Here is a 106,670-nt window from a genome sequence, read left to right as displayed (position 1 = left end):
TGATTGTTGTGGCAATGATTGTGTCTTTGCACACTGCAGCCCTCTTCTAGCATGCATTCCTATCGAAGAGAGAGTGGACTGCACAAAAAGCTAAACCCCAGCCTTGCGTTGTCTACCTGCTCAGGACTCAGCCAGGCCACACGAGCCTTGTGAATAGCTGCCATGCTATCATGTGGCAGAAGCATTGGCTTTTTAGGGGCTGCGATGAGCTTTCTTGTCACTGTCCTGTCCGTAGCCTCATACACGTCTGGAAAGGGAAGCGATGGCCATGGGTTTCAGGCGGGATCATCTGTGAAGACAGGTGCTTTTCTTGGCTGTATTATAGCCCTAAGTTGTCCCCCAAAATTTCTAAGACAGTATCTTAGGGGCTGGAAGATGGCTCAGTTGGCAAAATGTTTGCTATGCCCGCACGAGGACCTGAGTCTGTTGCCCTAGAGCACACATACATACAAAGCCAAGTACAACAGAATATGTAGGTAGGTAGCACTAGAAGGGCGGAGCCTGAAGGATTCCTTGGCTTGCTGGCCAGCCAGTCTAGACGCATTGGGGTGATCAATGAGAGACCCCAGACTAAACAAAAACAAATGAGGGGGAGGGGATGGAGAGGTGGCTCAGCAGCTAATGATGCTTCCGGCTCTTGCGGAGGACCAGTGTCTAATTCTCAGCACCCGGGTTTGGCTGCTCGTGACCACCTCTAACTCCAACTCCAGAGGATCAAATACTCTGTTCTGGCTTTCCTGGGCACTGAACTCACACACACAGCGGCGTACATAAATAAGTCTTAGAAAAATAAAGTGGAGAGCCAGGTGTGGTGGTGCACGCCTTTAATTCCAGCACTCCAGAAGCAGAGGCAGGTTGGTCTCTGAGTTCCAGGACGGTCAAGCTACATAGAGGAGCCCTGTTTTAATAAACCAAACCAAACTAAAAACAAGCAAAAAAAAAAAAAAAAGATGGAGAGCAATTGAGGACATCTAGATGAACCTTTGCTCTCCACATGTGTGCATGTGCACACGTGCACGTTATACCCATACACACCACATGCATGTATATGTGTGGTTTTTTTTGGGGGGGGGAGTTTTGAGGCAGGGTCTCTCTGTGTAGCCCTGGCTGTCCTGGACTTGCTCTGTAGACCAGGCTGGCCTCAAACTCACAGAGATCCACCTGCCTCTGCCTTCCAAGTGCTGGGATTAAAGGCGTGCGCCACCACGCTTGGCTGCATGTATACTTGTATATGTGCTCACACACATAGACAAAAGAAGGCATTATAGGGGATGGAGAGATAATTCAGGAGTTAAGAGTGCCTACTGTTCCTGTGGAGAGCCTGCATTCAGTTCTGAGCACCCACACAGGGGCTCCAAACATCTGTAATTCTAGTCCAAGAGGATCTGATACCCTCTTCTAGTCTCCAAGGGCACTAAATGCATGTGAAACACACATACACAGGAAATGAAAATAAAAATAAAATAAATCTTAAAAAAAAAATAAGATTGAGCTACCTGAGTGTGGATGTGGTTGTGCAAGCCGTAATCCCTGCACTCAGGAGGTAGAGGCAGGTAGATCTCTGTAACTTGAAGGCCAGCCTGGTCTACAGATCGAGTTCTGAGTCAAACAGGACCACACAGTGAGACCCTGGCAAAAACAAATCAAAAGCCAACCAGCTAGTCGTGGTGGTGCACACCTTTAATCCCAGAACTAGGAGGCAGAGGTAGACAGATCTCTGTAAATTCAAGTCTAGCCTGGTCTACAAAGCGAGTCCAGGACAGCCAAGGCTACACAGAGAAACCCTGTCTGGACCCCCCCCCCCCAAAAAAAAAAAGAGAAAGAAAGAAAGAAAGAAAAGGCAACCAACTAAAAAAAACAAAAAAGATACAGCTGTATACTAAATACATTTTCATTAACATATACTTATATCTGGTTAAAATAAATAAGCAAGATGTGCTGTGAGTACAGTACCTCGTGAGATGGGATGTGAGGTTGGTTATGCATTGAGATTACAGCTATATCTGCAATACATTTACTATCAGATGATACCTTAAAATGTCACTGCTTCTTTCTTGCAAGCAGAAGCCCTCTCCACCCGACAGTTTGGATCCCCCTTTCTTTCTTTCCTCCATGGTTGGCCTGCAAGTGGATGCTAATCCTTAGGCCCTGCCCCTTTTTCCTTCCTCTCATTATTATCAACATCTTCAAGTAAGGCCAAATTGTCTCATCTCCCAGGGGGCCAATTGTGAAGTCAAACCCTATTTAGCAAATAAAACGGCAAGATTTTTTTTTTGTTTTTGCTCATTTATTTCAACAGCCATGAATAATGTATGTGGACGTGGAGTCCAAAGAAAATTAGCAACATGCGTTTTAAAAAGTAGTTTACAAATGTTTGTTTATTTTTATCTTATGTGTATGTGTGTACGCCTGCGCATACATATGTGAAGGTGGTGGGGGTGGAGTTACAGGTGGCTGTGAGTAACCTGATAGGCATACTTGGAGCTGAACCGGGATTCTCTGCAAGAGTATTAACTGTCTTATTAGCTGAGCCAGCTGTCCAGCGCCAGCAACACTGCTTTCAGTTTATTTAACTTTAGAGGGTCTGGCTGCTTGGTTGTAGAAGAAAAGGCAGTTTATGCAATGTTTAGTGGAGAAGTCAAAAATACCTACCAGAAATGAACCACAGTTTGAAACAGAGAGACCTGGGGGCAAGAGCTCTGGAATTTGCATCTCTCCGGTGTATCTGTGTCCCTTACACCTTTCCTAAGTAACTTATTGGAGAAGGCTCAGAGAACACCCCATTTTCTGGGCTTAGAAAAGTGGGAATAGGAGCTGGAGAGATGACTCAGCAGGGAAGGGCCCTTGCAGTTCTTTCAGAGACCTGGGTTTGGTTCCTAGCACCTATACATGGCGGCTCACAAAAGTCTGGAACTCTATCTAGTTCTAGGAGACCGGATGCCGTCCTCTCATCTCCACAGGCACCAGGCACAAGAGTGGTGCACAGACATACATGTAAACTACTCATACACATTAAAGAAAAAAAAATCTAAAAAAAAAAAAAATTGAAATGGAAGAAAAGGGGAACTCATGGTAGGCTAGTGAAATGTGCTCTTTGGGTTTGCTGTAGAGATGAGCATATCACGAGAGGCAGCGGCCACAAAAATGACCCTTGACAAAGGAGAAGGTAGGCCTGATTCCCTGATGGCTTCATGGTCGAAGTGGTAATCAAAATAGTTGAGCCGCAGAAAACTTGGATGTGGTTCCTGTCAGCATGGAAGGTCAAATGGACAGCTCACTGAGGGCCTACTTAAGTAGTAAAACTAGACAGAGGAGGAGGAGGAGAAGAGGAGGAAGAACAGTAGGAGGAGGAAGAAGAGGAGGAAGGGGAGGAGGGGGAGGAGGAGGAGGAGAGGGAGAAGGAGGAAGAGAACCCTTTAAGTATGTGAAGAGTCCTGACAAAACAAAACAAAACAAAAAAAATTACGGTTTCTCCCCCTTTCCCATCTCTGAGTCAGGACTTTGAATGAAAGTGATCAGGTCCCCTGATGTCACTTAGAAACACACAGCAATCTCTTGGTCTCTGTCTTTCCCAAGGGGACACATGCCTACTCACCATGGTAACGGAACCCAGCCAAAGCAGACCTCCCAGGAATTGTGTCTGGCTCTAAACCAAAGTTGATCTAGCCGCTGAGCCTGAGTTCACCGTGGGACTCAGGTGGTTACTCTTGGGTTGATATTATACGTGTGTAAATGTGTGCACGAGTACACGTGGGTGCAAGTGTCCAGGAGTCAACATCAGGTGTCTTCCTCAGTTGCTGTTTGTCTTTTTTTTTTCTCTTTTATTTATATTTACTTTTTTAAATGGGTGTGAGTGTTCTCCCTGCGTGTACATATGTGCATCATGTGCGTGCCTGGTGCCCATGGATATTAGAAGAAAGTGTCACATCCCCTGGGACAGGAGTTATAGGGTGTTGTGAGCCATCATTTAGGTATTGGGTACTGAGCCCTGTGACAGGGCAGCACATGCCTTTAACTGCGGAGCCATCTCTCCACCTGCTCCATCTGATTTTTCTGAGAGAAGCTATCTCATTGAACTTGGAGCTCAGTTAGACTGGCTGGCCAGTGAGCCTCTGGATGCTCCTGTCTCCTCTTCCCCAGCCCTAGGAGTATGGGTACTTGCTACAGTCCCCGGCTTCTACATGGGCTTGGAGAATCTAACTCAAGCCCTGCTGCTGCTGTAGCAAGCCCTTTACTCACTGAGCCATTTCCCTAGCCCCTCAGCGTTCTTTTCACAGTGGCCCCAATGGATCTTCAAATACACGCTGTAATTATTTTCCTAGTTTTTGAGGTTAACAGTTGAAGTTGAGATATCCAGCTACTGATAGAAAAAAATACACGTCATTCCCTGACCTTAAACTTGTCTATTGTGATAGATGGGGCTTTACAGAAATATTTAGTAATTCCCTTTCCTACCGCAATTCTTCTCCTTCTTCTTCTCCTCCTCCTCCTCCTCCTTCTTCTTCTTCTTTTTGGTTTTTCAAGACAGGGTGTCTCTGTGTAGCCTTGGCTGTCCTGGACTGGCTTTGTTTGTAGACCAGGCTGGCCTCGAACTCACAGCGACCCGCCTGCCTCTGCCTCCCAAGTGCTAGGATTAAAGGCGTGCGCCACCATGCCTGGCTCAGGTGTCTGTGTCTTGATTGATTGCTAGCAGGTTAGAAAATACTATCATCATAATAATTATAGGCCTGATAATAAACATTATTAGACCATACTGGTAATTTAACAACAACACTCTTGAACCTCAGATTGTAGCAGATTCTGAAGTCCTTACTCTTCAGATTGAAAGTTATAGAGAAGATTCCTTGGGCCAAGATCCCCGAGTTTCCAGCCTCTTGTGGGAGCTTTCAGCCTCTTCCTAACCATGCGACCCAATCTTTGTGGTGATTCCCTGTCACCCTTCGCATCTATATCTCTACATAACACCCCCCTGCTCACTTTGCCCAACACATTAAGATAGTAAAAAACTATGGAAATTGCAGGGTTTCTTATGAACGTCCTCACCGTGGGCTTACAGCATCAGTTACTGGGCTGCTCAGCCTGTTAGGAGCCAGTTGTGACATAACCAGGGAAGTCAGGAGAGGGGAGTAGGTACCTTACCACTTCTGCAAATGGTACCATTTCAGAAATAGCGACATTCCTTCCTCAGTCAGAATTCATGCACCCGGGAACCAAAGGAATAAAAGTAGTTGTTAATTTCCTATGTGAAATGTATGCTTCTTTGAATTTTGCCACATTTTTGTCTCTGGGTCTCTGGGTTGAATTCGTTTCCAACTTGGAGAAAACAAGGGCTCATAAGAACTGGATGCTGAAACTGACACTGAGTGTTTACTTTTCATGCACCTGGCTTAGTAGGCCAGAAAGGGGTCGAGCATGGTGGCGCACGCCTTTAATCTCGGCACTGGGGAAACAGAGGCAGGTGGATCTCTGTGAGTTCAGAGGCCAGTCTGGTCTACAAAAGTGAGTCCAGGACAGCCAGGGCTGCAGTCAGAAAGGGGCTTTTTTTTGGCAAAGGTAACTGATTCTGATTATCAAAGGGAACTAAAGAGAGAGTATTGCAAAACAGTGAGGAGAGAATCTATTTGGAGAGAGCTGACTTATGGGTAAAAAGCACTTTTTTTTTTTTTTTTTTTTTAGTTTTTTGAGACAGGGTTTCTTTGTTGTGTGTAGCCTTGGCTGTCCTGGACTCACTTTGTAGACCAGGCGGGCCTCAAACTCATATGATCCACCTGCCTCTGCCTCCCGAGTGCTGGGATTAAAGGCACGCACCACCACCGCCCAGCTAAGAGCACTTGTTTTTGCCGTGGTCCTGGGACCCATATGGTGGCTCACAACCACCTGTAAATCTAGTTCTTTTTTTTTTTTTTTAGATGTATTTATTTATTATGTATACAATGCTCTGTCTGCATGTACACCTTCAGACCAGAAGAGGGCAGCAGATCTCATAGTAGATGGTTGTGAACTACCATGTGGTGGCTGGGAATTGAATTCAGGACCTTTGGAAGAGCAGATAGTGTTCTTAACCTCTGAGCCATCTCTCCAGCCACCTGTAAATCTAGTTCTAAGGGATTCCACACCCTTCTGGTACCAAAGGATACCAAAGAGGCCAAAGGATGGTGTGGAATGCCTTATAATGATGCACATACAATAATTTATGTATGGGGTTATTGTGTTGCTCCTTACACTATACATATAAATTATAGATATGTAATTGAGTTATGCAGTTTCATGTCCCTTGTAATTTCACTCTGTTTCATACAGTGTGGTTCAGTTACATGATGCTGATGTCTTCAGGTTTAGGAGGTGAAAATCTGTCTGTCATGCAGGGTGAGGGTGGACATATGCCTTTATCTGCTTGAAATTCCCTATGTAGACCAAGCTGGCCTTGAACTCACAGGGATCCACTTGCCTCTGCCTCCGGAGTGCTGGGACTAATGACAAGTGCTACCCTACCCAGCTACCTCCCCCTCTCTTCTTCCTTATTATTATTGTGTGAATGCACAATAAGGACAATTTAGGGGAGTTGGTTCTCTCCTTCCACTTTTTTTCCCCCTGGTTTTTCGAGACAGGGTTTCTCTGTGTAGCCTTGGCTGTCCTGGACTCGCTTTGTAGACCAGGCTGGCCTCGAACTCACAGCAATCCACCTGCCTCTGCCTCCTGAGTGCTGGGATTGATTAAAGGTGTGTGCCACCAGGCCCTGCTGGAGAGATGGCTCAGCCCTTAAAGGCTAGCCTCAGAACCAAAAAAAAAAAAAAAAAAAAAAGATAGAATCAAGTCTTTAGACTTATGTTGTAGATGCCTTACTAATAGAACTGTCTCCAGTCAGTCCTTCAGGAGACTTTTAACCTCATTTTATAGGCGCTCCTAACACTACTGCATGTGGGAAAGTCAGATCCCAGCTCCTATGTTTCTGTTTTTTTTTTTTTTTAAGATTTATTTGTTATGTATACAGTGCGCATCAGATCACATTATAGATGGTTGTGAGCTGCCATGTGGTTGCTGGGCATTGAACTCTGGACCTCTGGAAGGGCAGTCAGTGCTCTTAACCTCTGAGCCATCTCTCCATGTTTCTGTTTTTTAAAACTACTCATCCCCTTATACTTCACAACGGCTAGGTTCAAGTGCCGGCTGTAGATGTCATTTAACCCTTTAAAAATTCTGTAATTACTAGCCCGGCGCGGTAACACACACCTACAATCCCAGCACTTAGCAGGGCAGAGGCAGGCAAATCTCTGGGAGTCCAAGGCCAGCCTGGTCTACAAAACGTGTCCAGGACAACCAGTGCTACACAGAGAAACCCTGTCTTTATTCTCTCTCTCTCTCTCTCTCTCTCTCTCTCTCATTTTTTCTCTCCTTTCTCCTTCTCCTTCAGGTTTTGTCAAGACAGGGATTAAAGACATGCACCACTATGCCCAGCTGAGAAACCCTATCTTGAAAAACGTAAGAAAAAAGAAAAAAGAAAAAGAAAATAAAAAAAGAAAACAACAACCACAAAAATCTTTTAACTTGCGAATGTGATTATAATGGGTTTATTCTGGGGAAAGGAACAACAACAACAACAAAAAAACCCAGGCTTGAATTGTGCAGGGCTCCTAGCGCCCCCAGAGCCCGGTCTTGGGTTTATTGTGAGCATACAGTACTATGAGCAAGGTCTGGTGACGAAAAGGACCTAGCTGGTTGCGCTCCACCTCTTCCGCGGCCTTTCCCGCGCGCCCCGCGGGGCGTCCCTAGCAACGCGCGCGTTCTCTCGCAGCCCCGCCCCGCGTAAGGCGGTGACGGCAAGTGCGCCTGCGCGGGGCCGCAACCGCCAGTCAACTCGCTCCTCTGCCCGCCCCCTCCCCTCTCCTCCTCTTCTACAGCCGCCTGGAACGCGACGCCAACATGGAGCCGGAGGACCTGCCGTGGCCGGGCGAGCTGGAGGAGGAGGAGGAGGAGGAGGAGAAGGGGGAGGAGGAGGAGGAGGAGGTGGAAGAGGACGAGTCAGCGGCGGCGATCGAGGAGGCCGAGGAGGCCGTGGAGGCCCGGACCTCTGAGGAGACTGTAAGAATGGAAGAGTTTGAAGAGGCGGGGCCCGAGGTGGACTTGGATTTTTACAGCGAGTCCCCGCCGCGGGAGAGCGCGGACGAGGAGGAGGACGAGATGGCTAAAGTCTGGTTGGAGGCTCACCCGGGCCACTCTGTCAGACTTTTCCCTCCGCCCCCGTCCCCGCGGCACCTGTACGCTCCGGTGGAGCATCTGAGCAAGACGGAGGTGAGAAGCGGCGCTGTGGGGAGGAGCGGCGCTGTGGGGAGGAGCCGGGCTGTGGGGAGGAGCGGGACTGAGATCCGAACGCCAGTCCAGATGCTTGCTTGCTTGCTTGCTTGCTTGATCTACTGAAATTGGCCCAGGGTCCCGGGGTCGGGCCCTGATTGCAGCTCGCCTTGCCTACAGACTGGAGACAGACCCTGCCTGTGGGGCTGCCCGACTATTCCGCAATGTCGGCTTCTTCCTGGGAATGACATCTCTGGTGTTTCTCCCGCCTCCCCCCTTTTTTCTCTTTCTGTTATTTAAGTAGGGCAGTTACAACAGATGCGCTGGGAGCCGGTACTCCCAGAGCGTGCAGTTAGAAAGGCTTTTTTGGCAGGAGGTGGGAGCTGGGGAGGGAGTGTAGGGAATAATAGCATGCTAGTGGGGAAGCATCTTAGTTTTACTGAAGTGCAAAAGGCTCCCCGCAACCCCGGAGGATTTAGTATAGGTTTTGCGTGAACTCTTGAGAAGCTTCCCGCCCATTGTGTGCCTCTGGAACCGCATTTGTAGCAATGACCGGGTCCCTAGCCCGTTGTGAGGCAGCTCTCGTCTGGAAAATTAGAAAGCACCAGGTTAAAGCCAAATGGAGGAAGAGCCGAGGTTACAGAGGTCCTGCCAAGAACCTAACCACGTTCTCAATTGATGCTTTTTTTTTTTGTTTTTTGTTTTTAACTACCCAGAACTGTGTTGTTGTTCAGTGTGGCCACTGAACGGTTGTTTATGTACTAGTTAGTAATAAGCAAGACTAGACAGGCTGGTGGTGTATTTAAGCGGTACAGGTCTTGCCTGCTGTGTGCAAGGCCCTGAGTGCAAGCCGTAGTACTTGGTGGGAAAAGAATGTAGAAACTTAGGAAGTCAGTGGCCCTTTTTGAATCACTTCTCAAGTGCTTAATATCCGTGCTTTGTAAGTGGTTGTCACGTTGGAAATAGAAATTAGAGAATGGGGGCGTGGTGGCGCACACCTTTAATCCCAGCACTCGGGAGGCAGAGGCAGGCAGATCGCTGTGAGTTCGAGGCCAGCCTGGTCAACAAATCAAGTCTAGGACAGCTAAGGCTACACAGAGAAACCTTGTCTTGAAAAACAAAACAAAACCAAAAAAAAAAAAAAAAAAAAGAAAAAAGAAAAAAGAAAGAAAGAAAGAAAAGAAATGAGAACAATTACATTATCTTAGTGAGAGAATGCTCTGATTGCCGCAGAGCAGTCCATGGTGTTGTTTGCTTGCTAGGTATTGCAGGGGTGTTTAATTCACTCAGCTTAGTCTTTAAGCACTCACCTTGTTCTTGATGCTAAGGACATCTTGGTGAACCAAACCGCTGCCTTCCTAGTGTTCCCCTTCTGAAGAGGGAGGGCAGATAAAATGCACGTGGTCTCATAAGTAAAACTGGTGTATGCTAAAATGCTATGGAGGCATAAAATAGGAAACTCGGATTTGTCAGTGAGTGAAGGTTGGTGAATTACCTTGAAGACTGTAAGGCTGACTAAACGAGGGTTTTTAAAAAAGCCTAGATGAGGCTGGCAAGAGTGTGACATTTTCACATTTTACATTGTTTGTTTTTTGTATTTGTTTGCTTGTTTGTTTGTTTTTGTAGGGCCTCTGGGCGTGCTAGGCAGACATTCTCTCTACCACTGTCCCACATCGTTTAAAACTTGGCATTTTCAAGGAATGAAGGCCAACGGGGTGGGTGTGGGCTACAAGGCTTTTTGCCAGGGATTTCTAGGCTTTATTTTATCCCTGGAGTCTGGAGAAGTCAATAAAATATTTTAAAGACGTTTATGATCAGATTTGTATTTCAGCAAGATAACTAGTGTAGCGTGTGTGTGTGTGTGTGTGTGTGTGTGTGTGTGTGTTGGGGGGTATTAAAGCAGCCTGTATAAGTGAAAGACACGAATTAGATGGTTGTTGCAATATTGTCAGGCAGAAAGTTTTTTTCTTGAGACAGGGTTTCTCTGTGTAGTCTTGGCTGTCCTGGACTCACTTTGTAGACCAGGCTGGCCTCGAACTCACAGCGATCCACTAGCCTCTGCCTTCCGAGTGCTGGGATTAAAGACATGCACCACCATGCCCGGCTCAGAAAGCTTTTTAGAACAAGGAAGTGAACAGGGTGTGGTAGCATGTGCTTTTTATTTTGTTTGTTTGTGTTTCTTATTTTTTCAAGACTGGGTAAACTGTGTAGCCTTGGCTGTCCTGGGCTCGCTTTGTAGATCAGGCCGGCCTCTGCCTCCCGAGTGCTGGCTTTAAAGGCATGCACCACCATGCCCGGCTCTGCGTGTGCTTTTTAATTCCAACATTTTGTTTGTTTTTCCAAGACAGGTTTTCTCTTGTAGTAGCCCTGGCTGTCCTGGAACTTGCTCTGTAGACCAGGCTGGCCTCAAACTCACAGAGATCCATCTGCCTCTGCCTCCTGAGTGCTGGGATTACAGGTGTGCGCCACCACCGAGAGGCTAACTGCACCCTTAGAGCAGTGGTTCCTAACCTTCCTAACGCTGTGACCCTTTAAGACAGCTCCTTAGGTTGTGGTGACCTGCAACCATTCATTGCTACTTTATAACTGTAATTTTGCTCCTGTTAGGATGAATCCTAATGTAAACTCAGGATATCTGATGTGCAACCCCCAAGGGGTTGAGGCTTACACGTTGAGAACTGCTGATTAGTGGCAAAGGGACGTGGGTCTCTGAGTTCCGGACCAGCCTGGTCTACATACAACAGGGACATTGATGGGAATAGGGAAAAGTAGGTTGTTTCAAGAGGAGTTTGTCATGTGGGGGACAGTGTTGACAGGCTGGTGACATGGTGCTGTGAATGAATTCACCAGTAGAAAGTTGAGGCTCTTAAGGGGAGACTTTTCTGTCACTGTTTCAGTGTTGTGATGCCCTGGTTGTTTGCGTCTTACCTTGTGGGACTCCTTGTGTGTTTCTTTTTATGTGGCTGGATATCTGAGTAGGGGCAGATTACTGATGGTCTGGTGTACTCATTAAAGAGTGGAGACAGTGCTGACAGTGTGCCCCGAGGCAGATGCAGCCTGGGGTTGTTAAGCTAGCTCTAGCCTAGCCTGCTTTGGGGGCCAAAAGAAAACAACAGTGCTCTGAGATTAGAACGGCTTGGCACAAACCACCCATCCCAGAACAGCATCGACATTTAGAAAGCAAAACCCATCACGTTTAATAATGGGTTGGATGTGGAGAGGGTAGTGTCCAGGTGTTGGGCTAATGAGTAAGTGCTTGTGCTGTTTGAGATGTGGCCAGGTCTATGGTGGCCTTGAGCAGGTGGTGGATTGGCTGGATGGGTGCTAAGACTGAATTGGATTTTTAATTCAGTCCACATCACTTGGAGAAGTGGTGTGGACTAGAAGATTGAAGTAGTACATTATCTACATCTAGACCATAGAGAAAGAGAACCGTGCTAGCTTAGTTTGTTCTGACTTCTTATTTTAGTAACTATGAATATTTACATTTATTTTAATTTTGGTTTTCGAGACAGGGTTTCTTTGTGTAGCCCTGGCTGTCCTGGCCTAGCTTCATAGACCAGGCTAGCCTCGAACTCACAGAGAGCCATCTGCCTCTTTCTTCTGAGTGCTGGGATTAAAGGAGTGTGGCATCATGCCCAGCTAAATCTCTTTTTTTAGGCCTCATGGAGGAATTCTTAAATTAGCCCACTTTAACTCTTCCCATACCTAATATGAGAGCATTGTTTTTCTGGATTACAGTGACCTGTCTAATTGTGGTAGAGAAATACTTTTTTAGAACTTGGGATGTCTTTCCTTTTTGGAAGTTTTGTTATGTTTTTGAGACAGGTTCTCACTATATAGCCCTGGCTGGCCTGGAACTTGCTGTGTTGATCAGGCTGGCTTTGAACTCGGGAGATCCTACCGCCTCAGATTCCCGAGTGCTGGGAATAAAGGTGTGGCTATCATACCCAGCCCTGCGTACATCAGTTATTTATATGAGAGGGTATGTGCAGGTGTAGGTGGGCCTCCTTTCATTGTCTGCTTTCTGAAGTTGGGGATTATGAATCCTGATCTTGGTGCATGTTAATCACACTCTGCCTCTGAGTCGCCATGTCTGATGATGAACATGTTTTCTTGTTCTTACTGATCATTCATACATTTACTGTACAGAAATGTCCATTTAGAGCTTTTGCCCATTTCTTTATTTTGGCTGTCTGTTTCCTATTGGGTTTTAAATTGAACAACCCCAGGGTTTTCTGCATGTGTCAGCCGATCTCTCATCTAAAGTAATAACTAGAGGGAGGAAAGGAAAGAAAAATGATATAATTATAATCTCAAAAAAAAAAAAGCATACCAAATATTTTACTTTTTTTTTTTTTAAGTGTTTTTGTTTTGTTTTCCGAGCCAGGGTTTCTCTGTTTAGCCTTGGCTGTCCTGGACTTGCCTTGTAGACCAGGCTGGCCTCGAACTCACAGCGATCCACCTGCCTCTGCCTCCCGAGTGCTGGGATTAAAGGTGTGTGCCACCACCACCCAGCCCTTTTTAGGTTTTTTGGACCGGGTTTCTCTGTGTAGTACTGACTGTCCTGGAAATCACTCTGTCTACCATCCTGGCCTTGAACTCATCCTCCTGAGTGCTAGGATTAAAGGCTTGTACCACCACCGCCCAGCACATTTTACTTTCCTTTCTTCTGTGCTGGCTATTGATCTAAGGGTCTTGTCAGCTCTTTTTACCTGAGTCACAAGCTGGTGGTCCTGGGTTTATAAGAAAGCCAAGTGTGGTGGCGCATGCCTTTAATCCCAGCAATGACAGGCAGAGACAGGCAGATGGATGTGAGTTCGAGGCCAGCCTGGTCTACAAGTGAGTCCAGGACAGCCAAGGCTACACAGAGAAACCCTGTCTCGAAAAACAAACAAACAAAAAAACTCCAAGAAAGCAGGTTGAGCAAGCCATGGGGAGCAAGATTACTAGCAGCACTCCTCCATGGCCTCTGCATCAGTTCCTGTCCTGCCTTCTTCGGTTTGAGCTGCAATGTGGAAGTGTAAGCCGAGTAAACCTTTTGCCCCCCAACTTGCTTTCTGTACATGGTGTTGACTTTGTGTGTTGCTTGGGTAGTACGGGCCTGCTAACATACTATTTCTTTCTAGCCTCCAGATATCCACTATCGGTTTATTTGTGCTAACCCCCCTCTTAGCCTCTCCCTACCTCTCTCACTGTATAGCTTGCTTGGATGACCTGGAACTCAGCTATATGGATCAGGCTGGCCTCTGCCTGGGATTTAAAGATGTGTGCCACCATGCCTGGCTATGGCTGTTTTTAAATTTTTATTTGATTAGCATCTTAGACTCTTTTGGATACAGGTCTTTTACCTTCTTGGTTTAATCTGTATTTATTTGTTTGGTTGGCTTTTTTGAGATAGGGTTTCTTTGTGTAGCCCTGGCTGTCCTGGAACTCACAGAGACCCAACTGCCTCTGCCTCTCATGTGATGGGACTAAAGGCGTGCACCACCACTGCCCAGTGAAGCATTTATTTAATTATTAACTGACTTGTATGTGTGTGTCTGTGTTAGGATCTGGAACTTGCTATAGCCCAGGTTGGCCTTGAACTCTTTAAAAGTCCTTGCTCTGTCAAAGTACTGGGATTACTGGCTGTTGATTTATTTATTTATTTATGGTTTTTTGAGACAGAGTTTCTCTGTTTAGCCTTGGCTGCCCTGGACTTGCCTTGTAGACCAGGCTGACCTCGAATTCACAGTAATTTGCCTGCCTCTGCCTCCTGAGTGTTGGGACTAAAGGCATGCGCCACTACCACCCAGCTTAGTTTTTTTCTTAACCTGTCTATCACACAAATAATTGAGACTCTTTTTATATCTGTTTATAAGGCTTTACAATACAATCTTGAGCAGTTTAAGACTGTTCTTAACCCTCTATGTAATCCTGACTCTGTCTTTACCAAAATTCCTAAGTTACTTGCTTTTCAGTTCTTTCTTTGCTCCAGCTGAATCTTTTTCATCTTTCCTGCACCTCTGCCTCTGGCTGAATCCCCTACTTCCTCTGCTAACTCCTCCCCTGGCTGGCAAGAAGTCCAGCCCTATTCTCTGCCCTGCTCAGCAAGTGGCTGTAAACTACTTTACTGACATATCAAGGGACAATTGGGAAGCAGTGTTTACACAACATTGAGACAGGAGATTCTCAGAACCAGGCTTGCAACCAGATATGGGGGTACAGAAATCAGCATTTGAATTACACAATAACCTTATGCCTACAGTCTTTTTTTTTTTATTGTAATATTTCTTTTGTGCCTACAGTCTTAAGCTTACCTTAGCTTATTGGGCATGTTTAAGAAAGTAGATTTAAATTTTTTTTGTGTGTATGCATGCACAGGTGGCCATTGAGGCCAGAAGAATGTATGGGATCTCCTGGAGCTGGAGCTGTCTTTGGGTGCTGGGAATTGAACTTAGGCCAAATGGAAGAGTGGCCAAACTCAACTGCTGAGTGTACTCTCCAGCCCCTGTTTTTATTTAATCTGTTGTATTTGGGTGTTTGTGTGCGTATATGTGCCTTCATGTGTGCACACACTCATGGTGGAAGTCAGCGGATAATTTATGGGAGTCGGCTCCCTTCTTTCATTACGGAGGTGTGAGTACCAGGATTGAGCAATGTGTTGGTCAGGCTAACTGAAAGTACCTTAGAGAAGCGTAGCATGTAGCCCAGGCTAGCCTCAAACTCACTAGCCAAGGATGACTTGATTCTCCTGCTACACACCCTGAAGTCCTGGGATTATAGGCCTGTATCACCACACTTGTGGTGTTGATATGGTGCTGGAGGTTGACCCCAGGGCTTTGTGTGTACCAGGCAAGTCCTCTTCCAGCTGAGCTACCTGTACAATTTCTATTCTGATTTTTAAATTAGCCCTACTAATTTTTCTTAATTTCTTGTAAACTCAAATTTGCATATAAATAGTCATTACTTTTGCAATATTTTTCCTCTTGTTAATTTGTAGTAGATTAGCTGTTTGGATTCTAGATAGAAGTTGACAAAGTGAATTTGTATCTTTTGGGTTCTCTTTTCTTTTGGTTGATGTAGAGGTTTTTTGTTCTTTGTTTCTTGCTTTATTTATTTATTTATTTTTTTGGTTGCAGTTTTCCTATTACCTCTTAACTAACAGAGGAGTTGCCTTTTAGCACTGCAGAGTCCAGCAGTCACTCCTCTCTGGTCTCAGGTGTTGCAGAGCTCTGTCTTAGGCTACAGGAGAGAATTAACGATAAATTAGAAGCAAAGGTGGAGTTCATTGTGAAAGTATACTCCCAGAGGCCTGGGGGGCTTTTCAAGAGTCTCAGACCAACTGTCTTAACAATTTTCAAGTTATCTTGTTTCAAGAATGTAAAATGTACTAAAATTTAAAAGGGTAAATAAAATGTGCTGGGCATTGGTGGCTCAAGCCTTTAATTCTAGCACTCAGGAGGCAGAGGCAGAGGCAGAGGCAGAGGATCTCTGAGTTCTAGGCCAGCCTGGTGTACAGAGTGAGTTCCAGGACAGCCAGGACTACACAGAAAGAACCTGTCTGGAAAAACACAAACAAACAAAAAGGAAAATGTTTGGTATGCTTTTTTCCTTATATTTTTGAGATTGTAACTACACCATTTTCTTCTTTCCTTTCCTCCCTCCAAACCCTTCCATATACCCCTATCTCTTTGGTGTCTTTTTTCATTGTTACATGCATATATTTATATGTATATACATGTTTTCCTAACTATAACCTGCTCTGTCTAAAAGATTTCTACTTAAAATGATTATAAGTGATTTGTGGGTGCTTTGTGAAGGTTTGCAGATGAAATCAGATGAAAGACAGAAATCAGTCAAAGCAAGTGAAAGGAATTCTTACTATGCATAGGTCTAAGGGAAAGGAAGATGTATTTTAACTATAAACATTGCTCGTTATATTGTTTGGGAGATTTTTTCCCCCCAAAAGTACTGGTTTATAGCTGGGAAAAGAAGGCTAATTGATTAAAATAGGTCACCTTACATTTGGCTTTAAGCATGGTTCTGTTGAGATGTGCCTCAGGAAAGGTAAATGACTTTACACAGGTGATCTTCACAGTGTTTTGTTTTGTTTTCTTCTTTCTTTTTTTTGGGAGGGTGGTGGTTTTGAGACAGGGTTTCTCTGTGTAGTCCTGGCTGTCCTGGGCTCACTTTGTAGACCAGGCTGGCCTCAAACTCACAGAGATCCACCTGCCTCTGCCTCCCAGAGTGCTGGGATTATAGGCATGTGCTACCACATCACATCCACTAGTTTGTTTTCTCTCCCCCCACCCCCCACAATTGTGTTCAGATTCTGGCCTCTGAGCCAGAGAGACATTTGCACCTGGAGGGAATGGCGGTCATGGTGTCCGCCACATAACACCTCTTACTTTTCCCTGATCCTTCTCCTCATGCTATAAGCTGACTGTAGCTCCTGATATAAGGGTTGGATTTGTGGCTGTAAGCAGTAAGACTGTAAAATAGGTAATTCACATTTTTTTTCTTAGTTGCTTTTACTGTAGGTATAGAATTTTGGGAACTGGAAGAGTTTAGTGAAAAGTATGTTTGGGTCTAACTGGTTGATGAACTTAAATAACTGGGATAGTACTGTGAAGTAAAAGTGTGTGTGTGTGCACATGCGCGTGTGTGCGTGCGTCTGTGTGTGCGCGCGCGTGTGTGCGTGCGTCCGTGTGCGTGTGTTTCTGGGGGAGATTGAATAAACATATACTGACCCCAGATAGGCAAACAATGATAAGCCAAAGTAAGGATTCCAAGTCCAGCTGTGTGAGCAAATGCACTACTGAGGTTGGAAGGCCCTGTGAGCAGAGGGCCTTAGGCAGGAGGGGCTGATTACTCGGGTGTAGTTTGCTGTTCTCTTATTTTAATTGATAGATTAGGCCATATATTTTTCCTACTGCACATGTTTCTTCTCATAATGCATCTGATTTGATTCATGTTTGCCCATATAATAGATAATATTATAAATAGGATTTTTCCTAAAAATTCATTGAAACAGTTTTCTTACTGTGCATACACCCCAAACCAGTTCGGGCCAGATCAGTCTTTCTCTTTGTCCTGTTCAGATACATTATACTTGAATAGAAACAGTCTACATTTGATTTTTTTTGTTCTGTTTTTTGTTTGTTTGTTTGTTTGAGACAAGATTTCTCTGTGTAGCCCTTACTGTTCTGGACTCGCCTTTGTAGACCAGACTGACCAGAGATTTGCGTGCCTCTGCCTCTTGAGTGCTGGGATCACAGGCGTGTACCGCCATGCCCTGCTAAATTTGATTGTTGTTAGGGGCAGAGAAGCTTATGCTGTTGTTCATGGTGAAATGCATGTGGCCTGTGCAGGTGGAGAGTTAAGGGGTTCTGAGGTGCATTCTTTGGAGAGAGATGTGTGTGCATAGTACATGCAGGTGAGGGAACTAGTCTGGCAAGTGCAGTATTCCAAGGCTGTGTGTGCATGATCCAAACCAAATATATCGCAAGCCACTAAACTATATCCTAGGTGTGCCTGCCTTAAATTGACTTTCTGCACATCCTCCTGTGAGGGAAGGTCAGTAGGTCTGGTTTTGAGTCTCTGTGGGTAGTTACGGCTGCTTCTGATGAAGATGGTAATGCTGTTATGCTTGGAGAATAGCCTTGTATAACAACATGAAAGCATTTTATAGAGTAAAAAGTGGATTCTAGCATGGTTGCTTTCACTATTATACATTATTCTGCTTATGTGTGCTTGATTGATCAGGTTGTTCCCGTGACTTGCCCTGTGTGGCAGCCATCAGCTTATCAAGACCAGACTTGTGCGCAGGTTTCCAACTCCAGTACGGTGTCATTGGAAACAGCAGTGCAGTGGGGCTCTGGGGAGGATGAGGTAAGTGTGGGGCAAATTCTTTTTCTTTTTACCAGCAGCACAAGAAATGCTGTGATATGAGGAATGTGCAGGGGTGAGTTGCTGTTTCAGTGTCCTGATAGGACTGCGTAACTTTATGTGCAGCAGAAGCTCGTCCCTGCACTTTGCTTTCAATCCTCTACCCTCTTCAGGAGTATGGTACAGAGCCTTTGTGTATGTGCCTTATCTCTTAGGATGGTTACCATATAAGAAGTTAGTGTGCCGGGCGGTAGTGGCGCACGCCTTTAATCCCAGCACTCGGGAGGCAGAGGCAGGCGGATCGCTGTGAGTTCGAGGCCAGCCTGGTCTACAAAGTGAGTCCAGGACAACCAAGGCTACACAGAGAGACCCTGTCTCGAAAAACTAAAAAAAAAAAAAAAATTAATACATTCAAAATTAGAAACTTATTACCTGGCCATAAGTAGTATACTTTAAAAGGAAAGGTGCCGATTTCCATTTGTTTGGTTTTTCCAGATAGGGTTTCTATGTATAGCTCTGGCTGTCTTGGAATTTGCTCTGTAGACCAGGCTAGCCTAGAACTCACAGAAATCCTCCTGCCTCTGCCTCCTGAGTCCTGGGATTAAAGGTGTGCATCACCATTGCCCTGCTGTCTATTTTTATTTTAAACAGCTAAGTTTATTGATACATAAAGTGAACTGCTTTGTCAGATAAGATTTGAAAGATACAGTCTTGTAAATATCATTGTGTTTGAGACATATAGCATTATTGTTATGTACAAAAGTTTCTGGTTTTTTCCCCCCCAGAGCTGAGGCCCAAACCCAGGGCAAACGCTCTACCACTGAACTAAATCCCCAACTCTGTACAAAAGTTTCTGAATGCTGTTTTAATCATTGCCTTCTCCAGTCCCTGACCTTATATATTACCTCTAGTGGTGGCTCTGTGGCTTTGCCTTTTCAAAATTATAGTGTGTAGTTTTTTAATTTTTGATTTCTTTCCTTCTGAAATTAGCTCATGTTGCATGTATCAACTCTTTAATCTTCATTGTTGGATAATATTCTTTTAGGTTTTTGAGTAAACATGACTTCATTTCTACTGAGTAAATACCTAGGGATAGATGAGCTAAGTTATTTATTGGTATATATAACTTTACAAGAATATGCTAAATTATTTTCTGAAGCACCTGTTGCATTTTGCCTAAGGAATGCTGTAGCTAGGTTTAGAAATATTTGCTAAGTTGTTTTTTTTTTTAATTACCACAGTATGGATTTGTCATGTAGTACCAAATGTCGTGAGGACTGAGAACACAGCACAAGTGTCAGTGACTACCTGGTGCTAGGAGAGTGGTAGAAGAGGGCTAGAAGGAGGTTAGTAGGGAGATGGAGCCTAGAAGGGACAGTTTTCCTTTCCCGCTGTGGCAAGATCATTGTTAAGCATGCCGTGAATAGACGGGAGTTGGAGTGTTAATGTGTCAACTCAGTTAGTGACCAGTACCCTTCCCTTTAAATTGTTTCAGAGAGCAGGATCTTGGCATCATCTTCCTCAGGAAAGGGACTCTTTGCAAACCCTGGATACATCTCAGACCGGGACTGGCAGAAGAGAAGGAGCAGAAGTAACAGAGCTCCCCTCTCTGGAGGAAGGTGGATTGGCTCAGTCACAGCGTCCAGTAAAGGAACCAAAGCTAGATCTCTTGTGTTCTCCATTGCTAGGTAATGTCTCTGTACGTTTTGTCTTCTTAAAAACATTTTATTTTACTTGATGAGCGTGGATGTTTGACCCGCATGCATGTCCGTCTGTGCACCATGCTTGTGCCTGGTGCCCACGGAGGCCAGAAGAGCACGTCGGGTTCCCTGGAACTGGGATGATGGATTCTGGGTGTGGCCTCCTTTCTCTAGGAGGCTGGGCTGAGAATCTGGTCAGTTTTCTTCAGCCTTCTGGAGGCTAGCTGAGGAAGAAGGCTCTGTCCTGAGAACCAGCTCTAGGGAGTGCAGGGCGGGCCTAGCCAGGGTTGAGGGCTTGAGACAATAGGAATCTGCCTCCCTTCCAGCTGGCGGCGTGTGTGTGTGTGTGTGTGTGTGTGTGTGTGTGTGTGTGTGTGTGTGTGTGTGTGTGTGTGTGTAAACCATCGCACTTGGTTGAAATAAGGACAGTTAAGAGTTGGAGAGCTCGGGGCTGGAGAGATGGCTCAGAGGTTAAGAGCACTGATGGCTATTCCAGAGGTCCTAAGTTCAATTTCCAGCAACCACATGGTGGCTCACAACCATCTATAATGTGATCTGATGCTCTCTTCTGGCCTGCGAGTGTAGGTAGAACACTGTATACATAATAATAAATAAATAAATCTTAAAAAAAAAAAAAAAGCCAGAGAGCTAGATTTTAATTCACTAAGCTTAATCAAAGACAGGGGAGCTACAGGAGGGAGAAACGGGGATTCCCCACCTCACTAAATCTCTGGGTTTTTAAACAAAGGGTATCTGAATTACAGGATACAGGGCCAGGACACCTCCTGGGGCTTGTCTCCAGGGCAGCTTTGATATGTATTTCTTCAAAGACCCATCTTTGACACCTTTTGTGTGGTTTAGGGTCTGTGCTTTGGAAGTGTTCCTGCAAGGAACTAGCCTTTTAACACATTTCTGGTCTGGTGGGTTAATGCCAGCAGGGATATGCTCACCGTTGTCCTAGCACAAGGGAAGCTTACTGGAGCATCTCCTCCGCCTTCTGACAAGGGCCCACAGCTGGCATTCAAACCTAGATCCTCCTGAGAGAGAGCTCTCTCTCCAGCCCCAAAGCTTCTGTGTCTTTAACCAGTGGTAATAGCTTGTTTTTCTTTTCTTTTCTCCTTCCTTCCTTCCTTCCTTCCTTCCTTCCTTCCTTCCTTCCTTCCTTCCTTCCTCTCTCTCTCTCTCTCTCTCTCTCTCTCTCTCTCTCTCTCTCTCTCTTTCTTTCTTTCTTTTCACTTTGTAGACCAGGCTGGCCTCGAACTCATAGTGATCCACCTGCCTCTGTCTCCCAAGTGCTGAGATTAAAGGCGTGCGCCACCACCACCCGGCTTCTTTTCTTTTTCAAGACAGGATTTTTCTGTGTAGACTTGGCTGTCCTGGACTTGCTTTTTACACCAAACTGGCCTCAAACTCAGAGAGAGCTGCCTACCTCTGCTTCTTGAGTGTTGGGATTAAAGGTGTACACCACCTGGCTTATATTTTATAAAACTGTGTGTGCGTGTGCACGCACATGCACGTGTGGGGTGACTTGTTAGTTTGGTTTAAATAATCCATTTTAATTGAGGGTCTCTGTGGCGCTATACTCAAAAGGATTAGTTAGTTCTGGTTTTTCACACTGGCTAGTTAACTTAGCTATATTAAACATGCTGTTGATCCTCCTTTTAGCATGCCCACGGCTGAGAGGTGGTCACACCCAGTCTCATGGGCGTTTGTCATTAGTCTTCCATAGCACAGTTGCTCTTGGGAAAGACACTATCTTTGATGTTCCTTCACCAGTGGAGTCTCAGTATTTCCTCACAAATAATAAGTGTCTATATGTCTTAGTTTGCTTTCATATTTGCCTCCTTTTCTGTGAAGAACTTTCCATAACTAGATGACAGTATTACTATGGATTAGTGTTACTGCAGTTTCAAGAGCAGGAGTCTAAAAATGGTAGTCCACAGGCCGAAGCTCGGTTTTGTACTCTTGAATACAAGTTTTAGAATGCTTATTTTTCATACTTGTTTATCTAATTTAGTTGTTCCCAGAGAGCATCACGTGTGACATATCCTATCCTGCTAGGAACTCTAGATCTTCCTGGTTGCTGGCATATGTGTGCATACCTCCAAGCCTGGAAGCATTTTGTTTTTTTACTTTTATTGTGGTGCTCTGGATTGAACCCAGGGCTTTGCACATGCTTGGCAAATACTTTACTGCTGAGTTACAAGCTCTACCATTTGAATTTTTAAAAGATCGTGAAAACAAAGTGTACGTCACAGTTTGTTTACATGTTATCAACAGGCCCAAACTACTTATATTCTGACCCTTGACCAAAAATGCCTGCTTACTTGCAGTGTAGAGGTTAAACCGAGGACATGTTAAGTATAGGATGCTGCATTTAACTTAATATAAGATCTTCATCAAAAAGGTAGAATGCTAGTAACAGAAAATAAGATCTGTTAAAGCAAATCATCAAGGAAAATTCTGTAATAGAAAGATTTCAGATTTAATGAGAGAACATACAGTGCAGTTTCTAGTGTCCTAATGTATTGTATAGCTGCAGTTTTTCCTTTACAGTAGATAAAGTAAGACATTTAAAGCTGGTTCTTGCATCTTTTGGCCAGTGGACATGCTATTCCTGCTGTTCTGTCCTGCATGGATGCTACCATCATGGTATTAGGCTTTCACCAATGGCAGATGCCATTGATATGACAGTGATAGAGGCACCTGTGCTGGCAGCATCTATCCACATGGGAGAAAGCGAACAGTTGAGAGCAGTATGGGAAGGCGTTGTCTGTTAGCTGTACACCCTTCCCTTCAATTACACACATGTACATGGCGTGCTTGAAAACTTTAATTGTGGCTTGCTCCTTTAGAAACAGCATTTTCTACTTACCTGATTTAACTTTCAAACTCCACTCCGATATTTAAGGAGATGCTCAAATGGTGCTTATAACTAATTACTTGGGGCTGGAGAGATGGCTCAGAGGTTAAGAGCACCGACTGCTCTTCCAGAGGTTATGAGTTCAATTCCCAGCAACCACATGGTGGCTCATAACCATCTCTAATGTGATCTGATGCCCTCTTCTGGCATGCAGGTGTGCATGCAGGCAGAGTACTGTATTCATAATAAATAAATAAATAAATAAATATAAAAAAAACTAATTACTTATGATTTCTTGGCTTTGTATATTTACGATTCTGTAAGTTCTGAAACCTGGTTAGGGATAAGTAATTTTTAATTTCATTATTTATTTTTCATATGATTTTATGTGTATGGGTGTTTTGCCTGCATGTATGTTTGTGCACCACCCAAGACTGATGCTGGAGGAGGCCAGAACAGGATGTCAGATCCCCTGGGAGTAGAGTTACAGATGATTGTAAGTCACAATCTGTGTGATGCTTTTCTTTGTCTTTTTTTAACGGGACAGGGTTTCTCTTGTGTAGCCCTGGCTGTCCTGGAATCACTCTGTAGATCACGCTGGCCTCAAACTCACAGAGACCTGCTTGCTTCTGCCTCCTGAGTGGTGAGATTAAAAGTGTGCACCACCACTGCCTAGCTGGAGCCAGTGCTCTTGACTATTGAACTATCTCTCCAGCTCTAGATAACCAATATTTTAAAGATTACCAGATCATTTAAATGACCAGTGTTTTGAGTTAATTGAAAATAATTTCTTATAGTCACAAATCCTTTTGTGGTATTAGACTAGTTTGTTTTTAAAAACTTTGTTGATTTTTCCAGGGATGAAGACTGTCTTGTTTTGAAGGTTTAAAAATTATTTTCTAAGTCAGTGCCAAAGATGAGTCGTACTAAATCTCTGATGTTAAAATGTTTTCTTTCTGTGTGTGGATGTGTGTGGGTGTTTCAAATGTGTCCCTGGGCAACATCCTTGGGTGTTGTTCCTTAGGAGCTATTCACTTATGCGCTTGACACTCGCCTTTGACTCACTGGCTGGTTAGCAGACCAAGGATCTGCCCAGCCTCACCTTTCCCGTCTAGGATTGCAGGTGTGCAGTACCATGCCTAACTTTCTTACATCATCTTGTGGAATTGAACCCAGGTTTTCGCACTTGCGCAGAAAGCACTTTACTGACTAAAATAATATTTTTTCAAAGATTCATTCATTTTTATTTTATATGTATTGGTGTTTTGTCTGCATGTATGTCTGTGAAGGTGCCAGATTTCCCTGGAATTGGAGCTACAGACAGTTGTGAGCTGCCATATGGGTGCTATGAATTGAATTTGGGTCCTTTGGAAGAACAGCTACTGCTCTTAACTGCTGAGGCATCTCTCTAGTCCCCTAAAATGATATTTTTAAAGTTACTATCTGTCTATCTATCTTTTTTAAAAAAAGCATTTGTCAAAGAAATTGTGTTGACAATGAATGTGTCTTTCCTTAGATGCCACTATTGAAGGTGTATTCTCATTTTCTGTATACTACATCCTGTATCAAACACTGATACACTATCAACACTGTGTTTACAGTGTTCTGACTACACGTACGCCTGCACACCAGAAGAGGGCATGAGATCTCTTTATAGATGGTTGTGAGCCACCATGTGGTTGCTGGGAATTGAACTCAATACCTCTGGAAGAGCAGTCAGTGCTCTTAACCTCTGAGCCATCTCTCCAGCCACCTCTATTTCTTATTTTTAACCAATTCAGCAAACAGTTTTAATTTAAATACCTCCTGAGTGTAGCAGATACTTTGCTTGCCATTGAGGATATAGCCGTGATAAAGTGGCTTTGTAGAGTTTGATAGCAACCAAGCACGTGTGCTGACTCCAGAGTAGTGAGAACATTAGGGCTCCAAGTGAGGGGCTGTAGCACCACTGTGAGCAATAAAACTGCTGTGAATAGTAATACTGTGAGCAAAAATTCTTTGAGGGCATTCCAGGGAGAAGGCTGGTGCCAGGTGGAGTCCTCGCGGGGTAGTAGTTGATATCAAGAAAGTGCTGTAGCAATCATTAAACTAATGTACAGAAAGCAGTTTAGTTTTAACAACACATTACTAAAGTCAATTTTAGTAGACTACTGTTTTAGAAATAAAATTTTATTTCTATGAATATTTAGTTTTTGCTTTTGTAACTTTGTAAGTTCTATAGGGAATACATATGTCACACTAGTTTTATATATTTAAAGACATAAGACTTACTAAGCTGGGCATGGTGACACATGCATTTAGCCCTCCTAGCACTTGGGAGGAAGAAGCAGAGGCAGGTAGATCTCAGAGTTTGAGGCCACCCTGATCTACATAGAGGAAGGATTCCAGGACAGCTAGGGCCACACAGAGAAACCCCCTGAAAAAACAGCACCCCGCCCCTCCTCCCAGCCAAGACCAGCAACAAAAAGTTACTTTATGTTGGTAGGAAACCATAATGTTTTTTTCTTTAACGTAAGTTTTCAAACTCTTTAGATAACATACCTATTTTATACATTTCAGAACCAGAACTCCAGAGAGCATTTGTTTGTGATATCTTCTCATAATAGAGTGTAAACAGGAAATTTAAGAAATGTTTATTTATTAAAAATTGACCACCTCTTACTTAAATATTACTTATTATACATAGTTTTCTAGACCATTTTGTAAAACAAAACTATTTATTTAAAAGGGAGGCCTTGTTTCCATATTATTTTCAATATAATTTTTTATCATCACTTCCTAAGAGTGTCATAGGGCCCTAGAGCCTTAAATTACACTTTGATATAATGGTATTAGTTTTTATATTACCTCGTATGATTGAGGGGCCAGCAATGTGATTTAGCAGACAGAGGCACCTGCTGCCAAACCTGATGACCAAAGGTTGATTTTTTCCACATAGTGGGAGGAGAGAAATGGTTACTGCAGGTTGTCTCCTGATTGTCATTTGAACACCAGTGCACACTCACACCTACCCACCTACCTAACTGCTCACACAAAATAGAAACGTGATAGTAAAGAAGACATGCTTTAATTGTTAATGGTGGGAGGCAGAGGCAGGCGGATCACTGTGAGTTCGAGGCCAGCCTGGTTTACAAAGTGAGTCCAGGACAGCCATGGCTACACAGAGAGACCCTGTCTCAGAAAAACAAAACAAATTCTTAATGAACACCTAAAAAGTTAAAATGTGGTACTTAACTTGTTTACATATTAAGAAATTATTTAATGATATTAAGTATTGTAATCTTGTTTCCTCACCCATAAGGTAGCTATAGTAAACAGTACTTATTCTTCAGAGTTGTCATGCATTAAATGAAATGCTGTATTTTATTTTTAGCTTTAGATTTATTATGCATAGTGTTCTGCCTGCATGTGCACCTGCAGACCAGAAGAGGGCACTAGATCTCATTATAGATGGTTGTGAGCCACCATGTGGTTACTGGGAATTGAACTCGTGACCTTTGGAAAAACAGCCAGTGCTCTTAACCTCTGAGCCATCGCTCCAGCCCCAAAATGCTGTATTTTAAATGCTTGGGCTTCCAGGATCCATAGGTGGTTGCTGCTGCTGTTATACTGCTATTATAATGATGTAGAATCTTCCAGATAGTAGCATGTTTACGTGCTTTAAAGTATTGCATAAGAAAGTCAGACATTGCACTTTTCGATTGCTGAGCCTTTTTACATTTGAAACTTTGCAGTGATACAGGATAATTTTGCTGCTCCTGATTTGCCTTTGCTGACATGTTTGACACAAGACCAGGAGTTTGAGCCTGACTCCTTGTTGCAACAAAGCGAACTAGAATTTGCACCTTTGAGGTAGGGTGATTCATTTGTTTGCCTTGTAAACTTTCTACTTTATAGTAAGTTGTTATTAGTATTAATGGCTTCAGGCAAAAGTGGATTGGGAGTAGGGGTTAGGTATTCTTGACACATTCTTGTATATTAAATTGGTGCAGTTTTTACATGTAGAGATGCATATACCAGGTAACTATAGTTCATTTGGAAATAAAGTGGTTTTGTGTAGCCTTTTAGGCATACTTTCATTATCAGTTTCTTTTTTTCTAAATCTCTGTATGCAACCACTGTCCTTCCCTTCCATTTTACCTTTGTTCTGCAAAAAAGCCACCACTTCTAGGATACTAGTCTGCCTGCACTTGAAGTGTGCTCAGCTGTTATTGAATTGGTCTAGTTAGCTTTCTTTAGACTATGTGCAAATATAAGGAAGATTTTTTTTTTTTTTTGAGACAGGGTTTCTCTGCTTTAGCCTTGGCTGCCCTGGGACTCACTCTGTAGACCAGGTTGGCCTCAGACTTACAGAGATCCACCTGCCTCTACTGGGATTAAAGGCCTGTGCCACCATGCCTGGCTTCAAGGAAGATTTTTATAATATTTCAAATTGATGTCTTTTAGAATAATGAAAATGGAAGGACATTCTGTAAGTCTTCAGAAAGTACTTGGAATTGTGCAGGACTCTGTTTTCTGTCAGGACTGTATGTGTTTAGAGAGTAAGCTTCACTGCCCTGCCGTTGTTTGCCCGTCGTCACTTTAGCGTCACGGTTGCAGAGTTCTCTGTTCATGTTCGGCTGTCACAGTGGTGAAGCTGTGCTGTGCTTTGGGAGTAGATCGTAAGTAAGCACAACAGCTGACCAGTAAACAGGAACACAAGCCAGACAAGTATTAATTCATCGTAGGTAGCACTCATTTAAAATAGTAATCCTTATTAAAAGGCTGTTCCAAACCTTTTTTGGTAATGTTGAAATTGATTGTGTTTTAGGAGAGTGCTGAGGCAATATCAGGGTGGTAGTTCACTTACTAGTTGTAAATTTTTCCTTGTTTAGTCTTTAGCTAAAGATTGAAGAATAGAACTTTTAAAAATACGTTTTTAAGTAAACCTGGTTTTAGTGATACCAGGTTTCTATTTTTGTGTTAGTATTTAAAAATTAAAGTATTAGGAGCTAATTCTTTCTGTATAACCTTGTATTTTCAGAAGTATTTCTAATAAGTCTGAAGATCCTGAGTGGCTGGCTCGACCATCAGAAGTCAGTGAGGCTTTAATCCAGGCCACCTCAGAAACATCCTCAGACTTGGTCAACAGTTGCCTGAGTATATCTCAGCACCCCCTCACAGGGAGCACAACATTTGGGTCTCAGCGATCTCTTTTCCCATCGGAACAAGAGAACGATGGAGAGAATGTGCCACCTAGGGCTCCTGAGGAGCCGAAGAGCCCGGATAACTCTGCTCATTATAATGTCCTGTATTCATATATGTCATGGCAGACAGACAAGGACACTCAGCAGCCAGAAGGCAGCTTGGCTGAGAAAGACCAAGTTTCCACTTCAACTTTGTCTGATGTTAGTGATGAAAGCATAGCTGCTAAAAGAAACAGTGCCTTTGATGCTTCTTGTTCACGTGTGCAGTATTGGCAGCAGGAAGCCTTACAGCAGACCGAAGCGTGTGTAGCCAGGGGGGACCAAGCTGCGTTCCCATGTGAGGTTACCCCTCCTCCTAGTAAAATGCCATACTCTTTCCTGCGATGCATGTTGGAAAGAGCAAAGGGGGCTTTCTTGACCTCTGGTCACCATCGTGAGAATGCTTGTTTAAGGGACCCAGCTGAGGATGAGATGAGTGAAAAGAATGACTCTTTGGAGGATTATGAAGGAGATGAAGATCTGCAGAAAGAATTGTCTCAATTTTTTAAGCAAAAGGAAACTAGAAATAATTTGGCATATTCTCAGGTGCATGCCAGATCATCAGAGATAAAGCGTAGTGGGACGGTTGCCATCCACGACAGTCATAAACAAGTTTCAGAAGCGCACGTACTCTCCAGAGGACTTGATATCTCTAATGTGGAGGGTTCTGGTGGTCCTCTTCGGACAGGTAAATCCAGCTTGGATGAGACATCAGAACAGCGGCATTTTGAAGAGGAAAGAAGCCAAAAGGCAGCTTTTGGTGAGAAAAGTGTTAATGCTACTAAAAATGTAGCCTTTGAGGCAGTGATTGCCTCAATTGAGCCTTCCAAGCAAGAGAGTCCTATAAGTGAAATCCAAACTGACAACAACAAACCATTAGCAGATGACAGCCAACGGAGAGAACCCCCCAAACCAGATCTTTCCCCATTGAATTGTAAAGATGGAAACTCGTTCATCGGTAAGCTAAAGCATCCAAAATACCAGTCTACTCCTAGGGTGTTTGAACCAGCAGATTCAAAACCACTGTCGCACAAAGAAGATGCTAGCTCCCTGTGTTGGTACCCAGATTTCAAATCACCCCCTAATGCTGCTCAGAACATGCTCAGTAAGCCTGTGTCTTTCATTGCAGAGGCTAGCTCTTCTCCTTTGAGGGAAAAAGCTTACAACCAGGCTGTAGGCCTTGGGGAAACACAGCCACCTTCATTTCAGTGCAATATAAACAATCTTGGCCTTACAGAGAAGGTAGGATCTTCAAACATTAATTTTGCAATGAAAGTATCAACTTGGGGTTTACAAGATTTAAAGCAGCAGATCTTTGAAGAAGTTGCAGATTCCTCAGGCTTTAATTTGGGTAAGGATGAAAACTGTAGTAATCCCGTTGAGGGGCTGCTGCTGTATGGAGCAGCTTTTTAGCAAACTTGGCAGGATGTGATGCAAATCCCACTTTGCTTTAACACTTATTGGTGATGCATCACTGATTATAGTGAGCCAAGAGGTATTGCTGGAGGCTGATGAAGGCCAAGGTGAAATTCCTTGGCCTGTGGAGGCTGAGTCCAGTTATACATCATGAGTTAAACTTTTTTTTTTTTTTGCTTTTGGAGACAGGGTTTCTTTGTGTAGCCTTGGCTGTCCTGGACTCACTTTGTAGACCAGGCTGTTCTCGAAATCACAGTGATCCACCTGCCTCTGGCTCCCAGGTGTTGGGATTAAAGGCATGCACCACCACCACACCTGGCTAATTCATTTTTTTTATATTTTAGATTTATTTTATGCATATGGGTGTTTTGATTGCATGTATGGCACCATGCATGTGTTTTGTGTCCATGGAGGTCAAAAGAGGGCAAAAGATCCTCTTGAACTGTAATTACAGGTGGTTGGGAGCTGCAGTGTGAGTGCAGGGAATAGGGCCCAGGTCAGTCAGGGAAATCTTGAAGCTAAGCTGGGAGTTTGTTGTACTGTGGATATCATTCATATATATATATATATATCCCCCCCCCCCCTTCCTGTAACTGAGGGTTTTATGTCTCTTGCACCGCTCATGGTATAATAGCTCTTAGATTGAAAGTACGAAGAAATCAAATCCCAGACCTAAAATTTTTCCATCCAATTGAAAATTCTTACAAACTCCCAATTTTAAGACCCATATAATATTTCATAATATTAATAAAATCCTGTTTTTTAAGCTCTTAATCCTGTTGTTAATTTTTTTTTTACTTTAGTTTGCTTAATAGTTAATGTCTTCTTATATATGTCTCATTTAATGATTATTTCCATAGAATTAATTTCTCAATATTTAAAGGCCTGGTTCCTTATATTTTTGTACAAAGAAAGTTTTAAAGTTTCAAAATGTGTGTGTGTGTATGTGTGTGTAGGTGTGTGGGAGTGCAGGTGGGCATGCTCTGGTGTATGAGTAGGGTTCAGAGGAAAACTTTGTTAGTTCTTTCTTTCCATCTTTACATGGGTTCCAGGGATTGAGGCCAAGTTGTCAGGCTTGCTTAGCAATTGCTTTACTTTTGAGTCATCTCATTGGACCAAGAAAAAAATAAATTGAAAAATAGGTATTTATATCACACTAACAAATCATTCTTTTTTATTTTGTTTCTTTTTAAAGGAGACATTTCTAAAGGAGGCAAAGCTGCAATTACTCAATCCAAGTTGAAATCAGATACCACTAACACTCTTGGAGACTCAGACATTGGAACATACTCATCTTTGTTCCTTAAAGATTTAAGTCAATTTGCTGTAAGTTCTCATCAGAACACTGTTGGTCACCACATTTACACTGTCAACCAGTTAGACGACAACCTGGAAAAATCCTGGGCTTTTTCCCTGTGTGGGTAGGAGGTAGAAGGTTCTGATGATGCCTTCTGGTCAGCTGACTCAGGGATATTTGAAATGTTGAGACTACCTTCAGCGAGATGACGTGGGCAGTAGCATTGCCCTCTTTGTACTCACAGAGAGAGAAGCCCATTCTTCTGTGAGCAGGGATTTCCAGGTAGCTACCCAACTGAGGAGGCTCTGAAAGGTTCAGTTGTTTCTAGACTGGTTGACCAGAGCACTGAATACCAGTAGTGTCCTCCATTTCTCACTCACAGAGAAAAGTCTGAAAGGTCTGGTATTTTCTGTCAACAGGTTGTACGTGGAGGCAGTCTGTCTGAAGAGGCTCCCAAAGCTTCCGCGCATGTTGGGCCAGCTGCCCCAAACACTGGGCCGTCACCTGTAATCTCTACTACCTATTCACAAAGAGAAAACCCCAATCTTTTATATCAAGAGGGCTTGCCAGATGGCTATCGATTTGGTCAGGAACTGAGAGTTTCAGCATTTCCTGGACAAGCTGACCAGAAGAATTGCTTATCAACAGTGACCCCTACTTTGTATTCACAAAGAGAGACAACTGATATTTTCTATTATCAAGCCCTGACAGCTGGTCATTTACCTGAAGAGACTCCAAAGGCACCAGCTACTCCTAGGCCAACTGACCAGAAGTTTGATGGTTCAGCTTCAGCATCTACTCCCTACACATATACTGTTTTATGCCAACAAGAGGTGGCTGAGCATCGCTTAAGAGAAGAGTCTATGCAAGGTTCAGCTCTTACTGGCTCAGCCGTCCAGAACACTGGGATAACTGCACTGGCCTCGACTTCTTATTCATATGGAGAAAAGCCTCAGACCTTGTATCACCAGGCTTTGCCAGAAAGTTGCTTGAGTCAGCAGACTTGGAAGGTTCCTGCTGCTCCTGGATCTGTTGACCAGAAGATAGGAGCGGCAGGTGTCCCTTCTCCCTACTCACATGGAACAAAGCCTGTCAGTTTCCCCCAAGACGGGTTGCCGGAAAGGCGTCTTATTGAAGAGCCTTGGAAAGTGACGCTTGCTCCTAGGCCAGCTGGCCAGAAGCCTGAGATGCCAACAATGAGTTATTACTCAAAGGGAGTGAACCCTGTTTTCTATCAGCGTCCCCTGTCAGACAGTCTAGGCAAAAAGCCTCTGGATGTTGCAGCTGTTTCTGGACCAGCTGAGACGGCCTGGTCTCTAGCAGCAACCGTTGATTCCCAGCTACATAAAGAGGCAGCTAACGCTTTCCTCCAGCCAACACTATCAGACAGTCATCTAACTGAAGAAACATTGCCAGTTTCGGTTATTCCTGGCCGAGGTGACCAAAAGACCCCTTTATCATCAGAATCATCTCTTGCCTACTCTCACAGAGAAAAGAACCTGCCAGAAGATGTGAAAGTTTCCACTGACTCTGGGGCTGCTGGTAAGAGGGCTGACAGTCCAACTGTGTCTTCTAGTATCTACCAGCACAGAAAGGACCCTTACCCCCAGGAGTTGCCAGGTGGTCATGGACCTGCAGAAACTCAAAGGGTTGCTGAGCCGAAATCTGAGGTTTTTCACCCATGTGGTGAGATGCCCAGGGTTTTCTATCAGCAGGAGTTGCCGGAGAGTCATTCAACAGAAAAATCTACGAAATCATTTATCCCAGGCCTGGCTGACCAGAAGCCTGATCTATCAGCCGTCCTCCTTGCTTCCTCCTCACGCGCAGAGAAGCTTATTTTCTCCAGCCAGTTAATCCTGCCAGCTAGTCAGCTACCTGAAGATGCTTTTAGAACCACTTCTGTTTCTATGTCATCTGGAACATCAGCTGTAACCTCTGCTTTCTACTCATACAAAGAGAGGCCCAGTATTCATCAGCAGAGGTTTCCAGGCAGCCACCTAACTGAAGAGGCCCAGATAGTCTCGGGTACAACTGAAGCAGTAGGATGGAAGACAGGGGCACCAACAGTCACCTCTACTTCCTGTTCACAAAAAGGAAAGCCTAGTGTCCCCTACCAACAGGCCGTGCCAGGTGCTCCTCTCTCTGGAGAGGCTCTGCAAGCTTTAGCTGCTCCTAGGCCAGTTGACTATAACATAGCTACACTAAGCCCTAGATCCATCTCACAAAGAGAGAAGCCTGGTGTTTTTTACCAGCAGGCCCTGCCAGGTGGATATTTTCCTGGGAAAAGTGCGACAGTTGCAGCCGCTCCTGGGCCGCCTGACGAGAACACTAGGACATTAACCAAGTCTGCAAGTCCCTGCCCCCCTGGAGAGCAGTCCCTCACTTTCTCCCAACCTGGCTTGCCAGCCAGTACTCTAAAAGCAGAGCACTTAAAGATGGCGGCAGCTGTGTCTGGACCAACTGAGCAGAAGACTGGTACACCAGCAGGGCCTTCAGGTTCCCTCTCAGTTGGAGAGAAGTCCAGTATTTTCTACCAACAGGCCTTGTCAGATGGTTATCTTCCTAAAGAAGCATCTCCTGGACCAGCCGCCCCGACGGCTGGGGAGCCACCGGTATATTCTACTTTCAGAGAGAAGCCCATTATTATCTACCACCAGTCTCTGTCCGACAGTCAGCTCGCTAAGGAGGATCACAAGGTGTCCGTTTCTGAGCCAGCTGACCAGACGACTGACGAGCCACCAGAATATTCTACTAACTATTCTTTCAGAGAGAAGCCCATTATTATCTACCACCAGTCTCTGTCTGACAGTCAGCTCACTAAGGAAGATCACAAGGTGTCAGTTTCTGAGCCAGCTGACCAGATGACTGAGGAGCCACCAGAATATTCTGTTAATTATTCTTTCAGAGAGAAGCCCATTATTATCTACCACCAGTCTCTGTCCGACAGTCAGCTCGCTAAGGAGGATCACAAGGTGTCCGTTTCTGAGCCAGCTGACCAGACGACGGGGCCACCTCTCCTCACCCCTTTATTATACTCAAGTCCAGAGAACATGCTTGCTTCTCACCACCAAGAGTTGCCAGATAGTGATCTAACTGAAAACACTAAGAAGGTTTCAGTTGTCCCTGGACCAACTGACCACAAGACTGGAATCCCAACAGTGCCTTCTACCTCCCACTCACATGAAGAGAAGCCTACTGTTTCTTACCAACAGGATTTGCCGGATCTTACTGAAGAAGCTTTGGAAATTTTAGGTGTCCCTGGAGTAGTAGTGCCTTCCTCACGTGATGAGTCTGCCCTCCTCTCTTACCAGCAGAAGGTAGGAGGTCTTTCTCAAGTACCTTTGAAAGCAGCAGCCTCTGGCTCTACTGATGAAAAACCCGGGTCACAGATAATCTCCACCTCAAGGAGAGAGAAGCCCTGTCCTCATCCGCAGGAGCTGCCAAGCACCGCTGGGGATGCAGCAGGGGCTTCTGTGTGTCCTGCACCAGTTGTCCAGAAGGGTGGGAAAACAGCAGAACCCCCACAGGAGTTGCCAGCCAGCCATCTCACAGAAGGGACTGTGAAAGTGTCAGCTGCTTCTGCATCCGGAGCACAGAGGCCTGGGACACCAGCAGGGCCTTCCAGTTGCCACTTCCATAGAGAAAACTTCAGTGATTTTTGTCAAAAGGCCTCACCAGGTTGTGATCTAACTGAAAATTCTCTGAAGGCTTCAACTGTTCCTGGGCAATCTGACCAGAATAGGAGACCTGCAGTCTCATCTTGTTCCCACTCACTGAAGGAGAAACACGGGATTTCAGCTGCAGATCTGCCGGATGACCAGAAGACTGAGCTGCCAACAGTTACTCATAGGCCTTGCTTACATAGAGACAAGCCTGTAATTCCAACTGTGAACAGACAAGGTGACCAAAAGACTCCATTACCAACAGGATTTCATGGTTCCTGTGCTCAAAAAGTAAAACCAGTTAATACTGTTCAAAAACAGTTGTCAGACAGCGATCAAAGTGGAGATATTCCGAAGGTTTCAACTGTCTCTGAGCCAACTGCTGTAAAGGCATGTGTACCAGTACCTCTGTGTGGTTCTTATTCACACAGAGAGAAATCGGATACATTTCACCCACAGGAACTGCCAGACCGACATCTAACTGAAGATGATCTGAAGGTTTCAAGTGGTCTTGATCAAGCTGACCAGATTTCTGATTTACCTACAGTTTCGCCTGGTATTTATTCACACAGTGAAAAGTACCAGCTTGTTTCAGAACATGTCCAGGAACTGATAGATAATTTGAATTCTCCTGAGTCTTGTGCCAGTGCAAACAGTATGCCTTTAAATTCACAAACTGATGATGGAGTTACCATATGTAAGCCAGAATCTTCAGGTTTTGGCGATGTTGGCTATGAAATCCGGGATATAGATCATGGTTCCAAAACTCTTAAAGAAATTCAGACTCTTTTAATGGAGGCAGAAAATATAGCACTGAAACGATGCAATTTTTCTGCTCCTTTGGTCCCTTTCAGAGATGTTTCGTTTATACAATCCAAAAAGATGGTTTGCTTCAAAGAGCCCTCCACAACTGATGTGTGTACCCAGAGGGGGCCGTTTACAGAGGAAATTCCACGCACGGACTGTGTACAGAAAGACATTGGCACACAAACGAACCTTAAGTGCCAGAGGGGTGTTGAAAATTGGGAGTTTATTAGTTCAACCACCATTAGAAATCCTCTCCAGGAAGCAGAAGGCACAGCTAGAGTGGCGCTGGATGAAACTTTCAGGCACTATGAGACTGCCAGGTCTGTAATGAGGTCTGAACCTGAAGGTTGCAGTACAGGCATCAGGAATAAAATTATTATCCCTATGATGACATTCATAAAGAGTGACTCGAGTAGTGACGTAAGTGATGGTTGCTGCTCATGGGACAGTAATTTACCGGAGACTTTAGACTCCGTTTCTGATGTTTTTCTAAATCTCTTTCCATATACTTCCCCCAAGACAAGTGTAACAGATAGCAAAGAAGAAGAGGGGCTGTCGGAGAGTGAGGATGGCTGTGGCAGCGTAGACTCACTGGCCGCACATGTGAAGTGCCTCCTGCAGTGTGAGTCCTCACTGAATCAAGCCAAGCAGATACTTAGAAACGCAGAGAAGGAGGAGTGTCGGGTCCGGGCCCGAGCCCGAGGTAAGGACTGACCGTCATGCGGCACATTCCTGCCTGCGAATGTTACAGCTTAGTTTAAAATGAGACGTTGGGAGCTCTAAATTTCTTTTCTTCTGGAACTTTCTATCCACAATCTGGAAAACAAAAACAATAATATAAATAAGATACATGGTCAATAGTGTTAGTCCGAGTTTATGGGGGACACAGATGCTTCTAGTTTGCTCTTCTGTGAGTTACTTTGTGTTCTAAAGCTGTGCATGTTTCCTAATAACATTTTTGGAGCTGATCTAAGGTCTAGGGCAAAACACTTATTAAGGCTTTTAGTACTAAGATTTTGGCTAGAGGTGTAAGTCTAAAAGAAGATATTTATTAATCTCTAATAGAATCTTTAAAGGAGGTGTAACAATCTTTAAGACATACGGAAATGTGTCTTGGGTAGTAACTTTAAGTGATTCAGTACTGGCTCGGAATCCTGAGGTTAACTGCCTGTGCTATTCTTTGTACATTTTGATTATGGCAATATCTCCCTAGTTTTGTCTATTAATTTAAAGTATTGGGTATCATAGAACCGTTAGTAACTATAGCAGGTACTAAGGGGAGACAGAGACTTTTGACTAGAAGAAATATTCAGATTAATGATTAAATGCCATATTTAGAGTGGCTTCTTTGGAGCTGCATCTGCAGAGGATGGTTTAAAACACCCAGGCTTTTAGTTTATATGTGGTGGCACACACCTGTAATTCCCTGCTTTGGTGGGTGGGTAGACTTTCAGTGAAATGGCCTCTTACGAACTGATGTGTCACATGCTTGAGACCACATGCTCGGCTTTGTGTTGTACAGTAAGGGACAGATATTGCTGGTTTTCTTTACTTGTGTAGTAATTGAAAAATTACCAGTTTCATAATTTTAAAGTCTCAACTGTTCGTGATTTCTCTGCAGCCTGGAATCTAAAGTTCAACTTAGAACATGACTGTGGACACTCCATTTCAGAGTTGAACGAAGCCGACAGGAGGAAAGTAGAAGAGATAAAGGCAAAGTTGTTTGGTCATGGAGGGGCGACTCGCTTGTCTGAGGTATAAAAGAAACCTTGAAATGAAACCCGGAACTGTGAACGGGCAGTAGGAACAGAGCTCTCGCTTGGCATTGATGAGCCCAGATGAGTTGCTGATAATCTTGGGATAAAGTGTTAGTAGTAACTCTCTAAAAGTTGAGATTGAAGGACTAGCAGTCTATAAGTTTTGATTTAATTCTAAATTTATCATAGTAGTAAAGGAAGAACTGAGTTGTTTTGCCAGCGCATTTTTACAATTGGAAGGTTAAATGCCTCCTTTACATCTTTTTTTTTTTTTAAAGATTTATTTATCATTATGTATACAGTACTCCTCAGGTCAGAAGAGGGCATCAGATCACATTATAGATGGTTGTGAGCCACCATGTGGTTGCTGGGAATTGAACTCAGAACCTCTAGAGGAGCAGTCAGTGTTCTTAACTTCTGAGCCATCTCTCCAGCCCAAATATTTTATTTAATTTATGTGTGCTGGTGTCAGATCTTAGAGTTACAGACAGTTGTGAGCTGCCATGTGGATGCTGGGAATTGAACCTGGGTCCTTTGGAAGAGCAGCCAGTGCTCTTAACCACTGAGCCATCTCTCCAGCTCCGCTCCTTTACATCTTAACATTCATATGGAAGCTCGGCTTTAGAAGTATATGTTCTTTTAAGAATAGAGTTAAAGAGCTGGAGAGATGGCTCAGAGGTTAAGAGCACTGCTTGCTCTTCCAAAGGTCCTGAGTTCAATTCCAGCAACCACATGGTGGCTCACAACCATCTATAATGAGTCTGGTACCCTCTTCTGGTGAACATAATAAATAAATAAATATTAAAAAAAAAAAAAAGAATAGAGTTAAAGTAGTTTTATGTAGAAACAGCTTTCTGTTTGTTTCTTTGGCTGGTTGGTTGGTTTGGTTTTTCAAGACAGGGTTTCTTTCTCTTTGTAGCCTTGGCTGTCCTAGACTCACTTTGTAGACCAGGCTGGCCTTGATCCGCCTGCCTCTGCCTCCCAAGTGCTGGGATTACAGGCATGCTCCACCAAGCGTGGCTAAAACAGCTTTCTTTCCAATACTGTTTATTTTTCTTCTTTAGTGAGCTATTTCTTGAATGGAAGCACTTATCTAAAGAGAAGTTATTCTGGTGTTTCCTGTCCAGTTTGGGAAACAGAACATTAACAGATGCCATTGAGCTGCATGTGGTAGCATACACTTTAATCCCAGTATTCAGGAGTCTAAGGCCAGAGGATGGCAAGTTCAAAGCCAGCCTGGGCTATTTATCAAGATTGTATCTCAAAAACCAAAGCAAACCAGCACTCCCCACCCCGGGGGATGCCATTGTTTTGGATCCCTTACCTAGTCTTGTCTTTATTTCTTATCCTGACACACACTGGCTCTCTGCTCTTCAGTATGCTTTTGAATTTTACACAGAACCAGCATGCTGTGGGGCTAGAGAAATGCCTCTGTAGTTAAGAGCATTTGTCCTTGAAGAGGAGCAGAGTTCAGTTCCCAGCACCCAGAATCACAGCTGTCCATAACTCCAGTTCCAGGGCACCTGATGTTGTCTGCTGGCCCCGAAGACACCAGGCATCCATGTGGTACACACACACACACGCAGGCAAAACACTCAGACATGAAAAAGAAGAGAGTCAGGCGGGTGTATCTATTCTTTATGAGTGATAGCTTTCACTTTTATATACCACATTTTTTTCTCCATCAGTTCTGTTGGATACTTAGTTTGATACCATGTCTTGTTACTAACAGGAGCTTTTTAAAAAGAGCTTCTTACACATCTTATTGTAAGATTTTAGAAAGAGTAGTTTAAAAATAATGTTTGACAGGTACTGAAACATTAAGACTTTACAAAAACTTTACATATATTTATTTTGAGAGGGTGCCACAGCATGCCTATGAAGGTCAGAGGACAGTTTGCAGGAGCCTATTCTTTTCTCCCACTGTGTAGGTTCTGGGTGTTGAACTGAGTCAAGATAAGCAGCAAGTAGCTTCATCTCCTGGGTCATCTTGCCATCCTAAAATCTAAAGGGTTTTTAAAGGGGGAAGATCATTCTGAAAATTGTTTATTATAAAAACTTGAAAGATGCCACAGGAAGAGGTAGGCCATGGAGTGGTTCATGGAAAGAAGCCCCAGGAGGAAACTGGCCACAGAGAGAGAGAGCCGTACTTTAGATGAGCATCAGTCTTTAATGAGTCCCAGTTTTGAAACCGGAGGAAATTTATATTTTTCAAGTTAGAGTGTTTGTTTCTCAGCAATGTGTCATGGAGGTTTCAAGGTAATTAGAAGCCACAGATTAAAAAATGGCAACTCAGTGTACTTCATTGAGTTTTTTTTTAAGCCAAGTATTTTTTTAAATTGTAGCATCACATGGAGAAATGTCTAGAGCAAGTGTGTGTGTCCTGCTGCATCCAGTTTCTTTAGTGATCATCTCCTGTAAAGCTTTTCTTTTGGTTTGAGACAGGGTCTAGCTGTCCTGGAACTCACTGTGTAGACCAGGCTGGCTTTAAATTCACAGAGATCTGCCTGCCTTCCTCTGCCTCTCAAGTGCTAGGATTAAAGGCGTGCACCACTGTGCCAGGCCAATGTCTTGCAATATTTTAATGATCTGCCCCAGTCATGACATTGGCTTTCAAATAGTGAGGATACTGAAAACTGACGCTGTTTTGCAGCTGTCTAAGGCTGTCCTGTCATCGCTGTACCCATGCACATCTCCTCCCACCTCTTCTGTGATATTTGCCAACTCCTAGTCTAGTCCCTTTTCTGTATTTTGTAATCTCAAGAACGTCATAAGATGAAGTTATATAGCATGCTTTTTGTGTTGGCCTTTTTCATTCAAAATAACTGAAATATTTGAATTAAGAATAATTCTTTAGAAACGCATGAGGATATTACTTTTATCAATAGCTTAACCTTTGTGTTACCCACAGATTGTTTAAATATTCACTTGTCAACGTTTTAGGAGCCGGGCGTGGTGGTGCACGCCTTTGATCTCAGCACTCGGTAGGCAGAGGCAGGCAGATTGCTGTGAGTTCGGCCTGGTCTATAAATATAAAGACAGCCAAGGCTAATACGGAGAAACCCTGTTTCGAAAAAAACAAAAAACAAAAAACAAAACAAAACCCAAAACATGGGTTAATGGGTTCTCTATCTAGGGCTTTATAAACAATGTTGTTGTAACATTTATGTTGCTTTGTATGTAAATATGCATTTGTTTCTGTGGTGTCAGTGTCCAGGAGCTCAGTTTGGCCCATAGTGTTTAAGGGTAAGTGTTCCACTTGCCCCGTATCCTAAGCAGCATTTGATATTGCCTTTGCTGTTTTAGCTGTTCTAATAGGTTTGTAGCGAAACTTTAAAAAATATGTAATATTATATATAAAATATAATATATAAAAATACATTGCATATAATTTTTGTTTATGTATATGTGAGTGTGCCTGCATGGGTTTATGTGTATTTGCATTCTTTTGGGGGGGGATTTTTTTTTTTAAATTTTTTGTTTTGCTTTTGTTTTTGTTTTTGAGACAAGGTTTCTCTGTGTGGCCTTGGCTGTCCTGTACCCTTGTGTCTCTGTGTAGACCTGGCTGGCCTCGAACTCACAGACCCACCTGCCTATGCCTCCCAAAGTGCTAGGATTAAAGGTGTGCCCACCACTATGCTCAGCTGTGCCCCCCCCCCTTTTTTTTGGTATGTATGTTATACTGGGGATCAAAATTACACCATCATACATGGTAGGGAAGCACTTTACTACTGAGCTACACCTATAAAGTTCTTTTTTGTGTGTGTGTCTGTGTGTATGTATGTGTTCTTTTTTATATTGTTGTTGTTGTTATTAGTATTAGTATTGATTTTTGAAGATAGGCTTTTTCTGCCCTGGCTATCCAGGAACTTGCCCTATAGACCAGGCTAACCTCCAACTCAGAGATCCACCTGCCTGTCCCTCCTGAGTGCTAGAATTAAAGGCGTGCATCACCATGCCCTGCTGTTTTTATGTGTTTAAGTATGTATAAATGTGCAAATGTGCATGTCTGCATGTAGGCATGTGTACATGAATGCAGTTTCCCTTGGAGGCCAGAGGCATTGAATCCCTGGAGCTGGCGTTACAGGTGCTTGAGACTTGACTGATGTGAGGACTGGGCACTGAACGTGGGCCCTCTAGAAGAGCAGCCCCAGGAAGAACAATGTAAAAAGAGTTCCCTAAGTGCTCTTCATTATCGTGAGCCATTTTATTCTGTAAAGTTTCTTTCTTTTCTTTTTCCTGCTGTTTCTTTGACCTGTCTTATAGATGAATGTGATGACCTTCGCGGTCATTTTTATCTTGGATAAAAAAACTGGTAAGTGTGTGACTACTGGATTACGTTAAGTGGGAACCTATTTGTATCTTCTAGGGCTTACAGAGTCCACGGGGAGTAGGAAGTGTGCCCGAAGCTGTATGTGGTCACATTATTTTTGAGAGCCATGAGAAAGGATGTTTCAGGACTCTTACTGCTGAACAGCCACGACCAGACAGCCGCCATTCTGTTTTCCGGTCTGTTGAACCTTCAGACTTGACTAGAGGACACCGGAGCCCAACATCATGGAGAGGCAGGCACACCAACCTTTCCACATCGATAGATCAGAGCAATCCCCATTTCAAAGTTGGGAATTCCTTTCAGTTACAGAGTCATCTCCCATTTCAAAACCTTGCACCCAATGACATCAAAATTAGCAAGAGTATTGGAATGCCATTCCATGCAAACATGGACCCCCAGCCATCAGAATTAGTAGAACCTACTTGTGTGCCAGCTAAAGAAATGGATTTTCCTTCCTCATCAGAAATACTGTCCCCTGACCCCAAGAAGCAGTTCACTACCTCCGTCACTTTCTCTTCTCACAGACACTCTTACATTTCCGATTCCTCTGTTTTTAAGGTTGGTGTTCCTGCAGGTAGCCAGTGTACTGGACCAACTTTAGGGGTGTTTAAGCCTCATACCCCTGAAGAGCAGATTTCTCCTAGAAGTCTTAAACAGAAAACTTCTCATTCATCACTTAAAAGACAGAGTCATTCACCAGTGACTATTTTAGCTGAAGGTAGTAAGCAAAGGCAAAAATTACCTCTTGATTTTGAGCATTCTCATCAAAAAGAAAAACTCTTAAAAAGATCAGATTTTAAAGTCAGCCATTCTGAATCCAGTGTCAGTACAGATTTTCGTGGTTTCAGGAGAGTTCAGTTTTCTGATACGGACACCAGCATTAGCCAAGACAATCTAAGTTCTGCACTAGGGGTGAGAGAGAAGAATGTAACTATAACTCCTGATCTTCCTTCTTGCATTTTTCTTGAACAACAAGAGCTCTTTGAGCAAAGCCACACCCCATATACAGATCACCTTATGGAAAAATACCCTTCTGCCTTTTGTCCAGACATTGCCCCGTGCATTTTTCTTGAGCAGCGAGAACTCTTTGAGCAGAGCAGAGCTCCACATGTAGATCGTGAAGTAAGGGAAGACCCTGCTTTCTTTCCTGAGTGCCAGGATTATATAGTTGCAGACCTTCCTTCTCCTGATTTTCTTTATCAGCAGCAGTGCAGACCCCCAGATGTAGATGGCCGCGTGAGAGAAGAGCAGCAGTGCCTTCTTTCTCACGGTCAGGATTGTGCAGTAGAAAAGACTCCGCATACACCTCAGTCGTGCTTTTATAATATAAATGTGGAAGCCAAGGTCAGTAATATCCCCCAGTCAGGCCCTGACCACTGTGCAGCTGTGTCTCCTCCACCTTCAAATAGAAAAGCGCTTTCATGTGTTTGTATAACTCTTTGTCCCAAGACTCCCTCCAAGTTGCATAGTGAAACCTTAGATGAAAGATTTCATTCATTGGATCCTGCTTCTAAAACAAAGATTAATAGTGAGTTTAATGCTGATCTGCGAACTATATCTTCAAGGTCATTGGAACCAACCTCCAAATTACTGACCTGTAAACCTGTAGCCCAGGATCAAGAATCTTTAGGTTTTCTAGGACCTAAATCTCGACTGGACTTGCAAGTCGCACAGTCTTCTCTTCCAGCTAGTAATACTATTTCTCAGGACTTGAAAACCAAACCTCCTCAGAATAGACAGATAGTAACCTCAAGGCAAACACAAGTGAACATTTCAGATTTGGAAGAATATTCCAAACCAGAGGGGACTCCAGTGTCTGCAGATGGGTGAGTCACTGTGATAACAGGTGAACTGATGGAATTTGTAACAAAGGCTTTTAAATAGTTAAGCATATGGGAAGACTTTGGGGTGGGGGTGAGGGCAGTGTGATTTCTTCATAGGAGGTTGAATCTAACTGGTCTGGTAGAAGTCTTTTAGGAGGCATGTAAGTAAGTGAACATGTGAAGGTCATGTCAATAAGAGAACGTGTCGAGTAACATGTGAAGAGCTTTGTGCAAGATTTGACATCAGATGGAGGAAGTCGAAAACTTGAAAAGAACCTTTGGTCACCCAATGGTACAATTTATTTACGATGGCTTGTTTCTTTATTTCTTGATGGCTTTTCAAGACAGGGTTTCTCTGTGTGGCCTTGGCAGTCCTGGACTTGCTTTGTAAAGCAGGCTGGCCTCAAACTTACGGAGACCCACCTGCCTCTGCCTCCTGAGTGCTGGGTAAAGGTGTGCACCACCGTGCCCAACTTACTATTTATTTTTATGTTGGAGATGCACTGAAGATTTCCTTTGAGCTTGCAACATAAGTGGGGAGAGGTTTATTTTGGTCATGGTTTTAAAGGGATCGGCTGATGTTTTTTTTGCTTCAACACCATGCCATGGCTACAAGCAAATGAGATGGAGGACCATCCAAGGAAAGGCCCTGGCGTTACAATTTCTCCAACTATTTCCCATCTTGAAAAGTTCTACCATTTCCCAGTCTGTTCATATTTCTCTTGTTTGTTTGCTTGGTTTTGGTTTTTTGAGACAGGGTTTCTTGGTGTATCCCTGGCTTTCCTGGACTTAGTTTGTAGACCATGCTGGCCTCAAATTAACAACGATCTACCTGCTTCTGCCTCCCTGTGTGCTGGGATTACAGGCACGTGCCACCATGCCAGACCCTCATGTTTTGAATCCACCAGTGATTTAAGATATTCCTAGATCAGAGTTGTCAAGATGTAATTAACTCTGCAAACGCCCTCAGGTACATGCAGTCATTTCTCAATCTAGTTCAGTCATGATTAACTGTATTCCTGCTTGCATGATCGCTCTGTTTCTCTCCTTCCTTTCTAGCTCATGATTTCTCTATTATGTTTAGTATTTACAAGAGAATGAAAAAATTATGACTGTAGGAATTTGTGAGGGAGCTTGTTATATCTTAGCAGACCAGGGAGAAGAGAGAATTGAGCTGGAAGTGGGGCTAGCTACAACTGCCAACACCCTCTCCCTAGCAACCCACTTCACCTTTTAAAGGTTCTACAACCTCCCAAACCAGTGGCCGTCTTCTAGGGCTAGGGACCACACTGGGGCAGTTTACATCCAAATGCTAACTAACTTTCTCCTTACTGTCTTATAGACAACCTTTTCTACATTAAGATTTTTGTTTTTTATTTTATATTTTAGAGTATTTACCTGCGTGTGTGTGTGTGTGTGTGTGTGTGTGTGTGTGTGTGTGTGTATACGTGTATACAGTGCCCACAGAGGCTAGAAGAAGGTGCTAGATCCCTAGAACTAGAGTTTGTTGTTTTTTGATTTTCTTTTTCTTTTCCGAGACAGGGTTTCTCTGTGTAGCCTTGGCTGTCCTGGAACTTGCTTTGTAGACCAGGCTGGGCTTGAACTCACAGAGTGCCTGGCTAGAACTGGAGTTATATAGATGATTGTGAGCCACTATGTAGGTATTGTAAACCTAATCTGAGTTGTCTGGCAGATTAGTAGGTGTTTTAACAACTGAGCTGTCTCTCCCAGCCCCTTATAGACATCTTTAGGTTTTTTTTTTTCATGGTTGATTGGTTACCCTAGCAGAAGCGAGATGGATTCATACGCATGGTTTTCTTCACACCAAGAGAATTTGAAAGGAAGTTTATTATTCGTGTACACACACACACACACACACACACACACACACATAAATCTCAGAGGGATTTGGTCGTTAGCAGGTCTGTGCTAGCTTGAACAAAGCAAACAAAGTGGGTTGGGCTAATAGTAGCTAGAGCAGAAGCCACGCATGAGGCCTACATTTCTGGCTGGTACCAAAGGAGGCATAGACTTCTTGCTATCCTGTCCAGCTAAGAACCAAAGTGGGAAAGGAGGGAAAGTCTTAAAAAGGAGTTGGTGACCAAAAGGAAAGCTCTTTATTATTGTAGGTGTTGTCCCTATTCATGGTAGCCTGTGCATATGATTTCCTAATGCTTAAAATATTTTTACACCTGTACTCAGGAGAAGTATTCTATCTAGCCTGAGCTGACTTCACGAAAGTATTACAGTCTGTGAAGTTTGGAATTAGTTTTGTACATTTGGTAGGATTCATTAATGAAATGGTCATGGAGTTCCATTTGTATAATGTATATGACGTAGTGTCATTTTTGAAAAAAATGTTTTTTTTTTTTTTAATTTTGTTTTATTCTAACTCGACATGGTCCTATCCTGTTGTGCCATTAGTCTTTTTATATTTCTGATATTGGTAATCTCTCCGATAATTCTTGGTAGGGGTTTAAAATATGGGTTTTAATAGCCTCTTTTGTGTATTTTTATTAATTTCTACTTTTATCTTTTGTCTTCTGTTTTGCATCTTAATTTGTTTTTTCTACCTTTTTGAAAGTAAATATTTAATAATATATTCATCATTTTTTGTTAATTTTTCATAATCTTTTTCAGTATGTTTACAGAGAGTTTTTAATGTAGTTTTCAGTTTCTTCTTTGTTCCATTGACTGGTGCTGTGTGCTTCTTAACTGTGTTGTAGTCATGGCAATTACTCTGAATGACTTCATTGTGTTTAAAGGTGTTCAGAATTGCCTCATGATATTTTGATCCATGTATGCTTGAAAAGATTGTGTGTTCTGATGTTGCTGTGAGGGGTAGAGAATTGGATTTGCTGGTCAGGTGAGCTGTTGAATACTTTCCTTGCCGTATTTGTCCACACATGAGAGGAACATACTACATGGTAACATGAAATCACACTTGTAGGCAGAAATAAGGCACACTCTTATTTCTCTCCTTCCTTTGATTTTCTCTTCTTTTCTTTTTCTTTCTTTTTTTTCTTCTGAGTAAAAAGTTATGGGCAAGCTGTAAGTTCTCCGTCTTTTGGAAAGGATCTGTTGACCTGCCCCATCACTTAATAGACACATTTATATTTCATAAATATCTTCTACATATATATTGACAATGAAAACATCCAGGTCAGAAAATTGATACTGCTTCATTACAGGTACATCCTGACTTCTCTACTTCTCCTACTGTTATTTTTTATAGCAGAAGAAACAATTCGAAATTACATGTTATATTAGTTATCATGTATGTTTAATATTTTTCCTTTGATGCTGTTTCTTCAGTGGTTTCTTATTTTTACTTGTTGATTTGATTTGGTTTTTGAGGCAGGGCCCCTCTATAGGCTAGCCCAGGGTTTTCCTGAAACTCACTGTGTGGACCAGGCTGCCTGCTTCTGCCTCCCAAATGCTGGGATTAAAGGCGTACACCACGATATCTGACTTTAGTACTTTGACACTTTAAAAAAAATTTTATTCATGTGCATGAATGTACTATTTGCATATATGCCTGCATGACAGAAGAGGGCATCAAATCCCATTATAGATGGTTGTGAGCCACCATGTGGTAGCTAGGAATTGAACTCAGGACCTCTGGAAGAGCAACCAGTTCTCTTAAACTGCTGAGCCATCTCTTCAGCCCCAACCTTGATACTTTTTATGATTTTATAAGTCATAATATACTAATAGTATAATAATATAAATCAAAATAAAATAAATTTTATTTTGTGAAATAAAATAATTTTTGTTTATAATTATTTTAATTATATGTAAAGTTATATATTAATTATATACCACCTTATATAATTAATATATTAATTATATATTACCTTATATAATTAATATATATTAAGATATAGTTAAAATAATTATAAACAAAGATTATTTTATTTTACAAAATAAATTATATATATATATAAGTAATATATATAAGGTGATATATAATTAATATATAAATATAATATATAAATATAATAATTAGAGTTTTCTGATGTTTTCTTATGATTGTATTTCTATTAGTTACTTTATATAGCATAAATTATATTGACCCTCATTACATTCTATATCATAATACATGGTTTTGATTTGTCCCATGGTTGAAAATCATTACTTTAATTGCTTAGTAAGGTTGTAGCAGCTACATGTTACCATTACAAAGTTACCTTTTTCTCTTATGTAGTTAAATATTTTATGTGAGATTCTTTGAAATTATATAAGTATCTTGGTGTTTAGCAAGATCAGTTTTTTTATACCTATATAAAATCATGCTTTCTTATCTAACCAAGTGTCTTATGATTTACTTGCTTAATTTATTTATTTATTTATAGGCAAAGTCTCACTATGTGGTTCTGGCTGTCCTGGAACCCAATTGTGTAGACCAGGCTGGTCTTGAACTTACAGAAATCTGCCTGCCTCTGCCTTCCAGGTGCTGGAATTAAAAGGTATGCACCACTGTACCTGGCCTGGTTTTGTTGATAGTCTTCTCCATAGTCTAGACTTGCTTCAAACTTGTAGTCATCCTGCCTCGTGTACTGGTGTTTTCGGGGTGTGCCATGAGCCCTGGCTGTTGCTGCTGCTTTGCTTGTTCTTTTTACTTGAAATAAATAAAGACTAACAGTAAAGCACAAAAATAGCCCAGAGAAGCTGAGTGTGGTGGCTCAGGCCTGTGGTCCCAGCATGCATGGCACAGCAAAAGGAGGATTGTCATGACTTCCAAACCATCTTGACCTATATACTAATTTACAGAGTAAAACTTTTAAAGAGACCAAATAAAGCCAGGCGTGGTGGCACATACTTTTAACCCCAGCTCTCAAGAGGTGGTTATCTCTGTGAATTGAGGCCAACCTGGTCTACAGAGTTACTTCAAAGACAGCCGAGGCTACACAATAAAACCATGTTTTAGTAGGATTAATGATGTCCAGCACCGATTAAAAGCTGGCATGTTTTTTAGTTTAGGCCATGTTTAGACCGTGTTTCAGAGCAACCCCGCCTCCCTTCCAGCTCTTACATTCTTTCCACACCTCTTCTGCAATGAAGAAAATGATTTAAAGATGAAATTTTAATAAGAAAAGAAGCAGAGATTATTTATTAGAAAATGTTTAGCATTGCTATATTATAAAAATGAGAAAGTGCGTTTGGCAGAGAAGAGCAGTAGTGTGCCCACGTGGCCATTTGATCAAATGAGTATGAGTCGACCAGGTGCTCTTCACTAAGAAAACAGAAGAATATATTCAAAGGCATTTCAGGTACTGTTGGTGCCATTCCCACTGATGAGCCGGAGTGCAGGGATTGGGGACATAATAATTTCAAAGGAGACATTTCAGGTCCCTGTGGGTCTTCTATGCTCACTGCTCAGTGCTGCCTCACAGGTTCTTCCGTCCCACACTCTGTCACGGCATGCCTGTCCCGTCTGAGGGGTGGCTTTCGGGCCCCACGTGTTGTATGTACTATACCTAGCACCATTGTGGTGATGAAGTGATTTAGGAGCCACTGAGAGAAGGATCATTGGGAGAAGCCCATAGGCATTGTCTGCCAGTCATGGGGACCGGAGGGCAGAGCTTCTGGTAAGGATTAGTCTTGAGATTTAAGATTTAAGACTTTGCCTGGGACCTGTTTCTCCTTTTCTTTTTTCCCCTTGGGAATGAGAATGCCCTATGCTGGTCTTGTTGTATTTTGGAAGGACATACTGTGTTTTATGTCATTCGTTCACAGTTGGAGAACATTTTGTCTGGAGATAAGTTGAATTTGCCTCTGATGAAGATGTTATTTAGATGACACCCTAGACTTAACTAGAATGAATGTATTTTGCATGTGAGGACATGAATTTTGGGAACCAGGAACAGAATGTGATGGTTTAAATACTTGGTTCCTCCAAAATTCACATGTTAAACTCTAATCCCCAGTATGATGATTTTGGAGCTAGAGCCTCAAGGAAGCATGTAGGTTGTGGGAGGGAACGCTCCTGAGTGAGATAAGGACCTTTGCCCACAGCCCCTCCTCCCAGCAGCTGGATGGTCCCTTCCATCATGTAAGCCACGGAAAGGACTATGAGCCAACAGCCTGCCGCTGCTGTGCTGTCCTTCTTAGGCTCCAGAATGGCCACCAGTGACTTTTGATGAAAGGCCACGCAGCCCATGGATTTTGCTATGACAGTGCAAGTATCTCTTAGCCTTCTGTTGTGTATGACAATCCTTTTTTCTTGTTTTTAATAGAACTGGCAATTTCGAAGAATACTAGACATTTGCTAATTTGATCCTTCATTCCAATTTGAGCGATGTTTTCTCATGATTAGACTAAAGTTTTCAATTTGGGGAAATATCACAGGTGAAATTCACCTTCACATCAGACTTGAAAAATTATACCCACAAGACATCATTGTGATGTCAGCTCTGCTCACCGGGTGGTTAGCGTTCTCATTTCTTAGGCCGTATTCCTTGAAATCTAGCCGCTAAGTCCAGCCTACACTTGGGCATTTGGGAGTGGGAGGTAAGCTCTACCTTCTTTGGTAAGAGGTGTCTACATGTTCTACAGAATCTTCACAAGCAAAACTGGCCTTTCTTCCTAGATGTTTGTTTATTCAATCATTCATTCACTTTGTTTTAACACAAATTTCTAATAATCTTGATTTTACACACACACACACACACACACACACACACACACACACACACACACACACTTTGGAACTTCTGGTTCCACCATTGAAATATAAGCCCCAGTGGGAAGACTTGGTTTCATGTTTATCTTTGTGTCCTCTGGGCATTTAGTACAGTTTTATATTAATTGTCAAATTAAGTATAAATAAATGAATGTCTATTAATTTCTACTAAGAAGTACTGTTTCCTAAGTTAAATTACATAATGATATGATATAAATTAAAATCAAAGTAGATTTTGGGCCAGGTGGTGGTGGCGGCGGCGCACGCCTTTAATCCTGGCACTTGGGAGGCAGAGGCAGGTGGATCTCTTGAGTTTGAGGTCAGCCTGGTCAAAAAGTGAGTCCAGGACAGCTAGGGCTACATAGAGAAACCCTGTCTTGAAAAACTGAAAAAAAAAGAAAAAAAGAAAAGAAAAGAAAGTAGATTTTGGAATAAATAATAGGCATATGATCGATGACTTTTTAGTATGTATTTAGCAAAGTGAAGAGTACTGTGGAAGTAGGTCATTAACATGTGAGAGCTAGGTTTACAGGTGTGTACTTTGCTATTCCTTGCCAAAGATGAGCTGTTTGTCCTTTGTTGTTGTTAGTTTACAAGAACAGAGTAAAGCTCCCTTTGCTATGTCCTCTGGCAAGTTATCATCTGATGCGGTCACTCAGATAACAACAGAAAGTCCAAAAAAGACCACGTTTTCATCTGAAATTTTTATTAATGCTGGTGATCATGGACGGGAAGCTCTAGATCCCATAGAACAAAAGCCATCCAAGTTCACCGCATCATCCTCAGTGCAGCAAATCACAGCTTCTCAGGACAAACATGGTAAGGCACTGTGACTGAGTTCTACATCATTCACCAACTTTTATGTGATTATCCTTCAAATGTTATTGTCTTTCTCATCATTAAACCTAATTTTAATATAAGCATTATGCTACAAGATTACTATATCTAGAGTTAATAAGAGTATGTGGAATTCATGCTGCTTATGGGTGGCTGACTTTTATTTTATTTATTTATTTTTCCTTCAAGACAGGGTTTCTCTGCATAGCCTTGGTTGTCCTGGAACTCACTCTGTAGACCAGGCTTGCCTGGTAGAGAGCCATGTGCCTCTGACTCCAAAGTTCTGGTCTTAAAGATGTGCACCACCACGACCCAGCTGGCTGGCTGACTTTTGTCCAGTGATTTAAAAAAAAAAAAACAGTATGTAGGAACTTTAAACGTCAGGCAATTGAATTATTGGCTTTGGATCATAATAATGTGACATATGAGGCATTAATAATGCACTATTAAACACAAACATTTCTTGCCTGTGAAACAACCACCTGTTACTCAGGTTGGTTAGTAATCTTGCTGTATAGAAATGTAAACACATATGTGCACACATGCAGTATACCCCCACACATGTGAACATAACCACACATACACATATATGGAAAGAAAAAAATCTGCATGGATACTGATGATGTAGTTCAACAGTATGTGCATGCCTAACATGCACCAGGTCCTAGACCAGTCTGTGGCACTACCAAATACAAATAAACTTACACATGCTCTCACACAGGTATGTATGTATTTTCAGCAGCTTAAAATAGCAGGGATTTACCTTCACATCTCAGTCTTGTCAGCCAGTTTGGGAGAGTTTGGCTCCAGGTGGCAAAAGTAGTTTAGGTATACCTTCAAGTGCCTGTGTCTCTGTGCCTGAGGTTGAGGCTATGGGCAATTGCTGCCTTGCTTTCATGATGGTGGCAGAAGTAGAAGAAGGGAAGACCCAACTGTGAAAAACTTTCAAACCTACGTTTATATCAGAGTTCTCTGTATGAATAAGATAAAATTAATATTCTTATTATTGTAAAACAGAAAAACTGAATTCCAATTTTACTTATTTTATAGTACGAGTGTAAACAGAAGCAAACCATGGATAGAGTCTACAGTAAACTGATGGTCTTTGAATAGGCAGACCTTGTCTTTTTTCTTGGGTGTATGTATTTTGATGCATACCTTGTAACTTATTAAAATACCAGATAATTTGCTCATATAGTTTATTTAATTAGCTGTGCCATGTATTTCCCATCTCTAGAGTCCTGGCTGCTGTTGAAAGTAAAGGTGAATTTAGTTCATTCATGTGTCCCAAGAAATGCGAGTACTGCCTGGCAGATGAAGGTACTCGGTATATGTTTGAAGAGTCGGTGCTTTCTTACTAACAACTCTGATCTTTATTTCTCAGCCCAGCCTGAACTGTTGCCGTACAAGCCATCTGGTATTTCGAGGATGTACTATGTTCCACATTTAAAAACAGTCTCTTCATGCCTGGATTCCAAATCAGATAGCACTATTGAAAGCTCACATTCAGGTATTGTGCAAAAACTATTGAAGATTTTATTTTTAGAAAAACTGTGATGGCTGGTTGATTATGGAATCTTTTAGTGAAATATGGAGGTTCTCATGCCTTAACTAACCTCTGATTCATAATAAGTGAGTTATATGAGACGTTGTGTAAGGAAAAAAGAGAAGGCTAAAATTGAGTTGACAGCATCCTGGGTCAGTGTAAAGCCCCTTTACAGTAAGCACAGAGCCAAAGACTTGGAATCTTAGTGGTTTCAGCTGTGTAAGGCAGCCTTGGCCAGGCATTGCTCACTGCCATGGGGATAGAGTAGACGCTTGTGTGGGCATGTGCAGTCAAGTGTAGTCTTTACAGCCTTGGTCCAGAAATTAGTAAACAACATAAAACACTAGCAAATCTTGGGGTGGAATAGAATCTGACTTTAACAGTTGCTATATTATATTATTTAAGTGTTCAAGTTTGCAACAAAAATTATAAAGGAAAAACACAAGATACAGTATGTTCCATACAAGAAAAAGTGCCTGAGGAATCCCAGATGTTGGCCTTACTATTTAAGATATGTTCAGTGATATAAATGAAACAACTTGTGAAGAACTAAAGGAAAAATATGGGAATATTGTCTTACCAGATAGAGAACCTTATAAAGATGTAGAAATTATAAGGGGCCATATTATAATTCTGGACTTAAAAAGCACAGGTGGAAGACTTAATCTGCTAGAGGAGCTCAACAGAAGACATTCGAGCAGAAGAAATGGTGAACCCAAAGATAGGTCCATTGAGATGACTTAGGGTGAGAAACAGACGAAAGAGAAAAGTAAGACTTAGAGTTCTATGGGACTCCATTAATGAAGTTACCGATATATACACAATGGAGGGAGCAAAGTGTAATACAAATCTGTACACTTAGAAACAAAGAAGAGATTTTTACTAAGGCATCTGGTGACTGGGGCTAGAATCCAGATGAGAGATGGCGTTGAACAGTCCATCTTAACTTACCATGCTGCGCACTCTACTGATAGTCCTGCTTAACTCTCCTTCAGGTCCCTATCTCAGGTTACACTTAGAACAGTTTGAATGGAGACAGGAGACTGCTTTACACAGCAAAGTTACTACATACTGCCAGAATTATTTTAAGCACACCAGTGTTTTAAAATAATTGTTACCCAGTGTCATCTTGCACACCTGTCTTTCCTGATAAGAGCACAGGGTACTTAACGGCCGACCTGGACTTCACCATACACTTCTTCCCCTTGAGCGTCTCGTTAGAACAGAAGTTCTCAATCTTTCTACCCTTCAATATAGTTCCTCATGTTATGGTGACTCCCAGCCATAAAATTATTTTTGTTGCTACTTCATAATTGTAACTTTGCTACTGTTATGAATTGTAATATTTTTGGAGATAGAGGTTTGTCAAAGAGGTTGAGACTCAGAGGTTGAGGACTGCTTGCTTTTAGAGGCATGTCTTTGGGAATGGAGCCTGATGGCTGGTCTGTAGTCGTAAATAAACATTTACATCCTAGCCTCCTAAGTTTTGCTTATCTCAAAGGCCTAGTTAGCACATCTAATCCTCGGGTTATTTTGGAGACTAAATTCTACTTGTATAACTTAAGCAAATCTATTAGTCCTTTATAATATCATTTCTATGAGCATGAGTTTCTTCTACATCAAAAGGAAAAGAGAGACAGAAGCAGAGTAAAAGAATATTTGAGCATGTAATGATTTTAAATTTCTTAAATTTGGTGACAACTGAAAAACTGAAAAGAGCTCCAAGTAGGAGAAACATAGGACAGTATTCAGATATGTACTAGTCAAACTGTCAAAAACCAAGACAGAGAGAGGTTTGAAAGTATTCACAGAGAAGCAACTCATGGCTAGATGTCTTGTTTGTTTGTTTGTTTTGAGACAGGGTTTCTCTGTGTAGCCTTGGCTGTCCTGGACTCACTTTGTAGACCAGGCTGGCCTAGAACCACCACTGCCTGGCTAAATTGTTTTTTTGGTGGGGGGCGGGTTTAGTCTTCTTACTTACCAAGACTCACCAGGTAAGATCTTACCAGAACCCTGAGCTCAGGAGGAAATGGAGTGACTTCCTCAAAGAATTGACAGGGCCTGGAGGGAGGAAGGGTGCAGCATGTATCAAACCTAATAAAAAGCAGACAGCAGGATAACTCCGCACCTCAACCAAGATTCAGTATCCAGCAAAACTACTCTGTAAAACAAAGACAAAGTCTACACAGGACCGATTTTTATGAGTGTTGGCGTTTACTCAAATACATTGCAATAAACTAAAGTGTACATGGTAATTCCCAACACAGCTCTAAAAAGAAACTAATGAGTGCATAGTAAAAGGAAATTCAGTATGAAAAGACAGTAGTAGCAAATAAATCAGGAACACATTTTTATGTAGACATAAGATTTTTTGAACAGGAGCAGAATGATAGGCTTAAGTTCTGCATTATCTGTAACTAAATATTAGTGAGTTAAACTATAAGACAGATATGAGCAGAGCAGAGAAGACATGGTCTAAGTGTAGTCTGTCTACAGAATGCTCATTTTAAATCCAGAAACGAATAGGACAAAAGTGCTAGTGGCACGTTCCTTTAATCCCAGCACTCGGGAGGCAGAGGCAGCCCCCTCTATAAAGTGAGTCTAGGACAGCCAAGGCTACCCAGAGAAACCCTGTCTTGAAAAACCAAAACAAAACAAAACGCCCCTAAAAACCAAATAGGACAAAAGTAAGAAGATAGAAAATATTAGAAACACAATGTTAACTCTAAACCAGGAAGTATGCCATAGACAACACAGTAATGTGAGCAAAAGTAATATTCAAGGTATAATTGGACAAATTTTTTCCTCAAAATAGACTGAAAAAGAACATAGTGTGTATATTGAAACATCTTTTATAATCCCAACTGAAATCAATAGCAAAGAGACTGAAGAGCATGCTATGCATTTTAACCTAAAAGTTTTGTAAATGTATAAGCTTAAATATTGTATGTGTATGAGTGTTTGCTTGACTGTTTGGGCATTTTGTGCATGCAGTGTTCTCTGAGGCCAGAAGAGGGCAGCTGATCCTGTAACTGGGTTACAGACAGTTGTGAGCTGTCATATGGATGCAGGAAATTAAACTCAGGTCCTGGGAGATCAGCCAGTGCTCTTAACTGCTGAACCATCTCTCCAGCCCCTAAGTTTGAGCTACATAATTAATGGGATAAGATTATCTTTTTTTCAGGGCTGGAGAGATGGCTCAGCAGCTAAGAGCACTGACTGCTCTTCCAGAGGTCCTGAGTTCAATTCCCAGCCACCACAGCATGGCCGTTTTTCAGAACCCTAAACACAGACTTTACCATATCTTTGACCAGTTCTGCTTCTAATATATGCTTCAAAGAAAGGAAAACAGGATCTCAAAAAATCACCTATGGATCAATGCCTATAGAGCCTAAAGGTGGATCCCATATATCTGGCACCCATGAGTGGATGAACACAGCAGGGTGTACTTAGAGTGTTACTTGGAGTTTGTAAAGCAAAGGCAGTTTTTGTTATTTATTTATTTATTTATTTATTTATTTGTTATTTAAATTAGTGAATATCAAAGCTGTTAATGCCAAATGCCATGCTAGATGGCATAGCACTTAACAAGCACACACAAGAGCCCTTGGTTTAATTCCTGAACCCTGACCTAAATCCCTAGGCTTCCCTCTACCATTGGTTTTCTTTTTGTTTGGTTTTGGTTTTGGTTTTTCAAGACAGAGTTTCTCTGTGCAGCCTTGGCTGTCCTGGACTCTCTGGCCTTGAACTCACAGCCTGCCTCTGCCTCCTGAGTGCTGGGATTAAAGGCGTGCGCCACCACCCCTGGCCCGTTGGCTTTCTTTTTAATGTTTTGTTTTCAGACAGTATCTCACTGAGTTGCTTAAGCTGGCTTTGAACTTGTGACCCTTTTGCCTTAGCTTACCAAGTAATCTTGATGAGAAGTGTGAACCACAAAGCTTTGCCTCTGGTTGTTTTAAAATGTTCATAGTTTCTATAAATTTAATTCAAAGACTGAATAGACTTTTATTAAGTAATCATAAATTAGGCAACATGCTTGTCTGCACTCCTCTGTGGTTGCCTCTCAGCTCTGCTGCGTTCTCTTGCTCACCCACTGCAGCTGTCAAAAATTATCTGTTGTTCTCAACCCAGCTGACATGGTCACCACTCTTGGGGAAAAAGGGTAGTGGGCTGATTGTTCATGTTGCTGCTTCTGATGATGTTCTCTGGTATGTAGGAGGATTGGTGAGAATGACCCCCAAATTAGAGTTCTGTTGAGCCACAATATAGTACCTTACATAAAGAAGGTCTAAGACCTCCCCGAATCCTCTACTGCTAGACCTTAAAGCATAAAGAGAACTCTTGGCCAGTGATAAGTATTCTCTCTCCCCCACCCCTCTCTCTCTCTCTCTCTCTCTCTCTCTCTCTCTCTCTCTCTCTCTCTCTCTCTCTCTGTGTGTGTGTGTGTGTGTGTGTGTGTGTGTGTGTGTGTGTTGTCCTGGAATTCACTATGTAGGCCCCATCTACCTGCCTCCCAAGTGCTGGGATTAAAGGCATATATGCCACTAGGCCTGGCTTAAGCATTTATTCTTTACAAACCATTCTTTGGGACTCATAGTGTACCCAGGAGGAGTAGAGATGCAGTTCTGGAGGAACTCTAGCGTTGGAAACTTTGGAGGACTTGCCAGAGAGCTAAGAGGCAAGGAACAGAAATTGATAACCAAGTAAGTTGACACATCCAGGTCATCTGTAGACATGAGCAAGAAGGCTTGGTAGGAAGCTTGTAGACTGTTTTGAAAACCCTTTGTGGTTTAATTTATATTGCACTGAGTCAGTGATACTTTGTCAGCACTTCATGTCATATATATATTATTATTATCACACATATATTAGTTACACAATAAATAGGAGCTCAGGAAATATACAAAGTGTGGGATACTAGGGTAGAAAGACAAACCATTTTATAGAATGTCCAGAAATATTTTTTTGCCTATCAGATAGAACATGGTAACAGATCAAGTTCTGTTGTCAGTATATATAGGAATGTTGAAATATACTTAAAAGAACGTTTAATTCTTTCGCATTCTTGTCACATAAGTTATTCCTTTTAGTTTTTTTTTTTTTAATGTTTTTTTTATGTTTGTGGTTCTGGGGATTGAACGTGGGGCCTCACATAGGCTAGGCATATATATACCCTTATCTCTATTTTGTGTTGTTAGGCAAATCTTCCTAAACCAAAACTTAATGAAGTACTCCATGATTAAAAATAATCTTTACTGATGTTACATTTCATATACAGTAAAACTTACGGTCTTGGATTAGTATTTCATACACTGCTGTTACATTTAAATAAATAACTCTTCTTGCTGTATCCTGCTGTCCAGCCTGACCACAGTGTGCATCACTCATACACTTGCCTTTGTGTGACTGCTGCCTAGCGTGTCGTTTTGCCTTCATATCCATATCAGAAGACATCCCCCCAATCATTTTCCTTTTCAGAAGTTTTCCTCAGCTGCCAGTAGTCCCATGAACTAGTCACTGTTCTGCTTTTTGTATCATGCCGTTCTGTCATTTGCTTCCTTGTCTGATAATTTTGCCATTTATTCTATATATCTCTGAATTCCAGTTTGACTGACACATTCTAATTAGCCTGTAACATTCCCGTCACAGTGCTCCCTTCATAGAAGTGGTGTAAGGGAAGAAAAGTCTTTTCTTACTTCAAACTATTTTAGTGTTAATTGTAATCTTTTCTCATTTTTCTGTAGGGTCCAATGATGCCATTGCCCCAGCCTTTCCACCTCAAGTGCTAGGCACAAGAGACGATGACCTCTCTGGCACTGTGAACATTAAGCACACAGAAGGGATCTACAGCAAGAGGGCTGCAGCAAAGGGGAAAACACCCTCACAGAAAGGTAATGGGTGATGTTGCATGTTTTACAACTTGTTGCTTGAATGAAGTGAGAATATTGTTTTCTTTATCCGTTTTCTGCTTGTTATGGGAACCTTTTCCTTACCCATTACATTAAATATATGTATATAGGAAAATAAAATGTTAGACTATTTAAAGTGCTTTAGAGAAATGGAAAACTGTCAACTTCATTTCAGCATAAATAAAATGTATTTCAGCTGTTGAAACAAAACACTGAATGAAGCTTATTTTGACCACTAGATATCAGAAAAATCTTGACTAAAATGCTCATGAATTTATCTCTGTCAGATGTTACAGAGTCACATTTTAGGCAGGATTTGACAAAGAGTTCACATGGTGTTTGAAATTTTGTTTTGCTACTAGTGTGTGAAAATTCAATTTTGGGCTTATTGGGGGGAAAATGAGACTGTGTGGCTGTCCTTAGCTCACATTCCTCTGTGGCAGTAGTCACTGTCAGCGGAGCCCTGGCTGTTTCCAGCAGTCAGAACATCCGTTCTCCTTTTCACTGCAGCCCCACCCATCCAGAGCCGACCTGCTTCTCTCTGCCCAGAGTGCTGAGTTTCCAATTGCTTCTCTAGATAGAAGACAACCATTTTCTATAAGTGCCGTATATTTAAAATTGCAGGAAGATGACTAGTTCCAGCAAGATGCTCTTCCAAAAGAACAACAACAACAACAACAAAAAACCAAACACCCAAACCAAAACTTAGAAGAATAGATTAATAGGTAAATAGATGGACAGATAGCTAGATCTTCTATAGGAAAATGGAGGAATGTGCCTTCTTAATTTATAAAAGGAAATTTCTCTCTTTTTGGTATTTTTTTGGGGGGGGGTTGTTTGTTTGTTTGTTTGGTTTTTTTGTGACAGGGTTTTTCCATGTACCCTTGGCTGTCCTGGACTCTCTTTGTAGACAAGGCTGGCCATGAACTCACAGAGATCCACCTGCCTCTGCCTTTCTGAGTGCTTGGATTAAAGGCGTGTGCCACTACACCTAGCTCAGAAAAATAAATTTTTCAGTAAACTGGATTCCTCTCCCCAAAACAAAGCAAAAAAATAAAATAAAACCAGCAACCATACAGGGAATTATTGTCAAATAAGATATGCTAGAGTAAAAAGTTCTATAAAATGTAAATAGTAAATAAAAGCAAATGACAGTGGAAGTGAAAATTGCAATGTGTCATTCTACAAAAGATATCCTGAATGCAAAAAGAAGAGTGTGAAGAAGACACTCAACTCCACAGAGACTGGGCAAAAGAATTGGACTTATTCTGTAAAGGAGACTATGATATATTGTATATAAAACTTTCACTTTGTTGATAATCTGGGAATGCAAATTAAAACAGCCATAGTTTACTTTTTTAGGGGTTTGGGGATTGAGGCAGGGTTTCTTTGTAGCCCTGGCTGTCCAGGACTTGCTTTGTAGATCAGGCTGGCCTAGAACTCACAGAAAAGAGGTTCACCTGCCTTTGTCTCCTGACTGCTGGGATTAAAGGTGTGTGCCACCCAATCCAGCCTCAGCAGTAGCTTTTTAAACTTATTAGAACAGCTAAAAGAAAAGTGCTATGCTGTTAAGAGTGAAGAATAAAAAACTCATTCACTGACAGTGTGTGTGTGTTGCTGAGTTTTGAATCCGGGGCCTCACATAGGTGTAAACGTGCACTCTACTACCACTGAGCTATACCTTTAGCCCCATACATATTTTTCAAGCCATATTTGTAATAGTTCCAATCTAGAAACCACCCAAATAGCCAACATTATTGAATATTTACTGGCAAAGAGAAAAGTGTTTATATATATGTTATATATACATATGTATACACACACACACTTTATATAGTGTGAGTGAAGAAACACTATATATATATATATATATATATATATATATATACTACATTTTTATGCAAATGTTTTCTAGGACAGTAAAATTTTTTTTAAAAAGAAATGTAAAAGATAAGGCTATGAGAAATAAGCCTAAATTACACGCATACTGGACAAAATATATGACAACCATATGCAATAAAGGGCAAACATTTAGAATTTACATCTCTTTATGACTGTGGAATTGTTCAGAAGCTCATCCTTTCTTTTAGACAAGGCTTCATAGGCTAGGCTGAACCCCCACCTTCTGATCTGATACTCTGGCCTTCAGCCCCACTACCTCCATGCAGGCACCAGAGGCATGCGGCACTGGAGAGCAAGCCCAAGAAGTCATGCATGCATGCTGCCACGCGAGTGCCCCAGCAGCTAAGCTGCATCGCCAACCCTTAAGCCAGTCACACAAAACACAGATCCAAGGGGGAAAATGAAATTATTAACATGAAAAACTTAGCACATACTATAAACTATTAAATGATAAGGCATAGATTAAAAACAAGATTTTTTAGCTTTTAAAACCAATGGGAAATGTTACAAGAATGTTCATGCTACTGCTTTTCAGTAAAAAAAATTAAACAGTCATATGTTGATCAGTAGATGAGTTGATAAGTTAAGACAAGAGTATTATATATTGTTAGACTCACATATTAATATGGGTACATCTCAGTCATATTGAATGAGAAGGTATGCTCTTAATGGCATATATAGCATTGAATCTTTATATAAGATTTAGACGTTTAAAACTATAAATTATTAAAGTTATTACTATTGTTTAATATTAATTCAACATGCTATAAAGAGATTGAGAGAAACTCAAATCCAGTATCAAGTAGAAGGGTAGCAACAGGAAACCATGTCTATATAATGTTTTTTTCTTTTTTTTTTTTTTTTTAAGCCAAGTTGTCAATATCTTGTTAGGCTCCTAGTGTGCCTAAAGTATTAAAAATGCTAGAGAATAAGATGAAAAAATTTAAAATTGAAGTAAAAGCAATAAAGAAAAAGTTGACTTGCAAGAAGAAATTGCTAGGTAAATAGAGCCAAGGCTGATTCTTTATTGTGTGTTTCATTGTCTGTTAACTCTCTGATTTCCTTGTTGAGAAATAGAGATAAAAGAGGACATGTGACCCAGGAGGGGAAAGAGAATATAAAGTATCTGACAGGCCTAGAAGTTATAGCCACGTGGGATTTATTGAGTGCTGTTTGCAAAATCTAGATGGAATAAGTATTTTTCTTTTTTTTTTTTTTAAGGTTTATTTATTTGTTTAATTAATTAATTATTTAATGTTTATGAATGCTTTATACCTGGTGGCCAGAAGAAGGCACCAGATCTCTCTATAGATGGTTGTGAGCCACCATGTTGTTGCTGGGAATTGAATTCAGGAGCTCTGGTGGTGGGTGCTCTTAACTTCTAAGCTGTGTCTCCAGCCTGGGTATTTTTCTTGACATTATGGTTGATTAAAAATTTGAAAAGGCCAAAGAGCCTCAAGAAGTTGTTTAAATCTACATTTTTATTTTGAAAAACCTAATTTGATTTATATGTTTGTGGTTGCATCAGACTGTCAATATATTTTAAAGTGTTACTTTATTTAAACTGCTGTTGTGCAGAAGATGTGGCAAACTTTCCGATCCATGTTAGTTTCCCAAAACAGAGCTTCAGAGGTCTTTTCTCCCTCATTTATAAAGGGCTTGGGGGTGGCTGTGTGCCTGGGGAGGAGGGCAGGAGGGCTGCTTGCCTTTGTTTATTATCGTCTCTCCTCCGCTCTGGGACCAATGTGTCCTTATCCAGAGTCCCCCGTTCAAGTTTCTCTAACCGGGGATGAGAATGCCTCGGACAAAAACCAATAGGCGGGTTGTGACCAAGATGGCAGGACCTGAAGAAAGAAATTGCCTGCAGCAGGACCCTGCAGGGAGCTGAGCTGGGCTCCACTTGCCTCTGTTCTCCTAAGAAGCCTGGAGGCCACAAGCGTATGCCCCAGTCTCTCTGTGTCTCCATCCACTATCCTGCCATGAGAGTTGCCAGCTACTGTTGGCTGACTTTGGCATGGATAAAGTTACATTTTAAAAACTCCTCACGATATTTCTGGAGAACTTTTTAATGTAATATACAAAGTAATCTTATTGTCAGAAATTTGCTTAATGGCCTTTTCGCTTTTTAGTAATTATTTCAACATCACAAGATACTCTTCATGTGAAATGGATGTAAATAAGCTTGGACAGTGGGTGTTATTTTGTTTTGTTTGTTTTTTGGTCTTTTTGGTAACCATGATCCTGACAGTTATATTTTTAGGATTATCTCTTTTTTTTTTTTTTAGAGTATTTTTAAAAATTATAATTTATTACATCCTGAATGTTATCTCCTTGCTTGTATCTTCCTGTTCCTGCCCTCTCTTCCACCCTATTCCCCTCCCCTAGACCTCTGACAGAAGGGGACCGCCCCCTCCCACCCCCCACCAAATGGCCACAGCATGTCAGATCTCATCTGGATAGCCTGCTTCCCTGTCCTCTGTGTGCCCCTGGGCCTCCCCACCAAGGGGAAGTGATCAAATAGATGCCCAGAGTTCATGGGTTTTCCTTGTGTATATTCTTATTTTTGTCTTTTCCTTAATATTTATAGAAATTAACCCCCCATTTGATAGTCTATTAAGTTCCCCCTAATTTTTGCTGTTTGATCCTGCGTTGTTTGTTAATCATTGCCATCTGACTTAATTTGAAATCAGACAAACTTTCCCTCATTCCCTCCTCTTTTCTTATTTTGCATACAGATCCAAGTCATTATTATGAAGCTCTTACTATGCTTAGACTGTGCCTGTAAGGTCCTGTTTTATCGAATTTTTAGAGCTGCTTTTAATTTTTTACACTTAATTTTAAGGAATATTTTAAAAATAAATAGCAGTAGCACCAGTTGTTAAATTCATTAAACTATGCTAAACATTTTAACTGAGTTAAAGTAGTCTCTGACATAGATTACATAATTAAAAAAAGATGGTCTCATACCATTATACTAAAACTGTTTACGTTCTAGAAATTCAGCCTGTTTACTTTGGAACTAATGTGGGTATTTTACTTCCCTAGGATTATGCTGAAATTGCCTGTATGTAGCATGTAGGGTTTGCCTTGATTAAAAAACCATCCCAGAATGTAAGTGGATTTAAAGAAGACAAGAAACCGTTTCTCTTTCTGTATTGTAGGCAGTTCTGGCGTTCACTCTAGGGACAGAAAAAGCCTTTCTTTAGGGGAGCTTCTCAGAGGTTACACTCGCGTTGGTCCTAGATGCTGGCCTGAGTCATGCGGGCGCATCAAGGTGCGCTGCCAAGGTGGCTGAGCCATCACTGCGGCAATGTGCTCAGCTGCTGTAGTGGGCAAAGAAGATGTGTGTTAGAGAACAGATGGGGTTTCTGCCACAGTTATGAACTAGAGACGTCTTTTAGAGCAGAAAACACTTCTCTTTTTTACATACTGTTTTTTTCTTAAGATTTTAAATTTGTATTCTGGGGAAAACTGCAAGATTTTACCACTTTTTTATTGTTGCTAAATGAATGTTCTTGGAACCATTTTGATTGTTAGTGTCCTGATACACTTTAGTCGTCATTGTCCTTGGGAATAAAGTCTAAGCTCTTTTTTTAGCGGTCTTCCAGAATGTTGGGAGCAGCGCCAGCATAACCTCGCCTGCTCAAGTTTTCCTCTTTTCCTTATAGAAGCTGTCCTGGGTAGATGCTTGGTGGCTTTCCTGAGCCCACTCCTATGTTACACAGCCACCTTTGCTTTCAGTGACTTCTGTTTCCTTTCCAAAATGTTTCTGATCTCTGAGAGACCGGTCAGTTATCTAGAGTTTTCTATGGTAATGCTTGCTAGAATTACTTTTTTCTTTGTTTGTAAGGCTGTTTTGCGTGCGTGCGTGCGTGCTTGCGTGCGTGCGTGCATGCGTGCGTGTGTATGCATGCATACATTTGTACCACTTGAACACCTGGCGCGCAAGGTGGTCAGAAGAGGGTGTCGGATTCTCTTGAACTGGAGTTGCTTTTATGGTTGTAGGCCACCATGTTGTCTGGAAACAAACTCAGGTTCTCTGCAAGAGCAGCAAGTGCTTTTAACCATGGGGCCTTTTCTCTGCCCTTATTCTTTAGCTCCATGTGACAAGTGTGTCAATGTGCTTTTTTTTTTTTAATTTAATTTACATTTTTCTAAACAATGTAGTATGGCTATTTATGTTTTCCAGTACCACTAACAATGCCTTTGACATTGGATAGAGGTTTTTTGTATGTATTAATGCATTCATTTTGTTCTCAGATACCAGTAGTATCACTGTACAAGTCAGAAAAACTGAAAACCTGCCAGACACTAAATCCATTAAACAGGAGGAGGAGATCCATGTTAAGAGGACCATCCCTCAGGAACTCTGCCCAGAGAAGGACGGCTCCTTGGAGATAGATATTTCAGGTAATGCAGCGTATGTTAGTATATATGCCTGAGTGCTCTAGTGTCTGTGTTGCTGGTTCATTCTGACAAAAATATTTCATTTATGAATATCATTTCAATACTGCATTGTCTGTATGGGTATGTGTATGGATTTGTAAAATAAATGTTAATTCTGGGAAAATAATAGAAACAAAATTACATGTAAATACATTCAGCCCTCCGTACCCAATTTAGCCAACATTTAGAAAACATTTGAGAAAAAAAGTTGTCTTCATTGCCCACCATGACTTTACACACAGCACAGGATAATGATCTTGTGTCTGGTACTAAAGCACAGAAGTGCTGATGCCCATGCACATGCACAGTTATATGCACGTGTCTCCCTGTCATTTAATGCACTTGGATCTGGGAGAGGTCCAGGAACTAGTCCTGTCAATTCTATCAGACCCTGAGGGATGACGACACCTCTAAGACTGATGATGCTAGAAGTGCAATATTGTGTCTTAGAACTGAAACGTGGAAACCTAATGCTATTCTAGAAGATTGAAAAATGAGGATAGCATCAATATATAACAGTGAAAAGCCAAATTAAATAAATTTATGTTTATCTTTGGTCCCAGTATTATGACAAAAGAGAAGAGCATACTGAACATAAACCATTACTGTTCAGTTGTCACATTTTAACCTGTTAGAAGATGAGCCTTTCCATGTAAGAGAAAGGAGCAAAGGAGTGGGTAGTCCGTTAGCTATTCACATTTGGACAGTATAAGATCACTTTCTACCAAGGCTGTAAGTACTGGGCAGTGGGGAAAGGATAGTCTTTTCAATTGATAGTATAGAGAAATTGAATAACCATAATAAAAGAATTAAGTTAAATTGTTACTTTACATAAAGCTACATCAAAAAGGATTAGAGGTATAAACAGAAGACCTGAGCTCCTAGAACTACTAGTAGAAAATAAGAAAACCTTCAGGAAACTGTCTCTGGTGATCAGTTCTTTGACACATGGCAAAAGGGTAGATGGACAAATGAAGCAAACAAGAATGGAAACAGACTGTCAACAGAATTGGGAAAATACTCCCAGTGCGTCTGTTTGTTGAGAGCTAAACCCAGAATGTGTAAGGAGGATATGTGCCCTGAAAAAACAAAAGACAAACCTGACTTAAAAATGGACAAGGAGTTACACATAGTTCTCCAAAGAGAATACAGGCACGACACAAGAGAATATATGAAATGACACATAACTTAAGAGAAATGCAGTTCAAAATGGCAAGGAATGAACAGCTCACATGCACCAAAGGAAAGCTTCCAAAAGAATTCCAACTGTTTGGGAAAATATAAAAAGTCTGGAATTGATGTATCACCAGCAGGAATGTAAAATGTGTGGTTATTCTGGAGAACAGTATGGTATTCCCTCAAGCAGTTAAAGTCACCCTATGAATGTAGCACTCACACCTTGGGGCATATGTTCAAAAGAACTCAAAGGAAGATCTTGAACTTGACAACATGTTTATCATAGTTACTTACTATATCAAGAGGTAGGAGTGATCCAGCTGTCCGTCAGGTAATTGGGTAAGGAAAAAGTGAATTACTGGTCAACGAAGAACCTTCCTAGAGTGCTATATGCCTATAATCCAGAAGCAGAAGCAGGGGGATTATAAATTAGAGGCCATGGCTGGGCGGTGGTGGTGCACGCCTTTAACCCCAGCACTCGGGAGGCAGAGGCAGGTGAATCTCTTTGAGTTTGTGGTCAGCCTGGTCTACAAAATGAGTCCAGGACAGCCAGGGCTACACAGAGAAACCCTGTCTCGAAAAACAAAAAACAAAAGCAAACAAACAAAAATAATAATAAAATAAAATAGAGGCTATTATAATATGCATAGTATATTCGAGGTCATTATGGAATGTATAATTAGACCTTGTCTCAAACAAAAGCAATTAAAAAAAAGAATGTATTATATATTTAAAGATGGTAATTATGCAGCCTTCATGAGGAAATTGTCATGTGCTACAACAATGGATGAACCTTATAAGGACATACACTAAGCAAAATAGCCCAGCCACTAAAACACAATTATTTTTAGATTATACTAATATGAAATATCTCAAGCAGACAAAAATCATAGAAAAAGAAAGTAGAAAGGTAGTTGCTAGCTGGATGTGGTAGCTCATGCCTGTAATCCCAGCACTCAGGGAGGCAGAGGCAGCCATATCTCTGTGCATTCATGGTCAGCCTGGTTTACAAAGCAAGTCCCAGTTAGCCAAGGCTACACAGAAAAACCCTGTCTTGAACCCCCCACTACCACCCTAGAGAGAGAGGGAGAGGGAGGGGAAGAAGAGGGGAGGAGAGACATAGGGAGAGGGGAGGAGGGAGAGGTGAGATGAGGATGGACAGAGAATAGTATCGCCCAGACTGTCTTTGGCCTTGTGACTCTCCTGCCTAGGTTTCCCAAGTATCTGGAATTACTGGCTTCTGGCTTATAATTATTATTATTATTATTATTATTATTATTATTATTATTATTATTATTTAAATAATGTTCTTTAGAACACAAAAGTTTTCAACTTTGATAAAGTGTGGATATTCATTTATCTAAGTCTTATTTTTATGATATTATAATGAGTAGAATTATACTTTTAATAATTTGGATAAAAATTTAATAATTATATATTCATTTATATATCACCATGTTTTTATAGGGAGCCTAATTTTCTTTCTTTCAGTGGTATATATGTGTATATATGCATATACACATTACATAAATCTTGTATAAGCTGCTTTTCTTTTTGGTGTAGTGAATATAAGACTGGTAATTAGAACCACTTCTGTCGTAGTTTCTTTTCTCTTGCTGTGATAAAACACCATGACCAAGGCAACTTATAGATAGAGGGGCTTATTTGGGCCTATGGTTTTGTTCTTTTGAATTTTGGTGGGGAAATGTGTAGCAGGCAGGTGTGGAGACTGGAGCAGCAGACTAGAGCTCACATCTGAAAACTGCAAGCATGAAGCATAGTGAACTGGGAATGGTGTCAGGCTCTGAAGCCTCAGGCCTGCCCCCGGGGATATACTTTATCCGACACGGCCTTACCTTCTAAGCCTCCCAGGCAGCGTCTCCACCCTAGGGCATATTCACATGCCCGAGCTTCCAGGGGACAGTCTCAAACCACCACAGTACATTCACATAGCTGTATTTCCTAGATAACCCTTGTTACGTATTTATGCTTGTGCTAGAATTGGTTATTTTATTTTCAGTTTACTTACTGTAGGTGCACAAAAATTGAAATTGTAAACACATTTTTCTTGAAACCTTATCTAAGCTTTTTTATAGTTCTATTTGTTTTTATGGACTTCTTAGTAGAACTCAGTTAAGGACATTTAAAAGTTAAGGTGACTGTACATCTAAGTGATATATCTGATACATAGATATGAATCTGGGGCTGAGAGAAATCATGACAGGAAATATAAGTCGAGGAGTAGACATTGACACTGAAGTGGGGAGGTATGATCATCTTAAAGGGAATTTTGCATGTGAGCATGCTCTGGATAGAGTGGACTCTATGAGCAGACCGTGGTCACCACAGGGCTGTTAGTAATCCTGTGGTGTGCTAAACTCAGAAGCAGTTTGAAGAGAAAATTGATTTGGCTAGTTGGAGAACAGGGGAATAGATGCTTTCTATGTTAGCAGCTTGACCCTGAAGAGTAACAGAGGAATGAGCCAGTACTAAGATGTTCTGAATGCTGGTGCCATGATATTGAGTGATCCAGCAATCAGAGATGAACTTTAATGTGCAGTTCAGAGAAACATTCTAACTAGTAAACTAATTTATGATTGCATTTAACAACACATATTTTGATGTGGAACAATGATTACCCAAAAATGAGGCTTAAAAATTTTTTTCACTCTACACACTTAACACCAATGGTGAAACCTCAGGTTTGTTTTTAAAGCTGGAAATACCCATCTAAGTCTTACTAGCAGGATGAAAAATTTTTTTAAGATTTATTTATTATTATGTATACATTGCTTTGCCCACATGTGAGGAGAAGACATCAGATAACATTATAGATGGTTGTGAGCCACCATGTGGTTGCTGTGAATTGGACTTAGGACCTTTGGAAGAACAATCAGTGCTCTTAACCTCTGAGCAAATTTTAAAAAGAAAGAACACGTACAAAAATAGCCTATTTAGAACAGGTGGTATATACACAAGGCAACTAATTGTAGTGCAGAGAACTAAATGGCTGTCTTTGAAGTCAGGTAGTGTTGTCACATGATGGCAGAGTTCAATCCAGATTTCTGTTTGTTTGTTTTTTTAAATTTTGGCTGGCCTAGAACTTACTGTTCAGGCTGGCCTTGAACACACAGAGGTCCAGTAGTTTCTGTTGTAAGACTGAGACCTCTAGAGAGATCTCTAGTTTATTCCCGGAGTCCCCACTAAGAGACGGAATCTGTTGTTGATGTAAATGCATAGGAATTTATTGAGTCAATGTGTCGAGGTCTGCCCAGCTCTTTCAAGCTGCAGACCCCGAGAAGCAGAGGCATGGGCCTTTTATAGCTTTTAGACAAAGAAATGAGTTTTACAGTATGTGATTGGTTGGCATTTGGGCAGAAAAGCGGTAAGCAGGGATTTACAAGCCTTGGCGTTTCGTGGTTGGGTAATGGGAGGACAAGTTGACCTTTGGAGAAGATTGGTTGAAGCAGTCACAGGGGGCGTTAGGAACTTTCTTAGTTGGGAGGGGTAAGTACATTCCTGGGATAGTGGAAATTTTAAACACAAGCTGTAACACAAACTTGCTGTCCTTGAGTTAAGCTGGACTCTCAGCACAGGCGGCCTGTCCTTGGGACAAACTGGACTCTTTAAGCAGATAAGATTTACAGACTTTGGGCTGGAGAGATGGCTCAGAGGTTAAGAGCACTGCCTGCTCTTCCAGAGGTCCTGAGTTCAAATTCCAGCAACCACATGGTGGCTCACAACCATCTGTAATGTGATCTAATGCCCTCTTCTGCAGATAAAGTACTCATATACAATAAATGATTAAAAAAAAAAAGATTTACAGACTTTGGTCCTTAATGGGGGTCTTTAAGGGAGGACTGCGTAGGCCAGCTTTTACATTTCCCCACACTTTGGCCTTAATGGAGGTCCTTAAGGAGGCTGGTTTCTGTACTGTACTCCCTAGTGCTTGGATGACTTGTTTTTAGTTTTTGATATAGGTACCATGCACAGTTAGTCCAGCACAGCACTGAACTGGCTGTGTAGCAGAGGGTGACTGGGAGTTCTTGATCCTCTTGTCTCAACATTTTGAGTGCTAGGGTTCTAAGTACAGTTTCTTTCATACGAGAAATTGAACCCAGGGCTTTGTGCATGATGAGAAAGCACTCTTTCAGCTGAGGTCCAGCCCCAACTCTGTCACATGATGGTGACTTTATCCAGAATCCTTATATTTTGACTCATGCCAGTCTGATTGCTAAGCACATGTTCTATGTCTAAAGAAAAAGCAGCAGCATTTATAAACAGAAGACAAGTTTTTCTAAATTCCTCCAAAATCTTTTCTCTTATTCCCTTCAGAATCTGAATGCCATTCAGCGTTTGAAAACACCACGCACTCTGTCTTCAGATCAGCCAAGTTTTACTTCCATCATCCAGTGCACCTGCCCCATGAGCAAGACTTCTGCCCTGAGTCTTTGGGAAGGAGTGTTTTCATGCAGCATTCTTGGAAGGATTTCTTTCACCATCATTCAAAACACAACTGCCTTCCTCCACCTGGCCCAAGTGTGGATAAGACCAAGATGGATTACACCAGAATTAAGAGCCTCAGCATCAATTTGAATTTGGAAGGCAATGAGAAGATGCCTACTGCTAAGGATCAGGCCAGAAACCCAAAAGGCCAAAGACAGCCGGATGACCAAAATAGAGATAAGAGCGTCACCCCAGAATTAAGGACGCAGTGCACCGTGACGTTGAATCAACTCTGGAACAAGTACCAGGAGCGGCAGAAGCAGCAGAAAGAACCTGGCGGCTGTGATAAGGAAGAGCTCTCTTTGGTAGAGCGACTTGACCGCTTGGCTAAACTGCTTCAGAATCCCATCACGCACTCTCTCCAGGCCTCGGAAAGTACCCGAGACGATAGCAGAGGGGGACTTGGAGTGAGGGCATTGACTGGGAGGAGGCAGCACCAACAGAAAAACAAGCAGCAGAGGAAGTGGAGTAAAAGCTTAGCACGGGGTCAAAGTGCAGGTGATGTTAGGAAAGGCAGAGTGCTTTCTCCTCATCACAGTGGGAAGTCCAGTCAGATTAAAATTGATCAGATTAAATTAGATAAATACATCCTGAGAAATCGGCCAGATTTTAATTATGTCACCAATACCTCCTCGGATTCTAGACCCTCAGAGGAAAGCGAGCTCCTCACAGATAGTCCCAACATTTTTTCCAGCACTACTTCTCCCGTGGACTCGGACATATTGACCCAAACTGATAGGGACGTGACTTTAAACGAAAGGAGCAGCTCCATATCCACCATTGACACAGCCCGGTTGATCCAAGCTTTTGGCCATGAAAGACTGTATTTGTCACCCAGGCAAATTAAATTATACAGCAGTGTCACTAATAAGCAGAGGAGATACCTGCAGAAGCGATGCAAGCACACCAGGATGGCAGTGAACACAGGCTGTCCCCAAGTGACTGCTGAGCACACCAGAAGGAGGCGCATCCAGGTACACAGCTACAAGTTCCAACTGGCAATGTGACTGCCTTTTTCGTGGACTTTTCTAGTTAATCTCTTCACACAGGTGGAAAAAAAAAAGTCCTTTGCCCTTTCCTCACTAACGTCCCTTTCCAGCTGGAAAAGAGTGAGAAAGTATAGCACAGCGCTGTTGTTTGTTGTCATTCTTTCCACCAGCGCATGCGCCAGGCACCCTTTAGGTGCAGAGCTCGGCACTAGACGTTCTCAGATCTGTGAGGCAAAAGGAAGCCCCTGGCATGGGGGCTGCAACTTAGCGTGGCTGCTCTTCGGCCCAGGGGGTTGTCTGTTTTTGTTCTTTTCTTCTGTCCTTTGAGAAGTATTTAAATTGCCTTTAAATTCATAATACGCACTTACACAAAAAATACACTATAACTTTTTTTTTTAAGTAAATGAAGCATTAGGATAATACAAAAGTTGAGAATGGGGTAAGCCAAACATGGTTTAAAGTAAATAACTAAATGAAGAACTAAGAGACGGAAGGACATGTTGAAGCCAGACAGGGATAAATACACTTGGTGGGTGTATTTGCAAGAAATAAGCTACAAGTCTAGTGGTACGTGCTCTAGAAGATAAGTTGTGATCACTTCATATTATAAAAGCAAGCCAGAATTTCAAGACTACTGGTTATTTCCATTACTAACACCTAAGAGTGAAGTTTCTTCATCTGTCTTCACAAAGAAGACATGAGAGAGTAACAGCCCTCCAGACCTTCATGGTACATGCCTCCGCAGGCAGAGGCTCTTAGGGCCGTACTTCTTCCATAACAGAGTTGGTAAAGGCAGAGTAAAATCAGAGCCGTGAACTTAGTGGTGCACACCTGCTAGCTCAGCATTCAGGATGCTGAAGCAGGGGGATCATGAGTTTGAGGCCAGCCTCAACTACCATGTAAATCTGTCTCAACAAAACCAAAACCAAAGTAAAATCTAGAGACGAGCTCTCCAGGGAGAGATGCTCCCCACTGGAGCAGGGAAAGTAGAACTTATATAATTTTTTTTTACTCAAGCTTTCCAATCTTCTATTTTTGTATTTTTATAATATATGGTTAGTGAAATAATTTATAAATAAATACCTATTTTGGCAATTCGTGCTCAAATATTTTGTCAGTAGAGGACTGCATGGAGAGGATTGCTGGTCGAGAGGGAAGGAGACAGGAGATGCTCAGTTTACCACAAGCAGTGTTTCTCAAGACCAAGTCTGTGATAGATGTGAAGTGACAGTGCTCACATACGCTAACTGGTGGGCGTAAGTAATAAAAAGCTGAGAGAACACTGAGAAGAGGGGAAAGGATCCAGGTAGGTTTATGTGTGCCCACAGAATACAAAGTTCACACTTTTGAGCTGGTATCGTGGTATCTATCTGGATTTGAAGTACTCAGGAAGCTGAGACAGGAAGATTGCTGTGAGTCTAAGGCTGTCCTGAGATACTTAATAAGACTGTCTCAAGAATAATTAAATGATATTCAGGGCTTCATTTATATCCTGCCCTTCCCACTAGCCCTTGGCAGCCAATAATCTGGGAACTTGTCTGTTCTGGTCAGTTCATACAGTCAGTTCATACAGCCATATAGTATGTGGTTCTGGTCAGGTGCCCCTGCTTCCAGGGGCTGAATATGGGGTGTCATCCCTTCAAGGCAAGTACTCTACCACTGAGCCGCAGTCCCCGCCTTTTCAAATGTTTCCAAAGCTCGTCTGTGTCAAACCACAAACAGCACTGCAGTTTTCTGTGTTGGGTAATACTCCGCTGTATGTGTGCTCCATCTGTTTATTTATACATCCAGTAGTAGATACTTGGATAGGTCAACACTTCAGCCACTGAGAGCAGGGCTAACCTCGGAATCCCTGTGTGCAGCAGTGTTGAGTGTCCATTTCAACACACCCTTGCCAGGACTTTTTTTTTTCCTGTTCTTTGTTTTAATGTTATCTACTAGCTGTGCTATTGAGTATGAGGTGGTTTTTATTTACATTCCTGTAGTGACTAGCCATGTTGAACACTGTCTATGCATTGTAACCATTTGTATATCTTCTTTGGAGAAATGCCTGTTTTTACAAAGTTCTTTGACCTTTAGAAACTCAGCTGCTTGGCCTTTGTGCTGGAGTTGTTAAGCTTTTCTATATACCAGTCCCTCACGGGAAGTATATTTTGCTGTTGTGTGGCTGCCTCCCACCATGACTTCACTGCTTGCGTCTTTAGACATACAGCAGCTCTGATAGTGCAGCATGCGCTCTCTTATCTGTGTGGTAGGGTCACAGTCAGGAGGCTGTTGTCAACTTTGTACTCCTAAGTTTATTGACTTTAGCTTTGTATATTTAGAAATCCAGTCTATTTTGAGTTAATTTTTGTATATGGTATATAAAAAAAAGGTCTACTTTTTTGTGTCTAGTTCTACATGTTCGTGTCTAGTTCTGTCAGAGTCATTTGTTAGACCATTTTCCCCGTTTGTTCCTTGGCACAGGCATTAGAAATCTTGGCAGCAGAGTGGGAGGTAGGGAGTGGTGTCCGTGTATCTGTGTCCACATTTGGTACTCTATTCTGTTTCGCTGGCCTGTTTTCCTTATGCTAATGCTGTAGTTTGTATTCAGTATATCTTCATCATAATTTTTGATAGAGAGAACTGTCCTGTTTTCAAGATTATTTGGATCACCCAGAGTCCTTTAAGAGCCTATACTTTAAAATATTTTATTCTTTCTAGTTAAATTATTTTAATTTCATTTTTGGGATTATTTGTTGGTGTATAGATACATAGCTAATAATTACATGTTGATCTTGTGCCTTACAGCATTGCTGAATTCATTTCCTTGTAGAGGATATGGAATTTCCTGTCATCTGCAAATAGAGACAGTCTTCTTTTCAATTTGGATGGCTTTAATTTTTCTGATTTATCGCAAACATCTAGTAGAGTGTTAAATAGTCTCAGGGGAAGGCTCAGTCTTTGACAGTTGAGCATGTGTTACTGTGCTATGTTCTCTGACTTTTGTTATATCGAGGAACTTCCTTTTTGCTAGTTTGGATTTTATTTTTATTATAAAAAGTTTTGGCTTTAGTAAAATTTGGCTTCTATTGAACTGATCTCCTCCTTCCTGTTTTCTCTTAATTTTGTAAGTATTAATCAATAATCACGTCAAGCCAAACTTTGATTCCTGATGTGATTTTTCATTTTGCACATTACTCAGTTCTTTTCAAGTGCTGTCGGCTTCAGTTTGATAGACTTTTAAAGACAACTTTGCATCTGTATTCCCACAGCCTATAGTTTCCTTGAGCTGTCTTTGCTACTTTTCTTGTCAAGATAATAGCAGCTTTATGGAATGAGTTTGTCATCCTGCTGTGTTTTGATGATCAGTGCAGTAGGATTAGTGCTGACATTAATGTTAAATCTTTATGTGTTTGAAAGAATTTACCAATGATTTCCATCAGTCATGTGTTTTTTGAAGATCTTTTTTATTTAAATGATTCAATATCATAAGTCTAAGATTTCTATTTATTGAGTCAGTTTTTGTTTTTGTGTGTGTGTTCTCTAGTAGGTATTACTTTTTTTTTAAAAAAAAAAGATTTGTTTATTTTATATAGCTTTGAATTGAAAGAAATCCGCCTGATTTCCTGGGATTATAGACCTATGCCACCACTCCTGACTATATTTGCTTGTCTTTTTAAATCCTACAGAAAAATGAAAAGTTTTAAACTGGAAATAGAGTCATGCTGGCTCTTAAATTTACTTATAGCAGTTAGCTTTAGGAGTATTTCTTCAGTCAAGTTGTGTGGGCATTCTACAAAGTGTAATTGCACATTTTTAATGGGCTTATGATATGAAAACATGTTCTTCCCTTTTTTTGGAAACAGATACTTACTGTGTAACCCTGTCTCTTCTGGAACTCACTATGTAGGCCAGTTTAGCTGAACTGCAGCTTTCTTCATTCCTCTACATACCAAGTGATAAGATTAAATGGCGTGTGCCATTACTCTGAGCTGCTTCTTACACACACACACACGATTCAATATCATAAGTCTGCATTGCTCTCCAGACTGTTGACTTCACTTGCAGTGCAGCACTTTAATGTTAGCAAAGTCCTATTACTTACTCATCACACATACTCTTCAATGTTGTATCTGAAACTAAGACTCAACCCAAAGTCAAAAACAAAAATACTCCTTGGTTTTCTTCTAGTGTGTCTAGAATTTTAGCTTTCATTTAGTTTATGCCAGCTTTCAGCTGCTTTTTAAAGCTCGTGTGGGTGCAGCTTTACTCCTTTGTGTGTTGCTATCCAGTTAAAACCATTTGTTGCAAAGACTGTTTTCTTCACCAAGTATTTGGACACCCTTGCTAGAATTCTTTTCCTCTCTCTCTCTTCCCTCCCCCTCACCCCCTCTCTTTTAAAACATAACTTCTCTGTGTAGTCTTGCCTATCCTGGACTTGCTTTGTAGACCAGGTTGGCCTTGAACTTACAGAGATCTTTCTGCCTTGGCCTTTCTGAGTGTTAGGCTTACAAGTGTATGTCACCCTGCTGCCTGGCTCAGATATATTTTCTAATAAGAAATCGTGAAACTTGTGTGCGGGGCATTGTTTTTATTTTATATGTATGAGTGTTTTGCCTGCACATATGTATGTGGACCACATGGACTTGCATGGTGCCTATGGAAATCAGAAGAGGGCATCAGAGCTCTTGAAACCAGAGTTCCAGATGGTTGTGAGCCGCCAAACAGGTCCTGGAAATAAAATCCAATCTCTGCAAGAACAGAAGATGCCCTTAATCACTCAGCCATCTCTCCAGCCCCCCACCCCCATCCAAACCTTATTTTTGTGTAACATTGATAAGTGAGCAGAGAAAGTGGATTTCCAAGTCTCCTTAATTTTCATTTCTGTCTGAAGGATCATCTGAGCCTCCAGTTTTGTCATGTGACTCCTCTCAGAGGTGTGGTGACAGAGAAGGGTGAGAGAAGTGCTGTGCCTTTCCTTTCCATGCCATTTCTAGTTCATCATCTTCATCATCTTAACATACATATTTCACTGTGTAATCCAGAACTCATCGCAAGCGTGTGATCCTCCAACTACAGCCTCCCAGATTACAGGATTACAGGCAGATACTGCCAAAGTCAAACAAACAAACAGAAAACTTCAGCGCTAAGTATTGGATGAACTAAATGTGTTCTCATTCGAGGCCTCCCTTTAAAAATTTTTTCCTCTGTACCCATTCTCATTTCTATCATATGTCTGGCCTTTTGGAAATATATTTTGAGCCAGTGGGTTCTTAAAAATACTGTGTGTATATACACATGCATTTCAGTTTATATAAAAAGCTCACCACTGGTTTGTTTTTCATGCTTATAATCTGAGAATCCGTTGGCATCTGTAATCACAGGTGTCTAGCCACTGCATAATACTCTGTAATCTACACATTTATATGAGCTCAGCTAGACAGGCAGCCCAGCTGTTCGGCACACAAAACAGCAGTGCAGATCTTTGTGAGTCTTCTGCATGTGTACTGGAAGTGGGATGCTTGGGTCAGCTGACACAAATGCCTAATCTCATACAGGAGCAAAACATTTCTTTCTTTCTTTTTTTTTTTAAACCTTTATTTCTGCCTGAATTGTATAAAAATTGCCATTTCTACTCTTTGGCTGGTAATGTCTAGTCTTCATTTGGAAATAAGATATACAGATTTCTATACCATGTAAAGTGTGTGTGTGTGTGTGTGTGTGTGTGTGTGTGTGTGTGTGTGTCTTTTTGAGTAAATGCTACCATATCCCCAAACTGTTGGTATGACACAAGAGAGGCTTTTAAGAGTTTTAAGAGATTTGCTTTATTTTCAACTTTAACGCATTGACTTATCCATCCATACACAGTTCTAATATGGAGTGTGACCAGTAGTTTGGGATGCTTCTTTGAGATTTACATACACAGGAAGAAGGGATGGGAGACTGTAGTATAGTCTTATGTTAACAAGCTGTAGGCTGGGCATGGTGGTACACGCCTTTAACCCCAGCACTCAGGAGGCAGAGGCAGGAGAATCTCTGAGTTCAAGGCCAGCTTGTTGTACAACGAGAATTCCAGGATAGCCAGCACTACACAGAGAACCCCGGTCTTGGGAGAGAAAAAAAATTATCTCTGTAAAAGTCCATTCTCAAAACATAGCATCTGTGATTACAGTAATTCCAAACACCTATAGAGTATTGTAAGCAGTAATTGTGCATTAGGGAAATGGTAACAAATCCCATAGTAGTTTTATAAATGAGCTTATTCTGTAACTACAACACAGTAAAACTGGGCTGAACAAATATAATTTCAAAATTAAATATCTGAGAGTGGAAGAGATTGTCTTACATTTCAAGGTAGTAATGGTATGTCAAAACTCAGGGGTTGTGGCTAAATCCGTGATGAGAAGGCACGTCCACCATAGGAATCCATTCCCAGGACTGACTAATACAATCAATAGCAAATCCTTTAAAGGAACAGTAGTTCCCCCTCTGGCTATTCTTGCCAAGAAGGAAAGAATATCAACACTAGTGATATAGAGACACAGTGTATCTAGAAAGAAAAGGGATGTTTCTTAGAGTAATGTACGTGAATGGGTTTGCCTACATAGATGTGGGTGCATCACATGGGTGATAAAAGATGTTTAAAAGATTGTTTTGTGTTATTTTATGCAGATATATTTTAGAATCTAAGTGGATTACGATTGAGGAAAATGTAAATTAAGCTGACCAAGAAGTTACAAAACCTCCCTGATTAGCTAATCAAAATTGAGTAGCTGTCTATAATCTATACTCTGCTCCCTCCTCTGGAACATGTTTGAGGTTTCCATTCAACAAGTCTGAGAGTGTGTACTGTTATCCCCAGGTCCACTCTGAGGACTCAGCTTTTTAATATCTGCTAATACTTTGGTGTTTTTAAAATAATTAAGCTTCAGATTTATCATTTATACTTATTATGTTGTCTTTTTATAGCCTTTTTCATTTTTTTCTGAAGTCTTTTTTTTTGTTAATTTTTAAACATTAGTCAGACTGTAACTATGTTGTTACACACATTGTTTCTTTATTCATTCTATGACTAGGGAACTCTTCCCAACCTCAAGATTATAAACACAAATTTCCTACTTAAAAACATGGAGGGGTGGGGAAGCAGTTCATTTAACTGTTACTGTACATACAGTTATTTTGTGTCAATTTCTAAATAGTTATCAGTAGATATCTTTTAATAAGGAATATAAAGTTACTAAGAGAATTTGGTGTCCTTTTGTTAAGTTGGACTCTCAATCCTTAAGACTTAGTAATTGAGTAGCATGTTTCTTTGGACATTTTAATCCAAACAAATGAAGTATAGGAGACTTCTTCAAAATGGAAAGATCTGAAGAGGCCATTAGCTCTGGCTGAAGCATGAAGTTTTATTAACCCTAAAGTTGAGTCAGAGCCTCCAAGTATACTGAACAGATGTGGTGCAGCTCGTTTGCTGTGTCAGTAGCGATGTAGAGTCACCCTATGAGTGGTCATGATCCCTGTGGATACTTACAGACAGCGGGGAAAATGTTTAAGGGAAAAAAGGGCCCCTTCCAGACAATGGTGTTTCCAACTTGATAGAAAACCTCTGGAAGGGGTAGCCACTCTGCAGGCTGTTCTTGATTTGCCTCAACCTGTTGACTCTCCAGTTGTTGATGGTGGAGTTTAGTTGTTGGGTCACTTTCTTCATGTGTTCCTCAGCCCTGCTAGGTCTGGGAAACTTTCCTGACCTCGACTGTAATGACTTCCATACCATCTTAACCATCTTGGTAGTTACAACTTGAATGTTGGTGTCGCCCACAGCTGTTCTCCTATCTTGACTCTTCACTCATCCGGATACCAGAGAAAACAAACACAAGAAACTAGGAACCTAGTCAGCTACAGCGTTCTTTTAACCTTCTGAGGAAGTTTTACACACACAAACTGTGGGGGTGGGGTCTCTCTATGTAGCCCTGGCTGTCTAGAACTCACTATGTAGACCAGCCTGGCCTCAAATGTAGAGATCTGCCTGTCTCCGCCTCCCAAGTGCTACTATTAAAGGTGTATACCACCACACCCAACATTTTTCTTAATTTCTTGATCTGCTGAAATTACCCTCTAGACCGTTGTAGCTTTTGTCTCTAGGAATTACATGTCAGAAGGTTATTTTATTTATTTGGTACAGATGCATTATAATTGTCACCCTTAATAGGCCAGTAAACTTTATTATTTATTTATTTATTTATTTATTTATTTATTGAGACAAGGTCTCTCTGTGTTAGCCTTGGCTGTCCTGGAGTCACTTTGTAGACCAGGCTGGCCTCAAACTCACAGCGATCCGCCTGTCTCTGCCTCCCGAGTGCTGGGATTACAGGCGTGCGCCACCACGCCTGGCTGATCTGGACATTTTTAAAAGCCTTTTAAGAAAAAGAAGCTGTGTTCTGGTGACAGACCCCCTGATTTTGACTGACTGACTAGAGTGTATTTCTGGCATTAAACTTGGATAGTTGTAATTACTATCAAACCATTATTCAGAAAGAAAAACCTCTCAGGTGCCTGGCTGACTGAAGGCCATTGATGCTAAATGTCCTACATCATAGCAAATGCACCCTCCCAAGATCAGTTTTTATATTAAGAGTAATTCTATTTTGGACAGGGCTTCATTGGCCCAGGCTGGCCTTTTAACTTGCTGTGTACCCAAAGATGACTTTGAGCTCCTGCCTCTCCAGCCTCTTATCTCCCAAGTGCCAGAATACAGGTATACACCATCACACCTTCCAGTTAGCTTCTCTGTTTATTGACTGTTAGGATTAATGAAAAAGATCGGAAGTGATTTTAGACTTTTAAAAGGTTTAAAGACGCTAAAGGGGTATAGTGGCAAATGCCTGTAATCCCAGTACTTGGGAGGCAGAGACAGGTGAGTCAGAAACTCAGTACATGGCAAGTTAAAGGCCACCCTGGGCTACATGAGATTGTGTGTCCATAAGTACAATAGTTAGTTTAAAGGCTTCTTTTCCGGATCTTTTTGATGTCTAATCAATGTGGGAATGCTTCTTGTCTGGTGCCTTTTAACTTAGAAGGCACTACAGAAGCCCAGAAACAATCCTGAAGTGGTGGCATTTTCTTTTTCCTTGTGTAGAGCCAGGCACTAGCAGGTGAGTTTGCCCTCATTAATAAACATTAGAGAGAAGCAGCCAGCTAGGATGTCTTCCTCCAAGATGGTACACAGCAGAAAGTGGTAGTTGGTATCATTTAAGTTGGAAACACTGAAATCTTTACGTGGAAGCCCCACTTTGGAAGACAGATTCCTGGAGGTTGATAAGGTGTCGTGGCTCTCTGTGGACAAAGGGATATGGTCTGTTGCTTGCCGGCAGTATCTGTCAGTGAATATTTTAAAATGTATCCCATGGTGGATCCCCAAACCAGCTGGACACAAGTGCAGGTCTTTCGTGGTGTTTTGGAATCTAGGTAGAAGCTGGTGTTCCCTGCACCACTGCTTGGTTGGCCATGTGCCTTGGGCTCTACTCTGGGAAGAGGCTGCGTTTCACCCAGTGCTTTCATGGTATGTCATAGCACGTGCTCACTATTATATAGATATATATTTGTATATGTAATATACATATTTCTAAGGTTAGTTTTTAAAACCAACTTTTCAATGCTAAAGTGTCCCCTCTAAGGACAAGTACTTTTAAAAGACTGGTATGTTTTATTTTTATGTGCTATTTCTGCTAGGATGATGCTAGAAATAATCTTCAGTATAAACATTTTTGTTAGTAAATTTGGAAGAGCCATCATCCTTCCACTTCTAAGTTTGTGTTCATTATTTTTATGACCAAATACTCCACTGTATTGAGTGCCACATTTTATCTGTCATTCTGTTCATGGATATTGGTTTTCTGATTTTTGCCTATTTCCAACAAAGCAGTGTGAGCATGTGTCTGTTTTTATGTGTTGGCCTGTTTTCCCTTCTCTTGGGAACATACTTGGGGTGGAATTGTTGATCACATGCATCTCTTTTGATCTGACGAATTGCCAGACTTTCAAAGGTGCCTTTACATTCCTGTAAGCAATGTGAATGTTACAGTCTGTCAATGTTCCAGTTAGCATGTGTTTTTTCTTGACTCTCACCACCATGGAGGGCCGAATAAGTACATTTTGTTTTTAGACTATAGCTTTGAGTTTGTCTTTTCATAGCAATTTATCAAAAAATGCACTCTAAATGTGGGTTTTTCCTGGCCTTTGTGCATTCACAACTGGTCTTTGGAACTGTATCTTGGAAATGCAGGAGACACTCGATCCTGTCCTTGGCTGTCACGCCCCGCCTGGAGCAGGGCACACCAGCCTTTGCTTCAGCAGCTCCTCTGCTCCATCTCCTTGAAGGGCAGACCAGTGCATATGTCTTAGACCCTAACAATGGTTTTCACTATTAAGAGTGCAAATCAACTTGCTTTGGGAATTCTGGCATGGGAAATTGGTCTAGCTTTCTCCTTCTTAGCTCCCTGCTCACAAGAATTTTCCCCTGGGTATCCATAGCAACCATTCCTCACAGATCTGTGTGGAAGAAATATCCGTTTCCTTTTCCAAGTACAGCTGCTTTCTTGAGGACACAATGTGGATATCCTACTTTTAAACTTGGGCCTTTGGATTAAGCTTATTGATGAAATCTATCACTTTTATAGGGCTGAAACAGTTGCAACCTAACACCATCAAACTCATTACATCTTTATTGCACCCTCATCACTTCAGGCCTTTCTTGTGTTGATTCTTTCTTGAACTGAATATAGCCCAGTGAGACACGAGAATATTCATGAGTGTCCTGCCTGCTCCTGTACCCAGGCAGGCATCACCGGAGGCAGCCAGTGTTAGTGAGCTGTGCAGTCATCAGCATACCCACTTACACAGTATTTCTATCACTCTAGAAAGCTTCCTTGTTTTTGTTTACAATTATTCCTGGTTCCCAGTGTTAGGAACCCTTGTCCTGCCCATTCTGCACAATTCACATAGTCACTGATGATGCAGCCTTTGCATTTGACTTGCTTGCTCTAGTATGTTGTTTTCAAGATCTGCCCATGTGATGTATTGTCAGCTCTGCTACCGAGTAGTGGTTGATTATATGGGTTTTGCCACATTGGGTCTACTAGTGAACATTTAGATTAAATGTAGTATAGTTTGTCTTTCACAGCTGCAAAGATCTGGTGTGTTACCTGCCATTGTGTTGTCCTTACTGTCCCTTTTGTACTTGCACATTTTTGCTTTTTAATATTATAGCATTCTAAAAGCTTTATTTATACAAGGTGGGGTTTTGTTTTATAGCATACTATCAAATCTTTTTGTTTATTTTGAGATGGTGTCTCACGTTCTTGCTGAGACTAGGCTTGAACTTGTGATCCTCACACTTTAACCTGAAGAGCTGAGGTTTTATTTTTTTCCTAGTATTTCTTTTGTTGCTTTTTGTTGTTCTTTCTAGCACTTTCTTTTAATGTATCCTTGATTCATCTGTTTTGGGCCTCACTGTGTCGCCCAGGCTAGCCTCAGACAGACTGCAGTCCTCCATCCCCAGCCCCCAAGTGTTGGGATTACAGGCATGAGCCAGCGTGTTCAGCCCTTTCTACACCCCTGTAACTTCACTAGTAAAGGTTTCAGTTCCATTGTAAGTAAGGAAACTGGTACAAAGAGACCATTTTGTGTCTTGAGAGACAATTAGTAAAGGCAGGACCTAGCGCTGGCTCAGGTCTGAAGATTCTAGGCCTGGAGCTGGCTTTTTCTTTTTTCTCCCTTATCAGATTTTTTGCTGTTGTGACTACACAGTGCTTTGGCCTTTTGTTGACATAATTATCTCTACTTATTTGCTTCAGGCCATACTCCTGTTCCTTAAGAGCTTTTCAGCCCCTCAAGCACTCTGGATGTGTGTTTTACAGAAATTTTGCTTTCCAACACTCCAAAATATTGATGCACATAAAAGGCAAGATGGCTGTAGCCAAACCTAGAGACAAAGGAGGTGATCAGTGGGGATGTGTGCAGTGTAAACTGGACGCAGAGAGGCAGGGCCTCGCGAGTATTGACATAATGCTAGGTGGACTAACTGACCATGGTCTACTGGGGTGATTGTCATTTCAGCCCTTAGGCTGTCGTGCTCAAATACAAATATACTATTCATGCTGCCACTCGACTACTGTGTCGGCTAACCTGGCAGGCCAGTTTTTGTCCTCTTTACCATCCTTGGACATTCACTAGCCTTTGACTTTCACATACTTGCAGATTATCAGATTGATGACCAATTCCACATTTGACAGGTCAGCGGTGTTAAACTGCCAGTTTACCTTTCTAGAAATCATAAAATGTTTCCTGCCTTCAAATGTCTCCCTTTTCCCAGGGTTCTGGGCTAAGTTCCCAGAGGCCTTGGAGTTTAGTTTATGTAGGTCAGAGGAGTAGATGCTGTGCTTGAGCTGCAGCATGCCGCTATCAAACTTGCTGATGGAAATGTCATTTGACACTTAGAAACAATGATGACCAAACCCTAGAGACTCTTTTCCCCCTCCCTCCCCACAACATTCTTTGATGAGCAGGCCCACAGTGGAGAAGAACACCTGCTGTGTCATCGAGCCAACCAGTGTTCAGGTCCCAGCAAGCTGCACATCCCTGATACGTCTAGGATCCCAGATCTGAGGGAAGCAGAGCCAAGATTGTTGGGGCTTCCTGGCTTCCAATCTAGCTGTGGAAGTGTGAGCCCGAGGTCCAAGGAGGGACCTTGCCTCAGAGGAATAGATGAAGGGGGATGTTTATGCCACCTTCTGTCCTCTGTGTTTGTGTACTTGCTTGCAGACTTAACAAAACAAAACAAAACAGTTTTATGGGCTATTTGTTCAGCTATAATTTGAACTTTTTCTTCCTCGCCAGTGTCAGCTTCCATCTCTTAACCTTCAGTGTTCTACTTGCTCTGAGTATAGTTAAAGGTGGCTTAGAGATTTTCATGTGTTTTGTATCTGACTCGTTTGGAATTTCTTAAGGTGCACTGTAGCACTTTGTTATCTGTCATGTAAGTGTCCGAATCTACTCTGACTGAGGAGTCCTCCATGTACTTCAACACTTTAGTTAGCATCTCTTTTAGCGCCAGAACTTTCTACAGGTGTGCACTGAGAATTTCATTTTGGAGATGTGTCAGGCTAAGGTTTAGCTACCAGGGAACTTCCTAGCTCTCTCTGTGTTGTGGTAGCTTGGGCCCTATCCTTACAGTAGCATTCTCCCCATCACAGATACATGGCCACATGGTTCACAAGCTTCTGTGGGATGTGTCTCCCCCGCTTGATTAGAGAGGGCTTTGGGGGCTTGTAGGCTGGCTTGCCCTGTGGGTAACTGTACCTCTGGCTGCAGATTACTCTAAGAGAGTCTCTTTTCACTTTTCCAGGTGACAAAGCCCATGGTTTCTTCTGACTCCTTTTCGTCTGCTGATAGTTTCTTGAGCTTGGACTCTACTCTTTTCAATGAGGGAAATGTGCACAAGCTGAACAAGAGTGTACAAGCTGGTAAATCCTTTGAATTTAAATTTTTTATTGATATAAAAATGCCTCTTCAACATACTTATAACTTCATTCATGATAAAGGATATAAAGATTAAAATTACCTGCCTATTCAGATGCTGTTTTTCATATATTAATTGAAAAAAAATCCAAGTTTATAAGCAAGAGTTAAGGGAAATAGGTGCCTTCATAACAGAATACTAAACAATTCAGGCCCTGTAAAAAGCAGTTCTTAACAAGTTCACTTGGGCCCAGTGTTTTCTGCTGTTGGAATTTGGCCATTAGATAGATATACTTAAATATGTGCAAAATGCTAAGTGTAAAAAGTTGGGTTATTATTATAGCAGAACATTTAAATCAACTTTGATAGCCATCGATAACAATGGTGGAATTAATTATTGTAGTTTCACAAAGGAAGTTTTATGGAATGAGCAAGCTCTAAGGGCTGGAGAGAAGGTAATAGCCCTGGTTGCTCTTGCAGAGGGCTTTGGTTCACTTCCCAATACACAAATGGAGGATCACAAACACCTACAATTCCAGGTCTAGGGAATCCAGTGTCTGCAGGCCCTGAACACACGGCACACAGACATACATGAAGACAACATTAATAGGGGCCTCACTCACCCCCAGACTTGGCTAAGCCTGCCAGCCAGGCTTCCAGTCTGCTCCCAGATGCATCTTTCTTTCCCCTCAGGTAACTTGGAGATTGTGACTGGTGCCAAAAAATACACTCGGGATGTTGGGATGACGTTCCCAACTCCCAATTCTAGTGAGGCCAGATTGGAAGAGGACAGTGATGTAACTTATGGGCCAGAAGAAAATGCCAAAGAGAAGAAGTTCCTTATCAATTATCTGCAGGCCAGAAACTTAAGGAAGAACAAGCCAAATCCCCATGAAGGTCAGTTGCTAACTCCAGGTGGCAGGGAGATGCGCAAAAGCCAGCTCTCAGTCTCTTGCAACACTGAGCTCTTGCTTTTGAGGACTGTTGACTTCACCCACCTGCCACCAGCCACCACATTAGCATGTTTTGAAAGTAACTAGAACCTCATTTAGAGAGTCCTACTGTTGGTTAAGACCAACTCAAGGGTACCCTAGAAGTGTCACCCCCACCAGATAAGGCCTGTGTAAGTCAACATTACATGCATGTCTTTGACGTAGTTGGGTACAATTATTACAAAACAAAACTTTTCCGTTTCTTCTCAAAAATATTTCCTTTAGGAGTCTCATGGTTTGTTCCTGTGGAAAATGCAAAGTCTGGATCTAAGAAGGAAAATGTGCCCAAGATTTACAGCTCTGGCATCTCCTGGTTTGAACCAGTCACCAAAACCAAACCCTGGAGGGAGCCACTGAGGGAACAGAACTGGCAAGAGAAAATCAGTCATGGGTGCCAGGGAGGCCCAGGCCCAGGCAGAGAGAGTGGCCGGGTTTTTCTTAGGCCTTTTGTCAGAGCAACCCTGCAGGTAGGTACCGTGATCTCAGGCTGGCTCTAGCCGTATGTGGGTGGGGCTGTGTGGCTGACCTACTGGGCTTCAGTTATCCCTCCATCCTCAGTATCTGAGGAGAAGAGAGAGTTCTGATACGGCCCTGCTCGCCATGTGTAATGTCAGGCCTAGTGTTGGGGTCAGCACCGCATTGTTCCAGGGCCTTGCAGTGTTACCCAAGTGCTCACCCCTGAGATCTTCCCCCTTGGTAAGAAAATAATGATGGCTTTGTTTGAAGAGAATGAATGGTCCTCTGTGTCCATAAACATTTGGAAGAGTTACAGATGACCCCACTTGAGGTCTCAGCTTTTCCCAAATTCATTCCTGTGCTTCCTGTGATTTCCCTGAGGGTGCCCTCCCCTCTGGCTCTCCAAACCTCTGGGGCAGGCATTGTTTTCCCGGCCCTTGGGCCACGTCATTACTGTGAGGCTTTTTCTCTCCCTTAGGAAGCGCTTCAGCTTCACAGACCTGACTTCATCTCTCGCTCTGGGGAGCGGATAAAGCGCCTGAAGTTACTAGTCCAGGAGAGGAAGCTACAGAACCTGTTCCAGAACGAGCGGGAAGCCCTGTTCAACGCAGTGCGGCCCCTGCCTAGGAGAGGTACGCCCGCCCTGCCTGCCTCGTGTCGCCTTGCTGAGAGTGGCAGCTGCGTTGTGAGGAGCACTGCTGGAAGATGCCTGCTGAGGCTCCTTAGCTGCTAGACTGGCCCGCCCTGGCGTTTCACACATCTGTGACCCCATAAGCCAGTTCTGCGAGCCTTGTCACTGCATCTCTAAAGGAGATGGCTCTTTCCCGAACTAGCCTTGTGTTGATGATTTTGGAGTGAGGTAGGAAAGAAACAGTGATACACAGCCCTGTGAGGTCTGCCCAGCAGTGTTCTCACAGCGCCTCTCTAAGAAAGGCACTGTATTAACACTCTTACTTCACAGGGGTAGTGAAGAGATCACCCAAAGTTACACTCTTCTTAGTGCAAGAGCTGGGGCTTGTGCCAAGGTCTGTGCCCTTAGTGGCACTGAGTGGCAAGTCTCAGCAAGGTAGCACAAGGAAGCTGTGACAACAGAAAGCCCTGCCTGCAGCTAGCTGCCAGCCTTTCCTGTCAGCCAGCCTGTGCTTGGTGCACCCTGTGGCTGCCACGGCCAGTCGAGGCTGTGGTCACAATCCCCTGATGCAGTTCAGGCTTGGGCCTTGCTCTTTCTTTACTCAGTCCCCCGTACTGCCAGCTCAAGTCAGGGCCCAGGGGCAGCAGCTCCTCGGCCCCGCCTTCCACGCCACACCTCTCCTTACACACACTGGCTCACTATCCACTAGTAAAGCTCTTTTCTTGTCTAGTCTGCCTGGCCATCCAGAAGAACAAGCCTATTGGAAAGAAGGAAATGATACAGAGGACCAAACGGTAAGTCTGAAAGAGTAAAGGTAATCCTGCAGCTTTAGCAGGCCGCCGGCAGCCGGGCTCTGCTGCCCAGCCCCGAGATGATGAGGTGCACGCCCAATTGGAAGCCCGTGAGAAGGTTAGCTGTGTAGTTGCTTCTCACAGCACAAGAAAGGAAGAGAAGAATAGACGATAGCATTCGAGTGGTTCCTGTTTAAAAGGGGAGGAGAATGCCTGGGGGTGAGCTTGTTTTATTAGAAATCTGGATGAAATGAAAAGATATTTTGGAATAAAAGTAAATATTTATCTTGGGTCACCTTCTTTATCTTAGCAATCTCACTTCTAGGAATTTCCCCAGCGGAGTAAGAAGTGATGGATTGCTCTCTGTGACGGTAGCTTCAGAAGCAGTTTCAGACCACTGCTGCACTGGCAGTCTTCTAAAAAGAATGCCTGTGCAGACCTGTGCATGCATAAAATCGTTTTCTGATTTGCAAAAGAATTGCTAATAGTGGTTACCTTTGGGAAACAAAAGCTGAATGTCTGGGCTGCAGGGATGTGAGAGACCAGGTTTCTTTAATATTGTTTGGGTTTTTGCGGCGGGTGGGTGAGGGGGTTGGTTGTTGTTGAATTTTAAGGTTTGTTTATTTTTATTTTGTGTGCTTGAATGTTTTGTCTGCATGTGTGTAAGTGTACCACATGCATGCAGTGCCCTCAGAGTCCAAAAGAGGGCATTGGATTTCCTGCAGTTTGAGTTACAGACAGTTGTGAGCTGCCACATCAGTACTGGGAGTTGAACCCAGGTCCTCTCTGCAAGAGCATCTGTGCCCTCAACCGCTAAGACTGAGCCATTTCTTCAGGCCAGTTTTTCACGGAGTCTTTGTGAATCTTGTGCTGTTACAAGCATTGTCTACTCACTAATTAATCAGTTTGATGAACACATATGTTGATGGTGAGAACACCTTTGAAAAGCAAGGTGACATTTTCTAAGGGAACAATAGGAGCCGACTTTACTGAGAAGTCATGTAGCTGTGTGGTGCTTGTGAAGTAATGGGTTGTTTGGTTGGTTTTTTTCGAGACAGGGTTTCTCTGTGTAGCCTTGGCTGTCCTGGACTCACTTTGTAGACCAGGCTGGCCGCAAATTTACATCAGTCCACCTGCCCCTGCCTCCCGAGTCCTGGGATTAAAGGCGCGCCTGGCTTGTTTGCTTGTTTTTAATCAACGTTGGTTTGTTTGAGACAAATGTATGTAGCCTTGGCTGGCTTGGAATTTGCTCTGTAGACCAGGTTGGCCTGCAGCCCCCAGAGACCCTCCTGTTTCTGCCTGCGCTTCCGGAGTGCTGGGTTAAAGGTGTTTGCCGCCACTATCAGCACTGCTTCCTTTTTTATGAGGATCTTGTTTTTTGAATTATAAAAATCTTTGGGGAAAAAAGTAGAAGAAAATAAATATTACTCAAACATCTTCCCTCCATCCCACAGATACTCGTCTTGTTTCTAGGAGTGGGATTTACAGTATCCTGTGCAGCACACGTTCCCTAAATAGTGGGTTATACTGTGTGTAGGCTTAACTCCCGCTTTCTCTAATTCACCATCATATTATAGACATGTCCCCATGCCATTAAACATCGCTTAAAACATGTTCTGCTTTATGACCCTTACATTATATTGTTTATTCTTTTGTTGGGAATTTAGACTCTTTTTCAATCAGAGTCAAGTTTTCAAATGCATATTGACTGGGCTTCTTCAGCTTGAAGTTAGGGGCACTCAACCCTCCCTATATAGGACGAAGTGTCATTTTTCACACGACTGTAAGACCTGAGCTCACCCCAGCCTTGCCTTTCCTGCTTCCTGCCTGTCCTCTGGACCACAGCTCTGCGAACTCCATTTCTACCAGTGTACATCTCCCCAACGTGATACCCGCCTGAACTCCTCTCGGGAGCTTGTCTGCCCTTTCTTTCCTCAGAATTAGTTTCCCTTCTCTCTGCACTCTATGGTATTTCACAGCGGCAACTGTTCTAGGATCTGCCTTTATTTTCCTGTGTTTTCAATACAACAGCAACTGAAACTGCTAGAGTCGACACACATCAATATGCAGGGATACACAAAGGCTTTCTGAAAAGCGTGAGAGTGAGTCCTAAGACTTGGCTATGAGAGCTCATGAAATTAAAGCTTCTCACAGCAAAGAAGCAGCAGAGGGAAGAGACGGCCCTCAGCTCTGCATCTCTTAGGTGTTCTCCTGCGGAGAGCCTACTGTTCCTGAGGAGTGAAGTCCCTCCTGGTGACAGCCATGGTGCCAGGAGCAGGCCGCTGGCTGACCTGTCACATAGAATATAAACAGGAAATGGGTCCAAGCGCAAGACCCATCTTTAGTGATCATTTCTTCAGCGATGTTCCACAGCCTTGCCAAACAGTACCAGGAACAGTGTCAGGCATGTGAGACAAGGGGGCATTCCACAACACCACCCAACAGAGGGTTATTGTGTAGAATCTATAGAGAACTCAAAACATTAAATAAATTAAGAGGATCGTTCAGCCATTAAAAGCCATTCATGAACTAAATAGACAGTTCTCAATAATTGAAAATGTGTTCACATCAAAACTTTTTTACAATTCCATCTCACTCCAGACAGAGTGGCTAGTGTCAAGAAACAAATGCTGGTGAGGGCGTGGAAAAAGGAAGTGTGCTGTGGGTGGGAGTGTAAAGTGCTGCAGGCACTGAAGACGCAGTGTAAAGTTTCTCCGAACAAAAACAACAAACCTTGAAAATAAAACTATCGTATGACCCAGCGATACCACTTGTGTGCGTGCACCTGGAGGGCTTTCTGTCAGCGCTTCCCAGAGATGCTTCCACATTCTTGTTTATTGCCTCAGTATTCACAGTGTCCAGGAAGTAGCCTTGAGGGAAGGGGAGAATAAAGGCAGCTAAAGAGTGTGTGCGCCACAAGGCAGAAAGGGGCACTATTTGGGAAATAAGGGGACCAGCAACGGGGGTAGAGCCATGAGTGTAACTGCGGCTGTTTTCTCCCCATCCCACCTCCTGAAATAACGACTCCAAGTCTTTGTATTTATGAACAAATGCCCAGGCCATAAGCTTCGGCTCATTCCCTGACTAGATCACAACTTAATTGTGTGTGCCGCGTGCCTGGTTACCTCTCCAGTTTCACGCATCCATCTTGTTCAGAGTCTCGGGCGAATCTCTCGCCTCTCACCATATCCCATAGTTCATCCCTCTTCCTGTTGGAACTCCCACCTGGTACACGTACTGCTTCCACAGATGAGGAGGGCAGATAAAAACATAACGGGGTTGGGGATTTAGCTCAGTGGTAGAGCGCTTGCCTAGCAAGCACAAGGCCGTGGGTTCGGTCCTCGGTTCTGAGGGGAAAGGAAAGCACAATGACATAGATGTGTGACAAGGTCACAGTGATGTCCATTTCTTTGTATGCTAGCCAAAATACTCATGTTAAAAATATAGTGTGAGCTGGATATGGTGTTGCGTACCTATGTAATTCCAGCATTTAGTAAGCTAAGGCTAGACTGAGTTCCAGACTGGTCTGGGGTTCCTCAAGTCGATCCTGATTTATGTATACAGGAAGGTATGTGTCTGTGTGCATGTACGTGTGGACTCAGTAATACCTATTTGTTATAGTAAAACTATACAGTTTTGCATATAGTGTGGAAAACAGAATTTTACCTACTCCCTCTATTCTTTTTCTGGAAATAAGCACAATTATCAGTGTTTTATATTCTTGTGGGTACCCCAAGCTAGGCTGTCCACATCCGTGGACTTGGGTGCTCAACAGGGACTGGCCCTGTCTAGATGCTGGATGCCTGTGCAGCATAGAGCTAGAGGTGTGAGGACAGCCATTGCCTACCTTCATGCCTGATCACCTTTCTGTCTCTCCCCTCATGCCATTTCTAAGGATTTATGAGCAGCTTCCAGAAGTGACGAAGAAGAGAGAGGAGGAGAAGCGGAAATCAGACTATAAATCCTACCGACTGCGAGCTCAGAACTATAAAATGGTTAGTTGAGCCCACACTGTGCCAGGAGGCGGGGATCAGGCTTATGAGCAGAGGGAAACAGCCTGACTCACGCTTTTGAGAAGCAGAGTGACTGTTCGAGTGCTGAGAGTTCAAACACAGGCAGCTGTGATTAGCCTTCAACTCAGAGCTAGCTGTGAGCCACTCTCCATGAGGCTGCAGCTAAATCAGACCTCACACAAGACACTTTAGCCCTTACAGCTGAACTGTACCAGACTTGTGATTCCCTCTGGGAAGTCTCTAGAACTGTGTAAATACACTAGACAATGTCAGAGTCATCAGGGAGTGAGGGCTAGGCCAGTGGAGCCTGCCAAGAACCTCCTAGGGCAAATTTTCTTAGAAGCCACACTGGCCCCTGGCTTGGAGGGTCCTGTCCTTCACAGTGCTCTCCTCCCAGGCTGCTCACTACATTTCAGAGGACTCCGAAAGTCAGAAGCTGAATACCAGATAGGCTAGTGTGAGATTTGAACACTGTCTGAGCACCCAGGAGCCTGGGGGGCGGGGAGACCCCGGGAGCTGCATAGCCTGCCTGCTGTGTTAGCATCACTGAGGCTCTTGCTGTGCTTGGGTGCTGTCAGTGATGGGCTGCTCAGTCTATCAGCGTTCTAGATTATCTGTTTCTATGGAGAAGTAACAGATGTTGCTTATAAACTGTCTTTCCAAAACACTCCAGGAAACACATTTTCCTAATTGCCACCGTGGGTAGGTGAGTAACATGGACAGTCATTGGAGTCTCTTGAGCAGTGAGCTGAGGTGAGGCTGTCCAGCTACCTGTGACATTACTGCACGTGACTTCTTTCCTGTGTTTTCTTCCACAGAAGGTAACCAACCAGCTCCTGGGGAGAAAAGTGCCATGGGACTGACGTGAGACTACTCAGAGCCTGGGAATACTGTGTTATAAGCCCAAAGAAGCTAATTTATACTTTAATGAGTATGATTTAATAAAGTTTTGTCTTTGTCTCCGTGTAGTTTAGTAGCTGTGGGGTCTGGGGCTGCAGCATGGCAGCTGGTGGTTTGGAAGCAGGCCTCCCTCCCTCTGCTGAGGTCTTGCTCGCAGGCCAGGCCTTAGGGCTTCACTCATATCAAAGCAAGCAGCAGAAGGTCATTTCTTTCCCATCTGGGGAGGAGCAGGGAGCTGGGCAGCGTCTGCCCTGCCGTGTAAGACATGGGGCTCACAGAATGGAGTCAGAGCTTGCTGTGGTGAAGTCTGCCCCTGCTCACCCTGGGCTTGTTTTGGAATGTCTGCTCCATGGCCGCACATCACCAGAGTCTCCCCGGAAGGCTCCCAGCCTTCTTCAGCCAGTCTTCCTCCACCCTCTCATTTGTGGAATTGAAGCCTCAGACCCTCCCATCATCTCACATGAAACGGCATTCACAACATAGAACGACTTCTGGAAGAGAAGTGTTGTCAAGATTGCCACACTGCTCTTAGCCCAGTGCCTGGGCGCAACACAAACGTTTCTTCCCGGGAACTTGGGATCACAGCTAAAGCCCAAAGCTGAGGAAGGAAGGCACTGTAAATTCAGCCGACACCTCCCACCCCTACAATGCTAGGTCCAGCCAGACCAGTGGCCAGCTCAGAAAGATACCAAGAAGCTGCAGAGAAGGACGCCTTTCTTCCTGAGTCAGGTGCAGTCACCTGTAAAATGAGAATGCCAGCAGCTCTGAAACCTTTCAGCTCCAAAAGGCTATGACTTCCTGCTTCGTGGGTTACCATTTAGAGTAGAGATAGAAAGCAATGGTTGGCCCAAAGCCCAGTGTGCAAGGCAGCTTAGGCTGCCTGGAGGTGCATGGAAACAGGATGAGGGAACAGTTCTTGAAGCTGGAGCCTCCCTGCCCATGTGAGCCGAAGTCTTTTGTAGGCTTGTACTTACACTACTTACAGTCTGTCAGCTCCCAGATCGCAAGGTGGCTTCCCTACTGTGCATAGATGCATCTGTGCTCAGACTTCACTCCTCTGCTCCCCCTGCAGCCACCTGCTTGTCCTGACAGTGCCGTCAGGCTCGCAGAGACCCATGCCTGCCTCTCACTGCTGCAAGCCCAGGCCAGGGCTGCACACCTCCTGCTTCTCACTGGATTCGCTCTAGGACCGCTTGCTCACTGTCTACTTAGAGGGCTCAGCACAGCCCAGTCCTGCAGTGGCCACTCGGGCCTACAGTTGGGAGTGAGGGTATGGGCGAAGAGGACAGAATTTCAGTGTGAACCCAGGCCTGGTGGGGTGGAAGTACTCATTAAGTAGCCCAGGCTGGCCTCCCAAATGCTGGGATTACAGGCATGTCAAATCACGCCTGACATCATGAAGTCTATTTGTGTCTCGAGTGATTGTCCAGCTATGAAATCAGACCAGTCTGCATCATTAGTGTGCCTGCTAGGAACTAGATAGTTTTCGCCTCTGTGGCTATTTGCATATAACAGTCTCCCAGGTGATCACAGGACATTTGCCAGGCCAGACTGGGCAGGGAGCTCACAGGGGGAAAGCTCTACAAAATAGTGTTGGCCTCCAATCGGCCTCCAGAGCCCCTTTGCAGCCCAGCAAGAGAAATATCCCCATTTTAGGAAAGGGTGTCTCCATCACTCCCTAAGGAGGCCATTTTCCAAGTCTGACCCAGTCCCATTGGTTGGCTGCTTGTTTCTCTGTGTGTTTTGTTGCTGTTGTTAAGGGATTACATTTCTAAGGAATGTAGGTAGTCTGAGCAGCAGTAGCCCTGAGTAGTTCCTTCCTAACTTTCAGAGAGCTAAGAAATACCCTGGGGTCCATGCATGTGAGAGCGTGTGTGTGTGTGTGTGTGTGTGTGTGTGTGTGTGTGTGTGTGTGTGTGTGTGTGTGTGGTTTCCTTCCTGAATTGCCCACTGAAGTGCTCTAGGAAGACGAACATCGTTTTCTTACAAGATCTTGCACAACACGTAGCTCATGGTTGGGTCAGTAGGACTCTGGAGTGGTTCACAGAGAGTGATCAATCCAGATTAGCAGGAAGAGGGTGACAGTGAACTTGAATAACTGGTATACAAAAAACAAAAACCTAGTGGAAGAATGAGAAATTAGTTTTATGTAGCTCAGCTTAAACCAAGCACAGAATATTGTGGTGGTGATCAATCGTCCTGGCTTTGGAATCTAGGAGATATGCCTTGGGTATGTCTTCAGAGGCATTTCCAGAGCCGTCTAAGTGAGGTGGGTGAAGGATGTGGATGGCACCATCCCCTGGGCTGGAGTGCCAGCTGAATAAAAAGCAAGCTGAGCACCATAGGGCATCTTTCTCTGCTTTCTCTCTGTGGACTTGTGTACCTGCCCACCCACCCAGCCACCACATACTTCTGCCATCACAGCCAAACCCGCACACCCCAACATGCCTTCCTCCAAACAGTAGACAGTACCCTCAAATGTTGAGCTCAAACAGACCCTGGCGTTCCTTCTTCTCAGCTGTTTGATCACAGAAGTAAGACAATAGCTAATACCCCAAGTAGCAGTGTGCAAAGTAGGGACTGTGCACATGCGTGTAGACACTCGACACTTCTTCTCAGCCTCACTGATGAGCAGGCAGCACGCAAGCCGTGATGGAACAGTTGAGGAGCCACAGGAATCCTTTACAGAAGGGCAGGTGACTATCCTGGAGTACAGGGGATGTTCTGTCCACCACACCCACAGGCTTTAATAGATGTACGTGCTTTTTATAAAATCTAAACTAGAAGTGGCAATCTGGAGAGATGGCTCAGTGGCTGAGAGCTCTAGGTACCCTTCCAGAGGAGCCATGCTCCATTCCCAGCACCCATATGACACCTTACAAGTGTATAGCTCCAGTCTCAGAGGATCCAACACCTCACCTCCAGGAGCACTGCCTGGTCATGGTGCACAAATATACATACAAGCAAACACCCATACAAATAAAGTTAAAAAATTATTTTGAGTATCACAAAAGTTTATTTAGCAAGTTTCATATGAAAACATGTATGACCTGATTGTACACTGTAGTCAAACAGGCCCCTTGAAGAGGGATGTGAACTCCACTGAAGAGCTATTGTTTAGACTTCGAGCATCAGTGTGACCCTCGGTCACAAGATTCATTGAGATCAAAGTAACATGGTATTCCTTGTTCATGTCTGCCACCATTCAACTTCTTATTCATAAATTTCCTCCACTCTGGCAGGCGGGTCTTACAGCAGGAGAGAGTGGCCTCACACTTACACACATGGCAGAATCTTTAAACATGAAGTAGGGAGCAATTGAGGATGATACCTGACACTGACCCCTAGCCCCCACGCTCACACCAATCCATAGGCACCTGCATGTACATGTGCGTGTGCGTGCGCACATACACACACGCAAATGTGCGCACACACACAAACGTACATACATGCAAATATGCATACACATCACACACACACACACAGTGGGGGATAATTGCAGCACATGTAACCAACAAAAGATTTGTATGCAGAATATATAAAGAGCACATATGAGTCAACTTTCAAAATTGGCAATGGAGGAAATTAGCTAAATAACAGTCGCAGGCAATTTCACAGAACATTTGAACCCCAAATGTGGAAAGTTTTCCTGCTTTGGTCAAGTGCACACTAAAAATTAAAAAACAAAACAAAACACCCTTTTTTTTGCTCAGTGGATTGGCAAATCTGACCCGCAAGAGTTGGCCAGGAAAGGCGGGGTAAAGTGGCATTCAAGTACAGCTTGAGCAAATGTGCGTTCACTAGGAACAGCTGAGTTCCGGGACACTGCACCCCACTGCTCATCCAGAAAGGTTAAAGGCAGCGTCTTCATAGCATAGCAATGAGCAGGGACAGCTCACATCTTTTCACAGGAGACTAGGTAATGACAAGTGGGATAAAGAATTCTAGGTAGGAAAATTAATTAGAAACAATGCAGAATACGTTCAAAAGCTAGGAAACTGAGTAGGAGAAGCATTAGCTTGAGGTTATTCTGGGCTACAAGGATAGATAGAGTGTCAATAGATTAAATACAGTTAAACAAGCAAAGGTAAGCATTGCTTAGGGACATGTGGACACATGATAGCAGACATAATAGATAGAAAGATGATTGATAGGTAGTTACGGTATATGATATGACAACGGAGCCACGGGAGTGTGGGAGCAATAGCTCAGTGGTTAAAAGTACTTACTGTTCTTACAGAAGACATAGACTTGGTTCCCAGCGCCCACATGGCACCTCACGCCATCTATAACTCCAGTTCCTGGGGTTTCAATGCCCTCTTCTGCCTCCAGACACATGACGCATATACACATACCCAGCCAAGACTCTCATACACAAAGAAGTAAATTTAAATATAGAATGTATATATTTATCTAATACATAATAAAGCTTCAGTGGTTAACTAAGGCCCTATGAATATAGTGAATGCCTTTCAAGGGAAGAGGAAACGCAAAAATCAGGAATTCCAAGAGATTATACATCAAGCAAAAACAATGAAAAAAGGCAAAAACATACTCTTGATGAGAGAGAAGAAAAATCTAAACGCTTCCAAAAGGAAAACAAGATAGAAATGAGACAGGGAGGAAAGGAGGCAGAAATGGAAGGCGGGGAAGGTGGTGTGCCTGGGGCGGTGGGGAAGGGGTGCCTGGGGCGGTGGGGGAGGGGGTGCCTGGGGCGGTGGGGGAGGGGTGCCTGGGGCGGTGGGGGAGGGGTGCCTGGGGCGGTGGGGGAGGGGTGCCTGGGGCGGTGGGGAAGGGGTGCCTGGGGCGGTGGGGGAAGGGGTGCCTGGGGCGGTGGGGGAAGGGGTGCCTGGGGCGGTGGGGGAGGGGTGCCTGGGGCGGTGGGGGAAGGGGTGCCTGGGGCGGTGGGGGAGGGGTGCCTGGGGCGGTGGGGGAAGGGGTGCCTGGGGCGGTGGGGGAGGGGTGCCTGGGGCGGTGGGGGAAGGGGTGCCTGGGGCGGTGGGGAAGGGGTGCCTGGGGCAGTGGGGGAGGGGTGTCTGGGGCGGTGGGGGAGGGGTGCCTGGGGCGGTGGGGGAAGGGGTGCCTGGGGCGGTGGGGGAGGGGTGCCTGGGGCGGTGGGGGAAGGGGTGCCTGGGGCAGTGGGGAAGGGGTGCCTGGGGCGGTGGGGGAGGGGTGCCTGGGGCGGTGGGGGAAGGGGTGCCTGGGGCGGTGGGGGAAGGGGTGCCTGGGGCGGTGGGGGAAGGGGTGCCTGGGGCGGTGGGGGAAGGGGTGCCTGGGGCGGTGGGGAAGGGGTGCCTGGGGCGGTGGGGGAGGGGTGCCTGGGGCGGTGGGGGAAGGGGTGCCTGGGGCGGTGGGGGAAGGGGTGCCTGGGGCGGTGGGGGAAGGGGTGCCTGGGGCGGTGGGGGAAGGGGTGCCTGGGGCGGTGGGGGAGGGGTGGTGGGGAAGGGGTGCCTGGGGCGGTGGGGGAGGGGTGCCTGGGGCGGTGGGGGAAGGGGTGCCTGGGGCGGTGGGGGAAGGGGTGCCTGGGGCGGTGGGGGAAGGGGTGCCTGGGGCGGTGGGGAAGGGGTGCCTGGGGCGGTGGGGAAGGGGTGCCTGGGGCGGTGGGGGAAGGGGTGCCTGGGGCGGTGGGGAAGGGGTGCCTGGGGCGGTGGGGAAGGGGTGCCTGGGGCGGTGGGGGAAGGGGTGCCTGGGGCGGTGGGGGAAGGGGTGCCTGGGGCGGTGGGGGAAGGGGTGCCTGGGGCGGTGGGGAAGGGGTGCCTGGGGCGGTGGGGAAGGGGTGCCTGGGGCGGTGGGGGAAGGGGTGCCTGGGGCGGTGGGGGAAGGGGTGCCTGGGGCGGTGGGGGAAGGGGTGCCTGGGGCGGTGGGGAAGGGGTGCCTGGGGCGGTGGGGGAAGGGGTGCCTGGGGCGGTGGGGGAAGGGGTGCCTGGGGCGGTGGGGGAGGGGTGTCTGGGGCAGTGGGGGACCGGTAGCTGTGTGACTCTCCCAGACACTGACTGGGCAGACACAGCACATGAACTGGGAAGAACCCAGTGCAGGCTTTGCTTTCACTGCTGGATATGGTGGCACATGCCTGCAATCCCAGGCTGAGGCGGGAAGAAGGCAAGTTTGAGGAGCTGAGTCCCCTGCCCTTGTCTTCCAGCTCGCCTTTCTGTGTCTCACCAGGGAGGCAAGGCCTGCAGCTTCCCCTGCTCACTGAGAGCCCCTCATGTCCGCCACACATGCAGCTCCAACATACCCAGGTTGCCCAACACGGTCACCAAAACTCCGGGCCACCTCTGTGCGCCTCCAGGTAAGGGCTCCACGGTGCTCACCGTCACTCCCACCCCCTTCTCAGAATGCCCCCGCCCCCCACCCCATGCACCATTTGAGTTCCTCAGACACCACACATACCATACAACCATACATACCCTTCTGAAGGAGCCACAGGTTTGGGCTTTTGGGTTAAAGTTGAGGCTTCTTTGTCTTTCTGGTTTCTAGTCTCCACAGCCAAGGGCTGCTCATCTCTTTGTGGCAGGTGCCTATGCCCCTCTTCCTTTACTAAGATGCAACAGAGAGGGCGCACTGAGTGGCAAGAGAAGAGCCCCACCTTAACCTTCTCCTGTAGTGTCTTTGTTTAATCCAAGCTCTGGACCGATGGCCTGCAGAAACCTTATCAGGCTAATTTTAAAATAAAATAAAATTGCTGTAACATTAGCTTTTTTTTTTTTTTAGATAACATCTCACTGTGTTGCTAAAGCTGACCTCAAACTAGGCCTGGAGCACTTCTTGCTCTTCCAGAGAACCTGGGTTCAATTCCCAGCACCCCGTATGATGGCTCACAGCAGTTCTAGGGGATCTGACACCCTAACCAGACCTTCATTTGACACAAAAACCACAGCTCTCATCTTAAAAGAATAAGAAGTAGTTTATTCTGGAGTCATTTGGGATGAACATGTCCTGGAAACACCAATTTAAATTACCCCAAATTTAGCCGGGTGTGGTGGTGCACGCCTTTAATCCCAGCACTCAGGAGGCAGAGGCAGGCGGATCGCTGTGAGTTCGAGGCCAGCCTGGTTTACAAAGTGAGTCCAGGACAGCCAAGGCTAACACAGAGAAACCCTGTCTCGAAAAACCAAAAAATATAAAAATAAATAAATAAATAAAAATTTAAAAAATCACCTCAAATTCCATATTCAAAAAAGGAGAATGGCTTCATGAAACATTTGTAATCTTCCAGAATAAAGAAAACAAGTTGAAAATGCATAGGTGAGTATATCAGTGTGGTGGGGGAGGCTTGACTATAGGCTGCAGGCATCCTGATAGCACTCTTAGCTTTAGGGTTGGGGGAAGCTAGGGGTCTGATAAGTCAATAGATTCTAAAATGCTTTTAGCTATTCATTACAAGATGTTAATTCAAAACAGGCAGACAAGGGATGGCCATTCTGAGGGCTAGAACTAGCCCAAGATAAGATGGCAACAGTCTGGTACCTACACAGTGCTGAAGTTCTGATTTGTCAGTCAGCCTGCAGCCACAGCTTCTTTTCAGGAGCTTTCACTCACAGGACTCATGTGCTGCGCCTACGTACATGCAGGCAAAATACCCTTACACATAAAGTAAAATAAAATGAATTATTGATTAAATGGTTAACCAACAGCTTGTCATGCGTGCAAAAAGTAGCTTCCAGATGTGCCTCCCTCTCAACTCTTCATGACTTTAGTTTAAAATTAACTATCTCTATTTCATTTTAAGTGTATTTTTTTTCATAGACTTAACAATTGTTTCCATGTTTTCAAACAAATGAATTCTTGTCAAACAATAGAAACAATGGCAGAGTCTACCAACATATGGACGGATAAATAACATATGGCTCATACATGCACAGGCCAGGGATTAATAATTAGCCCTTTCTGCTTGTATATTTGTGTATATTGTATATGCACAAATGTGTGTGTGTGTGTGTGTGTGTGTGTGTGTGTGTGTGTGTGTGTGTGTGCATATGGAAGCCAGAAGGTAACACTGGCTACTCTTAAGTGATTTGAATGAGAATCATCCCCACAGGCTCATATATTTAAATGCTTGGTGCTCAGCTCGAGGAACTGTTTAGGAAGGATTAAGAGGTGTGATCTTGTTGGAAGACGTGTGTCACTGGGTGGTGGGCTTTGGTATTTCAAAAGCGACCAGTCCGGCTGGTCAGTTATTGGGGGGCCGAGGGGGGTCTCAACCTGTGGATAAAAAATGGGTGAGAGAGAGGCAGGGCTCAGGGAAACCGTAGCTTGTCAAGAGCCGTTTATTGAAGGTGAGGGCAGGCTTTTTAAAACCTGCTTTAGGGAGGGCGGGGGTAAGCGAGGAGGGTAATGGAAAAGTACAGAATCTTCTGGGGTTGAGCCCCGGGAACATCTGCAGGGGGAGGAGTTTTCCTGGTTGAGGCAAAGCAGGATGTCTCTGTGGTTATCTCAGGATCGGATCGCTCTCTTCTCAGGGCTAAGCCGGATGCCTTGCGTGCCTAGTGAGTGGCCAAGCAGGATGTTTGCTGTAGATGCTGAATGGGTGGGGGTCGGCCACGGGCCGTTTGGTCCCTGGCACAAAAGCCTATGCCATTCCCGGTTATCTGTTTCTCTTTGTCTGCCTCCTACATTTTGGATAAGTATGTAGGCTCTTAGCTGCAGTGCTATGGCCTCCTGTCTGCTTTCGTACCCCCTGTCATGATAGCCATGGACTCTCACCCTCAGGTACTATAAGTGAGACCCCCAATAAATTCTTTTTTGTTGTTATTGTTGGTTGGTTTGCTGGTTGGTTTTTCGAGACAGGGTTTCTCTATGTAGCCTTGACTATCCTGGACTCGCTTTGTAGACTAGGCCGGCCTTGAACTCACAGTGATCTGCCTGCCTCTAGCTTCCAAGGGCTGGGATTAAAGGCGTGCGCCACCACTGCCCGGCCCAATAAACTCTTTTATAGGCTGCCTTGGTCATGGTGTTTTGTTACAGCAATAGAAGAGTAAGACAGCTGTCTTCCTCAGTCACTTTTCACCTTTTATTACTTGAAGCCAGAGCTTACTGACTTGGCTGTCTACCTATTCATCTTGTTCTTGGGATCCCCTGTCCTTACATCCCCAAAACTGGCATTAAAAGTGGTTCACCATGCCAACTCAGCCTTTATATGAGTGTTAGAAATTCAAATTCTGGTCTTCAAGCTAAAAAAAAATAATAATAAGGTAGAGAGTCAGGCATGGTGGTGCACAACTTTTATCCCAGCATTTGGGACGCAGAAGAAGAGTTCAGGGCCACACTGGTCTACATAGCCAGCTCCAGGACATCTAAGGGTACATGTACATGCCTGGCATGCCGCAGGGCCTGGATTTAACCCCATTAATACACACATACACACATATCCATAAGGAAATTGTGATACATGTTACAACATATATGAGCCTCAAAAACATTATGCTAAGCAAAGTGAAGGAATCCAGACACAAAAGGCCAAGCACTCTGATTCCACTCACATGGGATGCAGGCAAAGCACATTAGGAAGCAGGAAGCAGACATTAACAAGGGCTGAACCAGGAGAAGATAGAATTACTTATTGTTAGTGCCCACTGATGAAAAGTGGACACTGGGCATAATTGCTTAACACTATAATTGTAATTAGTACCACCAAATTGCACAATTAAAAGTGTCTTAACAGTTGCGTGGGCAAGGGAGAAATGCCCTCCCCTCCTCACCCCTTGCCGCCTGAAGCAGGCAGCTGTGTGAACTGGCCCTGACATCACGAGAGGTGGAGAACTGTCTCTGCCTTCACCAGCTGCAGCACTCGGGAGAGCTGGCCTTTCACTTCATCTGGGCAGCACAGGAGAGCTGGCCTTTGCGGCAAAGTCACTGGTGAGCCAGCCCCCAAGGGCATGAAAACAGGAGAGCTGACCCTTGCTGGCTGAGGCATTGGGTGAGGTAGCCAGGGCAGTGCTGGAGAGCTAGCCCTGGTGGTGTGGGTACTGGAGAGCTGGCAAACTGACTTACTCATCTACCTCCGGGCCCAGATCTAGAACTTTGCGTTGGTCCACCCCAGCATCTACTGCATCCATGATCATGTACTGGAGCACATGAAAAGACCACTGCAGGACCCCCATGACACAGGGCAACAACAGAAGAGTCCCCATGAGGACCCAGTACTGATGATGAAGCAGAAACCAGAGGCCTCGAAACAGAGGCCACCAATGACTCATTGCAATGAACATTTTCAAGTCAAGATGTGTGGACAAAAGGGTATACTGTATGGTACACTACAGCTTCCACTTCAAGATTTTTAAAAACAGTATTTTATTTTACTTTCTTTTGTGGGAGAGGTTGCAGAGGTGGAAGGCAGCTTATGAAGGGGCAGAGAGATGAGTGGGATTGGGGTGCATGATATCAAATTCACAAAGAATCAATAAAAAGCTTTTAGGATTGTCTTGACAGGGCTGGAGAGATGGCTCAGTGGTTAAGAGCGCCACCTGCTCTTCCAAAGGTCCTGAGTTCAGATCTCAGCAACCACATGGTGGCTCACAACCATCTGTAATGTGACCTGATGCCCTCTTCTGGCCTACAGTTGTACATGCAGGTATAACACTGTATACAAAATAATAAATCAATAAATCTTAAAAAAAAAAAAAAAAGACTGTCTTGGCAGCTCTCAGCTCATTCCTCTTCCAGAGACAGCTGCATCTTCTCATGCAGTGCCAGCCTCATCCCTTAGACATGATGGAGAAGGCCAGAGTGAACGGATTTGGCCATATTGGGCTCCTGGTTATCAGGGCTGCATGCTCATCTGGTAAAGTGGAGATTGTTATCATCAGTGACCCTTTCATTGACCTCACAGTCTATATGTGTCCCAGTATGACTCTACCCACGCCAAGTTCAATGACACAGGCAAGGCTGACAATAGGAAGCTTGACGTCAGTGGGAAGCCCATCTCCATCTTCCAGGAGCGAGATCCCGCTAACATCAATGGAGTGATGCTGGTGTGTACTATGTTGTGGAGTCTACTAGTGTCTTCATCACCATGGAGAAGGCTGGGTCCAAAAGGGTCATCATCTCTGACCCTCCTGCCTAGGGCCCCATGATCACAGTGATGGCTATGAACCATGAGAAGTAGGACAACTCACTCAAGATTGTCAGCAATGCTTCCTGTACCACCAAGTGCTTAGCCCCCATGGCCAAGGTCATCCATGACAATTTTGGTCATGATGGCATCATGACCATAGTCCATGCCATCACTGGTACCCAGGAGACTATGGATGGCCCCTTTAGAAAGCTGTGACATGATGGCTGTGGGGCTGCCCAGAACATCCCTGCATCCACTGGTACTGCCAAGGCTGAGGGCAAGATCATCCCAGAGCTGAACGGGATGCTCCCTGACATGGCCTTCTGTGTTCCTACCCCCCAGTGTGTCCATCGTGGATCTGACATGCCTCCTGGAGAAAGCTGCCAAGTATAATGAAAGTAAGAAGATGGTTGTCGGCGCCGCACCGTCCAGGGGAAATAAGACACCAACAACCAGACTTTTTCTCAAGATCTTTACTCAGGATTAAGCTCAGTGGGAATGGCCCCGAAGAAGGGAAGGGCCAAGCTTAAGTACAACTCAAGGGCCAATCAGCTCATGCCAGGTGTCACCTCCTCATAGGTCCGCGTCAGAGCAGGACTGCTCGTCATCAGATCACCAGTTACCCTTGCACAGCCTTTTGCCATATAAGGACTTGTTTATCTTAGAGAGCGCTCGCCGTCGGGATGGCAGAAGGCGGAAGGCGGAAGCCTACGCCATATTAAGGCGCGGCACCTCGCAGCTCTCCACAGATGGTGAAGCAGACATCCGAGGACCCACTAAAGGGCATCCTGGGCAACACTGAGGACCAGGTTGTCTCCCGCGGCTTTAACAGGGACTCCTACTCTCTTACTTTTGACGCTGGGGCTGGCATTGCTCACAAGGACAAATTTGTAAAGCTCATTTCCTGGTGTGACAATGAATACAGCTAGAGCCACAAAGTTCTGGACCTCATGGCCTACATTGCCCTAAGGAGTAAAAAGCCCAGACCACCCACCCCAGCAAAGACATGAGCACAAGAGACAGGCCCTCAGCTGCTGAGGAGTCACTGTCCCAACTCAGTCCCCAACACTAAGCATCTCCCTCAAAGTCTCCATCCCAGACCCCCAGAATAATGGGGAGAGGCCCAGGGAGCCCTACTCTTTTGAATGCCATCAATAGAGTTCACTGCACCCGCCTCCCAAATGTCTTAGCAGGTAAAGGCGTGTACCACCAAGTCTGACAACATGAGTTTGACCCCTTGGCTCACAATTGTGGAAGGAGAGAAGTGACTCCCCCAGCTGTTCTTTGACCTCCACACAGGCACACACTTATACACATACTCTCTCACACAGGCAGAAAATCAATAAATCAATAAATCAATAAATCGAAAAAGCCAGGCGCTGGTGGTGCACACCTTTCATCCCAGCAGAGGCAGACAGATCTCTGTCAGTTCAAGGCCAGTCTGGCCTACAGATTGAGTTCCAGGACAGCCAGGGCCACATAGAGAAAGCCTGTCTTGAAACATATCCCCAACATGTAAAAAAAAAAAAACCCAACTGTGTGTTATGTATATTTATCATAATTTTGAAAAATGAGAAGAAGAGAAGAGAAGAAGGCAGACAGGCAGGCAGGCAGAGGAAGTTTGAAGAAGGCTGGGCTGGCAGAATTCAATTGTGTATACCCATGTCCTCAAGCATGTACATGTGTGTGTGTGCCCAGGTGAATGCATGTATCTGGAAAGCAAAAACCAGACTGGAAAATTAGAGTATACTTTAACCAATAACCTTTTACATAACAGGAGATATTTTTCCTTAGTGAGGTTTACTTTGCCTCACAGTTGGAGGGCACAGCCCATGACCTAGGGGAAGCACAAGACAGCCAGTTACGTCCTCAGACAGGACACTGTGATGATGCTCAGAAGTGCTAACGTCCTTACACGTTTAGCATTTTCAGAATACAAGGTGTCCTTCAAATTGAAGAAATTATTTATTGACTGAAGGAACAACAAGTCTGGAGCCAACATTCCAGGTTTTCTCACCGTTAGATCCAAGTCACTAACCTCTATAATTATCTTGGCCCACGCCCTATTCCTTTCTGCTTTTGTGGGGGAAATACCAGTCTCTTAACCTTACACAAGCATAAGTGAATCCTTGTACAAACCATAGGTCTACGTTTTGCCACTCTGTGGAATGCCCAAAATTCATGGGTTTTCTTGAATTTCTGCCCACCCCAATATGGATGGAAGCATCCCTTTCGCGTTCATACCTGCAGGCTTTGGGGTTCCTAAGACAAGTGCTAGGTATTATTAGTGTCCTCCATTGCAGAATGTAATGTCAAGCTGGCCAAGAAGACCCCTCAGAGCCTCTGGCACCAGGGGGGTCGAGGTTTAGAGTAGTGTATTCCACGTTCCCGTGGCTATGTGACTGCAGAGGACACAACAGCCACCTACTCCCCCACAGAACTTTGCAGTGGGGGCTGGATAGCCGAGCCAGTAAAGTGATCTGAGTTTGACCCCCACCCCCCAGATTTCCAGAACCCACATCAACAGGCTGAGTGTCAGGGGCTTTTTATTTGCAATCCTAGCAATGGGGGAACCAAGAGGACTGGACCCTGGGGCTTGCTGGCCAGCTAGGCCAACCGGCTGAAATCAGCAAATCCCAGCCAGTGAGAAGCACTGTCGCAAAAAACACTTGAGGTTGAGTTCAGGCCTGTTTGCACAAGCACATGCATGCGTGCACATGCACACATGCACACATGCATACAGAGAGAGAGAGAGAGAGAGAGAGAGAGAGAACACGCATGCATGTGTCTCCCTCCACAGCATCACTCTCTTTAGCTTTCTATATTAGGCTTCTTGCCATTTTCAAATCATTGGGAGAAGACATTTACGAATTTTAAAGTTAACCATTAAAATGTAAAATTACTATTATTAAGATAGGGTTTCATTATGTAGCACTGGCTGGCTGGAATTTGCTAAGTAGGTAAGGTTGGCCCTGAACTCACAGAGAGCCTCCTGCCTCCACCTTTACCTTCTGAGTGCTGGATTAAAGGCGTGCACATGCCTGGAGCTAGCCATTTTAAGATACACACGCTGGCGGCATCGTTTGATAACGTTTGCACTGCTCTCCAAACATTGTCACAACACCATGACAGCTAGACTTCCAGGAGGAGCGCACGGTCAGGCCAGAGACACTTAGAAAAAACCAGGAGTCCCCTGGGCAATGTGTACAGAACCAAGCTGGGTCCCAGGGGTCATGTATGGTGACTCTCCTAGCCCTGTAGCTCTTCTTGCCTCCAGGAGCAGTCCACACCCAGAC

General features: G+C 43.3%; 1 protein-coding gene across 6 annotated transcripts; it reads left to right on the top strand.

Moving 5' to 3' along the window:
• The first annotated feature begins 7,806 nt into the window (after positions 1 to 7,806).
• On the top strand, positions 7,807 to 92,381 carry ALMS1 (ALMS1 centrosome and basal body associated protein). Of its 6 annotated transcripts, XM_084766377.1 has the most exons (22): positions 7,807 to 8,289; positions 18,040 to 18,165; positions 19,658 to 19,850; positions 26,460 to 26,577; positions 27,749 to 29,301; positions 30,562 to 30,692; positions 31,083 to 35,552; positions 35,652 to 35,835; positions 36,754 to 36,887; positions 41,259 to 43,048; positions 50,320 to 50,549; positions 51,952 to 52,077; positions 57,858 to 58,004; positions 64,185 to 64,334; positions 69,882 to 71,026; positions 84,426 to 84,543; positions 85,232 to 85,435; positions 85,756 to 85,997; positions 86,465 to 86,618; positions 87,348 to 87,411; positions 91,304 to 91,403; positions 92,240 to 92,381. In XM_084766377.1, exons 1-22 carry the CDS (start codon positions 7,921 to 7,923, stop codon positions 92,282 to 92,284), a joined length of 11,793 nt encoding a protein of 3,930 aa, XP_084622503.1. In that variant the 5' UTR covers positions 7,807 to 7,920; the 3' UTR covers positions 92,285 to 92,381. The 6 variants fall into 6 exon arrangements, with proteins under 6 accessions (XP_084622503.1, XP_084622504.1, XP_084622502.1 ...); XM_084766376.1 differs by having other exon boundaries at positions 7,808 to 8,289; positions 31,083 to 35,835; XM_084766379.1 differs by having other exon boundaries at positions 7,809 to 8,289; positions 27,749 to 28,908; positions 31,083 to 35,835.
• Positions 92,382 to 106,670: the final 14,289 nt, after the last annotated feature.

The sequence above is a fragment of the Acomys minous genome, assembly GCF_964271855.1.
Source record: "Acomys minous genome assembly, chromosome: 17".
NCBI lineage: Eukaryota > Metazoa > Chordata > Mammalia > Rodentia > Muridae > Acomys > Acomys minous.
Note: the sequence above shows the minus strand (reverse complement) of the source record. Positions and strands in the feature narration are given on the sequence as shown.

Bases quoted from the DNA above. Each gene is read 5' to 3' on its own strand.
- ALMS1 (XM_084766376.1), top strand. From the start codon at position 7,921: ATGGAGCCGGAGGACCTGCCGTGGCCGGGCGAGCTGGAGGAGGAGGAG. The intron at 87,412-91,303 runs GTAAGTCTGAAA...GCCATTTCTAAG, and splicing joins ATGATACAGAGGACCAAACG to GATTTATGAGCAGCTTCCAG. The intron at 91,404-92,239 runs GTTAGTTGAGCC...TTTCTTCCACAG, and splicing joins GAGCTCAGAACTATAAAATG to AAGGTAACCAACCAGCTCCT.